Source organism: Stegodyphus dumicola, chromosome 11 (genome assembly GCF_044657685.1).
Source record: "Stegodyphus dumicola isolate Sdum_Otavi_A_Nest chromosome 11, ASM4465768v1".
In the NCBI taxonomy this organism is placed as follows: domain Eukaryota; kingdom Metazoa; phylum Arthropoda; class Arachnida; order Araneae; family Eresidae; genus Stegodyphus; species Stegodyphus dumicola.
In genome coordinates this window covers 120468590-120584512 of record NC_140778.1, presented here as the reverse complement: position 1 = coordinate 120584512, position 115923 = coordinate 120468590, and the positions used below count along the sequence as shown (strand labels likewise).

The following is a 115923-nucleotide window of genomic DNA, read 5'->3' as shown; positions in this document are numbered from 1 at the left end:
TCGAGAGCCATTTCAGATTCAGATTATCGAAAATTTGGATTTCCCTTATTTCTGTTAAAACAATTTTGTAAATCATGAACTGTAAGTAAACGTTTATGAGTAGAAATGGCGTATTACAAGACTATTCGTACTTCATTTCGCTTCTGAATGAAGTAATGAAGCACTAATCCAGTGGAATAGGGAACTACGAAGAGTGTTATAATAACCATGTTTGGAAAGAATCTTGTATCTCTTATCTAACAAAAGAAAGACTTGCTAGCTTCCACACCTATATTATCTTAAGGAAGAGACGATTTCACGTTTCGATACCTGAAAAACCGATAACCGATGTTTTTTTCTCGGCTGAAATGTATCCATAAGACTGATCAAAGGTTTTCTTTGGTATCCGACAGGTGTGGAGCGTCATCACGAGGTCCTTTTTTCCTAACCACAGATAATACACTTGAAGGGGCGTAAGGTGGCTTCTTACATTTGTTGTTGGTTCTGAGACCGCTGAAGACTATTCTGCGGTAATTATGGAAAAAAAGAGGATATCCGCTTTGCTGTTCGTGCTCTGTGGATTTGTGGTGCATATAGGGGTGCTTGGAACTACAGGACAGGATATTTCTCCTGATAATTCTTTGGTAGGATACAATGACATTCACTACGAGTATATCCCGGAATTGTTTAAACCTGAGGATGAAGACGGTATGTGTATTCCTGATCATGTTTTTTATCTTCATAAAATAGAAAGAAATCAAGTGGAAAACTAATTTAAAAATTACTCCCCTTTTCCCACGCACTTTAACATGAAAAAAGATACGAAAAATTTCAGATTTTACCTTTATCCACAAGGATTAGTTAATGTTTTTCACTCTCTCCCTGAGCTGTTTTGCAGTCTACTAATCTGTTTTGCACTCATCGTTATAATACTTTTCTCCCGTTTTTTTATCTTTAATACTAAGCATCGTTTCTTTCGCATTTATACCATATACAATTTAAAAGCAGAATAGCAGTATATGTTTACAATTCAAAATCAAATGTTAAGTGTTGGCATACATTTTTCTATTTTTTCAATCTTTTCTCATTTTATCCTATCAGTATTCAGTTTTCTTAGTAAGATGGCTTAACCATCTTACTAAGAAATTAACAATAGAAAGCTATTATTAACTCTTTATTTGTTAACTTTATTTATTAAATATGTTCTTTGCCCTTACGCCTTATTCCGTCCATTGTTGCCAATGTTCATTTTCAAATTTCTGAGTTTTTCAATCAAAAATTCGTTAAAGTTTTACGAAGTGTGAAACAAACAATAAAACAATATTTAACGTCATTCTATGAAAATATTAAATATTTTTAGGTACATCATGAATTAAATGCCTTTTATTATTATAATCAATCCGATTCGAAAGTAGGAAAAGAATATTCTTAAAAACTGAATCTATTGCTTTGAAATAGCCTAGTTTGTTGATCCACAACAGCAGGTTCAATTTGAAAGATAACTATCTTACATTTTGCTGAACGGCAACAGACTCGAATGAAAAGTGAAACGACGCGATTATAGTGAGTCAACGCAAAATCATGTTTCGAGACTATAACCCTTTCGGACTAAAAATAACAATTTAAATTTTTAGCGAATTTAGGAACGTGAATAACAACAAAAACAACACTTTAATGCTTGTGAAACATAAGGTTTTGTTAAGAAATTTCAAGAAAGTCTAACAAGTTCACAAAAGCAAGGAAAGTTATTTTAAGAAATTATTTTAATTAATTATATTAATTAGTGGCTGAAGTAAATCTGTCGAATATTTTAAACTTACTCATTAGCGGAAATGGAATTTTGGAATAAGTTAATAATGCAGTGAAATATTCTAAATCAATCTGAGGAAGCTATCAGATTTTCCCAATAATAAAGTAATTATTTCTCCCAATAATAAAGTAATTATGTGTTTCCTTCTCCTTCTGCAATAAAAAGAAATTTAAAGCATTTAAATGTATTTCCTTTAAAAGAAAAGAAAGGTGAATTGTAATTAAATAAGGAAATTAGCAGTTATTTGCTTCATTATTATATATTTCATATTTAACATGCATTTTTCTGGATTATCTATATGAATTCCGCAGTTAATTTTGACTCATTCTCCAATAAAATGTGGAATACTCTGTATTCATAATTCTCCATCGATTATCATTTTTCTTGAAGGTGTGGAATCAAATGAATTTTATCTTACTAATTTACAGTTCAAAATTCGCAGTCTTCTTTTGCAAGTCTTACTAATGCATAAGCCTTATGGAAGACTGCGACATGTAATTGTAGACAAAATTGAATTGAAGTAAACTTCATATAACTAAACTTTTTACCACACTACTCAGTTTATATAAACTCAAGAAAATCATTGGCCTTTTTAGAACAAAAATTTAAAATAGGAGAAAAACAAATACAGTACCTACCGCTTAAAATCGCTTCTCTTCCACACATATTTGAGTTTATGAAGCCACTGAGTTGAACGAATGGAGATTTGTATATTGCAAATCATGATATCAGTCTTTAAATTTTATGCAATTTATTAAAGTGAGGAACCTTTGAAGCAAAATAATAATTAATTCAATAATTAATGTTAAATAATAATTAAAATTTAATGCTAAAATTAAACTATTTACACAGTTTTGAAATTCAGCTTTCAGTTTGTAAGGATTATGTTAATTTTATTAACAGTTAAATTTTAAGTTCCTTTCCTGTCAAATTCTTAACTTCAACTTACTACTTACAGCCAGAACGGAGTTTTGGAATCTTGCTGAATATTTAATGAGGAGGAGCGGTATTTAAACCACGAAGTTATTTACTGAGTCAGAGAGAATCAGAGTTTCTGATTTACGGGCGTCTGCCTTTTTGGCCACTCTCTCTCTCAAAGCTGTTATTACGCTCGGCCGTACTCAGGCCCTTGCTAAACTTCGTAGTCAAATAGGTTAAGGGGCCAACTCGATTTGAACCTTGATAGCTTCGGCTATACTTCTTTAGTTAATCTTAGTTTTAATTTAATTCTTAGTCTTTTAAGTTCAAGTCAAAGTGCGGGCTTTGCTTGTACACTCCCAGGCGGAGTTTTGTTAAATCTTATTGGAATAATAAAGGGTTAGTTACCCTTCTATCTTGTTGTTTCTTGTCACCGAACTTAAGCGATTATTCGCTTATCAGTTCTTAGATTCTTCACTTCCCACATTAACTTAGAATTACGAAGTGAGGAACTCTACAAATTTTTTATAAAAATATTTTTATAATTAAGTTCTTGACACAATTTTACCTCTTAAGACAACCATTTTATATGTGTTTGTTTCATATTGTTCAACAACAGTTTTTCAGTTGTAACTTTGTATTTTGTAAAACTGCCGATTTTTCTCCCATTTTCGTTATCAGCACCTTTCGGTTTAAGAATGTTTCTCAAAATTTACAGAGATTTCCTACATTCGATTGATGTAGGAATATCACTACATTTTTTTGTATCACTTTCGCTGTCAGTCTGTTTCAATTCATTTAATACTTTCAGTTTTTACATACACAGCTTCGGTATTATTGCGAATTGATACATATTATAAAAATTATTCCTAACTTCCATCATTTATATCTCAAACATTAGCAAGTCCTCTAAGACTTCTGCATTAAAGCCACATTTTCGAAAACAGTTTTAATAGAATTTAAAAGATTAACTCCTACACTGTACTTTGATTTCGAAGTGCATTTTAAGAAAATTTAATTCTGTTCATCATTTTCTCAACATCTTTTCCGTAGTTCTATTTGGAAAACTTTATAAACTTTATAATTTTTTAAAATACCCTAGTATAAATGCTGAATGTTAGAAATTGCATTTGCAATAAGAGACACTAATGTTTTTTAGAAAGATAAAATAAAGGTCTGTGTGCTGTGAAATTATCTAATCAGTAAAATTATTTTTCCATTTCAAAGAAAATAAGTAAAAATACTAATTGTCACCAATAAGTTCTCGTTGCTGTCATAAGTTAGAGGGAATTTCTTAACTCCTTTCCAACATCGAGCCTTTCTGCTTTCGTCAGCAATCTGTGCAATCTTCTTAATTGTTGCAAGTTAATAACACAGAAACTTATTCTTTCTTATCTGGAGGAATAGTGAACCATATGAATAATGTATGTTATCTTTGGGTTATCAATAACCATTTGTCCTTATATATAGGCTTGTCATATTAAGCACGTCAGAGAAAACGGCTGGGCTATTGCCAACCAACAGTGTTCGCTTCTCGAAAGCTATTCTGGACTATCTCTCAAAAAAAGAAGGGTATGTCTATCCGTTATAAGCACAATTATATGTAACCCACTTCCAGTTTAAGCCACACTCTCAAATCCGCAATTTCTAAAACTTCAGTTATCACATAATGAAATTCTGTGAAGAATTGTAATTGATTACATGACTAGAAACAAACTAATTCATGGATCACGATGACTTCAAATCCGACTCTATAGTGAACCACATTCAAAACATAACGATCTTTCCTTCCACCATGGACTACAGCTGTGAGGCTGCATATCTTTCAGAAGCCTTTTACTTCCAAATTAATCCAGAAAATAATTTGGTCAGACTATTTGCTATCCACAGCTTAGAGACTGAGGTTTTGCAACCGAACTTGAACTGCTGACTTTTACTTGCTTTCTTGCGTGGCAAGGCTTTTGTCATTCATGACTTTCCGTCTAATTCGTATAGTTGCAGTACAGGACAGAATGTTCTCTTCCTTCCTTAACCTAACTTTCTTGACAGTTCTTAGAACTCCAGCTACTAGCGCGTCAAAATTAATAATTACAAAATTAATAAATACATTTACTAAGAGTATACAATACTAAAGTAAGGTTAAATTGTTAATTTCATAGAGAAAAGAAATAAAATAAAAACATCTCTATAAAATCAGTGCACCAACGATTAATTAATTGGATTAAAGTATTACTTAAATTGAATATAGAATTTAAAACATGATACCAATGTTTAAAAGAATTAAAATATTACTTAAATTCACATACTTTAATATAAGTTTTATAGGATATAATTATTTAACATTAAAACATATGTGGCAATAAATATCTCAGCAATTTTTGAAAACAGTGTATTAACTTTTTAATACAAATTGAAGTATACAGTTATAAAGATAAAAGAAAAATATATACTTACATTTTTTTAGTGTTTTACCTGTCGTATGTTCATAAGTACCTCAAACAAATTCGGAATTATAATTTAGATATCAATGAAAAAAATTTGTCGGTAGACAAGGAGGAATGCCTATACATTTTTTACTCTTACAGCGGTTATTTCTTCCAACCGTGACCACAATACCATATACGGCCGTCCTCAGAATCGGCTCTTTTAACGATCTTCATCTGTGATCCACATCTCTCGCACTTCATTGAAGAAGCAATTAGCGAGGTTTCCTCCAAAAATTTTTAATAACTTTCCTCTGACCCTTGTAACAATTTATAAATAAATCTTTGATTAGGAAAGCCAGTTTGGCCAAAATAAGGTCTCAAAGGACAATTTTTTTTTATATTCCGATACTAAGAATTCTTGGTAAATACCAATAACAACATTCATCTTCGAAACGGACATATCCATTCGCTTTGAAATCTGTGGAATTTGAAGAGACGATGATAAAGATTTAAAATGGCACGGTAATGCACAAATATTCAATCAGGGAGCTGATTACATCACTCCTAGAAATAAAATTATTTCAATAATCATTCATAAGGAAATTGCCAAACAACTGCCAAAATCCGTGCAACCGTCTACCAATGTAGCATCAAATCTTTGATTAGGAAAACCAGGTTGGCCAAAATAAGGTCTCAAATGAGAATATTTTTGGAACAGCTTCAGTATAGCCCATCTTTAAAGTTTGGCGAATTTGTTTTGGCGCCAAAGCACATGAAATACGTTGTTTTGAAAAATGTTTGCAATTCAGATTTTCGCCGAAACTCCGTGTTTCAAAAATGGCGGCCATCTTGATTTCATCAAAAATCGTGGATAATAGAAATAAATTTACGACTATTATACACGATTTTAAAAGAAAGAAATATTAATGAATTATTAATAAATATGATTAAGGTTAAAAGGATGTAATTTTAAAAACAATACCGGAAAATCTCACCTTTGCTTGGCTTTCTCAAATGTAAGATACCTTTGTATGGTATCTTACATCTTTAACAATAAGTTTTATAATTCAATAATCCACAATCCATCAATAATCCTCGAAAACGTTCATACTCTCTTGTTAATTCATACATAAAATATCTCTTTGGAATGCCTGGCTTTCCCAAACTTTTACGCTTCTTTGAGAACTCCCACCTTAAATTTTCCTTTAGAATCTCTCGATACTTAATTACAACATCACTAAGAACAGGTATAGAGCAAAATGCAATAATCTGATTTCGAAAACAGTATTCTCCACAATATCTGAGCGTTAAACATTCGCCGAAAATAGTGTTACGAATTTTGTGTAGATAGTTAATTTTAGTACAGTTCTAGTTAGTTGTATTTCCCCGTGCAATGCAGCGCGAGATAAATTTTAAGAGAAACTATGCCGGAAAAGTAAGAAAACATTGGGACATGCGTTTAACTATAAGTAAATGGATATCTCGGTAATTTGTATTGAAATTGAATAAATGTAACTGACTACTATATTACCTGTAACCGTAATTCCATCCTCTTTACGGTATCCGGACATAATCCCGACAGCCGAAATACCGACAAACCAGAATCCCGACAGACGGAATCCCGACAAGCCAAAATCCCGACAGGGTCGAAATCCCGACAAGCCAAAATCCTGACAGGGTCGAATATCCCGACAGGGTCAAAATACCGACACGGGCGAAATCCCAATAAGGCCTAATGACCCCTTAACATACTTCCACAGCTGCAACTAGTATATGCTTTGATGACTAGCAAATCTTAAGAAAATTACAAAAGATTATTCCAAGATTTAATTGATTTCGCTGAAGAAAATAATATTGAACTGAAGCCATCTAGAATCATTAGTGATCTAGAAAAGGCAGCTATAAATGCTCCGCGCACTCAAAATGCTGTCGAGGATTGGCACAGAAGATGGGAGACCTTAATTGGACGGCCCATGTTGGCGTTTATAACATCATAGAAGGATTTCAAAAAGAACAGGAGCATGTGGAATACCAAGATGAATGCATTCTTCGCGGAGAACAACAACCAAAACGTAGGAAGGTAGATGATGACAGAGAAAGGAGAATTATGACTGTTGCGGACGATCGTGATAATCGACCTGTGATGGATCTTCGTGCTATTGCTCACAATGTGTTACTGTAAATATGTCGTTTGCATGTGTAAGTGATGTTTTCTTTTTCTTAATAAAAAGAATTTTATAAATCTTCATTTCAAATTTTAACGCTCATTTCAATTTGTTAAAAATTATTTAAGTAATGACATAATTTTTATGATTTTTTGATTTAAACTTTTAATTAGTAATATGTAATAGTTAGTTAAAAATTTGTATTTTATTAAGCTAAATTGAGTGTTTGTATTTAGATATTAACTTGTCGGGATTTTGGACAGTCGGGATTTCGACCCTGTCGGGATTCTGGACACTCGGGATTCTGGCTTGTCGGGATTTTGACCGTGTCGAGACTTTGGGTTGTCGGGATTTCGGCACAGCCGGGGTTTTGGATAGTCGAGATTCTGGCTTGTCGGGATTATGACCCAGACCCCCTCTTTACATTGCTCCTTGTTTACATTGCGTTTGGTGAATAGTATGGGTTACCACATCATATCATTTATCGCCGCTCTTGGAGATAATTTTTGGTTAAAATTCTGAGTGGGCTACACTGAAGCTGTGCCTTTTTTTAATTCCGATACTAATAATTCTTGGTAATTACTAATAACAACATTCATCTTCGAAACGGACATATCCATTCGCCTTGAAATCTGAGGAATTCGAACAGACGAATAATAAAATTTTAATAAATTATCGCATAATTATAATGATAACATAGCATTAGATACTGTGAAAATAAATAATGCCAGAAAAAAAAGAAATTAAAATATTAAATACATATCCAAACCTATTTGGAGGATTACATTGTGTACAATGGTGGTTATTTTCTACATAAATTTAATTGGTTTATTATTTCGAATTATTAAATTGCTGTTTTTATTTCTATGGACGGATTCTTCTTCTTCATCAATGGCCAGACAGCCCAGGACGGTTATTCTACGCTACGAGAGTCGACAGCAAGTTGTGGGCCGCCATATGTCGCTGCTAGTAAAAAACAGGTCTGTCCGACATCCTATATTCTCTGAGTACGGAAGTTGTCGAAAGCGCGCGAAAAAGTGTTGCCGCGTCGTCAATCAGGGTTGTGCAGTTGACGCATTAAGTAGACAATGGCTTTGTATGTGATTTCGCTGCTGATTTTTTCATATTTAAACGAAGAATACGGTCGTAGATCTCTGACTCGGTGGTGAATTTATAAAAAATATATTGATGCTTTTGCTCTGCCAAAAGATGTTTTCATTGCGTATTTCAGATTGCCAAAATTTATAGTTATTTTAATTTGCGATGAACTGAGAGAGTATTTGGAGCCACATTCAGAAAACAAGAACGCAATTTCTACTGAAAGAAAAGTTATACTATTCCAGAAATTATAGATATAAATTGTAATTGTATGCTTTAAAAATGTAGAAGATAATAAGTTTATCAAGCACATAAACTTTCTTTATTTAACACAAATATAGACATCCGATAAGCTTCTACTCGATTTATGTACAGCAAGAATTACGTTTACTTTAAAATCTAACAGTTGAATACCTTACCAATAATACTGTGAACACAAAAAGGAATGTCGTTCATTATTACGCGAAATTCACACTACTGTAAAATAAAAATTAAAAAAAAAATATATATATAAAACTATAAAATAGCTTTATAATATCTTTTTCAGTAGCTGTACTACTACTAATGTGATACTTTCAAAAATAAGTTTTAGCTCAGAGGAGCTATTAATTTCGTTTTGCCATTTTGTGGCGTTTCACTTTTCAAATCGTTGCCACCAAGTATTATCGCACTCTATTATATTTAAAGAAATTAAATAATGAGGAATCTGCAGAATGTATGAATGTTTCTCGCACAGTGATAAAACAACGCTACCTAGAGCCATGAAATTCTGAATAACGTAATCCTCCATCCTAATATAGGCATCTGGAGGCTCAAATTTGGAACTGAGAATTTGATTTATCTATTTCATATTTTGTAAAGCATTTATGAGTTTTTGATTAAGAAACCCAACGATTTCAAAGCGAGCAATGGCAACATTGTACAGAAAAAAACATTTTCATCTCTAGCGCGGGAGATTATGTATCGGAAATTCTAAAGATATGCTTTTTTTTAAATTATATGATATTGCTGTTGAATTTAATTTTATGGTTTAAGTGAGGAAAACATGATATTTAATAAATAAAGATAACACGCAAAACGTTAAATAATGGCCCTTTGGAAGTAATATAAAATCTGAAGGCTTTCAGATTTATTTATTTATTTATTATTATTATTATTTTGCGTGTAATTTTATTACGTTTTAAAACTGGTTTCTAAGTGAGGACTTTCTAAGGGAAACTGGCTCGTATACAAGTTACACATGTGGAAAGCCAAAAAACGCCGGCTAGCTCGTTCCCGGGATTCAAACCTCGGACCAAACTACCTGCGTTCAGCGACTCTACCGCTCGGCGGCTGGTGGGCTTGTTAGTAGAATTATACTGCATTATTATTGTATTATGCTATAAAGTAACAATGCTATAAGACTGAGGGTTTATTCATGGAATAGTACTTTTGTAATCTATTATAGTATTAAAAAATCATTGTTTCTTTGCAAATTTAACAACAACAAAAAAAAAAAAAAAAAAAAAAAAAAAACCTGTTCATAGCATTCTCATTTTTATATTGTAAAAGAGATATTGATTATTATTAGTTTTCTATTTAAAATGTGTCGAAACGCTGGTTTGACAAGGACTTCAACTGCAAGTGACCTACACTGATTATTTTTACTTTAGTACTTAAACTGTGAAAATATTACTATATTTTAATTATTTTCACAGAATAAAATCTTTTGAGAAGGAAGAATATTTAAACTGAGCAGTTCTTATATATATAAAAAATTCAAGTAACAGCAATGTAATATTAAAAAAAAAAAAAGGTGTTAGTAATTGTGTGACAAAAATTGCAAAACGAATTAATCACACATACAGGATAGATTAGTTTAATTTTGGTTATATATTTTATACTGAAAAAATATTTTCTTTCATGTTAATTATAGAATAAATTATTTAAAATAAAGCATTTTGATGCGTGTGTGATAGTTGAATGCAGCAGCAATCGGCCATACTGTAATAGCGAATGAATTTTATTTCTTTTCCTGAAAGAAATAATTTTCATAGTAAAGGAAAATAAAAAAAAGGGAAGAAATATTAAGAAAGAAATATTTTCTTTCTAATTTATTATGTAAAGAAATATTTTTCCAATAGTAACTGTAAAATAAATTGCGGGAAAACAGTTTTAATGTAAGCATGGAAAAAAAAAAAAAAAGAAAAAAAAAAGAAAAAAAAAACTTAGTTTGCTATTAGATTGTAATGCAAATTAATCATATTATAAATTTAAATGATTAAAATTGTTTATTTCTAAAACGATTTGAAGTAAGCTCAATTCATTTACTTTTATCTATTTACCATTGCTTTCGTGGTATCCCATATCACTCTTTATTTCTTAGCTCTAAATTCCTGAGTTAAGTTTCCCCTTAAAAAACGGAATTTTCCTTCACATAACACAGCAGCATATTCCGCTGCGTGTTGGTCATAATACTGTTTTGTGCAATTTTTTTCGAACTACAAATGCAGCGTGTGAGTTAGTGAAATAATGGGAGAATATTCCTAGAACTTCAGCCAGCGCGCGCTATAAATTTCGTCACTCGTCTGTACTGCGATTGGTCTAAAGCTCCTTGAAGCCTTGTCCCCTTTCAGTAAAGTTAAATGGACCCACCCGCCCACCAACTGAGGACCACAGAATGGCTTTCTCCGATAAGTTGTTGATAGCTGTCCATACCGGTTTCTTTGAGTCAATATTGTTCGCTTAAGTTGTAGACAGATCCAGTGATCATAGAATAGGCGTCCAGGATGGGCCCTTGCCATCCTCAGAATAGAACTCCAAGCTCTTCTATCCCTGGCCATGGACATCCAATTGGTTATTTTTTAAATTCTTAAGTCTGTTTCCAAACAGTCGAACCACCTAAGTTTAGGTCTCCCTCTTTTTCGGGTGCCCAATGGTCTGGCGGAGAAGATCTGTTTAGTAACTCGACTCTGGACGGATTATTTAGAATTTATAATCGACAGGTGTTTAGAGAAATATCTTCAAATTTGTCATCTGATTCCGATTTTAGAACATAATTTTAGTACTTTATTTCACCTTTTGATATTATGTACAGAGATAAAGTTGAATCTTGGTTCTAGTACATCGTTTCCTTTTAAAATAAATTAGGGTTTCAGTAAAACATGTGACTATGTTAATTATTGCTCAAAATGTTAAAAAAAAATTAAACTTTGTCAAAACGGTAACAAAAAAAAAAAAAAGTTTTATTTGGAAAATGTGAACAGAATCTGAAATTGTTATTAAAATTGTGGTTAAAACGAAACGTTTAGTTATGTGATACAAAGTTATTACTGTATCTAATGAAGATGCATATTATAATAAAATACACTTTCAATTCTGTTACAGTAAACGCTGAACTAGGAATAATTAGATAAATACTTCTTAGGATAGAGCTTGCAGCGCATACATGCTGTTAGAAATAAACGCAAAGCTACAAAATATGCTAGAAATGCATTTATTAAAGTTCAAACATTCCATTATGGAATAATGACTAAGATAAAGAAAGCTAGATTTGTCAATGTTTCTAAGTATTTCTAGTTCTAGTTCCCATCTTTGAACTTTTAAAATTTACAATATAAGAAATTGATTTTAGAAATCCAATACTGAAAATTTTTTGTTAGAATAGAAAACCATTTGCATCCGCTTTATTGGCTTGAGAAATATTTAAAATATCACTTTTTTTGACCATTTGTTGGATATTTTGGTGTGGCCTATGTGCAGAATCTTTGATATGATATCACCATTCAAGATCACTAACTTAATGTTTCTAATATATTTCCTATTTTCACCGTTTTCGTTTATGTATGGAATGCTGTGTAAGTACGTTTTTCAAAATGGAGCAGAGTTGCTTGCTACGATATTTAGGAAAGTGAAATAAGCGATTCGTCTACTGCAAAGAATCTCTCCGGCAATGTTTTATACGAGATATTCATCTGTTACTGAAAAAGTATGGGTATTCCTTTATAAAACTTCTTGGTTCCTATCAACCTCTTTTGTATGAGGAAAATCACTCACATTAATTTGATCAAAATGTGGATCTGCACTCGGAATGCAGAATGGGTTGAAATGTTGATATTGATTTATGATCCGCACGAAGAAATTTAACGACAGATTAAACAATGCACCAGAAGACGCGCGTACGGGTTCGTAATGGAATGAATGCACAAGTCGTTAAAAGTTAATAAAATTTACTCTTATCCTAAGAAATAAAAGAAGATGCCGAATTTCCTCAGAGATATTCGTACAATATCAAAATATCTTACAGTAGTTATATTTTTAAGTACTAAAACTTTTAGTAGAACTCAATTCAAAACAGAGAAAGCTAATCCTATCTCACATTGAATTCGCTACAGTAAACCACAGGTTCTCTCTGTTGTTACACGCATTATCAGGGTCAATGTTCCTTCTTACCTTCTTCGGGAACATACAAGGACCTGACTCGGAACAGAGAGCTTACTAAAGCTATGTTCACTAATTGTGGTAAGTAGACAGGATACAGACGAAGGGTATACAAAACCCTTTATTTTTCTCTATATACAATAACCTCCGTACTTCGGAATACACTGACCCGCTACTTGGTGTCTAACGTAAAAGTATAAAAATAAAACTAAACTCTAATTTAACTTTAGAATAATAAACGTGGAAGATTGGCCTTATAATAACAGGAAGCGTATGTAGTACAGAGACTGTGAACACTACAATACGTTTAAAAATTATCAAGAGGATTAAAACCTCTAGCCTGGAAGGCAACCAGCAACTGAGTAAAACTTCTAAGGTAAGCGGCCTGCTTCGATTCACTGCTTCCTCTCTCTCGCTTGGCAAAAAGCCACAACTTAAATACTTGGCGTTCGCCAGACAAACTTTGCATAAATACATTAACGCTTATAATTCTGGCCGGAAGTGGAAAATAAGAAGTGATAGTAAAGATTTAAAATAAAATAAACGTTAGTAAAACTTAAGATCCTTACATACTTCCCGCCAGAGTTAATTAGTTTGAAACTGAGGTCTAAAACGACCTTGTTGAAAACTTTTAGCTCTAGAATCTAACGCGAGGCCAATCTTTTACAAACATACTTCGCTAGAAACTAGAAATGTAAAAGAAAGAAATTTGTTTTTTTTTTTTTACAATAGCAGCTCCCAGGATATACAACAATTTTTTTTCATCTGTACTGCATCTAAACAGGAGCTTTTATTCAATTCTGGTTCCTTCCAGAGATCTGGAAGGAAAACTAGTTTAATGAAATGATACACAATGAAATGGCAAGTAACATTTATAATTATACTTCTCTTAACATTCTTATTTCATTCATGACTATTTTAATTATATCTCACGGTGCTCTCTGACATGTGTTGTAAAAGAACACCAAACACGAATGTGTTTCTGTCTACGTGTTCCACACTTCCTCCTACAATCAAAACACTAACGTGTTAAAACTCAACATAACAAGACCTCTTAACACACCCTAATTTCAACTCTAAACCCTGAGGTACTATTCTAAAAGTGGCTAACTCTAAATTGTAGCGTCGGAGAGCCTAACTACATCATTCAACCTTTAACGCATATTCGCCATGCTTTAGTCTTTTTACAGTCACACGCATAAAAAATTTTAACATTCACTTTTACCATATCACGGTATTTCTTAACATTTAAAATAACAGTTCACATTGTATATAAGAACATATTAACATGCTGTTACTTTTACACATTTGAAAACATACATTAGTAGTACCTTGTTAACTTCTATTCTTTTCAAAGCAAGTGCCAATTCTTTCTACATTGAAATAATACATTTCAAAAAGTCTTCCAGACTAAAACTTCTTTCTTGCTAGAATGTTTTAAATAAAATTTATACAATAACTTTTTTCAATATTTAAGTCTTTACACAACGCTATTATACATCAACTTTAGTTTTACGCGCGAGTAATTGAAAAACATAATACCAAAATCGGTAACAACTCATTTTTCGCTCTTTTAGCGACAAAGGTAGACCTCGCATGAGGTAAAACTTCTTGAAATCTGCCACTTGCAGTAAGAATGAAAGATTAACTTAAGATTGCAAAGTAACATAAAATTTTACTTATCTTTGTAATATTCGGACATCCTTTTCTGGGCCCAGTCTTTAAAGGTATTGCAGATAATTGTGTGATTTATCCTCCTTCTTGTACGGGCTCGCCCTCCAGTGCTTTCCTCTGGAAGCTTCCTTTTTTCACCAGTGCGGTCACCCATGAATACCTTCTTCTTCTCCTCTGCTTGTGGTCTTGGTCGTTTGCTGGCAGCTGGTCTTGGCAGAACCGGGAAACGTCTGTCGTGTTCCTGCTTGGACCTCGTTGTTGGCCGTTCAAATTTTCCTTGTACTTTTTCCTCCGCCGCTGATGGCCCTTCCGCAGTTCGGCGACTTTTGCTGCGGAGAGTTCTGTCGGATGAGTAGATCTTCCGTTTTAGAGCCGGTTTATAGTTGCCGTCATTTCTCCTGGTTCTCTTCACATACGTCGTCCTTCTCCCTTCTTCATTCTGGGGGTGTTCGTGAACTCTCTTTTCTGGACGGTGGAACGGCTTCTTTTTCTTGTTACCTTCAATTTTTCCGCGGGGCAATTTTCTTTTCACTTGCTCCTGTCTCTTATTGGCTTGCCCTTGTACTTGTCGTTTTTCCACCTCTGGAGCTTGTGCCTGCGGTGTCTGCCGTGCCGGATCCTGCAAAAGATCTGAAAATATTTGCATTTTATTACGATCGAAGTAGGGCTTGATTTGATCAATTTTTGCGGAACAGGTTTCACCATTTCTGGCTTTTAACACTACTACAGCGTGTGTTATTTTTTCTATAACATATGGTCCTTCAAATCGTGGAAAAATTTGGCAGTTTTATCTTCTGGTGCTGAAGAAAGTGAATGCTTAATTTTTAAAACTTCATCCCCTACTTTATAAGTTACTCCCCGTCGTTTCAAATCATAATAGAGCTTTTCTTTTCTCTGTGCTACTTCAGTGTTCTTTTTTGCTTCTTTAATTAATTTTTCTATATCACCCATTTTAAATTCTGGGCATCTTTGTTGACCATAAAATAATTTATCTAACGGCGTTATAATCTTTCTGCCTAAATATAACTCAGCAGGAGTTTTGCCCGTTGTATCATGTTTTGCGGTCCTAAGGGCGAAAGCAAATTCATTGACATAGTTATCCCAGCTTTTATGAAAATTTTTAACATAACTACAGATAATTTTCACTATATTTCTATTGACCCGTTCCGCTATATTTGATTGCGGCCGATACGGGACCAATTTTAAATGACGTATGCCCAGTTTTTGGCACATGTCTTCAAATATATTACTTACAAATTGAGGACCATTATCCGATATAACTTTTAGGGGCGCCCCGTATTTTAAAATATATTTATTTAAAATAGAATCAGTAACTAATTTCGCGGAGGCTCGTTTTAAGGGAACAATTTCGGTCCATTTACTAAAATGATCAACCATAACAAGGAGATAGCGACTTTTATTTAACTGACTTTTTGGGAAAGGGCCCAATAAATCGATGCCAATTATTTCATTTGGAAATTCGGATTTAATACTATTTAGAAACCCGGCCTGGCGGAAATTTATATAATTAACTGCTTGACATGTTGGGCAGCACTGGACATACTCCCTTGTTAACTTTTGCAGTTCAGGAAAGTAGACTGCCTCGCGTACGCGTTGGATAGTTTTTCGAATACCAGCATGAGAAGCTAAAGGGCTGTCATGGAGCTCCTGCAGGATATTTAATCTAAGACTAGCTGGGATAACAGGTCGAAATTCGTTGTTGGAATTCGTAGTTTTTTTTATAGAATAATAGACCATCTATTAGTTCGTAATGGGCCGCCCTATTTCTTATCGCCACAATATCTTGGTGGCTAAAATTTTCAGGATCCTTCAAATACTCATAAATGTTTCCAAACTCAGGATCCTTACCCAGTTCGCTTATTACAGTTTCTCGGGAATTTATTGTACATGCTGTAAGCATTGCCACCTTTACGGTATTACCTTGTTCGTCTATTTTAATTCTTGATAGGGCATCTGCTACGATATTTTCCTTTCCGGGGGTATGCTTGATTACCAGATTATATTCTTGCAGCTTGAGTGCCCATCTTATTAACCTGGGGGATAAATTTTCCCCTGAGTACAATCTAGTTACCGCCGCATGATCAGAGTACACTGTTATCGGCGCCTTTCCAAAATAGACTCGGAACTTTTGCACTGCTAACAGAACTGCAAGTGCCTCTCTCTCGATCGCGGAATAGTTTCTTTGTGTTTGATTTAAAGTTCGGCTAAAAAATGCCACGGGCTGCTGATTTTGCGAAAGTACCGCTCCTACCGCATAATCCGAAGCATCCGCTGAAATTTCTAAATTCTCATCCTTTTCAGGAAATTTCAACACAGGGGCTTGCGTTAATGCTTGTTTTAATTTTTCGAAAGCACTATTGGCTTCGGCCGTCCACGAGAATCTTGCCTTTTTCCTTTTTAATTTTAACAATGGCTCAGCGATAGCCGCAAAATCTTTTATAAAGGACCTATAATATGAACAGAGTCCTAGAAAAGAAGAGAGCTTCTTTGCCGTGTTTGGAGTCGGATACTTTTGTACAGCGATTATTTTTGATTCATCTGTCTCGATCCCTTTTTGAGATATTTTGTAACCTAAATATTTTAATTCAGGGGCTGCAAATTTTCACTTTTCGACATTAACGTTTAGACCGGCCTCGTTTAATAAAGAAAACACCTGTCTTAAATCCTGTACATGTTGGTCGAGATTATCACTAGTAATAATGATATCGTCTAAATAGATAAATGTGGACTTTCCAAGAACAGGTCTTAACACAATGTCCATGCATCGCTGAAATGTTTCCGGGGCCCCTGAAAGGCCAAACGGCATACGCAAAAATGCATAAGTGCCAGACTTGGTTATAAAAGCAGTCTTAGGCACGTCCTCAGGCCTAACCCCTATTTGAAAATAACCAGTCGTTAAGTCTAAAGTCGTCATAAATTTGGTTGATTTTATGTTCTTTAAAATTTCTTCTATGATCGGTAACGGATATACCGGATATTTAGTTATGGAGTTTAATTTACGGTAATCAATAGCGAATCTCCATCTTTTTGGATGCGTCAAAGGATAGTCATTATTTTTCTTACATAAAACCACCGGGCTAGCATAACTACTTGAGATGGGCGTTATGATCTTTTTACGTAGCATATCGGTAATATGCCATTCTATAATTTTTTCCTTATTCTCATCATACCGGTATGGTTTTTGGCGAACTGGCATTGCATCTCCGGTGTCAATACTATGGTTAGTACCCTGAGTAAATCCTGGAATATCACTAAATAACGAAGCAAATTCACTTACCACTTGTCGGATTCTATCTTGCTCGTCATTAGGTAGGTGGTCAAGATTTAACATTGGCGGTTCAGCCTTTTCTGCACGAACTGGTTTCATTGTCAGCTTAAGGGACGCTTCATTAAAATCCAGTGTTGCTTGTGCGTCTGAAAGAAAATCTGTCCCTAAGATTAAATGTGCTTGCAGATTCTTTACTATAAAAAACATCACCTTTACTTGTTCGTCCTTGATACGGATATACAAAGGTACTTTATCTATGCACTTACATTTTTCTCCTTGCGCCGCTAACACTGTCGTATTATCCGAATTATATATGCGGTATTTGCGAAAATACTTCCTGAAAAAATCTTCTGCCACACAGGAACACTGCGCGCCGGTATCCAGGAGTGCGGTGGCTGGGATATTATTCACCAAGACTTCAATCTTTGGAAGAGTCAGATTTTTCACCATTACTGTATTTAACTTGTAGGAAGAGGGGTTTTCGTGACCTTCGGATTTCCGCACCCTCTCGTCAGCAGAAATCCGTTTTAGTTTAAATTATTTTTCATTTCCGTTCTTTCCTTCTTTTTCCCCTGGCCTTGAGACTTTTTTCTTGGATTGCTATTGAACTGTCGACGTTCGCCGGCTGTTTTTGAATGCTCGGGTTTCCTTGCCCTCTGATTCGCTTTTTCTCCGTAGCCGTGTGCTTGAGTTTGCTGTAGTCTTGGCGTACCAAATTGGTTTCGCTGTTGATATTGGCGTCTTCTTTCGACGTCCGCCGTTCTTCTACTTTCAAACTGGATTGCTAGCTCAAATAACTTTTTCAGTGTAGTCGGATTTCTTAATTCAATAAAGTCTTGCACTTGGGGTAGTAACCTCGGCAAAATCACTTGAATTATTTCAGGATCCAGACGGTTTCCATACAAGAGTTTGAAAACGTGAATTTTTCTTAAAATAAAGCTTGAGAGATTTTCGATTCTTTGTTAATATATACTAAAAAGTTCCGTTTCTAATTTCGCACGATCCCTTACAACATGGAAGGCTTTTAGTAGGGCAGTCTTGAAATTTTCGTAAGTATAGGTGGGACTTCCTGCTTGACCCAAGAGACTTCTGCCTATACATTTGAACCAGTTAAGCGCTTGGCCCCTCAAAGCGCTGGTAGCTAAGGTAACTTTTTGAAACTCGTGCACGGGGTAGAGCATGAAGTGGTCATCCAATTTTTCCAAAAAAGTGGTTACCGGTGAGTTTCCATTAAATGTTGCTTCTGGTTTCATCGAAGCGCGCATGGTCTGGACGATGTAACCAAATCCTTCCAGGGCGGCAGCTGGCATTTCTGGATTCTGAGCCGTTTCTGCAGGCAGCACAGGTTCTTCTTGAAACTCGGCCATGGTTATTCTTCTTCGTTGGGCGTCACTATCAGGGTCAATGTTCCTTCTTACCTTCTTCGGGAACATACAAGGACCTGACTCGGAACAGAGAGCTTACTAAAGCTATGTTCACTAATTGTGGTAAGTAGACAGGATACAGACGAAGGGTATACAAAACCCTTTATTTTTCTCTATATACAATAACTTCCGTACTTCGGAATACACTGACCCGCTACTTGGGGTCTAACGTAAAAGTATAAAAATAAAACTAAACTCTAATTTAACTTTAGAATAATAAACGTGGAAGATTGGCCTTATAATAACAGGAAGCGTATGTAGTACAGAGACTGTGAACACTACAATACGTTTAAAAATTATCAAGAGGATTAAAACCTCTAGCCTGGAAGGCAACCAGCAACTGAGTAAATCTTCTAAGGTAAGCGGCCTGCTTCGACTCACTGCTTCCTCTCTCTCGCTTGGCAAAAAGCCACAACTTAAATACTTGGCGTTCGCCAGACAAACTTTGCATAAATACATTAACGCTTATAATTCTGGCCGGAAGTGGAAAATAAGAAGTGATAGTAAAGATTTAAAATAAAATAAACGTTAGTAAAACTTAAGATCCTTACATACTTCCCGCCAGAGTTAATTAGTTTGAAACTGAGGTCTAAAACGACCTTGTTGAAAACTTTTAGCTCTAGAATCTAACGCGAGGCCAATCTTTTACAAACATACTTCGCTAGAAACTAGAAATGTCAAAGAAAGAAATTTGTTTTTTTTTTACAATAGCAGCTCCCAGGATATACAACAATTTTTTTTCATCTGTACTGCATCTAAACAGGAGCTTTTATTCAATTCTGGTTCCTTCCAGAGATCTGGAAGGAAAACTAGTTTAATGAAATGATACACAATGAAATGGCAAGTAACATTTATAATTATACTTCTCTTAACATTCTTATTTCATTCATGACTATTTTAATTATATCTCACCGTGCTCTCTGACATGTGTTGTAAAAGAACACCAAACACGAATGTGTTTCTGTCTACGTGTTCCACACTTCCTCCTACAATCAAAACACTAACGTGTTAAAACTCAACATAACAAGACCTCTTAACACACCCTAATTTCAACTCTAAACCCTGAGGTACTATTCTAAAAGTGGCTAACTCTAAATTGTAGCGTCGGAGAGCCTAACTACATCATTCAACCTTTAACGCATATTCGCCATGCTTTAGTCTTTTTACAGTCACACGCATAAAAAATTTTAACATTCACTTTTACCATATCACGGTATTTCTTAACATTTAAAATAACAGTTCACATTGTATATAAGAACATATTAACATGCTGTTACTTTTACACATTTGAAAACATACATTAGTAGTACCTTGTTAACTTCTATTCTTTTCAAAGCAAGTGCCAATTCTTTCTACATTGAAATAATACATTTCAAAAAAAATTATCAAGAGGATTAAAACCTCTGGCCTGGAAGACAAACAGCAACTGCGTAACTTCTAAGGTAAGCGGCCTGCTTTGACTCACTGCTTCCTCTCTCTCGCTTGGCAAAAGGCCACAACTTAAATACTTGGCTTTCGCCAGACAAACTTTGCATAAAAACCTTAACGCTTATAATTCTGGCCGGAAGTAGAAAATAAGAAGTGATAGTAAAGATTTAAAATAAAATAAACGTTAGTAAAACTTAAGATCCTTACAGCATTACTCTCACTATAACTTGACTTCATCGGATACTTCCGCTAGTTTGAAATAAATGTCTCTAAATCTGTAAAGGTTTCACATTTGTGCTGCGCAGTTTTATCTAAATGTACGATGTTTTGTGTAATCAAATATTCAATCAAATGTTTTGAATACTTATTTATTTCCGAATGTGATTGCGGGGAGCAAGGAATATGTAATTTTCGTCCAAACGGGAAAGAATGTACATGTAATGCTTTTTTTAAAGTAAATAGTCAATCTGGGAAATGCGAGGGTGAGTTTGATATGAATTTTATTCCATGGAACTAATATTCCTCTCTGAAATTTTAAATCTTTCTTGTATAGATCATTATATATTATTGTCATATATATACTGGATATCTAGTAATTCATAAAAGTAAAGCAAGAACATATGTTTGGCGCAGATTTTTAGCACAGAAACTCTGAGTATGTATGCTTAAACGATTACGCCTAACATAGGTTGTTGCTTCACGTTTATGTTTTTCTGAGGCGTGTTTCATTTCTGTCTTGATATCTACTAAGTGTTTTAAATTCATAAAATATTAAAAAATAATATAAGGAACTTACCAGCGGCTAAGCGGTGAAATTTCTGCAAACTACTAGTTGGATCCGGAGTCCAAATCCGCGGACGGGCTGATTGCATGGTTGTCTCGTGTTTTTACGAATGTTTCAGGTGTATACGTCCGAGGTCTTATTAGAAAGTTCTCCGCGTATGTATTCCTCTTGTTAGGCAAATAGTCTTTATTTGCTTTAGAGTATTCAAGTGAAAACATGAGGTCATAAGCTTCTTTTTACACCTGAGATTGGCAACGCGCTTACCAGCAAGATCACGTGACCACTTCGCCGAAGAAATGCTGGACGTGAATGATGATGAAGTTTAAAAGACCAAAACAACTCTGAATTCTTCTTATGATCTGACTACCCTTAATATGATGCTATTCCGTTTTTATGGAGCCACGGACAGACTTTTCTTCCTGGTTATTTTCTTTTTCTTTCTTTTTTATATGTTATCGGTGCTCGGTGCTACTCTGGTAGATGGTTGCACGGATTGTTGGCGATTTACACTGGCGCAATTGTTGGCGCGGTTTTTACAATCTTCAGCCATCTTGAAAACAGCTCTTTTTACGTATTTTACGCATAATAAAGTATTCGAAACTTAAAAAATTAATATCGTTAAAAATAATGGATTCATTTTTTGTTGAAGACGCGGATTTTTAAAATGGCTGACAAATATACATAAATACATTTACTAAGAGTATAAATACTAAAGTAAGTTTAAATTATTACTTTCATAGAGCAAAGAAATAAACTAAAAACATCGCTATAAAATCATTGCGCCAACGATTAATTGGATTAAAGTATTACTTAAATTGAATATGGAATTTAAAACATGATACCAATGGTTAAAAGAATTAAAACATTACTTATATTATAATACTTTAAAATAAGCTTTATAGGATATAATTATTTCCCATTAAAACATATGTGGCAATAAATATCTTAGCAATTTTTGTAAACAGTGTATTAGCTTTTTAATAAAAATTGGAGTATACAGTTATAAAGATAAAAGAAAGGTACGTATTTACTTACAGTTTTTACTTACAGTTTACTTACATTTTTTTTAGTGTTTTACCTGTCGTATATTCATAAGCACGACAAACAAAATCGGAATTATAATTTAGATATCAAAGAAAAAATTTGTCGGTAGAAAAGGAGGAATGCCTATACATTTTTTACATTTACAGCTGTTATTTCTTCCAACCGTGAAAACAATACCGTATACTGCCGTCCTCAGATTTGGTTCTTTTAAAGATCTTCATCTGTGATCCACATCTCTCGCACTTCATTGAAGAAGGAATTAGCGAGGTTTCCTCCAAAAATTTTAAATAACTTTCCTCTGACCCTTGTAACAATTTATAAATAAATCTTTGATTAGGAAAGCCAGTTTGGCCAAAATAAGGTCTCAAAGGACAATTTTTTTTTTTATATTCCGATACTAAGAATTCTTGGTAAATACCAATAACAACATTCAACTTCGAAATAGACATATCCATTCGCTTTGAAATCTGAGGAATTCGAAGAGACGAATGATAAAGATTTAAGATGGCACAGTAATGCACAAATATTCAATCAGGGAGCTGATTACATCAATCTTAGAATTAAAATTATTTAAGTAAACACTCATAATAAAATCATTTAAAATTGAATAATCAAATTGTATTTTAATATTTAACAGCCATATTTAATGATTAAAACAGATTAAATTTATAGATATTAAAATCAATTACTTTAAAAGTAAGGTGACGTCATTGATTACATCATCCACAACATAAATTTATATAAAATATCATAAACAATAAAACTTTTATTTCAAATAAAAATGCAAAATCAAATTGATTTTCAATATTTAGAAGCCATAAATAATATTTAAAACACGTAATTTATGCATAATAAAACGCATTATTTTTTAAATAAAATGCCAACGAAGTATCTGTTACCATAAATAACTTGTCTAGCAGTGGGTTTACCATAAGTCGTATCGCTCGCCAGAAAAAAAATCGTCAAAATCCGTGCAACCGTCTACCAAAGTAGCACCGTGTTATCTTTTTGTTAATTATGTCCGTGTATTTTGTCCATTAAATTACTAAATTTCACTACCGTTGTTATCAACAACACTGCTCCTATAATTCGTAAATACATCTACATGTCTCATAAATAAATAACTCACGGAACACTCACATTACTCGCCTTGAACTGAAAGGAATAAACTTCATAGGCAAAATTTATTAACACTCAAACATATTAAGTACTCTTTAACAACAAAATGCCTACAAAACGGTGAGGCTAAGAAAATTACTTCATGTCGAAAAATAAACATAAAAAATTATATTGTTGCCATTCACACAAATTCAATAGTAAAGCAAAAAATGCAGCAAGTAACAAAATTGCCACATAATTATAATGATAACATAGCATTAGATATTGTGAAAATAAATAATTCCAGAAAAAAAAAAAGAAATTCAAATATTAAATATATATCCAAACCTGTTTAGAGCATTACATTGTGTACAATGGTGGTTTTTTCCTACATAAATTTAATTGGTTTATTATTTCGAATTATTAAATTGCTGTTTTTATTTCTATGGACGGATTCTTCTTCTTCATCAATGGCCAAACAGCCCAGGATTGACCCTTGCCTTCCTCAGAATAGAATTACAAGCTTTTCTATCCCTGGCCATGGGCATCCAATTGGTTATTTTTTAAATTGTTAAGTCTGTTTCCAGACAGTCGCAACCACCTAAGTTTAGGTCTCCCTCTTTTTCGGGTGCCGAATCGTTTGGCAGAGAAGATCTGTTTAGTAACTCGATTCTGGACGAATTACTTAGAATTTATAATCGACAGTTTTTTAGAGAAATATCTTCAAATTTGTCATCTGATTCCGATTTTAGGACATAATTTTAGTACTTTATTTCAGCTTTTGATATTATGTACAGAGATAAAGTTGCAAAATTATATTTAACATATATTTCTTGGTTCTAGTACATCGTTTGCTTTAAAATGAATTAGTTTTTCAGAAAAACATGTGACTATGTTAATTATTGCTTAAAATGTTGAACAAAAATTAAACTTTGTCACGGCGGTAACAAAAAAAAAAGTTTTATTTTGAAAACGTGAACAGAATCTGAAATTAGTAGGAAAATTTTGCTTAAAACGAAACGTTTAGTTATGTGATACAAAGTTATTACTGTATCTAATGAAGATGCATGTTATAATAAAATACACTTTCAATCCTGTTACAGTAAACGGTGAACTAGGTATAATTAGTTAAATACTTCTAAGGATACAGCTTGCAGTGCACACATGCTGGTAAAAATAAACGCAAAGCTACAAAATATGCTAGAAATGCATTTCTTAAAGTTCAAACATTCCATTATGGAATAATGAGTAAGATGAAGAAAGCTAGATTTTTCAGTGTTTCTATGTATTTCTAGTTCTAGTTCCCATCTTTGATCTTTTAAAATTCATAATATAAGAAATTGATTTTCAAAATTCAATCATGAAAAATTTTTGTTAGAATAGAAAACCACTTGCATCTGCTTTATTGGCTTAAGAATTATTTAAAATATCTTTTTTTTACCATTTGTTAATATTGATGCGTGCGTACGGGTTCGTTATGAAATGATTGCACAAGTCCGATGAAAAATGAAAAAAATTATTATTTTCACAACAAATATGATTAAATTTCCTCAAATTATCGTGCAGTATTACAATATCTCACAGTAGTTATCTTTTAACTACTCAAATGTCGAATAGAACGTAATTGAAAACAGCTAAAGAACGCTAATCCGCGAATTCGCTACAATCAACAAGAGCAGTTTTCAAAGCAACAACAAACTAAGCAGCAGCTACAAACTGAGATGTTTTCCTCCTTTTATAAGATTTTAAAATCACGCGCTAGAATTGTCTAGTACTTTCTGGAAATAAAAAAGAGATATTTATTTATTTAATGCACGCGCTCTTGTAGTTTCAATTTTCCGGCTTAGCTTTATTTAATATTCGTCACTCGCTGCACTGCGCGAGAAATAAAACCATTTAATTTATAATTGAAGTAACATTAGCTTTTAAATACCAAATTCGTAACAATAACTTGGTGTGGCCAATGTGCAAAATCTTTGATATGATATCGCCATTCAAGATTACTAACTTAATGTTTTTAATATATTTCCTATTCTCATCGCTTTCGTTTATGTATGGAATGCTGTGTAAGTACGTTTTTAAAAATGGAGCAGAGCTGCTTGATACGATATTTAGAAAGAGAAATAAACGATTCGTATACTGCAAAGAATCTCCCCGGCAATGTTTTATACGAGATATTCATCTGTTTCTGAAAAGGTATGGGTATTTCTTTATAAAACTTCTTGGCTCCTCTCAACCTCTTTTGAATGAGGAAAATAACTCCCATTAATTTCATCAAAATGTGTATCTTCACTCAGAATGCAGATTTGGTATCTTGATATTGATTTATGAACCGTACGAAGAAATTTAACGACAGATTAAAGAATACACCAGAAGACGTGCGTACGGGTTCGTAATGGAATGAATGCACAAGTCGTTAAAAAGTTAATCAAATTTACTCTTATCCTAAGAAATAAAACAAGATGCTGAAATTTCCTAAGAGATATTCGTACAATATCAAAATATCTCACTGTAGTTATATTTTGAACTACTAAAACGTTTAATAGAACTCAATTCAAAACAGAGAAAGCTAATCCTTTCTCACACCGAATTCGCTATAATAAACCACAGGTTCTCTCTGTTGTTAAGTGCATTACTCTCAATCTAACTTGACTGCATCGGATACTTCCGCTAGTTTGAAATAAATGTCTCTAAATCTGTAAAGGTTTCACATTTGTGCTGCGCAGTTTTATTTAAATGTACGGTGTTTGTTTAATCAAATCTAAGGTAGTTTTCTACTGTAAAAACATTTGGTACTTTTCCGTTTCGCCGGCGCAAATCTCGCCAAGCAGTCTTTATTGGCGTCAACATACAGTATACACATAGAAAATATTTTAAAAAATGTTACTTTTAAGAATTCTTTTTTTAAAGGCATAAACATTTTAATATCGCTTAAAATTTTATAAAAAAACCGATAAATAAAGACAATAAATTTGTAAAAAGACATTAATTTAAGAATTTACTACGCTTTCATGGTTCAGCATACTGATTCGCCGGTTCATATCACGTGACCCCAAGCGATCTCATCTCACGTAAACTACTCTCTACAAAAATCTAATGCTCTCAGTAATTATCTACATTAATTTCAAGTTAAATCTTAATTTGGAACACAAGTTTAAATGCAAGAAATATTTCAATTCTTACGAATAGCTTACTCAGAAATTATGTAAAACTGCAGTACTTTACTTCGCTAATGCATTCTCATTAGAATTGATGAATTTAACTCTTGACTTTACCTTTTCTATATTTTCGGCTTCGGGTAAGCGCTGTGATTGCATCCTAATTGACTTAATTACCGAAAATGGCCTTGGACATAAAACTGAACTATCTGATAAAAATTCTATGTAATTATATGTCAGTATTGAAAGAAACAATCAATCTGATAAGAAAAAGCTGCGACTTGTTTTGAAAATGAGGCGTAAAAGGTTACCAGCGAGAATATTCCGTTTGGCATCGGTTGCACCATTATTAGCGACTTTATCGCTTGCGCCGGTAAAACGGAAAAGTACCAAATATTTTTTATTCATTTATTGCATAATGTTTTGAATACATATTTATTTCAGAATGTGATTGCGGGGAGCAAGGACTATGTGATTTTGGTCCAAATGGGAAAGAATGTACATGTCATGTATTTTTTAAAGTAAATAGTCAATCTGGGAAATGCGAGGGTGAGTTTGATATGATTTTTATTCTATGGAACTAATATTCTTCTCTGAAATTTTAAATCTTTCTTGTATAGGTCATTATATATTATTGTCATATATATATTTGATATCTAGTAATTCATATAATGATTTATATAATAATTCATAATAATATATAAATACATGTATATATATATATCCACTCTGTTACTCGACTCAGCGAGCTCAGTTTCTTTATTCTTATACGATTGTTAATTCTGCTTTTTTGCTTTGAAAATGATTGAATTATGTTGTTCTTATCTTCCGGTTAAAGATTTTATGCCTTTAGTAAATCTGCATGCAATATTTGTAGAGTTATCAATTATTTAAAAGTTGTTTAAGTGCAGCTAAGCCTAATGAATTTTGCGAAGGCGGACATGTTTCTTTACATTTTAAACTTGGCAAAATAGTGGCTTTGTTGCCAATCTAGAGAAACTAAGCTTCGTAACAACAAAGATAACGCCTTCTTTTATTATTGCGAATTAAATCATGCTTTATCCATTCTGGAATTTATTCGAGGAAATAAGTGTTTCAGATTTACTTCGTAATTTGTACTGTAAATATTTTGAGTTTTTATGTATTTTTGCCTTGTCGGAAAGTGAGAACTGAATTAATCGAATAAAAAATAATGAATCGTCTGTAAAAACTGTTTCTTTTTTGTTTTGTTCGGTTAATTTCTTTTATACATCGTTTTAGATTTATTATAGTACTTGAATAGAGCATGTGGTAACGATTAGATAATTCTTCAAATGGTATAAATTTATATGCATTCTGAGTTATAATATGGACGAAATGTAACGCTGTTAAGTGACCATAGCGCCAGTGTGTCGCTATGGTAAACAAATATAGTGAATTTTAAAGAGTGCATTTATTCTATTGCGACTTATGCGCTATCGACGAAGTAGATTTAATCCAACATACTTTATTTTCTCACCTAAGTAATCTAAAAGTTTAATTTTTATCTTTAAATTCCCAACAGTAGATGTTTAGGCCAACCAAAAGTTTTTCAGCCCTTGATCCTTTCATTATTTCACGTATTATGTTTATTTTCTAACCATTTGAATCTGTTCTGTAATTAAGAAAGTTCGCTACGTAAGGTTTATACTTAAGCCTTAGGAGAAATATTGCCACTTTCTAGAAACCCGACTTCACTTAAGAGATTTTTTAGGATCGCCATTATTGTACCACACATAGCCAAATTGCCATCTCCGACACCTTAACTGCGACTCGCGAGATCCTTTGCCATCTGAAATTCACTTGGTTTGGACAAATATAGTTTACGTTTTAATACAAATGGAATTTTAAATAGAAATCATGCAATGCCACGTTTCTTTATTAATCGCTAATTTAATTTCTGATATAGAAAATGTGAAATGAAAAATGATAGATGTATAAAAATTTGATAGATTTCAAACTGTTCACATCTGGCTTATCATCAGAGTAATAAATACGTAAAAATAAAAATAATTACGTTTCAGGTAATTAATATTCCGGTAATTCTAATTTTTGAATGGTTAATTGTCATCGGAATACGCAAATATAAGAACCTGTCATCTGAATGCGCTAATGAAGAACCTGTTTCGCCTTGCAATCCGTACAGAGCTCAGAGAATCTGTGAAAGAATTTCACAAGGATTTTATTCTTGGTTGATTGAAACTTGAGTCTGTTCTCAATTTTCTGCGGAACCCTTTCAAAATTATTTCCTTTCTCTAAGGAAGTCAGGTATTTTATGCCATTGCTTCAGAGATTTCGCAACTATTCATAATAATGTGCTTAACGAACACGTTTCCTACATGAAACTTTCATAATAATTCCTTGATAATCCTAGACAACAGTCATACTTTATAACTTATGGTTGGGCATGCTGAGATATTTGGAGTCATGAGAAGAATCAGTGTTCTGAGAACGATTTAAATTTTAGTGAAAATGTTAAAATTCCAATTTTATCAAATATTGTTATTCCAGGTAGATATCGTTCACCTTATTTATCAAATCTTCATATCAATAATGTTGCATCAAAAGAACACAAATGTCCCCCTTCAAAGTTTCTGTAAAAAAAGGCATATTGATATTGGTGAAATGCCTTTAGTTTGTGATATTTGTTGGTATATTTTCCATTTTTCTTGTCTGATGAACTTCCATTTTTCCTACCTCGCACTAAGTTAGAGTCATTTTGCTGTACTAGGTAAGAAACACCTAGCGCTGCAAAATTAGAGTCGCCGGTAAATAGCACATTAGGTTGGAAGAATTACCCCCCTCCGGCATATCTAAACTTTTTCACCCCTTAGTACTGGCTATGAAGGTAGGAAAGGAAGGAGGGGCCAATCGACACTAGAAGTGAAGCACTGCTTTGAAGCTTGGGTCACCAGATGGGGTGTTCTTTGTTTACATTCAGAAGCTCGCTTGACAGGATTCTGATAGTATTTCGACACACGACAGTTTCATACGAATCGAAAAAGGGACACTTTCGCATGAAAGAAACATTCATAGTGTGATGGATAATAGCAATTTGTATAGTTTAGTGACATTTACGCAAAAATCACATCTTGGTTATTTTTCGATAACTAACAACAGCGATTTTGATTATGAATTTGTTTTATAAAATTCTAAGCTGGTGAACTACAAAAATATAGATTTTTAAGAAAAATATTATGCTTAAAGAATGAAAAATACTTTACGGTACATTTAAAATTGTATACGTCTTTCGATACCCTTGATAGAGTATTCGCTACTTTTATTTTATTTTCCAAACGCCAAAATGTTTTAAATAAAACAAATTTTTTTAACATTCCATATATTATTGTTGCATATTATTGCAAAAACCATATATCTGCCTTTGACAAAATACATAAATATTCATTAAATTATTTATAAATGTATTTGAAATGAAGAATTTATTCACTTATAAACATCTGTGAAAGTACTGTGAAGAAATCTAATTATTAAATGTATCTAATTTATAATAATTATAAATGTTATCTAAATATATAATAACCTTAATATTGAATTGTAAACATAAATTGAATTGTTGACAAATACGTTATAAAACTATTTAAGCAAGAATTGTTCGTATTGGAAAGCAATCTGTTAAAAGGTATTGTAAAGCAAATGCTATGAGATGCGCACTTAAAGAACTTAATAAAGAGTTGTGGATTATGTATTGTTGAAATGAAGGGTAAAAAAAAACCGGTAAGTATAATTAAAAGAATTAATCCCCTTACATTTTATAATAACTCAGTTACGAGTTTTAAATAATACTTCAAAAAAAAACTTATTTTATTCCCTTTCAGAAATGTTCAGAGAAAGTCAAGTACTTCGCTAATTCCTAATAATTCTCTAATTTAAAATGAACCGAATAGAGCATTAATTATATTTTTTGATTTAAAAGATGCCTCAGAAGCCAAAAAATCATGTCATATTTAAGAAAAAATTTTAGGAAAAAGCTCTATAAATAGAAAAGAAATAATGCATAATTTTAATATTAATAATACAATAAACTTTGTTCTTAATTTTTGTACCTTAACCGAATAAAATCGAATTACCTTAATTTTTTTCTAATGTAATTAACGAAAACTTGTGAAAATATTTCATTCAAATTAAACCATTCTGAGAAAACTGTCCTGTGAAAAGTATAGCATTTAATTCCGTTCAGAATGAAATGTTGTTTAAAAATATGTTGTTTTCACATACTTAGGACTCTGAAGTGTTGTATAAAAAGAAAATATATACATTTATATGTATATTTACGACGTAATTACAAAATATTTACATCCGAACGCGTCAAATCCCATTGAACTCAATGGTAAATGACGCAATGTTTTGGTCACCACGTAGGGAGCGCCGGTGCTTCAGAGCAGGGTACGGGAAAAACTTGTTTAGGGCGACTCCATCCTACTTCCTACCTCCATGGTAGTGGCGCTCTACAGCTGCACCGGTGGCCAGGGCTATGCTGCCAACGTTACACTTCATATAACTGTCGATATTTTTGGGGGGTCTTCCTTATTTTCGATCAACATGTATGTCTGACACAACTTTCATTGCAGCTTATAGTCAAACGAAAAGTTGTATAATGGCTCACTGCTTGAAGAATATTGATGAATACGAATTTCAGGTAATAATTTGAAATTTAGATTCCGTAAAAGTTTAATTTTTAAAGTCTGATCTTGTATATTCTAAAGTACCCTCTGCCTAGAGATTCCATTTGAGATTTATTTTCTGTACGCAGGTTAGATAACCTAACAGAAAGTTCTATTATGCAACCGTTAGACTGACAAAAACTTATTTTAGATCGTCTATTATTCGTCTATTTGTCCATTAGAACTATTATTCGTCTTGCAGAACATTAAGTCTAATGTCCTGCAAGACGAGATGGTAAGTCATTTGACCGCCTTTATGTGTCCAAAAGATAGAATATGGTGGATCAGTAAATCTATTTGGCAAGAACTTAGGAAGTAAACTATTGTGCAGACGTCTGTCGTGATACAAAAGGCCTCTAGACATCTGTGGATGTCCTCAGAAATATGAAGAGTTACCCGTTCATAATATATCTGTATTTGTGAAATAAACTTATTATAGTAGGGGCAGGTATTGTGATGCTTCTTTGGCGAAATGAAGCAACTCCAATGATGGAACACAGCAATAACTTTTATTTAACACTCAAAAAAATGGCGACATACAAACAAGAAGAGAAAACATATTCTATCATTTAAAAATAAATTACATTCTTCGTGCGAGACTCGCACGTGGCACTCGAGTCTGGTTTCAAATATTGCCATTCACAAATAACTTAATGTTCATCTATTTAAATTATTTAAACTACAAGATTTTAATACTATTTAAAGCTGTTACAGTATGTTTTCTTTCTGTAACACCAGTTTTGACTTGCCATGTATTTAAAAAATAGCTCAAAATTAAAAAGTTAGGTTGAATAGTTCGGATGGTAGACAAATGGAATATGTGCTTGACGAAGCGTTTGTATAGCCCGGCAAGGAACTACTAGATTTATTAGCAATAGTTTATGTATGTCCACAATTATCGTAACGATTCAAGAATTGTTTTCGAGAATCTTAAATGATGCGCATGAACTTCGTTATATATGTCCAAAATTATCAGGAAAATTTGAGAGGTAGTTTCAAGAAATTTAAATGATGCCCATGAACTTCGTTATCTATGTGCAAATTTATCGCGATGATTCGACAGATAGTTTGGAGATTTTCAATGATACACGTGAACTTCGTTATCTATGTACAAAATATTCAGGATGATTCGAGAGACAGTTTCAGCAATTTTCAATGATGTACTTGAGCTTCATTATCTATGTGGGCATCAGTAATAGTAGTTTTGGGGAAATCCAAAGTTTTGGGAAAAAATTCTAACGATTTCTTAGATTAGCATATAAAGACTTAAATGATCTCAGTATGTTGGTCTTTATGTTAATTGTGTGGAGAAACACAATTACTTTTTAAGCAAAATCATAAAAAAATTAATAATTTGTTTTTAAATAAATATTCTTTCTCCAATAAAAGTTTCTCTGCAGTGCAAGTCGACGCGTTTTATTTAATTTATCCTTTCTAAAGAGTACTCATGAGTTAAAAAAAAACACCAAATTTCATTTAAATAATGATTTGTAATTTACTCAAATAACATTTTTTATGTAACTGTAGAACAATGAATTTGCTTCCGATTCATTTTACTTTTACTAAAATAAAACAACAAGTATTATAAACGGAGAAGTATAAAGGAAATAAGAAGAAAATATTTGGTTTCTCTACCTGAATAAAAAACACTCAGTTGTCCAGTACAAGAGTTACAAATTTTATTTTCATGGGACTTAACTTTTCTGAACACAAAACAATAGATATAAGATGTATGTATTCATATTTATATGTAATCATATTAGCCACATATTCAATAATTTACCACAAAGGTTTCTTTATATTCTGTCGCATTGTTTTCGAAACGATATAAATTTTGACTTACAGCTTTCGAACGTTCATAAAGCCTATCATGTGGCTCCCATCATTTTGGAGTATGATCATCCTTGCTGTATAGACACGATCTTTCAGGAATCTCCACAGTCAGAAGTCGGAAAACCTCTCGAAATTATCTGATCATCTCCAGAAAAGGCACGAAATAATGTCTTAACTGGACCCCCGGCAGTGTGAAAGTGGTGCATGCTTTTGCATGAAGATAGTAAAGTCTAAAAACTATCGTTCTTGCAACGCAAGAATGACTTGTTGCTCAAGAAAATATCAGTATTAAGTACACGTGATGAAACACGCTTGTGGGCCTTCGTGATAATTTCGCCTCCCCAAGGGGACTCAAAAAGGGACCAAGTAGGAAATCAGCTTTGAAATCACAGCATACGGTCAAGTATTCAGGAAGCAGAGACCGTTAATAAAGAGTAGTAGACGTACCCTATATGCGAAGGTTTTCAGTATCAACTGCTCCGTCTAGAATAAAACGGAACTAGTACAACTGTAAGGTATTCCTCCAGACTTCTTAGCATGCCTTCGTGGTGTAGTGGTCATCATGCTCGAGGCGTCTTGGAGAGGTCACTCATTCAAGTCCCGGCGAAGGCATTGCTCTTTTTTTAATCTCTCCTGCTTCGAAATTGCCTAATGTCTCTACACACGATTACAAATTTTCGTAAAGCCATGCACTGTTCCTGGTTATTCTCTAGTAAAAAAATCTGATGTGTACACCACATGACTGGAATATTAAATTATACTCATTTTTTCTTGCATTTCATTTAAACTTGTTGGATTAAATTAAATCTACTTCGCCGACAACGCATAAACCACAAGAGAATAAATGCATTCTTTAAAATTCACTCTAGTATTTGCTTACCATAGCGACATTCTGGCGCTAGATTCACTTAACAGTACTATATTTCGTTCATATTATAATTCATAATGTACAAAATTTATATCATTGAAAAAATAGAATTATCTAATCGTTGCCACATGTTCTATTCAAATACTATAATAAATCTAAAACGATGTATAAAAGAAATTAAGCAAATAAAACAAAAAAGAAACAGTTTTTCACAGACGATTGAGTATTTCTCATTCAATTAATTCAGTTCTCACTTCGCGACAAAGCAAAAATACATAAAACCTCAAAATATCTATATTAAAAATTACGAAGTAAATCTTAAACACTTATTTCCTCGAAAAAATTACAGAAAGGATTAAGGATGATTTAATTGGCAATAATAAATGAAGGCGTTATCTTTGTTGTTGCGAAGCTAAGTTGGCAACAAATCCACTAGTCTGCTGTTTCAAATGTAAACAATCAATGGCCGCCATTTAAAAAAAGGCTTAGCGGCACTTAAACAACTTTAAAATTGTTGATAATTCTAAAAATATTGCGTACAGATTTACTAAAGGCATAAAAACCTTAACCGGAAGATAACAACAACATAATTCAATCATTTTTAAAGCAAAAAATGTACAATTTACAAACATATAAGAGTAGAGAAACTGAGATCACTGAGCCGGGTAACAGAGTGGATAAATATATAAATATATTTATATACGTTTGGTGCGGTCGATTTCAACCAAAATACGAGGTGCACATCTACATGTTATAGCAGTCCTATATACAAAATTTCAACGTTCTGAGGCTACTCGTTTTTGAGATATGCGAGATATGTACGTACGTACGTACGTGTACGCTCGTACAGACGCCACGAAAAATTCTCTTCAGAATTCATTTTAAAGCAGTTTTATAATTTTTTGGAGGAACGAGTCTTATTCTGTCCTTACATACAGATATCACGCAAAAACATCGTTAAATTGCATTCGATAGCGGTCAAAATGGATATTTTCGTTGAAATATGCTGCCTGAAACTTTTCGCGATTACAATACTTCCTTTTTACTTCGTACAAGGAAGTAAAAAAGGAATAGCAAAAGTAATTTTTTTGCCTCGGTCTGCAGGATGCAACGATTGCTGACCTTGTATGGAACTACCTTACAATGGATTGCAGAAATATTCGTACTGTCCAACAAGGGAATGATCGAAGGTACTGAGATTAGATGGATACTCATTCAGCCACAGAAAGACAGACTTCTTCCATAATTTCAATTGAAATCGGTCTCCATTTTCTTCCTGGGAGCACACAGAGCTCCCTAATCTTGTGGTGCAGTGGCCGAAACCGCTACGCAAACCCTGGGTTGTGACACCAGGTTGAAATGAACTTCAAACTCAAGTTTTAACAATAACATGAATTTTAATAAGATGAAAACCAGGAAAAAATGCTCTAACGCATTATACACGAGAAATGATAGTTCTTAGCAGACCAACATGCCCATAGCTCTCAACAGGAGAAATCGTCCCCTCTTCACCTCCAGTAGAGCGGTGCTTCTGAACACCGGGGTACCTAGGCCGAAGGACCTAGCCCCCTATGGAACAATTTTTAACTTTGCGAATGGTGTCAAAAAGTAGCCTAATTCTGTATAAATTTAGTTCAGTTAAAAAATTTAGCCAAATAATGCAAATAAAAATTTTGGAAAAAATGGGAAAATCAAGTAATGATTAAATTGTAATATTTAAGGATAAATTAAAGACTAATAATAGAAGGTCAGAGAAAGCCGTCGAGCTGGTGATCAAGAGATGGTTTCTGAAAAATAAAGTTACTCACAATTAGTGAATTCCATAAGGGTCTGCACTGTTTGAAGAACTGCTTGGAGTTTCTCCGCAATGTTCACGTTCTGCAGAAAGCTAAGTATTTCGAATAAGATCTGGCCAAGTTCCTTGATGTTCGGGTTGGAAAAACACAATAATAGTCCTTCAAAAATACTGGGCACCGAAGTTCTGCTATTTTTAACTTTTTCACAGTAGCAGGTTTTGTTAGTCATCTGAAAAGGCAATTCTCACTCCTGGGTAGTTTCGGAAAGTTCGCCGATCTCACTTCCGGTGCAGGTTGTCGCTGGGTTTTTGGTTGGGCCATCTTCTCAGATCTCCCTCTTGTAGGCTTCGCACCCACGAAAACTGCTCACGTGGTCCTTTCCACAGTACATACAACACGGCTTCTCGTTAGGTTTTTTGGAGCATGCATTGCTCCGATGACCTCCACCACATTTCACACATCGCTCTGGATTATTACACATGTGCTGTGTGTGACCAAAGGCCTGGCAACGGAAACACTGCACAGGCCTTTTCCTTGGCTTGTATTTTTCTACACGAATATCAAAACTGAACATGTGATTCAGCTGATAGATCTGCTCTTTTTCCACGTTACGCTTCAGTTCCATAAAGAAAATCGGGAGCTTTACTTGAGTGTCCTTCTTTCTACTCACAAAGTGCTTCACTTTGATGACCGGAAACTTTCGTCTTGTTAAGTCGTTCTGGATAGCCTCCTCCTTAATAGAAGCAGGGAGATCCTTAATGATCGCCCTGATATTCTTCGCGCTTTGCGGTTGAAACGTATGAAATGCGATTCATTTCTCACTTAGGATTTTCGTCATCTTCTTAAAATCCCCTTTATTTTTTAGATGCACATGAATTGTCCTCATCTTAGCACTTTATTCGTAACCTTCAGCCATGGACCTTATAAGAAACAGACTAACCCAGTGGGCGGGGCGCGCGTCACCAACATGTCCGGAAGAAAGACTAGGGACAGTCTGGTTTACTTTAAATTTGAAACCTGTGGCGTTTGTATCACATAACTGTTTTTAATTATTAAACTGTTTTTAATTATTAAATGTGATACGCTGCATAGTGATGAGATTATGAAAGTCACAGTTTTTTTTTCAAATACGATTTAATATATCTCATTAAAGCGCATTTTACTGCATTTCGCATTTTTTCCACGCGTAATTCTTGTACAAACATCTTTACTGTGGTAAAACGGTAAAAACTCTAAGCACAAAATTTATGAACTTAATTTTTCGTAAAAATAAAGTAAAATTAAATAAGATTGATAGTACGGGATACTTTGAAATAAGGTTAAATTAAACAAGATCTGATATATTTTTAAAAAAATTTAATGAATATTTTCAGGCAGTGATTTTCAAAACTATAATAACATTACAAAAAGATTATTTAGTTGATTATATGATCATTAAATTATTAACATTAAACTGGATTATTTATTTTAGTAATTTATAAAATTCGGAGCATAAAATTTTCTGAGTGTAATGCAGGGGAAAAAAGATAAAATAAAATCTACGCACTCAGATTTTATATTACGCCCAAAAGAAATCTTTTTGTTAACGTTTTGTTTGGTACCTATAATTATTGAATATCATGTTCTTCGCCCGTAAACCACATGCATTTTGAAAAAGCATATCTTTAGAATTTCCGCCCTGGAGATAAAAATTTTATTTTCAGGTATAGTGTTACTATTGCTCACTTTAAACTCGTTGACTTTGTTAATAAAAAATTCGTTAAAGTTTTACAAAATATGAAATAGATTAAAACAAATTCGAAATTCGACCGTCCAAATGCCCATGTTCGGGTGAGGATTACGTTATTCAAAATTTGATGGCTTTGGAGTCCGTCGTTTTAGTCACAGTACGAGAAACATATATGTATTCATGCAGATTCATCATTATTTAATTTCTTTAAATATAATACGGGGCGGTAATATTTGGTAACAACAATTTTCAAGGAGACACGGACATTTATTTATAGTGAAACAGCGCAAAATGCCGTATCGAGCTAATAAAGCAAATTAACAGTAAATAAAAAAAATATTATGCAGAACTAAAAATAAATTTAAAAAATAATCACTATAAAATACAAGCAAAATTAATTATTATGGTTAAATACAATTTTAATATTAGAATTAAATGTATAAAAATTAAGGAGTCAAAAGTGTTTATCATTATGATGTTTTATGAAATATGATTGAAATAAAATTCCTTTATAGAAATTGTGCTATAATACTCATCTATAATCTTAAAAAAGCAGCACAATTTAGAATTTTAAACAAAACTTTCAAAAATTCGTTTTAAATATTTTAGTATTTTTTACTTATTTACACCAATAAAAAGCATAAAAATTGCAAGAGAAAAGTGCTTGTTTGAAATTTTCTATTAGTTCAGATTTAAAATATTATTTTCTAAAAGAAGTATTTACAGATTTCCTTACAGCATAGGAAAAGCTAAAAAAGTATGCAGCCCTGAAAGCATGCAGTAACTTTATAATTATTTGGAACGTTAATTATGCTTGATAAATATGCTAAATTTTTAAAAATCAATCTCAATTTCGAAAATGAAAATATGTAGAAATTCTAATTTGTGAAATGAGGCGCTGCAACTAGCTTTATCTTGACAGTTATACATGCTGCAATAGGCAACCAATGTTAATTCTGCAAGTCGTCCCTACTCCTCCGGATGTGATTAAGGTGACAGCCGGCAACGCCTCAGACGCGGGAGAAAACCCGTTTGGGTTAGTCTATTTCTTATAAGGTCCATGGTTGAAAGACCTGAAATCGATTACTTTGGGAAACATCCATCTTTCCAATAACTTTCGGCACCTTCGCTGTTTTCCTGGGTGATTGCCACTCCATATCCGTTTCGAATTTCCTTTCTGTATTCTCAGCAAGCTTCACTGCAGCTTCCTGCGCCTCTTTCTCCTTATTCAGTTGCTCAATCATGATTTCTTCTAAGGAAGGTACTCTGCAAAAATCCGCCCAAGAGGTAACTCCACTTGCTCGAGCCACTTTCGTCAACAAATCCTTCCCCTGGGCCCTGGTCGTGTCTTCAACAGACCTGACTACCAGTAGAAGGTTCTTCACCTTTCGCAGACATCACCTTCGCCTTCTTGTTTTTACATTTTCTTGGCTTCTGCTCTAACAAGAAATCTTCTTTCCTCAACTTGAAGGTTTTGTTAGATTTAAACGAGACTTCAGATTCTCCGTCGCTAATTTCCACATCCGCTTCGTTGCTCCTCCACAAAGACATCTTGAATTACCCGAAGATAAATACGTAAACGAAAGCTCAATCACTGACCGCCTACGGTTACTGGGTCAGGTACGTAAAAAATATGAGAGATCCGCTCTGCGAACTACACACCTGCAAACCTCGACTCGCTCGCGTCCCCTCTTCTCTCTCTCTCTGTAGAATGGTGTTTTGAGACACCAAGGTGCCCGAGCCAAGGCTCTACCCCTTGTAGAACAGTTTGATCATTTCGTAAGGTAGTATAAAATAACCGAAAAATAAATCGAGTAGGGTTTTTTTTTGTTAAGGTCAGATAAGAATATTGTTAACGTATCAATGGAGTTGTTGTCCAAATTAGTGAGAGCAGAAAAGTCGAAAAGACTGGTGACTGTGACAAGAATGAGGTAGTGTAAACATAGGCAAATTGAATCCATTAAGAATTATCAAGTACACAACATCAAATATTAAGACATGAACTTGAAATAAATATATTCATATATCTATAATATACACAAAAGTGAGAATGCAGACAGAAAATTTGAGGTGTAACAGATAAGAAGAATGAAAATAAATAGATAAATAAACACATATGTCAAATTATTAGAGTTGCATATTACATGATCCATATATTTAGTTGGGCCATAGGTGTTTACGTTCCTCGTATTAGAATGGCGCCGACATGGATGACGCAGTTTCGGTTTTAAATATCCTTAATAAATACAACGACTCTTGGTGTATTTAAATTAAACTGAAGACATTTAATAATATAACATTCACACGTAAACATTTAGTAATAATTCAACAATACAGATAAGTTTTAGAATAAGAATTACAACCGTTACAGGTCAGCTACGCTTTTAGCAACCGAATTCTACGAACGACAAATCTCAAAAGCGTGTTGCCAACGCAGGGCAACGAAAAGGTAGAAATTAATTCGATAAGCGTCGCAGTGAACATACTTCCACCCTATCAGGTTTTGTCCTGATACACAGGCAAAGGTGAAAGTTTATTAATTGGTCTCTTGAAAACACCAGTTTTAGTTTTGACTGTAGCTACGCGAACTAAGCCGTCCTTGCCCGGATGGACATCGATGATCCGTCCTATAGGCCAAGCTAGAGGTGGAGATCCACCTTCGATGACAAGAACCACCGTGTCGATCTTTAGATTGGATCTAAGTGGCAGCACAACAGAACTAAATCATCTAAATATTCGAACCACCGTGTCGAATCTTTAGATGAAAGAAATAAACGAACTTTTGCTTCCGGAATCCAGCAATAATTTAATTTCGATATTTTAGCCACTGGACGAAAATGCGAGTGCGAGAACTGTAGGCAAAATCGCCGAGTTGTAATTTTGAATCGTATTACTGATAACTACCTGACCTTCACACTCGCATGATTCATTCGAAATTTTCTCTGGAGTGCTTTCGTTTTCATTTGGGGCTGTTAAAAGCTGTACGTTGTTAGCTTTAATATCTTCATGCAACAAACTATTATGCGTTTTTGAATTACACAAATTACACTTTAACTGTGAATTACAGTTTTTGATTAGATGTGAATTTAAACATAAAAACACAATCCTCGTTTTCGTACAAAGTTATTTCTAGCAGTAACATCCAAATTCTTAAATTTAACGCATTTATATAACGCATGAAGTCCGTTACATTTCGAACATTTAGTATTACTAAATTTAGAATTCTGTAACGTTTTAGAACTAACATTACTATTTTTATGAACAACGTTAGCTTCTGCTTCTTTATTTATGATAATTTCGAGAGAAGAAAACCTTAAATTTAAAAATTCAAAAAATGATTCCAATGTAGGAAATCATCTTCCGCTGTTTTCTGTGCCCATAACTTTCGAGTTTCTGAATCTACCTTTTGAAGCAACATAAATATTAACCATGGATCCCTAGAAGCTGCTTCATCACCAAGAGCATTTAAACCTCTGATAACTTCATCGGAAGTATCAGCTAATTGCCGTAAATTAACATTATCAACCTGTGAAATACATTTTTGATCCAGAAGTGTTTTAATTAACGATTGTACAATTTGCTTCTTTTTATCGTACCTAGAGAGCAATTTTGCCCATGCTTCTTCATAAGAATTATTTGATAACAGAATATGTTTAATTATAGAAGCTGGTTCATCAGCAAGTGATCCGACTAAATACTGAAATTTCTGTATATTCGATAAAGAAATATTATGCACTGTTGGAACAAGCAAATCTTTAAAATTCATCCTGTCATTAAAGTTACCCGAAAAAATAGGCATATTCAACTTAGGTAACTTAAAGTTACTAATATTAGAATTTCCTGAAACATTTGGCACATTAGCCACATTCAATACATCTAATAAATTTTGATACTGAGGTTTCAAACTAAAATACTTCGATTCAAAATCTCCAATTTCTGACTCCTCTTCTGGTAATTGGGCATCAAATTTATCAAAATCTAAATGAATCCTTTCCAAGCGCTCCAGATGCAAAATTACTTCATTTTTACATAAATCGGAAGAAATAGTATTCTGAAGCCTTGTGAAGGCCGCTTTTGCCCTACCACGCAATCTAATGACAGTAGCTTGATCCATAATAAGTAGTCGAAGTATTCAAGTTCAAAATCAATACAAAATAGATATAAAACTTCAAAAATCAAATTCAGATGTAAATCGAAATAAAAAGCACTTATCTGTACTTGAACTGCTGACGAATTCTCTATCTCGCCGCCGTGCCTCCAAAAATTTGCTTACGTTCCTCGTATTAGAATGGCGCCGACATGGATGACGCGGTTTCGATTTTAAATATCCTTAATAAATTCATCGACTCTTGGTGTATTTAAATCAAACTGAAGACATTTAATAATATAACATTCACACGTAAATATTTAGTAAAAATTCAGCAATACAGATAAGATTTAGAATAAGAATTACAACCGTTACAGGTCAGCTACGCTTTTAGCGACCGAATTCTACGAACGACAAATCTCAAAAGCGTGTTAGCAACGCAGGGCAACGAAAAGGTAGAAATTAATTCGATAGGTGTGGCAGTGAACAATAGGACTATCCATATTTTCCAAACTGTTATAGTCGTAATCACATATTTTAATACTGCGATTATGGACTGGATACTGGACAATTTGTCGTAGAACAGTATTCTGGCATACTTGCAATCTTTTCCTATGAGTTTTCTTAGTATTTGCCCAAACTGGACTTGCATAGCACAAAAGTGGACGTAGAATGGACTTGTAAATGAGTAACTTGTTGTCAATAGATAATATACTGTTTCGAGCAATTAAGGGGTATAGTTTGGCTTTACGAACTGAAAACTTCTGGATAATAGATGTAATGTGCGGGGACCATGTAAGTGACTTATTGAGGATCACCGCAAGATAAGGACTTGCTTGGCCCAGGGAATATCAGTGTCATAGATCTTCAGGTTTTTCTTGAAGTTAGTCTTCTTCGCAAACATAATAGCTGTTGTTTTTTCCACGTTCACGAGGATCTTCCACCTGGAGAGCCACGTCTCTAGCGTGTGTATGTAATTTTGTAATCGTTGTATAACTGGACCTGGAAATGTACTTTGTGGGAGGACCGCTGTGTTGTCAGCATACATAGCTAATGCTGTGTCGTGTGTGGATGGTATGTCGTTCACGTAAATATTAAAAAGTGTAGGTCCGAGCAAAGATCCTTGCGGGACGCCAGCCATGATATGGCTTGTGGAATTTGTGCCAGAGACGTGAACAACAAAGTGTCTACCTGTTAGGTAGGAATTAATAATGTTAATGATGTAGCCCGGAAGCTTAGGATGTGTAATTTGTAAGTGAGGCCATAAAGCCAAACTCGATGAAAAGCCTTGGCAATGTCGAGGAATAAACCACCAGTCACTTTCCGGTTAGCCATTCCCTCTGCAATAGTTTCTACCACTCCGGTAGAGTTGGTTGGTCGTGGAGAGGTGGAGAGATGTCGTCTGAACCCGAATTGATGCGGAATAATAACGTTGTTAGAGTCCAGAAATTCGTTGATTCTCTTGAGTATGATAGCTTCTCCTCTTCTCAGGAAACCACCTTATATATCTCCCTGTGTTTACTTGCGCTGAACTACCGAAGGGGAAATGATTCTTTCACTCATACATAACAAAGTGTCCATCTCCTGACCCTGATGAAAAGACTTCTTTTACATCTTTGTCCACAGGAGTGACCCTCGAAGCTGCAATCGGAATCATCAACAAAGTCACAGGATTTCATCACGGATATTGCACTCTGAAACTATTGCGCTACATAAACTATTGCAATTTGAAATCAATCATCGTAGACAGTATTTATCGTAAAGTACCTTTATGCTACCTTATCATAATCTCTTCAAATTTAGTAATCATCTTTTTCAATCCCTGCTCGACATACGTCCCTTTCGTAAACCTCTCGAGCATCGATATTATGGTTGAGCATTTTGAACATTACTGCCGCTCTGATAAAACAAATTTTTCAATACAGCTTATTCTTCCCTAAACACATGGTGAGGAATGATTTTATGGCTTTGATTGCTGGCATTTTAAAACGCTCCACATTTCTTTACGTCCTTTCCACGCTGAAGAAAAAGCACAAACTCTCGCTCGAAATTTGGCTTGTTAAATTTTATCGCAGGTTTCCTTTTTTTATCGCAGGTATTCAGAAGGTCCTTGAAACGTATATACCTAGTATCAACGAAAGAGGTCTACCAAAATGTGCTCTTCGTGACTCTAAAAAGGGTAACTTTAATTATAGCCGCCCAGTACATTAAGTAAGAAACTATGTTGTAAAGCATATATCACTTTATATAATGGAAACCCAACGAGGCTCTTATGAACGTGTATTTTCTCAGGGTTTACAAAGCAATGTATCTGTTAAAAACAGAATTCGCAGTACTCTAGGAAAATTCAGATAGCATCAGTAAAAGGATAAAAATTAAGTTACAGATCATGGAGCTTTTGTTTGATAATCTGTAACTTGGCCTTGTAACAAAGGCCATGAGAAGCGTAAAAAATGAAACATGTTTAACCAGCATTTTCACCAAACTTCACAATTATTTAGTTAGTAGCGTACTAAAATTTCATATTTCATACAAATAAAATATTTTGGAAACTTTTATCTATATTAAATGTGAATGATTATATGCTAACATGATTCTTTTTTTTCGAATTCTGTGCATTTCTCTTTCAGAATGCGATTGCGGTGAGCATGGCATATGTAGCTTTGAAGGTGGTAGCAAGAAGTGCACGTGTAACGAAAAATATGCAGAAAAGAATGGAAAATGTGAAGGTAAGGTATAATTGTTTTTCTGTCAGTCCAAAACATTAATAAACTTTACCACGCCACATAATTTGTTGAATATTTGTAAAATGTATTTGAATATGAGTATAGAAAGTTTGTTACTTAAGCAAAAATATTCCTTTCCGAACTTTTAGACTGTGTTTATATATTATATTTTGTTTTGTGTTTGCTATTTTTGTGGTAAAGCAATACATTTTCTTAAAGGAGTTCTCTTTCTTGGGGGGGGGTCGGAGCACGTTACTTTTAAATATTTTCGTTCATTTAAAACGGACCATCGTGAGAATAGGAAATATGGCCTCTCCAGAGTTTGGTAGAATTTACTGTAACTTTCAAAGTTTTTTATTCGAAATTTCCATGCCGCTTCGGAATTGAAATATGCGTGTTTCAGATATTTGTGAATTTTATTTCGCGTAGTAAGTTATCTTTTAAAAATCATCTTCTTAAAAAATACTAAAACCTTTTTTCATGTTCTCAAATGGGATAAAAATTGTCTTATGTATTTATATATAAAATATCATTTTTAATGAGACTTAATTGAAGACATCCGTAAATTTGATCTAGATTGTAGAGTCATTAGGTTAATTGGAAGCAGACAAGATGAAAAATAAGCAACCGCCTCCGCCGGGAATCGAACCGCGGACCTCTGGAATAGCGGCCCTGTGTGCTATCGTTATACCACGAACGTATGCTAGGGAAGTGGGAGAAATACCTTATAAGATAACATAGACTTCCTCAATATATACTACATTGCATCTTTTTCTTACAATCGTCAGTAACCGAGTAACTCCCGTCAAATTCAGTTTACCTAATTTACGGATTGTACTTATATGTTGAAATTGTTTTACATTATGCTTTATTATATTGACAAAATTACATATAGTCTTCGAGAACATTAAAGTACTACACATAGTACTTTAATTCATAACATCGCTAGTGTTTTAATAACATTCTTTTGCTTTAATTATGCAGTATTTGAAGTATGTAGTTCTCTTGTTTTACAGACCCGTTAGCTGCATATTTTGTATGTACGTTTTATCTGTTTTATGAGATAAAATAAACAGTACTATTTATTTCAAATTAAGTTGTAAATTACAATACAACATTCAAAGAAAATAGGAGTCTGGTATCTGGCGTGCAGTAAATAGAAACATAATTTGATTACGAAGAATTGTGAAGAAACAGAAAGAGTTCTAATATGGCTTGTCTTAATTTGGTGACTGACCGTTGTCAGCAATTCAAGACTCTAGAAAGAAACTTCTGTTTTCAACTGCCTGTACCTACGTGTGGCATTGACCAAACCCGCACATCGTGCTAGTGGTGGAATTATACCTCTATTATCCGCCTCTTTTCTTATCCATTACTAAGAAGTATTCAGAATAACAAAGGAATAAACGAACTGAGCACTCCACTATTACGCATGTACGCTGCGCAAGAAAACAATATTGGCATGTCATGTCAGGAAAAGTCCGATTTTGTGTGAAAATACCTATATTAGAACAATATCATATACAAATCTAATATCTATATCGCTCTTTCGAGACATGAAAAACGCAATTTGAATTTCGTCAGTCGGTCCAGTAGAACGAGAGGTATAGAATAGCCCCCCCTTTTTTTTTCTTCGCAGTTGCACGTATAATCAATCTTCTTGATTATACCAAATTACACCAAATATACCAAATATTTAAATATTATACCAAATTATACCAAATATTTTTACTCAAAACTGTAATAATATAACATTACGCAAGAAAATATTTTATATCCATGTAAAATATTAGACGTGAATTTTACGGCATAGAACGTAAATATATTGGGGATTTTGTACGTCGTTTCGCTTTTTTTTTTTTTTTTTTTTTGTTCTTTTTGGTATTATATAGCTTTTTTTTTGTTTTTGTTTTTGTTTGTTAGATTGGCTTTTTTGAATTAAATTCCACAATGTCGCAACTTTCAGTACTCAACTTGACTGCATCATTAAAAAATCGTTTATTAGTCAATAATTATTTTTATCGCTATATAACTAAGGATTCCGAAAGAGCATTGTATGGTTTTTGATTTTTTAGAGCAAGCATAAATTAAACGTTAACTGAGGGTGAATTGTAACTATCAGAAATTACGTTTTTTGACGTGTTTTGAAATGTTTTTTTGACGAATTCTTGATCAAAAAACGAGAAATACGTCTAATAACATGCCCTGATAATGTATGTTTGGAAGAGTTTCAAATTGTTACATCAATGATTTTTTATTCTTTTTAACGAATTTAACTGATTACGAATTTGTCTTTTAAATTTAGTTTTTATAGAACTTAAGCCCCAGGCTTTTGCACTAATATATATTTTATTATATGGAAATTTATGTTTTCCTCTGATAATTTTCTGTTGTAATTTCAAACTATATGAGAATTCCGAAAATGTCCAAACCTCGGCAAATGGGCTAACTGTATGAGTTCTTTCGCACATTTGTCTCATGAGTAACATATACAACAACAAATTTTCTCAGAATGCTATCTAGGACTGTTTTCCTTTTCTTAGCGAAAGACGTTTCTAATGCTTGACGTCATCAACAAAATTAAAAATGAAAACCCATTAAAATCACTGGAATATAAAACTATGAAGACATCATTTCTCGCATTTCACGGCTATTAGATGAATTAGAAGGAAATTATGAAATGCATGCTACAAAAATTCCTTTAAGTTGAAAAATATATTTTTCTTTGTTTCAAAGCAGAAAGCTAATTTTTTAAGAAGATACATAATTCTTAAATTTTTACGTTTACATATTCTGGGAAGAAATATTATTATACATACCTGCGATGTGAACATATAAATGAGTACAATGGAAACCAGTGACTTGCGAATCGCTATTTGTCCTCGGTGCCAAAACGTATAAATATCAGAGTTTCGATGAATAAACCAGTAACTGTTGTCATGTTTAAAAAACGGACATAAGCGAGATATAATTTTTGATGCTGGCATGACCAGATGTTTGATGTCAGCAACCTCAGTACTCCTCAGCATATCGCGCTGTTTTATGGAAGAGTACCAGAACTTGGAAAGCGGTTTGAATCATGCAAAATGTGATCACAAGCCAGAAAATGATGCTTGAAAACTCAGGTCTTAACCTTTTGAGGCCGGGGCTTTGGTAGCAGTAAAAGCTACAAAAGGACGGGGAATCTTGAACCGAATGCTTTCCCCCTTTTAAGAAATCACCTCCTATTTGCAACAAAGATTATTGTGTGTAGTTTAATGGATTCTCAGAGGGGTGCATCTATGTTGCAAAAGGAAGACCTTTGAAAGAAATAAGTGGTTAAAACCCCAGGGACGTCAAATTTGACATTTCACCCCACTTTTCAGCCTGGAAAAAGGGGGAAAAAGAAATGGCCACTAAAGTGGACAACCCCGTCTTTTCAAAGAGAGGACTCTATGGCCACTATAATGGCCATCCCGTCTTCAAAAGGTTAATCAATTGTATCGTAGCGTTACTCCCTTTTATTCTACTACTAATCAATAATTGCGTATGTCCAAAAAGAGAAACGTAAACTCAAGAAGTTTTAATTATCCTTTATTTGCTCCAAATAAAGTATACAGTTGGCCCCTTTCTCAGGGCGTACAACAAAGCCTCCACTTGGGCTCAAACACAAAATGTAAGAAATAAGAACTAACTAATGACTAATAAAAGAGATTTAGCCAAAGATAACCACAATTCTAAGCTAGTTGGCCCGTAATATTAAATTAGCCAGCGAAGCTGTCAAAAGGCACGTAATACGGACGAACGTAGAGACGTAGCCAAAAAGACGTTAGAAACACACAGCCAAAAGGTGAACGCGCTATTCAGAAAGCCTAACTTTCTCTCTGGAAGTCAGTGGACTTTTAAAAGTTAGCAAGCAATTTAGATGTCACCAAAAAGAAGAATAAAAAAGTAGACATAAAATATTTCGATTAATAATTTAAAAAAAATGCGTACTTACGGATCCTATATATACAAAGTGAATACAAAGTCACGGAATCTGACATATTTTAAAACTTTTCAGATTAATAATTTTATTGCAATGTAATTTAGCACTTCATTAAATAACATGCCTCAGAAGAAATTAATAAAATGTCTTACATTACGAATATGATTATTTAATCTTATAGTGCAAAAATCATGAAATAAAGTAATAAATATTTTTTAAATCTAGTAATGTTTTTCTTTTGAGTAATTCTAAAACACAAATACTCTAACAGCTAAATATACATCAACCTAAACAATCTCTTCTGCCAGTTATACAAAGTCAATAAAATCATTCTAATAAAAGTTATGTATAAAGACAAAGTTAAAAAGTCAATCAAATCATTTTCAATATCTAAAACTGTACTTATGTTCTGTAAATTTAAAGACGTTTTTAAAATATAATAAATAACAAACTTAAGTACCTTAAAAGCTTTAAAAACAAACTTAAAACTTTACATTCAAGTCATGATCTTTCTTCTTTTGTAACTGTGAAAAATTGAAAACAAAATGAACTGTGAATTTAATGAACTGTATACAAAGTTGCCAGCTGCGACCAACGCAAATGGTTTGAGTTCTATGTACGCCTGAAAAGGTAGTGCATAACAATTTCAATATCAATCAAATCAGTTCATCCTTTCAAAGCAACAACCAATTCGTAAATCATTTTTTGTTGCGAAACCAGGAAACAGAATCTTTCGACACTTCCAGGTTATTACGTATGACTTCAAGAATTAAATTTAATGTAATATAACCACATTTTTTCAATATCAATTAAAGAATTAACGTGGCAATAACGTACCGTGTCAATTATCCTAACCTGAAAAAACAAAGTTGCCTACAGCAGATATTTATCAAAAATGCTGGCAGGAACGAAGGATTTTCGGCATACAATGATGTCACATGAAATCGTGTGTTTTCTTCGACGTCAGACCATGACCCTATGCAATAATATTATATTTAATGTTTAATAATAATTTTGTTTCGTATTTTGTAAAACTTCGAAATTTTTTATTAAGAATCTTAACGATTTAAAAGCAAGCAGCGGCAACACTTTTCGAAATAAAGCTGATTTTTATTTCCAGCGTGCGGCAGTGTTGCTACTCGGAAAAATGACACAGAAAATTAGCGTTTTCAGAGTTTCTAATTAATATCTCGGTTGATTAAAGTCGTACGAATATAAGAATGGTCGAAATGGCTTCCCACGGATTTTTTATATCCATGGAGTTCCTCTCTCGAATGTCAACTCCTCGCCTTTCCAGTGGAGATAATGTCACAAACAAACAGATGGACAGACGCGCACACATTTTAACAGTGTAGATAAAAATAAGTTCCTCAACCATTTGCTTCATAATATCAATGCTGCAAAGAAATGCTAAGAACGCAAGTAATATTCTGTTGGGTTTGTGCATTAGCACTGAAGGCGTAATGAGTACGTTTCCTCAAGCACAGTTTTCATTAAAGAATCACAAGTCAAAAAGTTAACTACGAAATCTTTATTTAATAAAATAATATAATTTTGCTTAAGCATAGCAAAAATTTAATAATCTTAACAGACATTAAAACACTGAATTATCTAAAATGAGATAACTTACCTAGAATCATCATCAGTCCTAAATATCAGGCTTACCTATTTTAGGCAATAAAAAAAAGAAACAGGAACATACCTTGACTCAGTATCTGAAAGATAAAGCACTAACTGATTTAGACCTTTGGCCACGTACAAGAAGCTAAGGGTTACAGCCGAAAACATCGCGGCAAAAACATCGCGGACGAAAACGTCGCAGAGAAAACAACGCAAGGCGAAAACGTCGTGCTACAAAACATTGTGGGAGAAAACATCACAAAGAGAAAACATCGCAGTTCTAAAACATCGCGGTACAAAATATCGTCGTCGAAAATAAAGCGGTTCAAAAACTTCGCAGTTTAAAAACATCGTCTTCGAAAATATCGTGGTAAAAAGTAAAGTATCTACAAATCATCGCATGACGATAACATCGCAAACATGCTAACTATAAATGGATATTCCCGTAATGATTTGTGAGCACAAGATGGAAAGAAGGATAATTTGTTGTTCATATTTTATATTAACTATAAATTCTTGCTGAGAAAATCAGAAGGATACTTAAGCATATAAACTTAATGCAACTTATAGCACTTAATAGAATTTTAATCCGACATAGTTAACTAACAAAGACCATTAATAAATCATTTTTTATAAAGTTTTTACAGGTAATTTTTCATAAAAAGTATAATCTATAAGTTGCATTTAATTTTCTTTGCTTAAATTTCCTTCTTAATTTTTCAGCAAAAATTTATTAGTTAATAAAAAAATGTGAAAGTAAAAATTATCCTTCTTTTCATCTTGCGCTCACAAATTATTATGGAAATATCTATTTACAGTTATTAAAGCCTGAAAAAAGCTTGTCTGCTATGTTATCGTCATGCGATGATTTGTAGATACTTTATTTTTTACCACGATATTTTCGACGACGATGTTTTTAAACTGCGAAGTTTTTGAACCGCTTTATTTTCGACGACGGTATTTTGTACCGCGATGTTTTAGAACTGCGATGTTTTCTCTTTGCGATGTTTTCTCCCACGATGTTTTGTAGAACGACGTTTTCGCCTTGCGTTAGTTTCTCCGCGACGTTTTCGTCCGCGATGTTTTTGCCGCGATGTTATCGGCGGACACCGAAGCTAAGGTGAGAATTGAATGCTTTGCATTGCACACGAACTTTATTTTCTCTCGCCAATATATATCTCGGCGCACGTTCGTTTCGTATGCCTTTCGAGTTTCCTTATGCAAAATACCTAAATTTATGCTAACATTTCCCCTGTTTTGCAAATGAAACTCATACCAATTGCAATTCATTTCTGAAAAACTGAAATTTAGCTTTAGGAATTGGTTTAGTCATAATATCAGCAACCATTTGCTCTGTTGAAAGATAAGCAAGTTTTACTATTCCTTTGTTAATCAAGTCGCGTATGTGATGAACTTTTGTATCAATATGTTTTGTGCGCGAACTGAATTTTTCAGATTCTACAAGTCTTATATTAGACTGATTATCTTCAAATACCTTTATCGGTAGAGTTTGGGGTAGATTGAAATCTTCTGTTAATTTTAATAGCCATAATAGTTCTTGCGTAGCTTGTAATAGTGCAACATATTCAGCTTCTGCTGAGGATAAAGAAACAAAAGTTTGTTTTCTTGAAAAACACGAAATGCAGTTTTTTCCTAATAAATTAACACTTCCTGATGTAGATTTCTATCTTCAATATCTTGTCCCCAATCAGCATCTGAACAAACTGTAATATTAGGTTCTTCACTCGACGAAACTTGTAAGGATAGATTCTTTGTCGTGTTTAAGTATCTAATGATTCTTTTAACAGCATTCCAGTCCTTTTGACGTGGATTATTACATCTTCAGCTGAGTATGTGAGTTGAAGCTGTGATATCTGGTCTTGTGATAGACGATATATACAAAAGACTTCCAATAGCTTGGCGAAATTTATCATTTGAAGTTAGGAGATTTTCTTCCTTGTTTAGGTTATAATAGTTTGTTTCCATTGGTGTGCCAGCGGGTTTCGCTTCTTCAAGTTGAAATTGCTTGACTCCCTTTTGGATATCAAGTGACTGTTGAAAATTGTTTATCATCAGATCACAACCCCGTAACCATCGACCTTAGCTGTACTATTTTTACTCAAAATTTTCCGGCACTCGTCTCTACAAATTGGGACAATTTTCGCTTTAAATTAAATTCTAAAAGCATACCCTCCCTCGAAATTGAATCCAGCCATGATATTGACAAAGCAGTAGATCAATTAACGAACACCCTAACTGATACTTATAAGGAAGTATCAAAACCCACCCTCAGACCCAATTATCGTAAAATACCTCAAGAAATTAAACTCAAAATTAAAGAAAAGAATAAAGTACGGAGACTTTGGCAAAGAAATAGAAATCCTGGCTTAAAAATTCAACTCCGTACTCTCCAAAATGAGATCAAGGCATCATGTGACCAGTTCTTCCAATCACAATACACGAATTACATTCAGTCCTTAACGACCAATGATAACAGTCTTTGGCGCGCATCAGCCCGCCTACGCAAACACAAATCTAACATTCCGTCCTTAGCTACGGACGCAGCGGTGGCTCACACAGACGCTGAGAAATCCGAATTAATTGCGGATTCTCTTCAAACTCAATTTACACCACATAATGAAGGAATTTTTGCGAACAGCGCAAATTCTTTCCCACAAGATGTTGAACGTTTCCTCTCCTCGCCTTTCGCGAGAGAAATACACTATACATCCATGAGCGAGGTAAGTGAATACATTACCAAGCTCAAACCCAAAAAAGTCCCTGGTATGGACGCTATTTCTAATCGTATGATTAAAAATTTACCCACCAACTATCTATTTTTCTTAATAATGCTTATAAATTTTATGATACAGCATTGCTATTTTCCTCAAAGCTGGAAACAAGCACTTATTGTGCTTATTCCAAAACCAGGCCAAAGCCTTTCTAACCCTCAAAATTATAGACCTATCAGCCTCCTATCCTCGTTATCTAAGATATACGAGTTTGTGTTACTTAAACGCCTGAATGATTTTCTCCGAAATCACAACGTTCTGATTGATGAACAATTTGGATTTCGAGCAAAACACTGCACCACGCACCAGCTGCTGAGGACAGTGGAGTTCATTCACGAAGGGTTTCGTAACAAAATGCTTACTGGCGCTTTATTTCTTGACATAGCCAAAGCATTTGATAGGACTTGGCATATAGGAATTATTATCAAGCTCATACGACTTGACGTTTCGGCCCATTTAATTCATATAATTAATTCGTACCTGACTAATAGATTTTTTTCTGTACGAGTTAATTCTTTCATTTCGGCACCCCGTCCCATACTCAGCGGTGTCCCCCAAGGGTCACTTTTAGGCCCAATTTTGTTCAACATTTTTATAAATGACATACCAAAATCACCTAGTATCACTCTTGCACTTTATGCAGATGATACGGCCTTCCTAGCTCAACACAAACGCCTTGAAAACTTGGTCCAAACCATTCAGAGTTATCTCTCTAGCCTTGAGCACTGGCTCATCACTTGGAAAATCAAAATTAATGTTGCTAAATGTGCTGCTATGATATTCAAACGTAGCCCCCTCCCGTACCCTTCCATTAATTTAAAGTTTTTCGACGATTATGTTCCCTGGTCAAACTCTTACAAGTACCTAGGAGTTGTACTTGATTCAAAATTAACCTGGCGCCTTCACATTGAAAGTGTTCTCAATAAAGCGAAAGGTGCTAGAGCCCAACTTTACCCATTTTTAGCTCGAAAGAGCCAACTGTCAATTAAAAACAAAATTCTTCTCTATACATCAATTATAAGACCTGTCTTCATGTATGCATGTACAATCTGGGGTACTGCTGTAAAAACTCATGTCAAAAAACTTCAATCTTTTCAAAGTAAGACCCTACGTATGGCCCTGAATGCAGCCTGGTACGTCCGTACAGATGTGATTCATTCGGACCTAAATATTAAACCTGTAGATTACCATATTAAAAAGCTTAGTCAAAATTTATTCCTCAAAATTGAACAGATTGATAACCGAGCACTTCAGCGGATTCCAGCATACGATCCTGCTATTCGCAGCTCACAGAAGAGACCGAGAGCCGTGATTGGCCGAGAGTTCGGCATCTACCCTCCATCCAAAAGGGCAAGACAAGCCCTCTCAACATCACCTAATCAGAGTGCATGCCGCTGTAACAGTAGGTCGGCATTGCAATAGACTCTGGTTGCTTTCTTTGCTGCTTCATTTGCTGCCATCCGCTCCACCATGGATCGAATGATTGATTTTATTGCCTCTGAGATTACCAACTTAGAATGCATCAAAGAAGCTGATGGATCTCTCTCATCTAAGGACGCACGAGACCTTAAATTCCTTCGACGCCTCAAACTTTTCATTGACAGAGAACTGAACGCTGATCGTTCTTCTACTTCTCTTCCCAAACCAAACATCCCTGCTCCTAAGGTTAATGACAGTGATTCTTGAATAACTGGAATCAACAAAACTAATGTCAGACGAGCCAGCAGCCCTGCGCGCTCAGATGAAGAGCAGTCGAAAAAACATAAAGCACTGAATGAAGACAGCTCCGACACGGACTCAGGTCCTAAAGGAGATTTTACTAGAAGACTAAGAAAACCCTCTCGAAAGTCTACTCTGACGGATTCCTCTGTTTTGTCAGAAGTTTCGACAGCTGAGCCGACCACGGAAATAACTTATGATAATATGGATACAGCCCCAGACGTGGATAATATGGATAAAGCCCACGCTAATGTGGCGCCATCTAGTGAGATCCCCGAAAAGCCGGCTGCGAGTACGTCTCAGACGGAAAGCATGGTGCGGCCTATCGGTGCTGCAGATGAGGTCACGTGCCCGGCTGGGCTAATAGGTGATGCTCATGATCATGAAACTGGTACCAATTCTGCCGAAAATAATGAGCAGGATGTGGATAAATTCATACATCCAAATAAAGTGAGCAATAAAGCTCCCCCGATTATTATACAGGATGGTAAATACTCCTGGTCAAAATATAAGGAAATGTTTAAAGATGCAGGAATTAAGCTAAAATCAGGTATAATGAAAGCTCAAGACCACTATGAGTTAAAAGTTGACAGTATAGAAACTCATAAGAGTTTAACTGCATTACTTAATGCCAAAGGAGTGAAATATCACTCATTTATTTTACCCGAAAACAAGAAGGTTAAAGTTGTTATACGCAGCTTACCGATCGACACGCCAACCTCAGAGATATCTGATGAACTGATAGATAGAGGTTTCCCAGTTGAACGAGTCTCGCAATTAGTAAGACGCAGAAATGGAGAAAAATTTAATCTGCCCCTGTTTCTAGTTATTTTGAAGAGGAATGAAAAAGCGAGAGGGATACATAATATAACTAAATTATGTTTGCTGAATGTTAAAGTAGAAGCTTACAAAGGAAGGAAAGGGCCGGTACAATGCTTTCGGTGTCAAGCATTTCATCATGCCCAGGCAGGATGTATGCATGACCCGAAATGCATGAAATGCGCTGGCGATCATTATTCAAAAGACTGCCCCAAGCCAAGAGAAGATAAACCTAAGTGTATAAATTGCCAATTAGATCATACAAGCAACTACAGGGGTTGCCCGAATTTTCCCAAAATAAATACTCAAAATCCGCCTTTGAAGAATTTCAGTGATAGAGTAATTATCAATAAATCTTATGCCGCCGCTGTTGGCGGGCAAACAATGAATACTCTAGATGAAGCTAGAAGTATTTTTGAAGGGCTTAAAAACCTTGTTGAGGCTATTAAGGCTTCCGGCATTCTACAAGTAAATTTAGCTCCTAGCGCAAATGCTAGTAGTTTCAACGCGGTCAATAATGAACCCAATCATGGATAGGAAAGATAATAATTTTAGGCCAATCAAGATGTTAGTGTGGAATGCTAACAACATAAGAGGAAAGAAAGATGAGTTGGAGGACTTTATGTATGAGAACGACATTGATATTTGCCTGATCTCCGAGACGCACATCACCCCAGGAGACAGAGTTAGCATCAAAAATTATAGAACCTACCGATGTGATAGGTTACATCACAGAGGAGGTGGAGCACTCATCTACGTTCATTGTAAATATTCATCTTGTTTAATTTCGACTGAAAGAGACAAGGGCTATGAAATTGTGATTGCCTCTATTAGCTTGCCTAAGATTGGAGATACCTTATTTGCGGCAATCTACAACCCCACTACTAATAGGCTAACTGAGGAAATGTTACAAAATATTATTCCGGATTCTTCAATAATGATTGTTGGTGGCGACCTCAATAGTAAGCATAAAGATTGGGGCTGCCGTAGCACCAATCACAATGGTAAAGTACTGAGAGAGTATATCAGTAACCACCCAGTTGGTATATTTGCGCCTGACGTACCGACGTTCAGGCCCAGCAACATCAGGTACACTCCTGATATTCTAGATATCATCTTGACTAATACAGGAATTAATATGGTGCTGGAGGTTCGAGACGACTTAAGCTCTGATCATACTCCTGTGATTGCTACACTAGGGGTCACCAGTATTAATTATACGAATGTTAAGACCCATACCGACTGGAGAATGTACCACAATGTTGTGAAAGTGAGGCTCCCTAAATTAGGTGCTATGAAAAGCCCTTCTGATATTGACAAGGAGATTGATAAGTTTACTACATGTCTTAATGACTCTTACTATGAGGCCACCAAGGTTACTCAAAGGTCTTGTAAAATCGCTAAGATTCCAAGGTACGTCAAATCTCTCATAGCCGAAAGAAACAGGCTGCGAAGGAGGTATAATATCACCTGGGATCCAATTATTAAAACGGAGTTAAATAGGATCAGTAAGCATATTAAGCTTGAAATGCATAAATTAAAGTGTGAGGCTTGGAATGTTAAAATGGAGGAGTTAAACTTAGACAGTGATGCCTTCTGGCAGTTTACAAAAATGTTAAAGAGGACGCATCAGTGTGATAGGCCAATTATTGACAACGGCGTCACTGCTTATTCAGATACTGACAAATGTCAGATTTTTGCTTCACATCTTGAAAAGCAGTTTTCTCCCAATCAGACACCTCGTAATATTCACTTTTAGACCCAAGTCAGAATGAAAGTAGAAGAATGGCTAGGTGCTCCCACGGCTCTAAATGCCGATGGTTTAACTAATCCAAGAGAAGTTACGGATATTATCTCCAAATTGAACCCCAAGAAAGCCCCAGGTATTGATGGAGTTACAAATTTAATGATCAGGAACCTCCCGCGCGGTGGAATCACAAGACTTTCCAGCATTTTTAATATATGCATTACGTTATGCTACTTCCCGGACTGCTGGAAGTACGCAAAAGTTTTCCTACTACCGAAGCCTGCAAAAGACATCACTAAGGCGGAAAATCACAGGCCCATAAGCTTGCTCTCTAATATAGGCAAGATCTTTGAACGAATAATTTTAAGGAAATTCCAGCCTTATTTACAGGTACTTCCGGAAGATCAGTACGGATTTAGGAGCGAACTTTGCACATCTAAACAACTGATTAGGCTTGTGGAATTTATCGGCTCTGCTCTGCATCATAAGAGTTGTACTGCAGTGCTCATGCTGGACGTGGCCAAAGCATTTGACCGTGTCTGGCATGAGGGCTTAATATATAAATTGATAATGATGAATTTGCCTAGAGAACTGATCTTACTCACCAGATCTTATATTGCAAATCGTTACTTTACAGTTAGCTGCAAGCAAAGTCATTCTGGATACAAAACTATCGCTGCAGGCGTCCCCCAGGGGTCCTGTCTTGGCCCAGTACTCTATCTTTTCTATGCGGCTGATTTCCCGCGGGATAAACTCAACAGAAATACATTGCTGGCCTGCTATGCGGATGACACCGCTGTAGCGGTCAGATCTATTCAGCCTAACAGGGCAATTTCTGTTATGCAGGATATAATTATGGACATTGAGGAGTGGTGCTCCAGGTGGAAGATTTCCATCAATGCGACTAAATCACAGCTACTTCTTGTTAGAAGGAAGAAAATACTGGTCTCAGTTCAGCCACTTTACCTATTCGGCCAACGTGTCCCGATGGTAAACAAGGCCAAGTATTTAGGTGTTTACTTGAATCGAAGACTCACGTGGAGTACGCATGTCAATTACATTGCAAACAAGACCAGAGGAATTGCTCAACAATTACAAGTACTGCTAGGGCGCAGCTCGCAGTTAGATCTGAGAAGGAAAAGACAGATTTATATTTCCATTTTAAGACCAATTATGTGTTATGCGTCCCCTGTCTGGGCGACTGCTACGAGCTCAGATATCAACAAATTGCAGGTGACTCAAAACACAATCTTACGCACCATGACAGGAGCGCATTTTTACATCCGTAACAAACTCCTGCACGATGATTTACAAGTTGAATATATTGACAAATATCTGCAAAAACTTAACAGCAAGTTCTTTGACAAAGGCTTGAATTGCAGTAAAGGAAACTTTAATGCTGTACTGAACTATGTCTGCATTCCTGAGGACTACAATATCAGGCCTTTTACGGCTCACAGAATGAGGGATCACAATTTTGTCACTTAGCCCACTCGTTTTCAAATATGTAAATAACACATTTTTATGCGTACATTACTTCACTTTCATTTGTTTATTACATGTTCAACACTGTATCCTATGCACATTTCATGTATTTTCATTTCTTTTGCATCTTCATAGCTCCATACACGTGATTATTACTCTTGTCTCAGGGGTAAGAGTTAAGTTACTTTGATGATTGGACTTTGTCACTATGGCCGATGGGCCCTCTTTTCCTTACCCGCTCCGATTTCCTGGCTGGGAACTAGCTGATAGTTGACATTCTGATTGTCCTTAGGGGATTAGATCAATATAGCTTATTAAAGCCCAACTGGGCTAATATAAGCATAATCAATTAGCATTTAAGCACACTCAACATCAGTTCCAGCTCCCGCGCCATGAAGGAAGGATGTCTCTTCAGCGAGCTGCCATATAATTGCTTATTTCATCCTCTGCTACTACTATCAAGATCTTCAAGCAAAGTTATCAATCTGTTTACTTAAGAATCACATCTCCCGCAGATTTCAAATCTGACTAAGAATATTTTCATCGCGATCTCAATAATTATTTGCACTCCCCAACACAAGCCACATGCCAATGAGCCTATTAATCGTAAAATCTTTCCTATCCACTTTTTGCTTTAGTGTTTGTACTGTGTATAAAAAATTATAAAAAACCAAAAAAAGTATAAAATATAAAACACAAAAAAAATTTTAAAAACCTAAAAACTTATAAAAAAATTATGAAACTTAAGTTTTTATTTTCTCATCTCTATCCCTAAACTTTCTCGAGCCTGTGGCTTCCTCTAGTGTGCATCAAGTAAATCACTTATGCCAAATTTTTCCTATTTCTGCTCGCCTTTAATAATTCTGATGTGGAGGTAGATGGTTTTGAACCATAGGAACTCCGAAATTTTTAAATCATTGGTATTGGCAAATTGCTTGACAAGTTCATTTATTTTATTTTTCTGTGATAAGAGATAACTTCCATCTTCCTTGCGATTTATTTCCATGCTTAAGAAATATTTAGCTTCACCAAGATGCGTTATTTGGTAACGTTTCTTTAAATCATTAATTGTTTGAAGAATTAGTCCTTCTTCTGTAGAACTTATTAGGATGTCATCAACATACACTAATAAATTAATTCTTTTATCACGGACCACTTTTGTGAAAAGACACGGATCTGCATTCCAGCATCTAGTTGCTTGTTTGAGACTATAAATCGACTTCTGTAATTTACAAACTTTATGTCTTTCTTCTGGAATCACGAATTCTTCTGGTTGTTCCATATATATTTCTTCATTTAAGTTTCCATACAAAAAAGCTGTTTTAACATCCAGTTGATGTACCTTGGCATTATTATACGCTGCCCATGCTAAGAAAATTCTTATCGTAGTGTTTTTCACTACTGGTGAAAATGTTTCATTATAATCACTGCCGTATTTTTGAGTAAATCCTTGGGCTACTAAGCGTGCTTTGTATTTTATATTTTTACCAGTTTCATCATATTTTGTCTTAAACACCCATTTGCTGCCTACTGCATGTTTTCCTGGTGGTAATTCTGTAAGTGTATAGGTTTCATTTTCTTTTAGAGAATGTATTTCTTCTTGCATAGCCTTGATCCAAGCTTCTTGTTCACGTTTTGGTAAGTTTAGAATTTCTTCAAAGCTTTCTGAATCTTTATTTTTAGGTAAGATTGATTATTCGTCTTCTGCTTTATAAGAGAACCTTTCCGGTGGGACCCCTTTGGTTGATCTGCTAGAAACCCTTCTTTCTATATTTTCTTCACGTTTAATTAACTCTTCGGAACTTTTTGAATCTTCTGTAAAATCATCGCCAAGAGATGTTTCTTCATTATTTTCTTCATTTTCTTGCGAGTTATTGATGTGAATTAATTCTAAATCTTCAGCATTATTTTCTGCATGCTTGTCAGATAAAGACGCGTTTTCTGAAAATTTAACAGTTCTACTTACTATTATTTTCCTTCCACCTACATAAATCCTGTATCCCTTACTTCGTAAATCGTATCCTACGAATATTCCTTCTTCAGCTCTGTTGTCGAATTTACGCCGTTTTTGTTTGTTCACATAATAAAATGCTTTACAACCAAATACTCGTAAGTGACTTAAGTTTGGTTTTCTACCATTCCACAATTCATATGGTGTTCTATCTGTGGCTTTATTTGGTAAGCTATTTTGAAGATATGCAGCAGTAGCTGCTGCTTCAGTCCAGAATCCTTTCGGTAATTTAGAGTTTATTAGCATAGCTTTTGTCATTTCTATTAAAGAGCGATTTTTCCTTTCTGCGACGCCGTTCTGTGCCGGACAATAAGGAACCGAAGTTTCATGGAAAATACCAAGTTTCTTTAAATAATTTTCAGTAGTTTCGTTACAGTATTCTGTACCGTTGTCGGATCTGAGAACCTTTATTTTCTTTCTAAATTTATTTGTTGTTGATGCAACATATTGTTTAAGTTTGTCGAATACTTCATCTTTTGATGTAATAAAATAAATTAGAGTATAACGCGAATAGTCATCAATGAAAGTTACGAAATATCTTTTCCCTCCTAAACTGTTGACTTCAATTGGCCCACACACATCTGTGTGCACTAAATCCAGTGGATTTTTAGATCTAAAACTAGTTTTGGGATAAGATTTTTCAGTTAGTTTCGCTTTTACACAAGTAGAACATTCCACATTATGAGTGCATTTGCCAAGTTTAATGCCGTCTGCCAAATTATTTTTCTCAAGTGTTTTTATGGCATTCATATTTCTGTGGCCTAATCTTTGACGCTATTTTAGTATACAGTTCGTATTAGAACATGAAATATCATTAGCTAAGTATGCTTTCTCGTCAATTGAGTTTACGGTCAATTTATATAAACCTTGCTGAGCGTTGCCGTCGGCTACGAGTATATTGTTACGCTTTATGTAACATTTATTACTATCAAATGTAACAATGCAACCTTTATTCGTAACAGATTAAACAGAAAGTAAATTACTATCTAGACCTGGTACATACAATACATTTTCCAATTTTTTATTTGTGTAACCTGACCCTTTAAGTTTTGAACTTTAAAATAGCCTTCACCAATGCCATAAGAATTTAATTTAGCACCATTGGCTACAGTTACTATTTGTTTATTAGAGTCATTTAACTGAGAGAAAAAATTCTTATCACTCGTCATATGAGTTGAGGCTCCTAAGTCGATAACCCATTCTTGCGTTTGCGTGTTTTCATGTTTTATTTTCCACTTCTAGAACTTGATTAAACTGAATCTGCGAATTTTCAGTTTCAATACTTTTAAGATACTTATTTTCTTTAAGTTTTGTTATGTTTTCTACACTTTGCGCATTTGCTATTTGGCACGCATTACTTTTATAATTTTAAGAACAATTTCTTACTTTACTGTTATTTACATCTATTTTCGGGGAAGTTCTAGCGTTGCGTTTTAAATGAAAACAGTCATTTATCGTATGGTTATTTCTCTTACAATAAGTACAATATCGTGATTTATTTTCCCTTTTACTTTTTAAAGCAACTGAATAGTATTTTTGAACTTTCTTAGTTTCCACACGTTTACAATACTCATCTATTAATTTATTTTTAACACATTCTAGCAACAATTCAGCTTTCGATTTACTTTCTATTGCAGTTATTAAGGAGTTGCATGAATTGCTATTAAGTTATTTTCTTTAATTTCTTCACCTATACTACGCAGCTTTTCAGCCAATTCTAGAACTCCTTTGATATGTTCCTGCATTTTAGAACTTTCATTATATCTAATGGAATATCGTTTTATAAGAAGAAATAACTTGTTTGTTAAATTTACACGTTCATGGACACATTTTAACTTCTGCCAAACTTCTTTTGCAGATTTACTATGCAAAACATGGATAATTTGCGAATCCGAAATGTTTAAGCATATTAAAGCTTTAGCTTTAAGATCATTCTTTAACCAAATATCAGTTACAGTTTCCGTTTTTTCTTCGAATACAACATCATCTAAACCTTCTTTTATTAGAAGTTGTTCTATTTTAAATTTCCACACTGAATAATTTTCATCTATTAACTTTTCTATACAAATTGATTCTTTAAGAATAGACATAATTATTCGTTACAATTATTCTTTTAAACTTCGTAACTAGTATTTTCAACAAAGAGTTTTAACACTTTATGCCCCTGGAATCTTACAACAATACAAAACTTCAATTTTAGAAGTAATTACCCTAATCAGTCTCATAAACTTTTGTTGGGTTTGTGCATTAGAACTGAAGGCGTAATGAGTACGTTTCCTCAAGCACAGTTTTCATTAAAGAATCACAAGTCAAAAAGTTAACTACGAAATCTTTATTTAATAAAATAGGATAATTTTGCTTAACTTAAGCATAGCAAAAAAGTAATAATCTTCACAGACATTAAAACACTGAATTATCTAAAAGGAGATAACTTAAATAGAATCATCATCAGTCCTAAATCAGACTTACCTATTTTAGGCAATAAAAAAAAAGAAACAGGAACATACGTTGACTCAGTACCTGAAAGATAAAGCACTAACTGATTTAGACCTTTGCCCAGGTACAAGAAGCTAAGGTGAGAATTGAATGCTTTGCATTGCACACGAACTTTACTTTCTCTCGCCAATATATATCTTGGCGCACGTTCGTTTCGTATGCCTTTCGAGTTTCATTATGCAAAATACTTAAATTTATGCTAACATATTCTGGCCAAATAAATCGCAGCATTAATGACCTACAGTTAATTCCAATAGGATGGGGCAACTGCCCATACATACAGCCGGCAGCACCTTGGATCACATTTACACAATCTTCAAGCCTGACAGACAGGTTAGTAGAGGTCAGTCTAGTCTCGGCCCTAGCTGGCCACCCAGCTCAAGATCTGTCAGTGTGCGATTACGTTTTGTGGGAAACATCCAAGTCTAAACTATAGCAACTATTCTCATAGTATAGCAACTATGGTACTTACCAGGTTGGCGCGATTTGTAAGTTTGAGTAAAAAAGTATGAATAGAAAGAAAATGTACATTTATCAATTACAGATAATTTTTAATACAGTTTTTTATGTTATTTTGTTTTAAAATATAAAATAGCAATTAAACCCTTCCGGTTTCGAATTTGAATAAGTTGCAGAATTATGTTTTCGGCGGAAATCTTTTGGTTATTGCTTTTAGCACTGATTGAAGACAGTCTTCGCCATTAACAGCTTGAGCTTGGCGCCATATAAATTCGATAAGGTATGAGTCAAGATGATGACGGGCTGTTCCTCTCTGTTTTTTGTTGCGCCATTTGGCTGAGCCCCACATGCGCTTTACATGTTGTGTGTGAACGCCCGTGTTGGGATCCACAAAGTTACATTTGTGATTAACAGTTCCATGCAGAAATCCAGCATTTTCCAACTCACTTGTATTGTATCCTTTCCAGCAAGCCGAATAATTGATGCTTCCTTCCTTGATATTTTCGCAAATTTTTTCCATAAGGGTAACGGTGCTTCTGTTAGGTACAGTAACCAAAAAAGTCTCTTTCTTTTCTAGGCAAATTCCGCCGAAAACCCATTGCTGTGGTAGTACACGCCCAGTGTTATTTTTCTTTTTACAAATAAACTTTCGTCTATTTCCACAATAAGTCCTTCGCCGCCTATTTGCTTTCTTTCTTTTTCATCCATTTCAAGGGCACATATCTCCCGCATGTAATTATTCCAATCTATAACAGTTTTGTCAGCAATTCCCATCTCTTCTGCACAAAATTTAATTGAGGTTAACTCTTTACACCAACAATAAATGAAGCGCACCGCTGTCACAAATGAAATTCGGCCACCTTGAAACCAATTTCCGGTTCTCACACACAAATGTTGATTGCACTCTTCGACGTTACATTTCCAGAAGATTTGCTTTCCAAAACACAGTTTCATTTTATGAGAATTTTTACAAGTACGTTCGTTCGGTATAATTCCATATCCCTGCAACAATTCAGCAGTATCTTTTTCACTCTCAGGCAGATCCCAAATACCCATAGTTAAAAGTATTTCAGGGCATTCAATCTAATCAATAAGAAAAATAATTTCTTTACGAAAAGCTACGTATAACATGTAGGGTTGCCGTCAGTAGGGTCGCCAAATTTGGCGATTTATGCGAATTTTGGCCTGGTTGCGTTAATACGTAAGTACCGCAACTATTCTCATGGTCTTTAAAGGCTGATCTTTGGAATATGTAACTGGTAGTTTGGCGACATTTTGGAGGCGATAAAGGTTACTACCTAGGACTTTGGTAATAATGTGAGAAGCACTCAGTTCCGATTACGCATCATTATTTTGTGTGAGGGAAATGAGAGATCATGAGATATGTCATGTGACATTAATGGACGAATTAGAGTTGTTTAATTGGAAAAGGGGGGAAATCTGGAAATTTCGCATTTAGCTATATTCTGTGTTGTGTGAAACGTGACATTAATGGACGAATTACAGTTCTTTAATCGGAAAAGGGGGTTAATTTGGAAAAGCTTCATTGTGTGTTGTGTGAAATAGTGTTGATTAATTTTCGGATTGCATGGCGCTATGTAAAGTGAATTCTAAATTTTTAATGTGTTTATTTGATAATAATAATAAGTTGAGATTGTGTGAAAGGAATGATATTACAAGTTTAAATGGCGGTGCAAGAAATATGGTGAAAATGGACATTTTGTGAAAAGGAGTGTAAGGAAGGGTACGTGGTTTGCTGAAAGTAGTTTGAGTATAGGTGAAATTTTATTAATTTCTTATTACTTGGTGAATAGACTTCCAGTTGACTACTGGATTTAGGATTTAGAAATTAGCAATAGTACTGCAGCGACGTAATGAAGATTCTGAAGAAGTTTAGATAAGTTAGTATTTTTAATCATTTGAGGATATTATTGTTATGCATTGTTCTAAATGTAAGGAGTAAATAAATTAAAATGGTATTATTTGAAAATTGTTATTAGCAATGATTTAGTTTAATTAGGATTGTAATCTAATTTTTATTAATTTAATGTATGTGCTTATTTATATTTGAAGTAGTGTTTTTTAATTTAATTATATTTTAATTTAATGATCGTGATTTCGTGAGTTATATGTTTGTAGTATTTTGGAATATGTTTGAGTAGTATACGTTGAGTATTTTCATGCATTTTCGTGAAATTTTTCTAATTTATGAGAAAAAAGCAGTGTACATGGATATAGTGAAGAGTGTGCGCAATGCCATTTTTGTGCAATTCTGGGATGTTTTTTTAAGTAAAAATAAGTCGACGTGTACATAGTTTATGTGTATGTGTTGTTGTGAAAAACGCGCAAGGAGTTTGCGATTGTGCACTTTTTCCCAATTTTGCAGTGAATATTTGTCATGATTAAGCAGTTTTGTTAGATAAAATTTCTAGTATGTGTGTAATTTGGCTAGTAGATTGTTGGAAAATGTGTTCAGTAAATAAAAAGAAAAGAAACATGTCTTTACTTCGTGAAGACAAAATGGCGGCGGAAAAAAAATAGAGGGTTGCTGTAGCAGAGTTGGTCGCCAAATTTTCGCCAAAAAATCGCCAAGTTACCATAATCCAAAGATCAACCTCTTTAAAAAGTGCAGCAGACTATTTCGGATGAGATTGCAGCAATTTCTGCAGTCCAGCTTCAATCTGCCTTCAGTAACTTGCTGAGCAGGGTTCAAAAGCGCCGAGAGATGAATTTTAGTCAATTTCAACATCTGCTATAGTTAGGTTAGTACTGTATTTCCTTTCCTTTGCTGTATTTCTTGTAACCTGGAACTCTGTTCTCTGGGCCACTTTTATTTGCCCCACCCTTTAGAAGCAATGAAAATGCTTGCAAATAAAGTAAAATGAAAATCAGAAAAAAAAATGTGTAATAAAAGAGAGATGAAATACAAAAACTGACACGCATAAATTATTACCTTTTAAGAGGAAGAAGTATCTGAAAAGAGGATCTAGATTTTCCATGTGAACAGCATAATTGAAATTCCCGCAAATTAACGTCTCTGCTGTGTAACGCTTCTAAATAACCCTTCTTGTTCAACTGAAGCAAGTTTAATCAATGCTGTCCATTTTGAGATTAGGCGATTAGTCTTGAACATTTTTTCTGTATATACGAAATGAACGACAAAGTTAAAACTAGTTGCTGAATCATGTTGTGAACCCAGAAACAAATTATTCAATAAGAAAATTTCAGTAGCTTAATGTAAACTTTCTGACAACATTTGGTGACATTTTAAAACTTCGGAAAGCAGTCAGACCAGATCCAAATATAATTACATGTTTTCAAAAGGCAGTTTAAGCTTAGCTTCTTAACTATTTTTGTGCGATTTATTTCACTGTTTTATCAAACTATCTTGTTAAATATATCATTGAATTGATAATCTATATTACAGAAATCATTGGTAATCCACATCGTATCAAATTAACTGCTGTTTATTTAGAACTAATGATTTATTATCTACTTCTTTAGTGATTGTGTATTATTTAATTATCTATGTTTATATTAAAGAAAACTCTTGTTGCAGTTAAACTGTGTTTGCTACTCAAACAACACGTTTTACAGGACCCTTTACACTACTTCAAGCAAACTTTAATTTACACTACTTCACGCAAACTTTAATTTACACTACTTTATGCAAACAGTACACTTTACACTACTGTTTGATTACTTTTCTTCAGTTCAGTAACCGTTGTAAAATGTATTGTTCTTTACTTATTCTTAGCTTTTTAGCTATCTTTTAATATGATGTACTTGTAAAGAATGGAATCATTTGTAAGTTTTTGTGTTTTACTTCATGTACTAATGCAATTCTAATATTATAATCAATGCAATTTATTTCACCGCTTTATTAAACTAGCTTATTCAATATATCATTGCACTGCTAATCTACACTTCATCAATCATTGGTAATCTATATAGCATCAAATTAATTTCTGTTTATTTAGATATAGTGATTTATTATCTCCTCATTTAGTGATTGTGTATTATTTAATTATCTATCTTTACATTAAAGGAAACTCTTCCTGAAGTTAAATTGTATTTGCTGTGCAAACAGCACTTTTTACAGTTCTCACTCTGAATACTTTTCTTCAGTTCCGAAACCGTCGTAAATTATATTGTTGTTCTCATCCTTTTTTTTTTTTGGACCTCTCTATACTATATATTTAATTCATAATCAGCGTGTATCACATATAACACATAAGGGGTGCACAGCACGGACATGCATTATGAAGCATCTTATCTACCATTAAATAATGATAAACCTGCTTGCATGTAAAGTGGTTCACGTTTGTTTTCGGACACATGTGTTTTTCAGATTTATTTGCAGTATCACTTAATAAATATTAGCGAAATTATTTTACTTTTTTTATATACATTATTTATCAACTTTTTTAAAACTTACTTGTTCTGAAAAAAGTTATTCAAGACGTTTGGGGGAAAAAAAACATTTTTATACAAAAAATTCTGAAAATGAACTTTTCATTTTCGTAAGTTCATTTTCAGAATATTCAGTACATGTTTCATAAAACTTTAGTTCCTAGAATATGCAGCAATTTTAATACCTTCGGTATTCTTCTATAATAATTACAAGCGAACAACAGTCTGTATGTTAATGATTGTTAATCTGATAAACTTCAGTGAAATTTGCATTCCACGTTTTCCTGCTGATGCTTTTTAGTTTTCTTTAAGAATATTTATATACTTATATTAATCAATACTATTTTCGATTCAAGCTACATTTCCTATTTCGAAGTTAGCGAAACATTTCCAAATCTCAAACCCCGTGTCTAATTATAGGCTTTTAATTCAATTCTTAATTTTTCTATTGGATCCAAATATATTAAATTTGGAATTTTCTTCAAATATAACAATGTTTCAGTATGATAAATCTTTGCGGACGCCAGGTATATTTTCCTTGTTTTCTTGTTTACGAAGAATTTTCTTCTTACTTGACTGCCCATTGTATCCGTGTGCCCTAAATGACTCTTCTAAAAACTTCAGGGTTACCTTTTGTTAAAAGTCATTGTTCTAAATGTGCTAAAAGTTTTAAAGTCGTTTTAGGCCTATTTTGATCTTTCTTATAATAAATCTGCATTTATTTGGTATTAACTTGGAATGTGAGCCAGACTTCAGTGCCCATTCTCCACGCAATTTCTATTTTTATTTTATTTTATTTTATTTATTTTTATTAAACGGACGATCGATAAATGCTTTACATTAAGACTATTTTGGATATTTTTAATAAATATACCAACTTTTTGAATTTCTAAATATCTAACTGTATTGATAATAAACTTGTAGCATGTTGTCATGTTCACTTCAGATGTAGAAGAAGTGTTATATATTTTGATAAACAGGTAAAAGTTTCTAAATGCAGACGATTGCTGCTTTGATGTATTTTCATAAACATTATAACAAGACACAGTGTGTATCAAACCATTTTCACAAAACTTTGGAGTTTCTGAATTATTATGTTAGTTACTGGTTTGCACTTTTGCACAAATTATTTTATTACCAAGCATATCCACTAAATGGCACAGTGCTGGTTTTAAGATTACCCTTTTACAAATGTATATTTAAAATGCTACAGCATACTGTATTAAAGGCAAATAAGTATTTGACACAGAAACAATTTAAACAATGCAATCTACAAATCATTTTGCTAACCATGAAATGTACATTGCCAGTTTGGTATTACATTTTTTGCTTTCTATCTAGTTTTACGTGTGACTTGGTTGCGTTAAAGCAATTATTGTTGGCAGTATCAAGTACCTCGTAATGCACTTAAGCTTTATATTTTCTGTGTATAGGGAAAACTTTCATTTTTAATATGAACTTTGTAAAGTGTTCCAAATGTATAATATTCTACCCTTTTAAATTTCAACCATGCAATTTTAGAAAAAGTCGCCCATGACAACAAGGATTATTCGAGTGAACGTGTTGTAAATGAGGATCAGAACACAGTTTAAACTCTTTTTTGCGCTGTCGTAGTGATCGCATTTTGATAAAGGTTCACTTCTTAACCTAAAATTTTAAAAAGTGAAATGTGCCTCCCAGACGGTATACAGGCCAAGAGAGCGTAGTGAGTTTTGAAAAAGCCGGGGTTCGAATAACAGACGAGGCATAGATGTTTGTAAATTAATAGTGTCTTTGCAACATGGGGACACTTTAAATGTGTGTCGAGCCTTAAGTCCTCTTTAGAAGTTGGCTGTAAGGAAAAAGAGGTAAGAGACCCTAGGACCTGCCCCCCGAAGTGTTCTCCATCAGAATAGGGGGCGGAACTGAGCGACTCTTGCCAACGAGAGGCGCAAACTTGGACTTACCTGTGTATAAACCCACGATGAGTTTCGTGGGTTTCTTCTAATGTTACTGCAAGGCAAGTGAGATAAGTCACAACACAACAGATAACAACAAAACTAAAATGTTACTCGATTAGAAGTTTATTTTATTATGTAACTCAAATAACAAATCTGACACTCATCTATGCCGAATTTTAATCCATATCTTTATGTTAATTTTCATGTCAGAGAGCAACATTACCATTATCAAGATTAAATTGTGGTATTGGAGTAGTCTCCACCAAACATAAGGAAATTACATTTGTTGTCATAGAATTGCATTATAGAAATTTTGGCATTATAAAGAACAGCATTAGGCGGTTATTTAATGCAATAAAGGTTACATTATTAATGACGTTATTAATTTTTCTTTTAATTCAATTTTTAACGTACATTGTAAAATTTGGTATTACAAATAACAGTATTAGGTGGTTATTTAATACAAAATAAATATTCCATTATTAATGATGTTATTATTCTTTTTCCTTTCAATTCAGCATGTGACTGTGGACAGAATGGAAAATGTTCGCTCGAGGGTAAAACTAAAAATTGCAACTGCTATCAAGGATATCAAGAATATGACGGCCAGTGTAAAAGTAAGCTAAGCTGCACTCAGTTATATTTCACATACGATTTATGAATTTTGTTTTCAAAGCTTTTGAAATAGTTTGTCATAACAGCCAATTTTGAATAAGCATTTGATGCTCCAGGCATCCGTACACTCACAGGGGAGATCATAGGAAAATTAAAAAAAAATATTAATATACGCCATAGTTTCAAATAAATTACATTCTGTGAATATGTTGATTTAAGAATTCTAATAAATGTAATTCCTCAACTAATAGACGAACACCAAAAACTTTCGTACCAATGACGATTAACATTCTGCATTTAATTTGCAATAATCTATTTTAAAATTTAAGGTACTACAAACGAAATATTAACTAAGGAAAATTCGATTATAAGATGTTCATTTAATTTCATATATGGCTTATTTCTTCAAACGTAAAACCATTATGTCTTTTTCAAATGTTTTTGACCTCTATCTTCATTCTCAAATTTTTTAATTGGAACCTATTTCGAAATAAATTTCCTTTTTCATTTTTCTTCAAACCGAAATAAAGCAATAATTTTATGATTCATCTTCTTTTATTTTGAAAAATTCGCTGTACATTTCGTTACGATTTGAGATTATTATTAGTATAAGTGATACTTTACGAAGTGTCGTATTTTTAAAACATATTCTGTAGAAGCATTCTTTATTCTTACTGATTCTAAAAAAATATCTGATGCGGACATCGCCTGACTTCCTTGTACGGCCTATTAAATTATACAAAATGTTACTTGCATTTCATTTAAACTTATTTCCTCGAATTTCACTTAAGATATAAATGTCATTCAATCAATTCAGCACTGACTTCTGAAATCAGCAACGGTAAAAAAATAAGAATAATAATAAAAAAAAAAAAAAACTCAAAACACCATTCATGACAAATTGTCAAATACAGGGAAGCCTAAACCTAGAGTTAAAAACCGTTAAAAAACTGTTTTTACAATTAAAAACTAGAGTTTGAATTAATTAAAATTAGGCAGAAGGACAGATTTTTCGGTATACAAAAATCGGTCCTTTCGCCCCCCTGGACAGGCGACAGGTGACGGAGGACGGGGACGTCTGATGTTTAACAGAGGTAAAACAGGCATGTGTCCCACGCCCTCCCCTACCTAGAGGCAACAACTCCCTGGAGCCGCAAGAGGCCCGCCCCGGGAGTTTATTGAGATATTAAAATGAGTTTGTTCACGTGGCCAAACAGGGGCGTCTTAAGTGTACAATGGATACTTTTGTAGACATACGATTTGGCATCTTAATGGTAAGTCATACACATTTGAAATACATGACAAATAAACACACATAGAATAAACACAGTTCAACGCAAAATATACAAAACGTAACAGTACACGATACAAAGTACACAAAATACGATATTAAACAGCATAAAACATATATAAACATTACGTTAAACACACACACATTACATTAAACACATAAAACTACTTATATAAGAAAACGAAAAATACATGAGAGCACGGGAGAATCAAAACGCACTATGTTTAACATGAACGCACCTAGGCACATTACGTTTAATATGCGGAACAATACATGGGCAGTAGATATTTACATTGATGTTGATGCTTATTCGTACAGGAAGTTAAATTGTATTACAGTATTCATACATTATGTTCACAGTTATGCATGCGCAGGGTATAATACAGTTATACACGCACCGTTATGCATGCGTAGTAATACAGCTATATAATATTGAAAGATACAGTTATACGTGCGGAGTAACATTACATGGTACTTAACAGTCTGCTTAATTATAGAGTACATTATTCATAAAGTATGCTGAATACATTACATTATTCATGCAGAATGCTTATTCGGGCCCCCTCGACAAGTGACAGGTGACGGAGGACGGGGACGCCTGGTGTTTAACAGAGGTAAACAGGCATATGTCCCGCGCCCTCCCCTATCTACCGGAGGTTTATTGAGATCTTAAAAAATTTATTACATTGCCATACAGGGGCAGATGAGAGGTACATTGGCTATTTATATTGTATTACAGATTTAGGTTTGCAAGGTATACGTTACATAACATACTGGTTACACATTTAAGAAAAAAAAAAAAAGAAAAAAGAAAAAGGAAAAAATATATTAACATAACACATACATGACATGACACATAAATACTATTAATAAAGAAGGTACATGCCCTTAGCAGAAGGAAAGATACTGTATTTCCTTAGATGCAGAGGAGTACTTACATTCACTTAAGACCCTGAATTAGTGGGGTTGGCATAGGTCTTGCCCCAGGGCGGTTATTTGGCTGATTATTCTGCAGATGGTATTCACTGTGCCTTTGTTATTAACGATGAATCGTTTGAAGGCTATTTGGTTGTCTGCTGGCAAGTGGAGGTGATTATCCTCCGTGAGCGGGCATTCAAAGATGTAATGGTCTGGAGTTCCGAGCGACCCACAGACGCACAAGCCTGTATGAGAGATACCAAATCGCTCAAAATAGGTGGGAAAGGGCCCGTGCCCCGAGATGTAATTAGTGATGGGAGGTATGGAGTATTGGCGCTCCATTCTCACTCTAGGCAGAAATAAATTGGTTCTGCGACCCGTATCACAGGTCTCCCATTCAGCTTGCCACTTCTGCAGACCTTTTTCCTTAAGAGTTCTCTTGAGATACGAGGGTGGCGCTGGAATAGTTACCATCTGTGCAGCTATGTTGCTTGCTGCCTCCTTTGCCAGTTGGTCAGCTGTCTCGTTACCCTCGTCGTTAACGTGTGCCTTAGTCCATATTAAATTTACAATTAGTTGAGGATGTGATTGTAGAATATTCTGGAGGTCCGCTACCAATTGGGAGGTGTGGTTATGGTTGACTAGGGCGAATAGCGTTGACATGCTATCTGTAAACAGCATTGCATCGGTGATCCCGCTGACAATTGCATGCTGAATCGCAGTGGTAATGGCTATGACTTCAGCCTGGAATGTACTGTTTATTGGTTGAAGATGTCCCTTCCACTCGATTTCCTTGCATCCTCCGTGGTACAGGACGAAGGCACTACCTGTACCCTCGTCGAGCTTGGATCCATCTGTATAGTACTGCATTGGGTATCGTGGATCCTGTATTGTAATTTGCTCGCCACTTCTGCTGACGTGAATCCTTATATTTCTTCCCTTGTGCGCAGGGTGCGTCTCCAGGGTATTCTTTGGATGCTCATACTGAACTGGACTATAAGTGTTTCCGCAGAAGGTAGCTTCCTTCTTTAAATGGATAACAGTAGCGTAAGCAGCTTCAGTTTCTGCGCGTATGTGCAGTGGCATTAGACCAGATAATACCACTGCTGCACTAGTGGCCGTTGTTCTGTAGGCCTTACACAAGAGTAAGGCGTAAGGTCGTTGTATAATTCCCAGCTGTTTGACTTTTCTACCACTCATCGGATTGGCCCATATTGCTGAAGCGTAAAGGGCTATTTTCTCTGAGACAGTGAGATAAAGAATTTTCTGTATGTGGGGATTTTGACCCCAGTTTCGCCCCTGAAATAGGCGGGCTTTTCTTGCTATTTCGGAAGTTCGCTGTTTAATACTTTGGAGGTGGGGGATCCATGTTAATTTGTTGTCCCACAGAAGGCCAAGGTACTTTAAGGTGTTATTGATTTTAATGTTCCTGTGCATTAACTTGATGCATGGTTTGCGTCTCAGGTTGGCTCTTTGCTTCGGTATGATCAGGGCACAGGACGTTTCAGCAGATAGTTGAAGTTTAAGTTTGCCGCAGAGTTCTGCAAAGAGTGCACAAGACTCGGTGCCATTCTTCTCAAGCTCGTCGCGGGTTCTTCCTTGTACTAACAGTGCGGCATCGTCAGCGTAGGCGACGATGGACGTATGTCTTGGCCATGTGGCCTCCAGGATGGCGTTGAAAGTAATCGTCCAAAGAATCGGTCCCGCACACGAGCCTTGCGGACAGCCCCTTTCTTGGTGTTTAGTAGTAACTCCGTTATTATGAGTTATTAGTAGACTTCTGTCCTGCAGGTAGTGGTAGAGGACGCTGTAGAGATTGATGGGGCATTGCGCTTTCCTGAGTGCCTGCTTGATTGCTGGCCACCAGAGTGTATCAAAGGCACTCTGGAGGTCCAGCGAGATGAAGGCGGTGTGCAGGTTGCCTGATCTATTCCTTTGTATTTCCTCCAAGATAGCGTGCAGAGCATGAGTGGTGGATTGTCCAACTCTAAAGCCGAATTGTCTATTACTGAGATAGCGGCTGCGATGAAGGTGAAATCTGAGTCTATTGACTATTAACTTCTCATATATCTTCCCTAGGGAGGATAGAAGGCATATTGGCCTGAAGGAGCGCGGATTTTCTGCATCTTTATTCTTTTTTAAGAAGAGGACGACTTGTCCCTCTTTAAAGACGCGAGGGAAAACTCGATGGTGCAAGAGCTGATTGAAGAATTTAGTAAGGATGGTCTTGCCTTGTAGGCTATTCTAAGGATGTTATAATCGATGCCATCGGGTCCCGGTGCCTTTTTGAGAGGGAGATGGCGGTAGATCTGTCTGATTTCTGAGTCACTGAAGGGCTCGTCGGCTGGAGTTGCTGGAGGTGTTGAGTCTGCACGTATCTCCCTTTGCTCTGTTGTGTCCTGTGTTGGATCGTCATTCGGGAACAGTGCGTCTAAGTAGGTGGCAGCTGTGGCTCCTGCGTCTGTTGTAAGAGAGGGGTGGGCGAAGATCTGTGATGGCTGGTAGATTTTATTAGTCGACAATTTATGGAGGACGCTGTATGGATTGTTATTCTGCGTGCAAAAAGTTCTCCAACTTGTTATCTTTGCTGCGAGGATGTTCTTTTTGGCCCCCTCGACAAAAAGGACACTGACGTTGGTGCAGAAAATGACTTAATTCACTGTGCTACTAAGTTTCAAATGTAAACAAATAGCTCTCTCGTTAGGCTTAATGAAATTTAAACAACTTTTAAATTCTCGATAATTGTACAATTATTGTATACAGATTAAGATTAAGATAAGCCAAAAAACCTTACTCGGAACATAAAAATTTATAATTTAATCACTTTTAAAGGTTTCCCCAACTGGATACTAGCGGGAGCCGCTACACATTTCCTAAATCGCGTTGTAAAAGTACTACGTTGTAAGATAATTTTCGAGGTTGGCAACCATCTTTGGACAGAAAACACATTGTAAAGCTAGCGCGTTGCAGGAGTACCTGTAGTTATGTTTTTCGATGCGAATAATTTATATACTTGGTCTAGGAGTCAATATTTATCTTACGATGGATTTATATATGCAGAAGGAAAAAATATTCACTATGTGTTAGAAAATTTGTATAAATATCTATAAAAAGATTACATACTACATGTTAATTTAGAATATGCAAAAGGGTTTCGCACGATTCTCATTTCCATTTACGTTTAGCAATGGAAAAAATACCTGATGATACAAGAAAAATTATTAACAACCCTGTATAATAAAATTCATTACATCGTTCATTATAAAAGTTTGAAACAGTATTTAGACCTTTTAAGCTGTATCGTTTTGCATTCCTATATTGATTCTACCGAGATCCTTTACTGTACATTTATTTAGAATTATATATATCTTCTGCCACCTGTTCCAGCCCAATATGAAACAATTATTAATTTTAACATTCAATTATTAACGCGCATTAGCTAACAGGTGATCTCTGCCAAAACAATTTTTTAGTATATCAACAGCCACCGTATAGTTTTCATTAGGAAATGATAATCCACTGATAACATTTAAACCTCCCAAAAGCGATTTTATAATAAAATTCCTCAACCGAGGTGAGACTTTCGTTTTGGTGCATAAAATTACAAAATTGATTTCAGAATTCAAGCCAAGAACAAGGATCATCGTAACATTTGGTAATAGTTAATTTCGGCAATTTTAAAGTATTTATTTTAGAAGTTTTCAACTTCGCAGATACGGTTTCCTCACTAGAAATTTTAGCTTCAACTTTACACGCGTTTTTCTTTATTTTTCCCTAAATTTACATTTAAAACTCATAATTCTTTCCTGATATTTCCTGCGCGGAAATTACTTCCGTTTCTAACTTCTATTCCGTAGCGATGAATTTTTCAGTCTACGAATCATATTGTTTCAGCAACTGTGATTCTTAAAGTAACATTTCGAATAATTCTTTTAATCTTTCATCCGCTCATTCACCCTCTTTTAGCAATACAGATTCTATTCCATTGATTAATTTAGTAGTTAAGCGACACGTCACCGTTGCCTTATACATAGCTACTATTTTACCATTAAATTCTAGCAGTTATATTGAAACTGTTTATTCAACAACATTCCCGTTTAAATAGCTGCTTTCCAATAACTTTCTTCGGCCGTTATTCACCTCCATTCATCACGTCCATATCACCAAAAAAAAATGTAGTGACGAATTAAGCTGTAACGTTGCTGATACCTATATTAATTCCACTGAAATCATTTACTGTATACAGCTATATACAAGTCTTCTGCCACCTGGCAGGTATATGTTACAGCAGGGATGGGCAAACTACGGCCCGCGGGGCAAATCCGGCCCACCGGAAGGATCTATCTGTCCCGCGGATAGAATTTTAATTTGCCCGTCTGAGGCAAATTAAAAGATATATATTATTTATATATTATATATCCATTTCCTTTTCTAGATTGTTTAAATATTATTTTTTCGTCCCTTTTTTTCAAAGGACTGATGATCTTTTTGCTTTCTCTATTCTTGTTCTACAAAACATAAATCAACGGAAATAGCAAGCACAGACAGCTTTCAATCGGTAAAGTGTTAAAAGCGGAAGTTCTTTGTTAGTTACAGCTGTAGATTGGCGCCAACAAGCGTTATTTCTTTCTCGAGGAGCAGACATATGGGAATCCAATGTAGGTGAATTTGACTTCACATATGCCAGACTGCGCATTTTAAGATCCAGCCAGCGACTTCTTTTGGCGCGATTTCTAATATTATTGACTGCGTATGGAAAGATTACGGACATATAGCATCATTGTCAATAATGGCAAAATTGTTAAAAGTATAGCGTAGCTAGTGCTTGTTTGAGTTATTCGTAAAATATTTCAACCCCAAAATAGGTATTAAATACGTAAAATTGATTCAGAGTGCCCTGCTTTTAATGATAAATGGACCGGGAAATATTTTTTACAGTTGTAAAAAGTAAACCAGTGTGTCTAATCTGCAATGAAGCTGTAACAGTCTTCAAATAATATAATATTTTCCGTCATTTTACATCCAATCACACGAATTCCAGTTACGAAGAAATGTCGAATGTGAAAGAAAACAAAACGCAGAAAGTCTTTGTAAAAAATTTCCAGGTCGGCAAAATTTTTTCAAGAAGGTAAACAGTATACAAGAAGCAGCTACACATGCAAAGTTATATTGTAGCATACAATATTGCTAAAAATAATAAAGCGCTCAGTAATGGGAAGTTCGTTAAACAATACATGCTCCAAGTTTGTGATGCTTTAAATCCAGACAAGAAATATAATTTCGAAACTGTAAGCTTATCTCGAAAAACGGTAACTTCTAGAATCGAAGAAATCGCTAAAAATTTGACATCACAATTAGAGTCAAAAACTGGCCAATTTAAATTTTGCTCCATAGCTTTGGATGAAAGCACTGATATTAATGATACTGCTCAATTAGTATTACTTATAAGAGGTGTTGATGAGAACTTTGAAATTACCGAGGAAGTGGCGTGCATGCGTTCTTTAAAAGGAACTAGAACGGTATGTAATATTTTTCGTGAATTTAAGGCAACTTTGAAATTGCCTGTAAGAAATATATGCAATATTACGACCGATGCCAAATATTACAAGAAAAGCACCAAATATTACAAGAAAAAAAATCTGGATTTCTTGGAAGCTTTAATCAAAGCTATCTCGGGAACAATAATGTTTTTCTACATTGTGTTTTACATCAAGATGCTCTGTATAAATTTGCATTGAATATGAAACCCGTGCTTGATGCAATCGTGAAGCATGTAAACACTATTCGATCTCGTGGGCTTACTCACAGGCAATTTCGAGATTTTCTTCAGTCCGTGACATCTGAATACTCTGATGTACTGTATTACACGAAAGTAAAGTGGCTTAGTGCACGATGTGTTTTGGAGCCAGTTTGGCAGCTGTGTGTGTGTGTGTGTGTGTGATTATGGCAAAGCCTCGAGGGCTATCTGACTAAGGGAAGGGATGCCTTCGTGGAGGACTTTCTAAGGGAAACTGGCTCGTATACACGTTACACATGGGGAAAACCACGAAAACGCCCATGCAGCCAGCCCGTTCGCGGGATTCGAACCTCAGACCGAACTACCAGTGTTCAGCGACTTTACCGCTCGGCCGCTGGTGGGCCCAGTTTGGCAGCTGAAAGACGATATTGTGTCGTTCTTCCATGAGAAACGATGTTCTGCGAAGTGCGAAATGTTAGAAGACGCAGAATGGCGTTCGGACTTTCCATTTTTCGCATATCTTCTTTGTCATATGAGCAACTTGAATGTCAAGATGCAACGGAAAAATCAATTTATCGACGATATCTAGGTCCATCTCGAAGTTTTTAAACTAAAACATAATCTGTTTGCTGGACGGCTAGATAAGAACGACTTGTCTCATTTTCCGATGTTAAATTCAATACCCTCAGTAAATGAAGAGAAGCTTAAGAATGATGAAGATGGCTTGGAAAAAACTGCATTTTGAGTTCGAACACTGATTTCAAGATTTTAGTGCCATTCAAACAGAATTGGATATTTTTACCATGCCTTTCAACGTAAATTGTGTAACAATTAGGTCAGATTTGCAGCTTGAATTAACTGAGTTGCAATCATCATCTCAAACAGTTGCTTCTAAATATGCAAAAGTTAGAGTTTAACAAATCATTATCGAAAGTAAGTTTCCTAAATTTAATGTCTCATGCTCATAAAATCAGTGCCAAAGTGTTTTTAACTATGAAACTTAGAAAGAATTATTTCAGAAGTAGACTGACAGATGACAGACTTATTTATTCTGAGAAATGCATTCGTCTACTGGAAGAAAATATGTATACCCTTAATTCGATCCCTTTCGGGTAAAAGGAATCAAAAATCTTATAATTTTCTTAACTTCTATAAAATTACATATAATGTTTTGTTTTATGTCTTAGAATTACGTTAACACACTTACATTTCTTCAAGAGAAGAAGTGAATTTCCTTTCTCCCAAATTAGCTCATACACGGTAATAAAATTTTAAGGCCAAAGGTTTGTTCTAACAGCAATGTGCTATAGAAAATAAACAAAATAGCGATAGTCTGTGACAATTATGTATACAAATTTATAATATACATAACGATTCTAGTCGCGACTGAAAGGATTATAGTATATATTTTAGAGTTACATTATTCAATATGTGGATGCCAAATTTATCAATTCTAAAACTCATTTTTTCCGGAAATAAATTATGGGTTTAATTTTAGTTTTTTCCATTCGATAATAATAAATGCATTCGTTTATTATTTTCAGCTATTAGAATGACGGAACGTGTTCTTTAACCTGTTGTTTGTCTTAAAAGAGATTAATTAATTACATTATAAACACTTTCTAATTTATGTATTCTGAGAAATGCATTCGCCAACTGGAACAAAATATGTATACGCTTTATTCGATCCCTTTCAAATAAAAGGAATCAAAAATCTTATAATTTTCTTAACTTGAATAAAAATACATATAAAGTTTTGTTTTATATCTTAGAATGCAACTGTGGTACAAATGCCGAAAGCTGTGCATTTAATACTGAAGGACAGAAAGAGTGCACATGTAAACCAAACTATCAAGTAAAAGATGGAACTTGTGAAGGTACCGTTCCTATTTTCAATTAATATAAATACGTATATAATAATACAAAATTACAAAATATGCGTCAAGTGTCAGAAAGTTTTAAGAATTACGTTAACACACTTACATTTCTTCAAGAGAAGAAGTGAATTTCCTTTCTCCCAAATTAGCTCATACACGGTAATAAAATTTTTAGGCCAAAGGTTTGTTCTAACAGCAATGTGCTATAGAAAATATACAAAATAAAAATAGTCTGTGACAATTATGTATACAAATTTATAATTTACATAACGATTCTAGTCGCGACTGAAAGATTATAGTATATATTTTAGAGTTACATTATTCAATATGTGGACGCCAAATTTATCAATTCTAAAACTCATTTTTTCCGCAAATAAAATGTGGGTTTAATTTTAGATTTTTCCATTCGATAATAATAAATGCATTCGTTTATTATTTTCAGCTATTAGAATGACGGAACGTGTTCTTTAACCTGGTGTTTGTGTTAAAAGAGAACAATCAATTACATTATAAACACTTTCTAATTTATGTATTCTGAGAAATGCGTTCGTCAACCGGAACAAAATAAGTATACGCTTAATTCGATCCCTTTCGGTTAAAAGGAATCTAAAATCTTATAATTTTCTTAACTTGAATAAAAATACATATAATGTTTTGTTTTATGTCTTAAAATGCAACTGTGGTACAAATGCCGAAAGCTGTGCATTTAATACTGAAGGACAGAAAGAGTGCACATGTAAACCAAACTATCAAGTAAAAGATGGAACTTGTGAAGGTACCGTACCTATTTTCCATTAATATAAATACGTATATAATAATACAAAATTACGAAATATGCGTCAAGTGTCAGAAATTTCTAAGAATAACGTTAACACACTTTTTCTTCAAGAGAAGAAGTGAATTTCCTTTCTCCCAAATTAGCTCAGAAATGTTAACAAAATTTTAAGAGCAAAGGATTGTTCTAACAGCAATGTGCTATAGAAAATATACAGAATAGCGATAGTCTGTGACAATTATGTACGCAAATTTATAATTTACATAACTATTCTAGTCGCGACTGAAAGGATTATAGTACATATTTTAGAGTTACATTATTCAATATATGGACGCCAAATTTATTAATTCTAAAACTCATTTTTTCCGCAAATAAAATATGGGTTTAATTTTAGTTTTTTCCATTCGATAATAATAAATGCATTTGTTTATTATTTTCAGTGTTGTAAAAAATATTATTGTATATGTAGTAGAAAATATTATGGCACCATATGTGGTGAAAATATTAATTAAGAAGAGCTATAAGTAGTGAAAATATTTGTATGTAGTAAAAATACTTATATTTTTTAATTTCTTATGCAATTATCAGCGATGAAATTATAATAATGATTAAGAGTACATCACGTTGTTTCCGCAATAACCCGAATGACAGGGATAAAATATGTGACCCACAGAGGATAGCAAAATAAAGTACTTACCCCAGAGTATGACAACTGTATGTTACCAAATCAATTATATTTTATTCTTCATCTTTGATATTGAAATAAGCATTAATATAAATAATTTTGTCAACCAGACAGACGAATAAATTTGAACATCAAGCACGAGTGATGCGCATCACTAGAGTTAACACTGCACTGAGAATAAAGTCAATCTTTCTGGATCCGCTCGAAACAAAGTCTTGGTGTAAAAGGAACAATCAAAATTTGATGGCAGTCATTAAGCATACTTGATCAATCCTGGCATTTCTGCATTTTCTTCTTTAAATCAGGAAGTTTCAGATCCCACAAACACGTGCGCGCGAAGAGTTCTGGAAAGGAGGAAGAAGCTCAAAAAAATTATTTTCTGCAATGATGTACAGGAAACAGGAGTAATTATTTTCTTGAATCTTCATGTAAAAATCTTAAAAATCTACAAGGATTTTCATCTATGGCAGATAGCATCGAAGGAACAGCAAAAAAAAGCAGGAAAATGGCACATCATATTGGCCAGGGAGAGGACAGACCGAAGCCCGTCCTACACCCTCGAACGCCAGCAGCAGAAGACAAAAAAAAAACGGTCCAACAACTGCCACCAAGGGCTTGGATTAGCAGGGTGTCTTTCGTAGAGTGAGGACGTGCGACAATGAGCTCCCCACAAGCCACCTGCAGCGACGCGACGCCGGAAATGCCGAGATGGACACGACCGTCCCTGTCTCCGACTCCGATCCAGCTCCAGAAGTAAATCCGGATGATCTACTTATCCAGATTAAGCAGCTCTACCTACTCAAGGCTAGATTTACAGACTTGGAGCAGAATTTGTCCAGGGCACGAAGATCTACTCCTCTTGCAAGCTTCGATCTCAAGCGTGTTCAGCAGGAATCAAAGGTAACACTTTTTAACCTTACCACTCTTGCCAAACGACTTAATCTGCCTTTATTTGCAATTCCGCCAACTGAGGATGAATGCATCCAAAAATTACTAAAATCGGCCAAAGAATTATCTAACGATGTTATCTCTGAAAAAAATAATGCTAATTCGGATAAAACCCAAAATTCTGAAAAAAATCAAACCAATAGCCCAATTCTAAAACCTGCAAAGTTAAATGCAGAAAAAATCCTCCATAGTGCCAAAAAAATTCAAAAATTATCTTTAAATTCGCGGGATACTAATGATTTTCCTAAAAATAAGAAATTACGAAAAGTCAATGATGAGGGTTTTCAGCGGCCTCCTCGCCATCTTGTTGCACGTGGTGCGCCGAATTCTCCTTCTAAACCACAATCAAACAATAGCCTACCTCCATTTTGGAGTGAACAACCAGAGGAGGAATTGCCTCCCACCCAACCTGCGGTTAGTCCACCGCAGAGGGTGGAAGAGAAAAATGATCTCGTGGAGCAACCCGGCGACGGTACTTCCCCCCCTACTGAAAGCTCTAAGAATTCAAAGAGAAAAATTCCATTCTTCTTTGTAGAGCCCAAAGACTTTGAATTTCTGACATCTTTAGTACAAGCTACTGTGCCTACGGCCATCTGTAGGATGAAGGGCAAGTACCTGCGTATAGAAATGCAGTCAGAAGATGATTACCGTTCGGTAGCCCAAATTTTAAATAATCAGGGCGCCGAATACAAATCAACCTAAAACAGGATCGGCCCGTAAAGGCCATATTACGCGGCTTGCCCAACACCGCAAAAGCGGATAAAATTAAATCAGAACTGCAAATCTTGGGTTACTCAGTCATATCTGTAACCCAACTCCGTAGGCACAGGTCCCGCTATCCAATGCCATTATTTTTAGTACAATTAAATCCTGCTTTAAATGTCTATCACATATTTGAAGAAACTACAATGTTCGGCATTGAGATTAAATTCGAAAAACATATTGGGAAGAAGGGGCCGAGCCAGTGTTGGCGCTGCCAAGGCTTCTTCCATAGTTCCGCAGTGTGCACACTGCCAATCCGGTGTCTGAGGTGCGCCGGCCCGCATTACGCGTACCAATGCACCAAAGACCCGGAGGAAGCCAACACCTGCGCGAACTGCCTTGGGCGGCACGCAGCCAACTGGTTTCACTGTCCCCGAAACCCAGCAAATAAAATTAACCCCCCCTATTAGATCGGATAGCGGGATTTCAAAATTTGTACCGGCTCCGGTTAAAGCTCCACTTAGCAGCACGGATCCCTCATTTAGTGATGTCGTTTCCGGACGGAAAAATCCCGGACTACCATCATCTACTAAGGAACAGAAGCAAGTACCTGCGACGAAGCAAGCCCTGAAGCAAGCGCCGAAGCAGAGTCCTCTCCTCCAGCCAACTCCACCGGCCCAGGCTCCAGCCCCGACTGTAGATGATGGAAGCTGCACAGATACCCTCCGGAGCGTCTTCCATATCGCCTCGGAATTCGGTATAGAACACAAGATCCTCCTCGAGGCTTTTAGAAATGCTCTCCCTAGGCTCCGAAATGTCTCCACGGGGCCTGAGAGAGCATTTTATATTTATGAGGCATACTGTGGCCTCTTAAACTAAAGGCCTCAAGTTCAACTGTGCAACTAGTGAAGATACTCTCCTGATCTCCTACTGGAATGCCAATGGACTCAAGAAGAAGATTCACGAAGTCCGGGATTTTATTAATGAGCATCACATGGACCTCTTCCTCGTTCAGGAGACACATCTGGTTGAGGAACTTAGCGCGAACATCGCGAATTATTTCTGCTACCGAAATGACAGAGAGGTATGCATCAGTGACACTGTTCGTGCTAGTGGCGGTACTAGCATATATGTAAAACGCTCCCTAAAACATTCTAGGATACCCACGCCACCACTGGAGGCCTTAGAAGCGACTATAGTACAAATTCATATTCCAAATTGTCCCCCAATAGCAGTAGCGTCCTGCTATATGCTTCCGAGACAGGGACCCGCATTTATCTCTGATCTCAGAAAATTAAGTGGTGTTGCAAATAACCTGATTATCGCAGGAGATTTAAATGCCCGTCATAGAAGTTGGGATTGTGTCACTGCCAACAACTATGGCGATAAAATCAAAATTTGGGCTCAGGACGCCCGTATCCAAATTATTGCGCCAAACACACCTACCCATTTCCAGTTTCCTGGGGGGATAGGTGCTCCTTCCATTATTGATTTGGCCTTATTTAAAAATATTCCAGTAGATTATTCGATCGAAGTGATTCCGGAATTGTCCTCTGACCATTATCCGGTTCACCTCACCCTTAAAACATCCAAAATTAACCAAAATTTACCGGCGCAAGTCTCCACAAATTGGGACAACTTTCGCTATGTCTTGGAAAATGGTATTCTCCCCCCTATCAAAATTAGCGATAATCAGGAGGTTGACTTAGCCATTGACAGGCTCAACCAAACCCTAGGAAGCGCATTTACAGCAGCTTCCAAACCCAAATTCAGGCAAAATTATTATAAATTACCTGATCACATTAAAGATAAAATCAAAATTAAAAACCGCCTTCGCAGAGATTGGCAAAATACACGTTTGGAAAACTTTCGAGTGCAACTGCGAAGGATCCAGAATGAGATCAAGTCTGACATTAAGAAATACACAGACGAAAAATACGCAAACTATCTTAAGTCCTTAAAGACTTCTGATAATAGCCTCTGGGTTGCTAGCGCACGGCTTCGCAAACCAAAACACGACATTCCCCCCCCTAATGGGCACGGTCAACGACCGGATGGCATTAACAGACACCGAAAAGGCTGAACGCATAGCTGACAGCCTTCAAACACAATTTTCACCTAACACTGGACTCATGTTCGATTCCTGTGCAGAGCACACGCATGAAGTCCAACACCAAGTTGAAGAATTTCTCTCCTCAGATACAAATTCTGAGGAACCCATCACCACAACAATGACTGAGATTTCTGCTTTTATCAAAAATCTCACCCCTGCAAAAGCACCTGGCCTGGATAGGATTTCTAATCGCATGATTAAAAATTTACCAGTTAAATTCATATTTTACCTAGCAGTTTTGATAAATTCAATGCTAAGGCTAAAATATTATCCCCATAGCTGGAAGAATGCATTAGTCATTCCAATTCTAAAACCTGGAATGGACCCAAAGGTCCCTCAAAATTATAGGCCGATCAGCCTTCTGTCTTCACTTAGTAAAATTTACGAAGCTATACTGCTTAGATACCTGAATGATTTCTGCCGAAACCGAAATATTATTATTCCTCAGCAATTCGGCTTTCGTGCTAAACACTCAACTCAGGCCCAGCTACTGAGGGTAGTTGAAATCTTTCATACAGGATCTCGCAGTGGAAAGCCTACAGCTATTGTTTATTTAGACGTAGCAAAGGCTTTCGACAGATGTTGGCATATCGGAATTTTATTCAAGCTCATGCGACTTGAAATTTCGGCTAATTTTGTGCACATAATGCACTCTTACCTCACTAATCGTACCTTTTCTGTTAAAGTTAAATATTCTGTCTCTTCTCCTCGCCCTATCTTGGCTGGGGTGCCTCAGGGAGGAATTCTTAGCGCTACGCTCTTCAACTTGTATGTAAATGACATACCACAAACACCAAGTGTCGATTTAGCACTCTATGCAGACGACACAGCCATCATTTCACAGCACTCAACATTACATGCCACTCTCAATCACCTACAGCTGTATTTAACAGACTTGGAGTCCTGGCTCATTACCTGGAAAATCAAAATTAATGTCGCAAAAAGTGCCGCCACAGTTTTCTTTTCCAGAAAGAGGAATGTCCATAGTCAACTCCCTCCACTCAGATTATTTGAAGAAACTGTACCCTGGGTGGAATCCTACAAATATCTGGGAGTATATCTAGATGCGAAGCTGCTCTGGAATACCCACATCAATTATGCCATATCCAAAGCAAGAACAACAAGAACCCAACTGATGTCTCTCCTCAAAAGAACCAGCAACCTCTCCCTCAATAACAAGATCCTACTGTATAAAGTACCATCCTTCCAATCCTGACCTATGCAGCTGTCGTATGGTCAACTGCTGCCAATAGCCACCTGAAGAAAATCCAAGTATTCCAGAGCGTCACGCTTCGTATTCTGACAAATGCTCATTATTTCGTCCGTAATGAAGTGCTTCATAACGATCTCAAAATTCTACCCCTTGATGCCTTTTTCCGGCAAAATTCGGCCAAATTCTTTAATAGATTAACACAGATCGAAAACCCAGTCTTGCATTCACTTCCTGCTTATGATCCAGCTGAGCCCAGCTCAGCTAAGCGACCTAGGAGCGTTCTTGATAGAACTTTTAACATCTTTCCTAGGAAGCCAAAGCGGAGGTGTCTGCTTGACTAGGAATTCTTTCTAAAAATTTTTTAAATTAACAAGCACTTCACGGGCCTAACCCGGCGACCCTTAACTATTTCTATATTTCCACATGCCCGCCGGACCTAATTCGGCCTCGTTTCTCGGTTTTATATCCGTGCTGCTATAGGTAACATGCTCCTCCACTTGCCAAGACCTCATCTTTTCTTAAAACACGGTCCAGACAATTAAAAATCAGATTTACAATAGCTTTAACATTTCTTTATTATTTTATCATTTAACTTAATTATTTAACTTAAACTATTTAATTACTAAAATTTAAATTAATATTCAAATCATTCAAATCTAACTCCCCCATATGCTACTCCAAACACTTTTATATATGAATTTTTGATTCCAGCAAACTGCACAAATGTACAAGCTTGCATATCTTCAGTCATCATCTGCAATCAGGTAATTCAGATTAATCCTGTCTCTATTTTTATTTCTTTTCCCCTTTTTTAATCCACTTTTCCTCGCTTGCCTTCCCTTTAACTATCTTAAAACTTCTCCGTCTTTTCTACAGTTAACTTTCTTCACGGTTCTTTCCGCTTCAAAAGTTGCTCCTATTCTTCTCTCGCCACGGGCGGTAGGAGAGCTTTTTCGCCTCTTGAATCCTTTTCCCCCCTTCTTTTCGTTCCACCATCCCTTGCTCCGAGCTTTAGTCGCAAGACTCTCTCCCCCCCCAGCCCATCCCCAAGGCATTAGCAATTACTGCGGTTTTCCGTATTACCTAATATACCTTTCCCAAGCCCTGGAAAATTATGTTTCCCGGCTGATTGTCTTTCAATCTTTCCGATTCCATTAATGCAATGCATTCAGGAATTCGCCTTCAATCATCACCTCTCTCTCTTTCAATCTGGTAAAACAGGTTGAAAGCAGAAAGAATTTTTTCGTCCTCAGTGTGGACTCCTAATTCACTTCTTTCCCCGTAAACCCTTAATGGTCTCCTTCATTACCCTTTAACCAGTGCTTATTCTTAATCATTTCAGTTTTCTTAACGAAGTTGTGGAGGTAATTGCATTAAGTTGCAAAGGTACTCCGGAAAATATCGCCTTGGGCCAAGGGCTTGGACGATACGATGACGATTCTTGAAACGATATCGTCTGAAGGTAGATGCCGGCTTGCAAGCACATTCCGTCCGGCCAAAGAAAAAGCACAGATCACCGCATGAACACTGCACTTCACTGACGCTGAGCACTGTATGATAAATTTCACCGAAACACAGTTCATTGCACGATAAATTTACTGACGCACAACACTCATTACATGTATGATCTGGTATAATAGTTAAATCAAATGAAAAATAGTCAAAATTTATTTTATCATAATTTCACTGTCTGGGATAAGTGCTACACATATGAAGTACAATCAAAAATTAATAACTAATACATATCATACAAGTTACTCATATAATTACAGCATACACTTTCATTACAATCTGTAGTCAAGTTACAATTTTCTCTTTGTAAATGGAAATTGTAAGCTAATGCCTATTTTTACATTCATACATTTTCACTGTTAAACACAACTCTGCATTAATGATCATTTTCTTGACAAGTTTCTAATTATACAGATTCTATAAATTCTTCTGGATGACATCAATTTGCCCTTGAAATTACTAAATTCATCTAGACCAATTACTCTACAATTTCATTTTTTTTGAACACATTAATTTTCTTCTTCCTCTTTTTATTATTGTTATATATGTATATATATTTTACTACTCAAGCTTGTTTTAGTAGCACAACTTTCATGTCTAGCTCGTTACTTGTAATGATCACTAAGTGTACTGCACACTTTTTTTTTTTTTTTTTTGTAAATTCCATGACAGTAGTCAACCCGGACCAGCCTGCAGCCAACCAAACGTGTGAGTGAAGGTGGCCAACCGACACCCACACTGATCAAGAAATCTCAAAAAAAATTCTTTTGTTGGAAATAAATCCACTAATTTCCTAACACTTACAAATGTGTGTATGTTTTCTATTTATTTATTTTTTCTAACTTAGTGAACAAGAAAAACAAGCTCGATGAAATAAATGTTCTTAATTAATCAAATTGAACCTTGGATCAACTCTTTTAAATAATTTGCTACAATGAATTTTTGTAGTTTTGTTGTCTTCGATGTTTTGAATTAAGTAGTTTTTATTTCGAAAAATTTTTATTATTTTGAAAGGTCCATTGAATTTTGTGCGTCAGTAAATTTATCGTGCAATGAACTGTGTTTCGGTGAAATTTATCATACAGTGCTCAGCGTCAGTGAAGTGCAGTTGGGCTGAAAAGCATGAGGTGGTTGTAAAGCCTTTAAAAATACCTCATCTCCAATATTAAATTTTGGTGGTTCTCTGCCTTTAACGACTTTATTTTGAGACTGAATATATTTTTCTTCGTTTTGTTTCACTAATTCTCTAGTTGCTTTAATGTGTTCTCTCTGACGTAACAAGTATTGTGAAGGATTATCTACCGTTGCCGGTTCATTATTTGTATCTAGAGGTGCATTGAGTTCTCGCCCAAAAAATAACTGTGCGGGAGTAAAACCTGTCACTATGTGTTTAGAATTGTTGTAATATAGTTTGAAAAAAGCTAATCTATCTGACCATTCGATTACCTTATTGGATAAAGAAGCTATGCTTTCTTTCATAGTTCGATGAACTCTTTCTATGATTCCATTAGACTGTGGATAATAAATGGAGCTTTTTCGGTGTTCAATATTGAGATCTTTTAGAAATTTTTCAAATTCAACTGAACAAAAATTTGAAGCATTATCAGATAAAATTACTTTTGGAATACCAAATTTTGAAAAATAAAGATTTATACACCTTATTATTGTAGCAGATGTAATATTTGACAGAGGAATAGCTTCTAAATATCTCGAATAATGATCAATAATAGTTAGAATGAAAAATTTCCCATCATGTGATCTGGGCAATTTACCCACAATGTCCATTGCTAACATTTCTCCAGGTGCTAAATCAGATTTTTTTATATTGCTTGTAATTGTTTTACATGACCTTGGTTTATTCTCCAAACACTGTTGACATTTTTCACAAAAGTTTTTTGTATCTAAAAACATGCCCTTCCAGAAATACTTTTTCTTAATGAATTCATAAGTTTTACTAGTACCAAAATGCGGAGCATGAGCAATCACCAAACAAGGTTTTACTAAAGAATTTGGAAGTAGAATTTTATTTTCTAAATGCCTTGTCTATAAATGATGCGCTCTAGGTCTTAATTTTATCATTACTACACCATTTTTTTTTATCAATAAAATATTTTCCACAAATATTAGCTTTATTATTGTTAATTTGGCTTAAGATATCCTTAATATTTTTGTCATTTCTTTGGTGATTAACTATATTTTGAATGCTTAACTGAGTATTATCTGAATGAAATAAGTTGATATTGTTTACACTATGAGATGCTTCAGGAACTCTAGAAAGAAAATCTGCAGGATTGGAAAAACCAGGTATATGTTTTAGAGAGTAATCAAAATCTTGTAAATACAACAACCATCTGGCAACAATGTCAGGCTGCTTATCCAGCTGCATATGAAAATTGAGTGGTCTAGCATCAGTTAAAATAGTAAATTTTTTGCCATATAACTGTTCATGAAAATGCTTGACAGAAGAAAAAATAGCATAAAGCTCACGCCTGATCGATGGGTATCTAGACTCAGCAGGAGTGAGAAGTTTCGAATAAAATTCTACAGGAAAGAATTTATCATCAATCTTTTGTAACAGAATACCACACATAGCTACTTTAGAAGCATCAGTGATTAAAAATATCTCATGATTATCATCAATGTTCCTTATAGTTGGTTTGTCCAACATTATTGATTGTAATTTATCAAAAGCATCTTGGCAATCTTGATTCCAAACAAAGGGAACATGTCTTTTAGTTAAGTGTACTATTGGCTGAGTGATCTCAGCAAAATTATGGATTAAATGTCTAAAATAGTTCATCATGCCAAGAAAAGCCTGAACTTGTTTTACATCCTTTGGAATAGGAAATCTTGTAACCTTTGAAATATTTTCTTCAGAAGGAGAAAAACCTGCTTGTGAAATATTGAAACCCAAATAAGTTATTTCAGACTTACAGAGCTGCACTTTAGCTGGATCTAGAGTTAAATTAAGTGATTTTAATCTGTCAAACACTTTTTGAAGAATTACTTTTAACTCACTCATACTGTCAGCTGCAATAATAATGTCGTCCAGAAAAAATTGAACATTACTACCTTTAATGTCGTTTAAACATTTTGAAATTAATGTATGGAAATAAGAAGTGCTATTGCGAGCTCCAAAGGGAAGTCTACAAGGATGAAAATTACCCAGTTCGGTGCAAAATGCCAACTTTTCTTTATCAGAGGCCTGCAAATTGATCTGGAAAAAGGCTGATTTCAAATCCAATACACAATACAATTTCCTACCAGCAATGTTATGCAAAATCTCAGATATTTTTGGTAAACAAATTTTGTATGATTCTGTGATACAGTTTAATAGACGATAATCTACGACCATACGAAATTTTGGTGCATTTTTATCTTCACCAGGTAAATTCTTTTTCCTAACAAATATTACAGGAAAACTATAACTTGAAGAAGAGGGTTCTATTATGCCTGCTTCTAATAATTTTGCAATTTCTTGTTGAGCATACTGTTTTGCAATTTTAGGAATAGGGTAAGGTCTAGTTTGAATTGGGAAATTGTGAAGAAGTTTAAATTCTGGTACAACTTTATCAGTAGATCCTAAAGTATTATATGATTTTGAAAACACAGCATAGTTATTCATTAGCAATTCTATCATTTCATTTTTTTCTTGTTCATTTAAATGATCTAGTTTAAAGTCTGATACATTTAGTTCCTCTTTTCTAAGTTTAATTACTTCTTGCAGATTTAGTGTGTTGATTTGTAAAGTCTCATGATTTTTGGGACTAACAATATCCTCAAAGTGAAATGGCACAGCAGTTGCAATAACAGAATTCTTCCTAAGAATTAATTTCTCATTGGTGTTGTTTTCAACAATAGTTTGAATGTGGTTGTGACAATCAACTATATGTAAAGATTCATTGATATGGAATTTATTTTTTGATGGCTTTGGAGAAAGCAAAATTTCTTTAAATTGTTTTAAAGCTTCAGGAACAGCTAAAGAAATGATTTGAGATTGACCTGGCTGGACAGTTATATTAGAAACCATTCTTAATGAGTTTAAATTACAATTTTTTCTTCTTACATTAACTGAGTTGCTTAATTTTTTATTGGGATAATTTTCTTCAAAGTCCAAATGAGTATTATCTACTATGAGTTTCTTATTTATGGAATCTAACAAAATTTTGTTACTTTGAATGAAGTCATAACCTAGGATTATCTGATAAGTAGAATTCCAATTGTTTTGGGTGACATAAAATAAATTAGTGAACCATTTACTTTGAATTTTGAATTTTAAATTAACTGCAGACATGTAAGGGATGCATGAATCTTCAATAGTTTTTATTCTTACCATCCGAGAAACAAATTCAACTTTAGTGAATTGTTTAATTTCCTCAATAACATCTGGTTGGACTAAAGATAAATTAGCACCAGTATCAAGAAGAGCTTCATAAGTCTGAGAACCAATTTTAAGTTTGATTATTGGCAGATAATTAGAATTTTCTGAGTTACAAGACATCAACAATTTGATTGAGTTTCTATTATTACATCTTTTATTTTTTGCAAACTTGTGTTGGACATTATTGCTGTTACTTTGGATCTTTCTTGGATTATGATGTCTATACAGGTGTTCTTTATAACCCCAGTCTCTGCGGATTCTTGCAAGGGGTCTAAAATTTTTGTTGTAATATATCTGGCAAGAATCCTTAGCTAGTTTAAATGCTTATTCTGACCTTTTTTGTATTGACTATTATTTCTGTAAGGATGATAGTTCCTCCGCCAAGTGTTTCGAAATTGTCTGTGTCCCCTGAATGTGTTGTTTCTAAAATCATGCTGGTCTTGCCTAGGAAAATACCAACAATCTGTTGTTAAGTGTCTTTTGCTACATATATGACAAGATACACTATTAAAGTTGCTAGAATTTTGAGATGTAGAAGCATTGTGATTTATTCTTGTATAAGATGTGTTTATAGGCTTGTTTTGAGAAAGTTGATTTACTTTATCTGTTAGCTCCTGAATAATCTTATTCTGTTCAAGTCTTTCTTTGAGAAGATTATTAATCTCTAAATTTTGCTCAACATTTATATTGTTCAAATATGTTTTCTCATCATTCAATGCATTTTCTATATTACTTGCCAATTCTACAGCCTTATCAAAGGAAGATGGACACAATTTCTTAACTTCAATCCTAATGTCTGTTCTGAGGGCCTCAAGAAATTTGGTGAGCTTCATTTTCTCTTTTAATTTATGTAAACTAGAATCCTCAACCGAATCTTCATTTATGTATTTTGTCGCTATTGTAGTAATCTCGTCAGCTAATTCCCTAACAGATTGGTTACACTTTTGAGAAATGTTTGAGAATTGCTGTAGAATGTCCTGAAAGGATTCAACTCGTGCAAATTTATTCTTTAATAATTTTTCTAAATTTTCAAATTGATTTTCCTTAGCCACTCTTGGATCATTAATTAGGAAATCTAGAGCTTTATCCCTACAGTTTATTTTGAGAATGATTATTTTCTTTTCATCTGACCATTTTTCTAATTTAGCAACACTATTTATTTGATCAAGAAACAAATTTACATTTTCAGATAAGTTGCCACTAAATGTGGGCAGAGCAGAAGCTAGAGAAGTTGCCATACCAATGTTAGATCTACCTTTAAGTTTTGACATGGATGAAGAAATATAGTTACTTATGTTGCATTACCTTACAATCTGCTATTTCTATTTTAATGTTATTGAGATCTACATTATTTTACACAAACACTTAGCACTCTCTCTGATAATTTACATATACATTTACCAAACATGCATATAAGAGTAGATGGCAAAGTTAAGGTAATTTTTTTTTTTTTAGTAATTAATTAGGATCTCCTGTAACTTTAACCATGCATATATCAAATTAGAGATGCAATAAGTACATTGATCATTAACACTTCTGGATTCTAATACTGCTGAACATTATTTTATCATTACATACCACAATCCAATGAAATTACTGAAATCAGCTTTTGATTCAAATATCTTAAAACTTTCTTTAAATATGCACATATATAACAATACATATGAAATTGAATTTTTTGAATTATCCAAAATAGAATTACTCTTTCATGGCATTTTACCTATCATTTATCATAAATTTTCAACAATATAAATCATATGTGTAGCAAATATACTATAGGTCACACATTTTATTTGAATTCTCAACCTGAACTAAAGGATTTTAAGTTATTTCTTTTGTCACGGCACAATATGTAGTAAAAAATATTATTGTATATGTAGTAGAAAATATTATGGCACCATATGTGGTGAAAATATTAATTAAGAAGAGCTATAAATAGTGAAAATATTTGTATGTAGTAAAAATACTTATATTTTTTAATTTCTTATGCAATTATCAGCGATGAAATTATAATAATGATTAAGAGTACATCACGTTGTTTCCGCAATAACCCGAATGACAGGGATAAAATATGTGACCCACAGAGGATAGCAAAATAAAGTACTTACCCCAGAGTATGACAACTGTATGTTACCAAATCAATTATATTTTATTCTTCATCTTTGATATTGAAATAAGCATTAATATAAATAATTTTGTCAACCAGACAGACGAATAAATTTGAACATCAAGCACGAGTGATGCGCATCACTAGAGTTAACACTGCACTGAGAATAAAGTCAATCTTTCTGGATCCGCTCGAAACAAAGTCTTGGTGTAAAAGGAACAATCAAAATTTGATGGCAGTCATTAAGCATACTTGATCAATCCTGGCATTTCTGCATTTTCTTCTTTAAATCAGGAAGTTTCAGATCCCACAAACCCGTGCGCGCGAAGAGTTCTGGAAAGGAGGAAGAAGCTCAAAAAAATTATTTTCTGCAATGATGTACAGGAAACAGGAGTAATTATTTTCTTGAATCTTCATGTAAAAATCTCACTACAAGGATTTTCATCTATGGCAGACAGCATCGAAGGAACAGCAAAAAAAAAGCAGGAAAATGGCACATCATATTGGCCAGGGAGAGGACAGACCGAAGCCCGTCCTACACCCTCGAACGCCAGCAGCAGAAGACAAAAAAAAAAAAACCGGTCCAACAACTGCCACCAAGGGCTTGTACGATACGATGACGATTATTGAAACGATATCGTCTGAAGGTAGATGCCGGGTTGCAAGCACATTCAGCTATTAGGATGACGGAACGTGTTCTTTAACCTGTGGTTTGTCTTAAAAGAGATTAATTAATTACATTATAAACACTTTTTAATTTATGTATTCTGAGAAATGCATTCGTCAAGCGGAACAAAATATATATACGCTTAATTCGATCCCTTTCGGGTAAAAGGAATCAAAAATCTTATAATTTTCTTAAATTGAATAAAAATACATATAGTGTTTTGTTTTATATCTTAGAATGCAACTGTGGGACAAATGCCGAAAGCTGTGCATTTAATACTGAAGGACAGAAAGAGTGCACATGTAAACCAAACTATCAAGTAAAAGATGGAACTTGTGAAGGTACCGTTCCTATTTTCCATTAAAATAAATACGTATACAATAATACAAAATTACGAAATATGCGTCAAGTGTCAGAAATTTCTAAGAATAACGTTAACACACTTACATTTCTTCAAGAGAAGAAGTGAATTTCCTTTCTCCCAAATCAGCTCATACACGGTAATAAAATTTTAAGGCCAAAGGTTTGTTCTAACAGCAATGTGCTATAGAAAATATGCAAAGTAGCGATAGTCTGTGACATTTATGTACACAAATTTATAATTTACATAACTATTCTAGTCGCGACTGAAAGGATTATAGTATATATTTTAGAGTTACATTATTCAATATGTGGACGCCAAATATATTAATTATAAAACTCATTTTTCCGCAAATAAAATATGGGTTTAGTTTTAGATTTTTCCATTCGATAATAATAAATGCATTCGTTTATTATTTTCAGCTATTAGGATGACGGAACGTGTTCTTTAACCTGTTGTTTGTCTTAGAAGAGATTAATTAATTACATTATAAACACTTTTTAATTTATGTATTCTGAGAAATGCATTCGTCAAGCGGAACAAAATATGTATACGCTTAATTCGATCCCTTTCGGGTAAAAGGAATCAAAAATCTTATAATTTTCTTAACTTGAATAAAAATACATATAATGTTTTGTTTTATATCTTAGAATGCAACTGCGGGAGAAATGCCAAAAGCTGTGCATTTAATACTGAAGGACAGAAAGAGTGCACATGTAAACCAAACTATCAAGTAAAAGATGGAACTAGTGAAGGTACCGTTCCTATTTTCCATTAATATAAATACGTATATACTAATACAAAATTACGAAATATGCGTCAAGTGTCAGAAATTTCTAAGAATAAATTTAACACACATTTCTTCAAGAGAAGAAGTGAATTTCCTTTCTCCCAAATTAGCTCATACATGTTAACAAAATTTTAAGAGCAAAGGATTGTTCTAACAGCAATGTGCGATAGAAAATATACGAAATAGCGATAGTCTGTGACATTTATGTACACAAATTTATAATTTACATAACTATTCTAGTCGCGACTGACAGGATTATAGTATATATTTTAGAGTTACATTATTCAATATGTGGACGCCAAATTTATTAATTCTAAAACTCATTTTTTCCGCAAATAAAATGTGGCTTTAAATTTAGTTTTTTCCATTCGATAATAATAAATTCATTCGTTTATTATTTTCAGCTATTAGGATGACGGAACTTGTTGTTTAACCTGGTGTTTGTGTTAAAAGAGAACAATCAATTACGTTATAATCACTTTCTAAATTATGTATTCTGAGAAATGTATTCGACAACCGGAAGAAAATATGCATACGCTTAATTCAATCCCTTTCGGGTAAAAGGAATAAAAAATCTTATAATTTTCTTAAATTGAATAAAAATACATATAGTGTTTTGTTTTATATCTTAGAATGCAACTGTGGGACAAATGCCGAAAGCTGTGCATTTAATACTGAAGGACAGAAAGAGTGCACATGTAAACCAAACTATCAAGTATATGATGGAACTTGTGAAGGTACCGTTCCTCTTTTTAATTAATATAAATACGTATACAATAATACAAAATTACGAAATATGCGTCAAGTGTTAGAAATTTCTAAGAATAACGTTAACACACTTACATTTCTTCAAGAGAAGGAGTGAATTTCCTTTCTCCCAAATCAGCTCATACACGGTAATAAAATTTTAAGGCCAAAGGTTTGTTCTAACAGCAATGTGCTATAGAAAATATACAAAGTAGCGATAGTCTGTGACAATTATGTATACAAATTTATAATTTAGATAACGATTCTAGTCGCGACTGAAAGATTATAGTATATATTTTAGAGTTACATTACTCAATATGTGGATGCCAAATTTATTAATTCTAAAACTCATTTTTTCCGCAAATAAAATATGGCTTTAAGTTTAGTTTTTTCCATTCGATAATAATAAATGCATTCGTTTATTATTTTCAGCTATTAGGCTGACGGAACGTGTTGTTTAACCTGGTGTTTATGTTAAAAGAGAACAATCAATTACATTATAATCACTTTCTAAATTATGTATTCTGAGAAATGCATTCGACAACCGGAAGAAAATATGCATACGCTTAATTCAATCCCTTTCGGGTAAAAGGAATCAAAAATCTTATAATTTTCTTAAATTGAATAAAAATGCATATAGTGTTTTGTTTTATATCTTAGAATGCAACTGTGGGACAAATGCCGAAAGCTGTGCATTTAATACTGAAGGACAGAAAGGCTGCTCATGTAAACCAAACTATCAAGTAAAAGATGGAACTTGTGAAGGTACCGTTCCTATTTTCCATTAATATAAATACGTATATACTAATACAAAATTACGAAATATGCGTCAAGTGTCAGAAATTTCTAAGAATAACGTTAACACACTTACATTTCTTCAAGAGAAGAAGTGAATTTCCTTTCTCCCAAATCAGCTCATACACGGTAACAAAATTTTAAGGCCAAAGGTTTGTTCTAACAGCAATGTGCTATAGAAAATATACAAAATAAAAATAGTCTGTGACAATTATGTATACAAATTTATAATTTACATAACTATTCTAGTCGCGACTGAAAGATTATAGTATATATTTTAGAGTTACATTATTCAATATGTGGATGCCAAATTTATTAATTCTAAAACTCATTTTTTCCGCAAATAAAATATGGGTTTAATTTTAGTTTTTTCTATTCGATAATAATAAATTCATTCGTTTATTATTTTCAGCTATAAGGATGACGGAACGTGTTCTATAACCTGGTATTTGTCTTAAAAGAGATTAATTAATTACATTAGAAACACTTTCTAATTTATGTATTCTGAGAAATGCACTCGTCAACCGGAACAAAATATGTATACGCTTTATTCGATCCCTTTCAAATAAAAGGAATCAAAAATCTTATAATTTTCTTAACTTGAATAAAAATACATATAATGTTTCGTTTTATATCTTAGAATGCAACTGTGGGACAAATGCCGAAAGCTGTGCATTTAATACTGAAGGACAGAAAGAGTGCACATGTAAACCAAACTATCAAGTAAAAGATGGAACTTGTGAAGGTACCGTTCCTATTTTCCATTAAAATAAATACGTATATAATAATACAAAATTACGAAATATGCGTCAAGTGTCAGAAATTTCTCAGAATAACGTTAACACTCTTACATTTCTTCAAGAGAAGAAGTGAATTTCGTTTCTCCCAAATTAGCTCATACATGTTAACAAAATTTTAAGAGCAAAGGATTGTTCTAACAGCAATGTGCGGTAGAAAATATACGGAATAGCGATAGTCTGTGACATTTATGTACACAAATTTATAATTTACATAACTATTCTAGTCGCGACTGACAGGATTATAGTATATATTTTAGAGTTACATTATTCAATATGTGGACGCCAAATTTATTAATTCTAAAAATCATTTTTTTCGCAAATAAAATGTGGCTTTAAATTTAGTTTTTTCCATTCGATAGTAATAATTTCATTCGTTTATTATTTTCAGCTATTAGGATGTCGGAACGTGTTCTTTCACATGTTGTTTGTCTTAACAGAGATTAATTAATTACATTATAAACACTTTCTAATTTATGTATTCTGAGAAATGCACTCGTCAACCGGAACAAAATATGTATACGCTTTATTCGATCCCTTTCAAATAAAAGGAATCAAAAATCTTATAATTTTCTTAACTTGAATAAAAATACATATAATGTTTTGTTTTATATCTTAGAATGCAACTGTGGGACAAATGCCGAAAGCTGTGCATTTAATACTGAAGGACAGAAAGAGTGCACATGTAAACCAAACTATCAAGTAAAAGATGGAACTTGTGAAGGTACCGTTCCTATTTTCCATTAAAATAAATACGTATATAATAATACAAAATTACGAAATATGCGTCAAGTGTCAGAAATTTCTCAGAATAACGTTAACACACTTACATTTCTTCAAGAGAACAAGTGAATTTCGTTTCTCCCAAATTAGCTCATACAGGTTAACAAAATTTTAAGGCCAAAGTTTTGTTCTAACAGCAATGTGCTATAGAAAATATACAGAATAGCGAGAGTCTGTGACAATTATGTACACAAATTTATAATTTACATAACTATTCTAGTCGTGACTGAAAGGATTATAGTACATAGTTTAGAGTTACATTATTCAATATGTGGACGCCAAATTTATTAATTCTAAAACTCATTTTTTCCGCAAATAAAATGTGGCTTTAAATTTAGTTTTTTCCATTCGATAATAATAAATTCATTCGTTTATTATTTTCAGCTATTAGGCTGACGGAACGTGTTGTTTAACCTGGTGTTTGTGTTAAAAGAGAACAATCAATTACATTATAATCACTTTCTAAATTATGTATTCTGAGAAATGCATTCGACAATCGGAAGAAAATATGCATACGCTTAATTCAATCCCTTTCGGGAAAAAGGAATCAAAAATCTTATAATTTTCTTAAATTGAATAAAAATGCATATAGTGTTTTGTTTTATGTCTTAGAATGCAACTGTGGAACAAATGCCCAAAGCTGCGCTTTTAATACTGAAGGACAGAAAGGCTGCTCATGTAAACCAAACTATCAAGTAAAAGATGGAACTTGTGAAGGTACCGTTCCTATTTTCCATTAAAATAAATACGTATATAATAATACAAAATTACGAAATATGCGTCAAGTGTCAGAAATTTCTCAGAATAACGTTAACACTCTTACATTTCTTCAAGAGAAGAAGTGAATTTCCTTTCTCCCAAATTAGCTCATACATGTTAACAAAATTTTAAGAGCAAAGGATTGTTCTAACAGCAATGTGCGGTAGAAAATATACGGAATAGCGATAGTCTGTGACATTTATGTACACAAATTTATAATTTACATAACTATTCTAGTCGCGACTGACAGGATTATAGTATATATTTTAGAGTTACATTATTCAATATGTGGACGCCAAATTTATTAATTCTAAAACTCATTTTTTCCGCAAATAAAATGTGGCTTTAAATTTAGTTTTTTCCATTCGATAATAATAAATTCATTCGTTTATTATTTTCAGCTATTAGGATGTCGGAACGTGTTCTTTCACATGTTGTTTGTCTTAACAGAGATTAATTAATTACATTATAAACACTTTCTAATTTATGTATTCTGAGAAATGCACTCGTCAACCGGAACAAAATATGTATACGCTTTATTCGATCCCTTTCAAATAAAAGGAATCAAAAATCTTATAATTTTCTTAACTTGAATAAAAATACATATAATGTTTTGTTTTATATCTTAGAATGCAACTGTGGGACAAATGCCGAAAGCTGTGCATTTAATACTGAAGGACAGAAAGAGTGCACATGTAAACCAAACTATCAAGTAAAAGATGGAACTTGTGAAGGTACCGGTCCGATTTTCAGATAATATAAATACGAATATAATAAAACAAAATTACGAAATATGCGTCAAGTGTCAGAAATTTCTAAGAATAAATTTAACACACTTACATTTCTCCCAAATTAGCTCATACATGTTAAGTGAATTTCCTTTCTCCCAAATCAGCTCATACACGGTAATAAAATTTTAAGGCCAAAGGTTTGTTCTAACAGCAATGTGCTATAGAAAATATACAAAGTAGCGATAGTCTGTGACAATTATGTATACAAATTTATATATTACATAACGATTCTAGTCGCGACTGAAAGATTATAGTATATATTTTAGAGTTACATTATTCAATATGTGGATGCCAAATTTATTAATTCTAAAACTCATTTTTTCCGCAAATAAAATGTGGCTTTAAATTTAGTTTTTTCCATTCGATAATAATAAATTCATTCGTTTATTATTTTCAGCTATTAGGCTGACGGAACGTGTTGTTTAACCTGGTGTTTGTGTTAAAAGAGAACAATCAATTACATTATAATCACTTTCTAAATTATGTATTCTGAGAAATGCATTCGACAATCGGAAGAAAATATGCATACGCTTAATTCAATCCCTTTCGGGAAAAAGGAATCAAAAATCTTATAATTTTCTTAAATTGAATAAAAATGCATATAGTGTTTTGTTTTATATCTTAGAATGCAACTGTGGGACAAATGCCGAAAGCTGTGCATTTAATACTGAAGGACAGAAAGAGTGCACATGTAAACCAAACTATCAAGTAAAAGATGGAACTTGTGAAGGTACCGTTCCTATTTTCAATTAATATAAATACGTATACAATAATAAAAAATTACGAAATATGCGTCAAGTGTCAGAAATTTCTAAGAATAAATTTAACACACTTACATTTCTTCAAGAGAAGTAGTGAATTTCCTTTCTCCCAAATTAGCTCATACATGTTAACAAAATTTTAAGAGCAAAGGATTGTTCTAACAGCAATGTGCGATAGAAAATATACGGAATAGCGATAGTCTGTGACATTTATGTACACAAATTTATAATTTACATAACTATTCTAGTCGCGACTGACAGGATTATAGTATATATTTTAGAGTTACATTATTCAATATGTGGACGCCAAATTTATTAATTCTAAAACTCATTTTTTCCGCAAATAAAATGTGGCTTTAAATTTAGTTTTTTCCATTCGATAATAATAAATTCATTCGTTTATTATTTTCAGCTATTAGGATGTCGGAACGTGTTCTTTCACATGTTGTTTGTCTTAACAGAGATTAATTAATTACATTATAAACACTTTCTAATTTATGTATTCTGAGAAATGCACTCGTCAACCGGAACAAAATATGTATACGCTTTATTCGATCCCTTTCAAATAAAAGGAATCAAAAATCTTATAATTTTCTTAACTTGAATAAAAATACATATAATGTTTTGTTTTATATCTTAGAATGCAACTGTGGGACAAATGCCGAAAGCTGTGCATTTAATACTGAAGGACAGAAAGAGTGCACATGTAAACCAAACTATCAAGTAAAAGATGGAACTTGTGAAGGTACCGGTCCGATTTTCAGATAATATAAATACGAATATAATAAAACAAAATTACGAAATATGCGTCAAGTGTCAGAAATTTCTAAGAATAAATTTAACACACTTACATTTCTTCAAGAGAATTTCCTTTCTCCCAAATTAGCTCATACATGTTAAGTGAATTTCCTTTCTCCCAAATCAGCTCATACACGGTAATAAAATTTTAAGGCCAAAGGTTTGTTCTAACAGCAATGTGCTATAGAAAATATACAAAGTAGCGATAGTCTGTGACAATTATGTATACAAATTTATATATTACATAACGATTCTAGTCGCGACTGAAAGATTATAGTATATATTTTAGAGTTACATTATTCAATATGTGGATGCCAAATTTATTAATTCTAAAACTCATTTTTTCCGCAAATAAAATGTGGCTTTAAATTTAGTTTTTTCCATTCGATAATAATAAATTCATTCGTTTATTATTTTCAGCTATTAGCCTGACGGAACGTGTTGTTTAACCTGGTGTTTGTGTTAAAAGAGAACAATCAATTACATTATAATCACTTTCTAAATTATGTATTCTGAGAAATGCATTCGACAACCGGAAGAAAATATGCATACGCTTAATTCAATCCCTTTTGGGTAAAAGGAATCAAAAATCTTATAATTTTCTTAAATTGAATAAAAATGCATATAGTGTTTTGTTTTATATCTTAGAATGCAACTGTGGGACAAATGCCGAAAGCTGTGCATTTAATACTGAAGGACAGAAAGAGTGCACATGTAAACCAAACTATCAAGTAAAAGATGGAACTTGTGAAGGTACCGTTCCTATTTTCAATTAATATAAATACGTATATAATAATACAAAATTACGAAATATGCGTCAAGTGTCAGAAATTTCTAAGAATAAATTTAACACACTTACATTTCTTCAAGAGAATTTCCTTTCTCCCAAATTAGCTCATACATGTTAAGTGAATTTCCTTTCTCCCAAATTAGCTCATACATGTTAACAAAATTTTAAGAGCAAAGGATTGTTCTAACAGCAATGTGCGATAGAAAATATACGGAATAGCGATAGTCTGTGACATTTATGTACACAAATTTATAATTTACATAACTATTCTAGTCGCGACTGAAAGGATTATAGTATATATTTTAGAGTTACATTATTCAATATGCTGACGCCAAATTTATTAATTCTAAAACTCATTTTTTCCGCAAATAAAATGTGGCTTTAAATTTAGCTTTTTCCATTCGATAATAATAAATTCATTCGTTTATTATTTTCAGCTATTAGGCTGACGGAACGTGTTGTTTAACCTGGTGTTTGTGTTAAAAGAGAACAATCAATTACATTATAATCACTTTCTAATTTATGTATTCTGAGAAATGCATTCGTCAACCGGAACAAAATAAGTATACGCTTAATTCGATCCCTTTCGGGTAAAAGGAATCAAAAATCTTATAATTTTCTTAACTTGAATAAAAATACATATAATGTTTTGTTTTATATCTTAGAATGCAACTGTGGGAGAAATGCCGAAAGCTGTGCATTTAATACTGAAGGACAGAAAGAGTGCACATGTAAACCAAACTATCAAGTAAAAGATGGAACTTGTGAAGGTACCGTTCCTATTTTCAATTAATATAAATACGTATATAATAATACAAAATTACGAAATATGCGTCAAGTGTCAGAAATTTCTAAGAATAACTTTAACACACTTACATTTCTTCAAGAGAAGAAGTGAATTTCCTTTCTCCCAAATTAGCTCATACATGTTAACAAAATTTTAAGAGCAAAGGATTGTTCCAACAGCAATGTGCTATAGAAAATATACGGAATAGCGATAGTCTGTGACATTTATGTACACAAATTTATAATTTACATAACTATTCTAGTCGCGACTGAAAGGATTATAGTATATATTTTAGAGTTACATTATTCAATATGTGGACCCCAAATATATTAATTCTAAAACTCATTTTTTCCGCAAATAAAATGTGGCTTTAAATTTAGTTTTTTCCATTCGATAATAATAAATTCATTCGTTTATTATTTTCAGCTATTAGGAAGACGGAACGTGTTGTTTAACCTGGTGTTTGTGTTAAAAGAGAACAATCAATTACGTTATAATCACTTTCTAAATTATGTATTCTGAGAAATGCATTCGACAACCGGAAGAAAATATGCATACGCTTAATTCAATCCCTTTCGGGTAAAAGGAATAAAAAATCTTATAATTTTCTTAAATTGAATAAAAATACATATAATGTTTTGTTTTATGTCTTAGAATGCAACTGTGGGACAAATGCCCAAAGCTGCGCTTTTAATACTGAAGGACAGAAAGGCTGCTCATGTAAACCAAACTATCAAGTAAAAGATGGAACTTGTGAAGGTACCGGTCCGATTTTCAGATAATATAAATACGTATATAATAATACAAAATTACGAAATATGCGTCAAGTGTCAGTAATTTCTAAGAATAACGTTAACACACATACATTTCTTCAAGAGAAGAAGTGAATTTCCTTTCTCCCAAATTAGCTCAGACATGTTAACAAAATTTTAAGAGCAAAGGTTTGTTCTAACAGCAATGTGCTATAGAAAATATACAAAGTAGCGATAGTCTGTGACAATTATGTATACAAATTTATATATTACATAACGATTCTAGTCGCGACTGAAAGATTATAGTATATATTTTAGAGTTACATTATTCAATATGTGGATGCCAAATTTATTAATTCTAAAACTCATTTTTTCCGCAAATAAAATGTGGCTTTAAATTTAGTTTTTTCCATTCGATAATAATAAATTCATTCGTTTATTATTTTCAGCTATTAGGCTGACGGAACGTGTTGTTTAACCTGGTGTTTGTGTTAAAAGAGAACAATCAATTACATTATAATCACTTTCTAAATTATGTATTCTGAGAAATGCATTCGACAACCGGAAGAAAATATGCATACGCTTAATTCAATCACTTTCGGTAAAAGGAATCAAAAATCTTATAATTTTCTTAAATTGAATAAAAATGCATATAGTGTTTTGTTTTATATCTTAGAATGCAACTGTGGGACAAATGCCGAAAGCTGTGCATTTAATACTGAAGGACAGAAAGAGTGCACATGTAAACCAAACTATCAAGTAAAAGATGGAACTTGTGAAGGTACCGTTCCTATTTTCAATTAATATAAATACGTATATAATAATACAAAATTACGAAATATGCGTCAAGTGTCAGAAATTTCTAAGAATAAATTTAACACACTTACATTTCTTCAAGAGAATTTCCTTTCTCCCAAATTAGCTCATACATGTTAAGTGAATTTCCTTTCTCCCAAATTAGCTCATACATGTTAACAAAATTTTAAGAGCAAAGGATTGTTCTAACAGCAATGTGCGATAGAAAATATACGGAATAGCGATAGTCTGTGACATTTATGTACACAAATTTATAATTTACATAACTATTCTAGTCGCGACTGAAAGGATTATAGTATATATTTTAGAGTTACATTATTCAATATGCTGACGCCAAATTTATTAATTCTAAAACTCATTTTTTCCGCAAATAAAATGTGGCTTTAAATTTAGCTTTTTCCATTCGATAATAATAAATTCATTCGTTTATTATTTTCAGCTATTAGGCTGACGGAACGTGTTGTTTAACCTGGTGTTTGTGTTAAAAGAGAACAATCAATTACATTATAATCACTTTCTAATTTATGTATTCTGAGAAATGCATTCGTCAACCGGAACAAAATAAGTATACGCTTAATTCGATCCCTTTCGGGTAAAAGGAATCAAAAATCTTATAATTTTCTTAACTTGAATAAAAATACATATAATGTTTTGTTTTATATCTTAGAATGCAACTGTGGGAGAAATGCCGAAAGCTGTGCATTTAATACTGAAGGACAGAAAGAGTGCACATGTAAACCAAACTATCAAGTAAAAGATGGAACTTGTGAAGGTACCGTTCCTATTTTCAATTAATATAAATACGTATATAATAATACAAAATTACGAAATATGCGTCAAGTGTCAGAAATTTCTAAGAATAACTTTAACACACTTACATTTCTTCAAGAGAAGAAGTGAATTTCCTTTCTCCCAAATTAGCTCATACATGTTAACAAAATTTTAAGAGCAAAGGATTGTTCCAACAGCAATGTGCTATAGAAAATATACGGAATAGCGATAGTCTGTGACATTTATGTACACAAATTTATAATTTACATAACTATTCTAGTCGCGACTGAAAGGATTATAGTATATATTTTAGAGTTACATTATTCAATATGTGGACCCCAAATATATTAATTCTAAAACTCATTTTTTCCGCAAATAAAATGTGGCTTTAAATTTAGTTTTTTCCATTCGATAATAATAAATTCATTCGTTTATTATTTTCAGCTATTAGGAAGACGGAACGTGTTGTTTAACCTGGTGTTTGTGTTAAAAGAGAACAATCAATTACGTTATAATCACTTTCTAAATTATGTATTCTGAGAAATGCATTCGACAACCGGAAGAAAATATGCATACGCTTAATTCAATCCCTTTCGGGTAAAAGGAATAAAAAATCTTATAATTTTCTTAAATTGAATAAAAATACATATAATGTTTTGTTTTATGTCTTAGAATGCAACTGTGGGACAAATGCCCAAAGCTGCGCTTTTAATACTGAAGGACAGAAAGGCTGCTCATGTAAACCAAACTATCAAGTAAAAGATGGAACTTGTGAAGGTACCGGTCCGATTTTCAGATAATATAAATACGTATATAATAATACAAAATTACGAAATATGCGTCAAGTGTCAGTAATTTCTAAGAATAACGTTAACACACATACATTTCTTCAAGAGAAGAAGTGAATTTCCTTTCTCCCAAATTAGCTCAGACATGTTAACAAAATTTTAAGAGCAAAGGTTTGTTCTAACAGCAATGTGCTATAGAAAATATACAAAGTAGCGATAGTCTGTGACAATTATGTATACAAATTTATATATTACATAACGATTCTAGTCGCGACTGAAAGATTATAGTATATATTTTAGAGTTACATTATTCAATATGTGGATGCCAAATTTATTAATTCTAAAACTCATTTTTTCCGCAAATAAAATGTGGCTTTAAATTTAGTTTTTTCCATTCGATAATAATAAATTCATTCGTTTATTATTTTCAGCTATTAGGCTGACGGAACGTGTTGTTTAACCTGGTGTTTGTGTTAAAAGAGAACAATCAATTACATTATAATCACTTTCTAAATTATGTATTCTGAGAAATGCATTCGACAACCGGAAGAAAATATGCATACGCTTAATTCAATCACTTTCGGTAAAAGGAATCAAAAATCTTATAATTTTCTTAAATTGAATAAAAATGCATATAGTGTTTTGTTTTATATCTTAGAATGCAACTGTGGGACAAATGCCGAAAGCTGTGCATTTAATACTGAAGGACAGAAAGAGTGCACATGTAAACCAAACTATCAAGTAAAAGATGGAACTTGTGAAGGTACCGTTCCTATTTTCAATTAATATAAATACGTATATAATAATACAAAATTACGAAATATGCGTCAAGTGTCAGAAATTTCTAAGAATAAATTTAACACACTTACATTTCTTCAAGAGAATTTCCTTTCTCCCAAATTAGCTCATACATGTTAACAAAATTTTAAGAGCAAAGGATTGTTCTAACAGCAATGTGCGATAGAAAATATACGGAATAGCGATAGTCTGTGACATTTATGTACACAAATTTATAATTTACATAACTATTCTAGTCGCGACTGAAAGGATTATAGTATATATTTTAGAGTTACATTATTCAATATGCGGACGCCAAATTTATTAATTCTAAAACTCATTTTTTCCGCAAATAAAATGTGGCTTTAAATTTAGCTTTTTCCATTCGATAATAATAAATTCATTCGTTTATTATTTTCAGCTATTAGGCTGACGGAACGTGTTGTTTAACCTGGTGTTTGTGTTAAAAGAGAACAATCAATTACGTTATAATCACTTTCTAAATTATGTATTCTGAGAAATGCATTCGACAACCGGAAGAAAATATGCATACGCTTAATTCAATCCCTTTCGGGTAAAAGGAATAAAAAATCTTATAATTTTCTTAAATTGAATAAAAATACATATAATGTTTTGTTTTATGTCTTAGAATGCAACTGTGGGACAAATGCCCAAAGCTGCGCTTTTAATACTGAAGGACAGAAAGGCTGCTCATGTAAACCAAACTATCAAGTAAAAGATGGAACTTGTGAAGGTACCGGTCCGATTTTCAGATAATATAAATACGTATATAATAATACAAAATTACGAAATATGCGTCAAGTGTCAGTAATTTCTAAGAATAACGTTAACACACATACATTTCTTCAAGAGAAGAAGTGAATTTCCTTTCTCCCAAATTAGCTCAGACATGTTAACAAAATTTTAAGAGCAAAGGTTTGTTCTAACAGCAATGTGCTATAGAAAATATACAAAGTAGCGATAGTCTGTGACAATTATGTATACAAATTTATAATTTACAGAACGATTCTAGTCGCGACTGAAAGATTATAGTATATATTTTAGAGTTACATTATTCAATATGTGGATGCCAAATTTATTAATTCTAAAACTCATTTTTTCCGCAAATAAAATATGGCTTTAATTTTAGTTTTTTCCATTCGATAATAATAAATGCATTCGTTTATTATTTTCAGCTATTAGGATGTCGGAACGTGTTCTTTAACATGTTGTTTGTCTTAACAGGGATTAATTAATTACATTATAAACACTTTCTAATTTATGTATTCTGAGAAATGCATTTGTCAACCGGAACAAAACATGTATATGCGTTATTCGATCCCTTTCAAATAAAAGGAATCAAAAATCTTATAATTTTCTTAACTTGAATAAAAATACATATAATGTTTTGTTTTATATCTTAGAATGCAACTGTGGGACAAATGCCGAAAGCTGTGCATTTAATACTGAAGGACAGAAAGAGTGCACATGTAAACCAAACTATCAAGTAAAAGATGGAACTTGTGAAGGTACTGTTCCTATTTTCAATTCATATAAATACGTATATAATAATACAAAATTACGAAATATGCGTCAAGTGTCAGTAATTTCTAAGAATAACGTTAACACACATACATTTCTTCAAGAGAAGAAGTGAATTTCCTTTCTCCCAAATTAGCTCAGAAATGTTAACAAAATTTTAAGAGCAAAGGATTGTTCTAACAGCAATGTGCTATAGAAAATATACAGAATAGCGATAGTCTGTGACAATTATGTACACAAATTTAGAATTTACATAACTATTCTAATCGCGACTGAAAGGATTATAGTACATATTTTAGAGTTATCTTATTCAATATGTGGACGCCAAATTTATTAATTCTAAAACTCATTTTTTCCGCAAATAAAATATGGATTTAATTTTAGTTTTTTCCATTCTATAACAATAAATGCATTTGTTTATTATTTTCAGCTATTAGGATGACAGAACGTGTTCTTTAACCTGTGGTTTGTCTTAAAAGAGATTAATTAATTACATTATAAACACTTTCTAATTTATGTATTCTGAGAAATGCATTCGTCAACCGGAACAAAATATGTATACGCTTTATTCGATCCCTTTCGGGTGAAAGGAATGAAAAATCTTATAATTTTCTTAACTTGAATAAAAATACATATAATGTTTTGTTTTATGTCTTAGAATGCAACTGTGGGATCAATTCTCCAAGCTGCGCTTTTAATACTGAAGGACAGAAAGAGTGCACATGTAAACCACACTATCAAGTAAAAGATGGAACTTGTGAAGGTACCGTTCCTATTTTCCATTAAAATAAATACGTATATAATAATACAAAATTACGAAATATGCGTCAAGTGTCAGAAATTTCTAAGAATAACGTTAACACACTTACATTTCTTCAAGAGAAGAAGTGAATTTCCTTTCTCCCAAATCAGCTCATACACGGTAATAAAATTTTAAGGCCAAAGGTTTGTTCTAACAGCAATGTGCTATAGAAAATATACAGAATAGCGATAGTCTGCGACAATTATGTACACAAATTTATAATTTACATAACGATTCTAGTCGCGACTGAAAGATTATAGTATATATTTTAGAGTCACATTATTCAATATGTGGATGCCAAATTTATTAATTCTAAAACTCATTTTTTCCGCAAATAAAATATGGCTTTAATTTTAGTTTTTTCCATTCGATAATAATAAATGCATTCGTTTATTATTTTCAGCTATTAGGATGTCGGAACGTGTTCTTTAACCTGTTGTTTGTCTTAAAAGAGATTAATTAATTACATTATAAACACTTTCTATTTTATGTATTGTGTTGAAATGCATTCGTCAACCGGAACAAAATATGTATACGCTTTATTCGATCCCTTTCAAATAAAAGGAATGAAAAATCTTATTATTTTCTTATCTTGAATAAAAATACAGGCATCCAGATATATTTGAATATAATTTTGCCTCGATTAACTGGAACTGGCCACGGTGCAGTTATTTTTATTATGGCAAATACTAGTACAGATATTTATGTTATAAATGGCCGCCTAAAATAGTTATTCCAAAAAAGAAAATTTTAATGAATCCGGTTAGTGTGATTTCATTGGGTCCAGCAAATGTACTTCCACAAAAGCTTTTGCGATTTCAGTAATAAACCATTTTTCAAAATCTCATTCAGTTGGCACAAAATAAATGAAAATTCATATTTGCAGTTCATATTTGTCTGTGAAAAGTACTAAATATCTTTAAAATTTGATTACTCTAGTTGTTGCCGTTTTCCCACTATCCGAGAAAAACACATTAGAGATTCTTCATTATTTAATAATAGAGATTACTGCAATTATCATACTCAGTAACCGCTGTGTATTGTTTAAATAAAAAAATACTTCTAGCAACTATTGCAGCACTTGTTAAGCGAAAGAAAATGAATTTGTTTTAAATGGAGCGAATATGTGTTAATCTGTTGTTCCTAGTACAGAGTGTAATTGCGGAAAAAATTAAAAATGTATCATTGAAGGTGATCAAAAAGTCTGCAAGTGCAAAGAGAAATTTGAGAAAGATGGAAATGAATGTAAACGTAAGTAAACCCCAATCATCTTTGAATTCATATGTCGGTCTTACGAGTATATCTTTGATATTTTGTTTATATAAGGAAACGCATGTGCTTTTAAAAGAAAAGACCTTCAAGATTTGGCATGTAGAAGCTTCATAAAGTATAGCTTCGGTTAACTGAACTGAGCGGAACCAAGATAGATGGACTTTTATATTTGAAAATCTGAGGAAATTTTATATTTGAAAAATCAACACATGACTTTCTTGTATGGCCTATTAAATTGTACAATTTTTTTTTTTTGCTGCATTTCATTTAAACTTATTCTAACGTACTTAGCCAACCTTTCAAGTCAAGTTGAAAATGACATCAAAAACTGGAAATTTTGAAATCAATATCCCGGTCAATTTTTGTCACCCGGGAATCAAACTTCTTAAAATTTCATTTTTCATAACGAATATAAATATTCCCAATCATAAGAACCGTTAGATCACATTAAAAGTTAGATTTCATTATTTTTTTTTTAAATTTGAAAGGACCAAAACATAAGTATTTCCGTCAATTAAAACATTCCATAATTGAAAATATATTACAACGAGCAATGGCAAAATTAAAGGCCAATTAAGAACTTTGAAGCCGGGTAAGAGTATCGATATACATACGTATATACGTTTGGTTCTGGCGATTGCCAATACAAACACAACTAGATGTTATAGCAGTCCCATATACAAAGTTTCAACGTTCTATGACTAACTGCTTTTGAGTTATAGGAAATATATGTGTACGCGGCAGCCGGATGTACAAAATTTAAATTTTATATGGCTAATCGTTATTAAATTATGCGAAATACATACATACAAACGTACAAATATCACGAAACAGTCCCTTTTGAATCCACTTGAAATCCATTTTACAATCCTTTTCAGAAAAGCAGTTCTTTATTCTGTCCATATAGACATCACGCAAAAAAATCGTTCATATAGGTTTGGAATCGTCAAAATGGATATTTCTACTGAAAAAGATGCCTGAAATTTTCCGTGATTAAAATACTTATTTTACTATTACTTACTAATATTTATTTTTCTGAGCAATGTATATGTGGGGAAAGGGACGACCTTAACCATTACATCTTCATATGTATATTAACAAAAAACTATCATTTGAAATTTCCTGAGACTTTTTAATTCTTTTGCTTACAAATAGCATTAAAAATTAAACAGCTAAGAAGAAAAATATAACTCTCAATCATATTCCTCGCTAGCAGAGGAGAAGAATAGTGCAATACAAGATAAGCAAATAATAACATACTGGAACTTCTAAAAATTTTAATTAGATTTTCCAAAAAAACCTACTTGACAAAAAACTCAAGGACAAAATCGACGAAAGTACAGACTAGAATTGACAAAAAGACTACAGTACCATACAACACTTCTTTGCATCCAACAAAACAAAAGAAAGTCTCAAATATTCTAAAAAATAATTCATATGTAGAATGATTTCTGTGTATAATCAATATATATATATACTCTCTGCACGTACAGGCAAAAAATGCTTTTTGCATTTATGTATATAACCATGTTATATATATTTTTGATGCCACTATGTACTGATATGTTATATATTTACCATTATGTTTTATGTATTTACCTTTATGTTCTGTATTTGCCATTATGTTCTATATTTACCATTATGTACTTGAATATGAAAGGCACCATATGTCATAATTATAATGTAACCGTATGTAAAAATTTTAAATATGGTTAAAATTCTTCAACAAAATTTAAATGTTCAAATAAAGATAGTGCATTTGGACAATACCCAAATTACCAATGGTTAACCCAATGGGTGTCAACTGCACTACAAACCCAAACCTAAACCTACGTACAAGGACCTATACCTAGGTACTTCGTACAAGGAAGTAAAAAGAACCTAAACCTACGTACTTAGGACCTAAACCTACGTACTTCGTACAAGGAAGTAAAAAGAACAAAGTGACATATTTATTCACAAAGAGGACATTATTTCGGCGAAGTATAAATTTATTTTCAAATGTTAAGTATTGTATTTCGAGATTAAATTAAGTTTTGAATAATGTAGGTAGTAAAATGAAAGTAATACTCACAAGTTTTAATATCCCTTTACTTAAAACTGCAATTTAGGTTTTTGAAATTTCAGCCTTTTTATGCAATTGTTAACTGCTAGCTTATTTTTAATCGAAATTTTAATTCCTTTGCTTACAGATTATCCGTGCAGGCCGACTGAAACAAATTTAATAAACAAAAATAATTCAAACAAAAAGAGTTGAATTAAGAGAAAATTATTTAATAGAGGTCAAAAACTACCATCTTTGACATCTGTTATAGACTTTGACGTCTGAGAACTAAAGGAGAAAGAGATTCAGACTTCCCTGTAAATTTCGTTCATTATGTAATATGTATTATGTATTATTTGTGTATGTATTATGTATGTATAGCGTAATCTTTCTGTAGTATGTGTCCTTAACCACAGATAATCGATTTTTCGGGTAATCAATTTTCAGGGCTGTGTAATTCGAAATTTTTTCAATAGTTTTGACAGTTTATAATATTGTTAGAACACATGATTTCCCTTAACATGCTAAATTAAGCAGGCATCAAGCATGTGTATTAAAAGTTAAATGAAAAGTTATTTGATCAAGCATGTGTATTAAAAGTTAAATACACATGCTTGATCAAATGTTTTCTGCCGTTCCATGGAATGTACTCCATTCCTTTACGTACCCTTACACGTATCTTTAGTATATTCAGCTGTAAAGTACGTTGTAATGTATTCATATATAGAATATTTGTGTATGCGGCTGTTTAATTTCAAAGTTCAAAGCAGGCCATTAGAAATATTGAAACCTGTGCTAAAGCAGTAAAATCTCAATCATGTATTATATAAAAGCTTGTTTAAGAATTATGTGTTAATTACAAAGCGGTGTTATAAATAGTTGGAAATTTACTTCAAATCTTCTTTTTATTAAATTCAAGATTTATTCTCGAATTATTATTTTAAATATTTTACTTATCCCTAATAGCAGAACTGAATAAAGAAATCTTTCAAAAGCCAGTAGATTAGGAAACAAACTTCTTTAAGATGGTAAAACAGGAGACAGAATAGCAAAGAGTACATTTCAACTAAGGAAAAATAATCGAAAGTCCCTTTATTCATTTACCAAGAATTTGGTTCAGTCATCTCAAGGTAGTGAAAACGTAATCCAGATTTTAGAGAGGATAGATTATTCAAATTTTTTATTTTGAATAGAAACGATTTAGCTCTGTAAAATTTAAAAACATTTTTATATGAGCATTGTTAATTAATGTTCAAAATCTCTTTAAAAACCTTCTTGTGGAGAACATTCTATTGAATTTTTACCCCTTCTTTCTTCTGTTTTTCCTCCCCACAGAGTTTTTCAGTAGTTTCACGTGACAATGTCATCTATATTTATATGCTCTTAAGAGCTTCACTGTAACAATTTTGTGCTTATTTTCTCGCTCATTTTGTAAAGCTATTTAATGCAATATTTTGTTTTACTTTTTGCGCTACATTCCACTAGCTATCACCTGTTAGTATTCTTCTTGTCCTATAAAATTCTCTGGACTGACTCTGTATTCCTACTGTCCCCACAGAGCATCACCTGTCCAGATTTTAATGTGAAATTATACAAAAAAATACACAATTTCACCTAAAATTTCGCTAAAGTTATCTATTCTGTGTACAAAATTCGTAATATTGTCCCCCTCTCAAGGACTGCAAGTCACGAGCAGTAATAGTTACCAGACAGTAAGTCATATTTTCAACCAAGGCAATACTTTTTTATTTCCAATGGAAGATTATGAAAAGTTACAGCAAAAAACAAGAGCACAGAATACAGCAATACATTGAAAAAAAAAAGGCTGGAACAGAGTCCATTAATCCAGCACATCTCTTGCCTCCCAGTAACGCTCGGCGAGAAACGTCTTGCGCAGAGCAGTACAGTGGGGTAGATGTGCGGCATCCATCACTTCTC

The 115923-nt window shown here is 33.7% G+C and overlaps 1 protein-coding gene across 1 annotated transcript; it reads left to right on the top strand.

Moving 5' to 3' along the window:
- Positions 1–369: 369 nt before the first annotated feature.
- On the top strand, positions 370–98923 carry LOC118204283 (uncharacterized). The gene is made up of 9 exons (XM_085826352.1): positions 370–687; positions 27159–27263; positions 44358–44456; positions 70440–70538; positions 95699–95803; positions 96474–96578; positions 97246–97350; positions 98021–98125; positions 98796–98923. Exons 1-9 carry the CDS (start codon positions 516–518, stop codon positions 98921–98923), a joined length of 1023 nt encoding a protein of 340 aa, XP_085682478.1. The 5' UTR covers positions 370–515.
- Positions 98924–115923: the final 17000 nt, after the last annotated feature.

Excerpts from the sequence above, each read along its gene's own strand:
- LOC118204283 (XM_085826352.1), top strand. The coding sequence starts at position 516 with ATGGAAAAAAAGAGGATATCCGCTTTGCTGTTCGTGCTCTGTGGATTT. Across the intron at positions 95,804-96,473 it reads AAAAGATGGAACTTGTGAAG|AATGCAACTGCGGGAGAAAT; the intron begins GTACCGTTCCTA and ends TTTATATCTTAG. Across the intron at positions 97,351-98,020 it reads ATATGATGGAACTTGTGAAG|AATGCAACTGTGGGACAAAT; the intron begins GTACCGTTCCTC and ends TTTATATCTTAG.